Source organism: Brienomyrus brachyistius, chromosome 2 (genome assembly GCF_023856365.1).
Source record: "Brienomyrus brachyistius isolate T26 chromosome 2, BBRACH_0.4, whole genome shotgun sequence".
NCBI classification, from domain to species: domain Eukaryota; kingdom Metazoa; phylum Chordata; class Actinopteri; order Osteoglossiformes; family Mormyridae; genus Brienomyrus; species Brienomyrus brachyistius.
In genome coordinates, this window is record NC_064534.1 from 16320548 (window position 1) to 16443287 (window position 122740).

General features: G+C 42.8%; 7 protein-coding genes and 1 long non-coding RNA gene across 15 annotated transcripts; 3 read left to right on the top strand and 5 right to left on the bottom strand.

Moving 5' to 3' along the window:
• Positions 1-3827: 3827 nt before the first annotated feature.
• On the bottom strand, positions 3828-11688 carry LOC125717898 (uncharacterized). Of its 3 annotated transcripts, none has more exons than XR_007384688.1 (4): positions 11471-11644; positions 8401-8493; positions 7420-7661; positions 3828-4715 (listed from the first exon to the last, which is right to left on the bottom strand). It is a non-coding gene; the product is annotated as an uncharacterized LOC125717898 (long non-coding RNA). The 3 variants fall into 3 exon arrangements; XR_007384689.1 differs by adding an exon at positions 8907-8960 and having other exon boundaries at positions 3828-7661; positions 11471-11537; XR_007384687.1 differs by having other exon boundaries at positions 3828-7661; positions 11471-11688.
• Positions 11689-12666: 978 nt separating this feature from the next.
• pold2 (polymerase (DNA directed), delta 2, regulatory subunit) lies at positions 12667-16600 on the top strand. Its single transcript, XM_048990652.1, has 11 exons — positions 12667-12821; positions 13367-13592; positions 13671-13792; positions 13909-14032; positions 14228-14342; positions 14430-14634; positions 14773-14853; positions 15088-15245; positions 15442-15569; positions 15666-15767; positions 16007-16600. The coding sequence occupies exons 2-11, from the start codon at positions 13376-13378 to the stop codon at positions 16165-16167; spliced, it is 1413 nt and encodes a 470-aa protein (XP_048846609.1). The 5' UTR covers positions 12667-12821; positions 13367-13375; the 3' UTR covers positions 16168-16600.
• LOC125717302 (inactive carboxypeptidase-like protein X2) lies at positions 16447-31776 on the bottom strand. 2 transcript variants are annotated; one of them, XM_048990195.1, is made up of 22 exons: positions 30876-31776; positions 28832-29059; positions 28438-28494; positions 28114-28197; positions 27907-27960; positions 27693-27788; positions 27530-27595; positions 27067-27123; positions 26676-26729; positions 24206-24277; positions 23231-23340; positions 22542-22681; positions 22037-22121; positions 21503-21647; positions 21325-21410; positions 21079-21202; positions 20799-20995; positions 20528-20701; positions 19848-20235; positions 19258-19397; positions 18793-18892; positions 16447-17530 (listed from the first exon to the last, which is right to left on the bottom strand). In XM_048990195.1, the coding sequence occupies exons 1-22, from the start codon at positions 31141-31143 to the stop codon at positions 16905-16907; spliced, it is 3351 nt and encodes a 1116-aa protein (XP_048846152.1). In that variant the 5' UTR covers positions 31144-31776; the 3' UTR covers positions 16447-16904. The 2 variants fall into 2 exon arrangements, with proteins under 2 accessions (XP_048846152.1, XP_048846153.1); XM_048990196.1 differs by lacking the exons at positions 27907-27960; positions 28114-28197.
• A 9231-nt stretch (positions 31777-41007) lies between these two features.
• Positions 41008-59172, bottom strand: elmod3 (ELMO/CED-12 domain containing 3). Its single transcript, XM_048990751.1, has 12 exons — positions 58620-59172; positions 56645-57658; positions 50355-50429; positions 50121-50190; positions 49366-49428; positions 48650-48738; positions 48419-48542; positions 48095-48217; positions 47762-47892; positions 47045-47121; positions 45686-45813; positions 41008-45434 (listed from the first exon to the last, which is right to left on the bottom strand). The coding sequence occupies exons 2-12, from the start codon at positions 56678-56680 to the stop codon at positions 45196-45198; spliced, it is 1155 nt and encodes a 384-aa protein (XP_048846708.1). The 5' UTR covers positions 56681-57658; positions 58620-59172; the 3' UTR covers positions 41008-45195.
• Positions 59173-66721: 7549 nt separating this feature from the next.
• LOC125717530 (G protein-coupled receptor kinase 5-like) lies at positions 66722-98509 on the bottom strand. 2 transcript variants are annotated; one of them, XM_048990588.1, is made up of 17 exons: positions 97757-98509; positions 83515-83671; positions 75850-75945; positions 75354-75466; positions 72611-72688; positions 72411-72511; positions 71882-71974; positions 71657-71720; positions 71385-71525; positions 71017-71207; positions 70396-70433; positions 70098-70187; positions 69726-69934; positions 69462-69599; positions 68292-68429; positions 68009-68140; positions 66722-67907 (listed from the first exon to the last, which is right to left on the bottom strand). In XM_048990588.1, the coding sequence occupies exons 2-17, from the start codon at positions 83540-83542 to the stop codon at positions 67824-67826; spliced, it is 1734 nt and encodes a 577-aa protein (XP_048846545.1). In that variant the 5' UTR covers positions 83543-83671; positions 97757-98509; the 3' UTR covers positions 66722-67823. The 2 variants fall into 2 exon arrangements, with proteins under 2 accessions (XP_048846545.1, XP_048846540.1); XM_048990583.1 differs by lacking the exon at positions 83515-83671 and having other exon boundaries at positions 97757-98508.
• A 670-nt stretch (positions 98510-99179) lies between these two features.
• On the bottom strand, positions 99180-102576 carry LOC125717835 (U6 snRNA-associated Sm-like protein LSm1). Its single transcript, XM_048991144.1, has 4 exons — positions 102404-102576; positions 101970-102038; positions 101623-101738; positions 99180-101040 (listed from the first exon to the last, which is right to left on the bottom strand). The coding sequence occupies exons 1-4, from the start codon at positions 102447-102449 to the stop codon at positions 100870-100872; spliced, it is 402 nt and encodes a 133-aa protein (XP_048847101.1). The 5' UTR covers positions 102450-102576; the 3' UTR covers positions 99180-100869.
• A 927-nt stretch (positions 102577-103503) lies between these two features.
• bag4 (BCL2 associated athanogene 4) lies at positions 103504-107475 on the top strand. Its single transcript, XM_048990738.1, has 5 exons — positions 103504-103864; positions 104497-104622; positions 104704-104907; positions 105265-105528; positions 105993-107475. The coding sequence occupies exons 1-5, from the start codon at positions 103712-103714 to the stop codon at positions 106422-106424; spliced, it is 1179 nt and encodes a 392-aa protein (XP_048846695.1). The 5' UTR covers positions 103504-103711; the 3' UTR covers positions 106425-107475.
• A 255-nt stretch (positions 107476-107730) lies between these two features.
• Positions 107731-120505, top strand: LOC125712980 (dual specificity protein phosphatase 26-like). 4 transcript variants are annotated; one of them, XM_048983656.1, is made up of 5 exons: positions 107731-108144; positions 108486-108664; positions 109955-110166; positions 111517-111692; positions 119795-120505. In XM_048983656.1, exons 2-5 carry the CDS (start codon positions 108504-108506, stop codon positions 119816-119818), a joined length of 573 nt encoding a protein of 190 aa, XP_048839613.1. In that variant the 5' UTR covers positions 107731-108144; positions 108486-108503; the 3' UTR covers positions 119819-120505. The 4 variants fall into 4 exon arrangements, with proteins under 4 accessions (XP_048839613.1, XP_048839605.1, XP_048839596.1 ...); XM_048983639.1 differs by lacking the exons at positions 107731-108144; positions 108486-108664; positions 109955-110166; positions 111517-111692 and adding exons at positions 115770-115929; positions 117630-117808; positions 118775-118986 and having other exon boundaries at positions 119619-120505; XM_048983632.1 differs by lacking the exons at positions 107731-108144; positions 108486-108664; positions 109955-110166; positions 111517-111692 and adding exons at positions 115771-115904; positions 117630-117808; positions 118775-118986 and having other exon boundaries at positions 119619-120505.
• The last annotated feature ends 2235 nt before the right edge of the window (positions 120506-122740 follow it).

Here is a 122740-nt window from a genome sequence, read left to right on the forward strand (position 1 = left end):
GTCAGTATCTGGTGTGACCACCATTTGCCTCATGCAATGCAACACATCTTCTTCGCATAGAGTTTATCAGATTGTCAATTGTGGCCTGTGGAATGTTGGTCCACTCCTCTTCAATGGCTGTGCGAAGTTGTTGGATATTAGTGGGAACTGGTACACGCTGTCGTATACGCCGGTCAAGCACATCCCAAACATGCTCAACGGGTGACATGTCCGGTGAGTATGCTGGCCATGCAAGAACTGGGACATTTTCAGCTTCCAAGAACTGTGTACAGATCCTTGCAACATGGGGCCGTGCATTATCTGTCTGAGTGGCTGGTCTCAGACGATCTTGGAGGTGAACCTGCTGGATGTGGAGGTCCTGGGCTGGTGTGGTTACACGTGGTCTGCGGTTGTGAGGCCGGTTGGATGTACTGCCATATTCTCTGAAACGCCTTTGGAGACGGCTTATGGTTGAGAAATGAACATTCAATGCACGAGCAACAGATCTGGTTGACATTCCTGCTGTCCGCATGCCAATTGCACGCTCCCTCAATGCTTGTGGCATCTGTGGCATTTTGCTGTGAGACAAAACTGCACATTCCAGGGTGGCCTTTTATTGTGGGCAGTATAAGGTACACCTGTGCACTACCCATGATGTCAGATCAGCATCTTGATGTGGCACACCTGTGAGGTGGGATGGATTATCTCAGCAAAGCAGAAGTGCTCACTATCACACATTTAGACTGATTTGTGAGAAATGTTTGAGAGAAATGGTAATATTGTGTATCTGGAATGAATTGTAGATCTTTAAGTCCATCTCATGAAAAATGGGAGCAAAAACAAAAGTGTTGCGTTTATATTTTTGTTCAGTGTATAAATAGATAATGGTAACGGTAGTAAATCACTCAGATCTCATTCTTGGTCACCAGTAATCCACATTCAATTCAATTTAGTCAGAACCTTAAAAAAATATTATTAAAAGAACGCAACAATATTTGAAACCACGAATTTCCCAGAAGGTAAGGGAAATGCCATTCCTGTCCTGCGAAATGATTATATTTGAAATGTAGATGCTTGGAAACAATGAAGTGGGAAAATTCTAAAAGCATATCTACGATCTACAAGCATATGTAGTGATTGCCCATAAATGGAAACACTACTTTTGCTTCATTCGTCTATCAGGTCAGATATGATATAATTAATGGATGAACAGGAGAGAGTAGCCTATGCACCATTTGCAGTTCGATGCCTGCATTGTATACATGCAGTTTTGCCAGTGCCTGACTCATGATTATAAAACTGAATGTAAAATTCTTGTAAAACGATGCAACACAAATAAGAAAAGGTTATGTATATTACTTATAAAGTAATTAAAACTATCTCTATAGTTCTACAAATTACAAACTATTCTCACTAACCTTGGTGACTCAATAGCCATACGACGCAAGCAGTACAGTACGCTGTAATTGTGTTTTTAATAAGGCGAGATAATCATCGTCGTAGATGAATTTGGCAGGTATTCAAGCTACATCCACATTTGGTTTAACGCAAAATATACGGATTGGTCCAGAACTGAACATCTTCATAGCGCTTGTATTTTATTACATTTTTATTATGATTCAACCACATAAATCTTAAAGATCAAAAGCAGCTTGCATGTACGCTGAGTGGCCACTTTATTAGGTAGTAGGAGGGAGGTTCCCCTTTCGTCCCCAGACGCCATTCTGCATGCCACTGTTGTACTGAGCAGGTATATTTTCCATTCGTGACCCGGCCATCCTGTTAACTTTAACCTGGCCATTCTTCTTTGATCTAACTGGTTAACATGGTGTTTTCAGCTGCTGCACACCTATTAACTGGATGCGTTTTCCTTATTGCACTATTCTCAGTGAACTCTAGACACTGTAGCACATTAAAATTAAAAATCCCAGGAGGGCGGCTGTTTCTGAAACAGTGGAGCAAAACTATTAGCATGAATGATGACACAAAATCGGTTTTTAAAATCGCTTAGATCACACATCTTATAGTATCTCTAATGCTGCACAGTAACTGAACTTCTTGACCCTGCCTGATTGCTGTATATATTTAGCTGCAGCAACGTGAGTCACTGTTTAAAGGACTAGACTGTACCATATAAAACAGCCAATGAGCAGGCCGTACCTTATAAAGCAGCCAATGAGCAGGCCATACCTTGTAAAGCAGCCAATGAGTGAGACCGTTTCTGTCTACAACATATCCTCTTTTGGTGCTCCTGATACAGTTTTAATGATCACCAAGCTGCTGCTCGCTAATCAAATGAAAAGTTATGTTGACTACTTTTTTTGATGAATATATAGAAAATGAGATTATGCTTTTTCTCCCAGTCAAAAACCCTACCCACCCCATATACCGGCAATGTCATTAACAGCTACACGCTTAATGGGTGTTTACTTTGATTAGCAGCGTGACCTGCATAAGGCAACCCACCCATGTGTGCTTGGTCCCTCATGACGTACGCGTCCCTCTGTGATTCCAAGCTACGAGAAGCTCATTAACAGGAAATAAATGGGCGAGCTGGGTCCAGCTCGTGCTGCTGAAGCTGATCGATCTGCTGCTTGGTGGCGATGCCTTGGACTGCCTGAAGACCAGGGGCAGCTTTGAGACATGCTTTGTGTCGCCGATAGAGAGATGAGTCCTTCACCGCTCAACCCCCTGGTCCCACAAGCAGGCAGGTTTTGGTTTCCGCTTTCCATGAAAAGCAAAAGCCTGTTAAAAGCATTTACCGTCTTTTATGAGAGAGTCCAGGTTACGCCTCTGATCTTTCCAAGATTCTTCTTAATCCCCAGTTTCCAACATAAGTTCCAGAAAATAGTCAAAGACCTGATACCACACTGTGACATTACCTTCATCCAGTCAGAAGAGGGGAGCAGACGGGCAGCGACCCTGGTCTCTACTGTGGCCTGCAAAATGGTAGTGTGCATGCTGGACCCCTAAGAGAGGTTCCCAGGATGAGGTGACCCTCAAGAAATGCCCATGAACATCACATCTCATGTCTCTTCTTATGACAGGAAATCATCTGACCATCACTCGTCACACAATAACTCATCAGGGTGAACAGAAAACCAGAGGAGAAATGAAATAGATTTTTAGAGGCTGAAGCTGGACATGCAGGTAGATCCAGCAGGTTTCGAAATGGCAAGCTGACCTTACCGGACTGAGGTTTATACACTGAGATATGTATATGGCCATATACTGAACATGATCATTACCGTAACAGCAGCATAGGAGAGTGTTTGAGAGTGGGTGGGCACAACTTAGTCATTTAAATACTACGGTCAAGTTATAGAAGGGATGAATGAAGCCAATTGGGCGGGGGGGGGGGGGGGGGGACATCCCCCCAGGTTCCCACACCCCCCTGCATGGATGGATGGATCATACAAAAGATGGATGCTGAGTTTGCCTTCCTTGCTTTTGCACAGGCATATAAGGAAATTTGCTATTTTCATATTTATTGTAGGAATTTCCAAGCCTGCATACTATTCAAATTTATTTTGCTGAATTCTAGCCCATGGCCAGGTTGAAACGATATGGAGTGAGATGTGTTCTTTCCATTACAGACAATGATGAGATTATTAAATGTCTTTGTACCTCTTACTCAGGATGGATCAACAGCAAGTTTAGGAAACATGGTATCGAGCTGCACCAAATAAGGACTGTAACTGCACTTATAACGTAAAGATGGATCTTCAGTATTATTGTATTTGTTTTAAAGAATTACTGTGATCTTGCTTTTGCTATCATTCTGGCTCAGATTTCAATAGGCTGTAAATCTCAAAATCCTAAGTAATTTAAATTGGTCAGTAAACATATTTAATTCTACATATCGACTTGTTTATTGTGTATTTATTAAATCAAACGGTTGGACATTGTGTATAATGTAAATAAAAAGATTTGAACTACAGGTATGATTCTGAATCACCTATGAAACATCTCTTATTAAGCCTTCATTCCATTGAGCTCTAAATGGTCTGTTTTGTGCCAGAAGTGGTTTGAGGAAAGGTATACTTTGTAAGCTGGTGCATACTAATAACTTACTACCAAGTGCAAGATGGTGAGATTTTTCTACATTTCAGCAGACAATCTGCCTGACCAAGGCTTTCGTTTGAAAATGAGGATGATTATCTTGGGTACATTTAACAGAGGCGCCTAATAAGGATGACCCCATTGAAGATGAGCCAACGACGCGCTCAACCTGTCAGATACAAGACAGAAACCCCCTTTCATTTTGCCTTAATTTTACAGTACATTGGTTCTATTAGGTATTCGATAACCTGCAACAAAAGAGTGTAAATGAGTTCACATGGGATTCACATGCAGAGAAACGTTCCCTAGAAACATCACGCACATTCACAAATTAGCTGATTTGTAGATTTTCCTCTATATTCACTCCACTTCTGTGCAGAGACGTCCCTGTGATAATGAGGCCATTTTGACAAGCCCCTCCCAATCCCTATCTCAGTTCCACCCCATAGGAATTCAAGCAATTGGGCACTTATCATAGTCACTGGGTCTAAGGGGATGATGATTTCCATGTAAGGGGCTGCAGGTTCCAACACCTTCTTATTATAGGAGAGGAGCTGATAAGGGGTGCCATACTTATATCCACCACAAGTTTGACTATGGCCTTGGGCACAGAGGCATCTCCACAGCAGACATGGTGAGTATGATGTCCACTGCTAACAGCTACTGGAAGACTTCTGCAAAAAACAGATTTAGGAAAAAAAAGTGAAGAAATCATAGCATTAAAAAGTCTACAATACTTTGCGGACTTTGCCATTTAATTTTCTGCTAAGGTGTTAATTGCTATGTTTGTATACATATTTGGGCAGGTTTTTCCTCAACGTGGTCTGCCATAAGTCAGACTAAAAGTGAAATATTAACCGGATGTTCCCTCTGAATCAGGCCAGCAAGAAAGCAAAAGGCAAAGCTGCTGCTAAACGTACCCAGAGGGGCTCCTCCAACGTCTTCTCCATGTTTGAACAGTCACAGATCCAGGAGTTTAAGGAGGTATGCTGTATAGCTTTGCATGTCCAGCCCTTCGGCTTTAAAGTTTGTCTTTAATTATAGTTAGGTTGGTGGGTGAAGATCAGGGTTGTTCACTTATGGAAAAACTGTGCCAAGAGTGCTGGAATTCAGGCCCATATTATTTAAGATAATACACATCATAGAGCACAACGAATATTATAGTTACATTCATAAACATAAACATTCATATTACACGGGGTTGAAAATCAATCTTGATAATTAAATACTTGCAGGCTTTCAGCTGTATCGACCAGGATAGAGATGGCATCATCAAAAAGCAGGACCTTAAAGAAACCTACGCACAGCTAGGTATGGTCCTTGGCTTCAGTCCGTAAAGCTTTGCCCCAGCTGATGTCCAGTTCTGTGTGTGTGGTGTAAGGCGTAACACAGTGCCTACTACAGGGAAGCTGAACGTGAAGGATGAGGAGCTGGAAGAGATGCTAGCTGAAGGAAAAGGCCCCATCAACTTCACTGTCTTTCTTACACTCTTTGGAGAGAAACTCAATGGTGAGAATCTCTGCTGGAATTCAAAATAACGATTATGGAGCTCAATTTTGATAACCTGTTAATTTATCTAGTATCCTTGATGGGAAAGCTACTTGCTTTTCTTAACGTTTTAGCAGGAAAGTGTAAATAAGAGTATAGTGCATAATATAGTTAATTTCTCCAATTTATCATAGTCAAGGGTGAGATCAGAATATGTAACTTATTTTAAAAATAAAAATCCTTATTCTTGATATTCTGGCATAGTTTGCAGGGTCATTGACCAGCTGTCCGTTTAGAAAATTGGCTAAACCTGACGGTGACCCATGCAAGACTCCCTTTGTTTTCCTAGGTACGGATCCGGAGGAAACCATTCTGAATGCTTTCAAGCTCTTTGACCCAGATGGCACGGGTCTTGTTAACAAGGATGAGTGAGTGTTCACTGTAACAGAAAACTGACAGTACTACTTGCCAGCAATAAGAACTCCAATCCTATGGAGTGTCAAAATAAACAAATTTAGGGCTTTTTTGACAACATTTCATGGACTTAGACTAAATATTATTATATAGTTTAGAATGATCAGAGCATGTGTTATAGATTTTAAATTGCTGTTTTATGTTTGTATATTTAACGAACCTCTTAGGAGTGACACTATGATTCACACCTTCAGGCTTGGGGTTGGAATTCCACGTGCTCCTTACATGTGGAGTGTGCATGTTCTTCCCATGTCAATCAGGCCAAAGATAAGCAGTTAGGTCTGTTGGTGTTTCTCAGTTCTCCAGGGTATGTGGTATACTGTCCAAGGCCCCTGCCTGGAAAAGCACCCCCCCCCCCAACCCTGTACTGAATAAGTGGTCAGAAGGTGGATGGATGAATCTTTTAGGTCTTAATGTCCTAGTATATAAAGAAGAAATTAAATAGCAACAGCAAAGAAAAGGCACGAAAGATGCCCCAGTGTCCATGGCTGATGATTTTAATACAGATAGCAAATTATAATCACAGGAAAGTCTGGAAAAGAACGGGAGTTCCGTTTAGGGCACCACTAGGGTGAACAGGAAGCTACAGAATTAGCAGTGGCCAGAAAAGTGACTAGCTGGTTATTCTGCCGCCTGTCCCACCTCAGGCTCCTTACACTGCAGGAGACCATCCTTTTATGCAAATTCATTCACCACACCTAGTCACAATATCTTGATAAAGAGGGTCTTATAGGGTGTCTTGGATGGAAAAGGACTGTTAATTTCTTAACACCCAGCGTACGTCTACTTTACATAGTTTATTTTGCTATACGATAAATTATTTCGCTGAAACTTCACTGGTGAGAGATTTTGTAAGTGGATTCCTTACAATCAAAAGAAACCAATGTGTAATATTGTGACTCCAATTGTCAAATGGATAAGTGTGACAATATGATAAACATGCATCACAGACTATACTGGTCATTCAAGAAGTGGTTCATGTTCCTTTGCCTGAAAGGTTTCGGCGGCTGCTGATGAACCAGGCTGACAAATTTACATCTGATGAGGTACGTATTAATCGGCTAATTCCTGAAAAACTGCAATAGATTATAGTCACTCAGATATCTTTTTTTTTCAATTCAGCGATAATGTCTGAGCTAAAATAACCCTTTTAATGAAATTTATAGGTGGATCAGGCTTTCTCTGTGGCACCAATTGATGCAACTGGAAATATCGACTACAAGTCTTTATGCTACATCATCACACATGGAGATGAAAAAGAGGAATCATGAGATGAGACAAAACAATCAGCCCTTCAAACTACAAAGGGCTAAGATGCTAATGCAGACTACAATGTATAAACTGAATGCAATAAATGTTATGGCTACAATAAACTCGGGTTTCACATGGTTTTGCCACTAGTGACAAAATACATACCCACTGCATCTCAGCTGCTAGCTTCAGAACATTCAAGGGCATTGCTTGTTCTTCTTGAGGTCACTGTGATCCGTGGGTGGTGGATCATCACTGGCACCCTCATCTGGCTGGTCAGGATGGCCTTCCATATTCATTAATAGCCCGGTGTTTGCTGGATGAGAACGTACCAGATCGAGTAGGGCTGAGTAACTGGAATATTCTTCTGGTTTCGGGTCTGCATCTAGGGCTGCACCCTCCAGTCCCTGGAAGTAGCCTTGCATTAGGTCCTCAGACTAGTTCACAATCAACCCATTAATTGACGTTCACATGACACATTTGTTGCTGTTGCAACTTTTACAGAACGGAAGGCTTGATCTTAATCCTCATATTAATTTAGAATAGTCATTACCCTCTAATCTAACTATGGGAGTCACCCCACTGGATCCGAAATTATGTCTACTGCATATTTATCTTGTTGATTTCAATGTGTGTGCAAAAAATAATAATTTTGATTTACTACAAGCCAAAAAAGTGATAGCAATGAAGTGGAAAGATTGACATCTGCCTTATGGGTCAAGGAGGAACCTTGCCTAAGAAAAACTGACATATATAATAAGAGGGAAAACCAAAGACTTCTTTGACTTATGGAGAAGAGGTTTACTGTTTGTATCTATGTGAGGTAGGATATGAATATAGAGGAAAAGACTGGTGTTTCTAGAGAGGGACTAATGTGGTTTCGATGCTCTTGTGCTCCAGCAGCTTGATTTATGTTAATGTTAATGAATCTCTAGATGTCTAGTGATATTTCTAGTGCTACATAATTTTTTGGGAATTTCTTTTTTATTCATTTACTCCCATGTGTCTGGGGTGGGTGGGTGAGGCTTTGTTGGTATGCTGTTTGTTGTGTTGTTTTTGCATATACAGTGATTCCCCGCTATATCGCGGTTCAGCTATATTGCGGATTTTTCCCCGACACGTCACAGTTTTCTGCATATCGCGTACCATGCTTGTGGTCCGATTGTTTTCGTTTTGTTTTAAGCCCTATGATGGCTCCCAAGCGTCCTGCATCTTCCAAGCCTTCTGGTAGTAGCAAGCCTAAGGGCCAGATGAAGACCTTGATCATTCAGGAGAAGGTAAAACTCCTGGATATGCTTCAGGAAGGAAAGCGTCACATGGACGTCGCTCGCCATTATGGCTTGAATGAATCGACGGTACGATGCATCAAGAAGGACGAAAAGAATATAAGAGCCACCGCATCACTTTAGTCAAACAGGAAAGAGGGTGGCAACTCCTCAGAATAAAGCCATCGTTCAAATGGAATCACATACGTATACATTACAGTACATGTTATTATTATGTTACTCATATCCTTAGCCCGACATCCACATATCATATCTGTTGTTTTAATAAGTTTGCATGTGTTTAAAGTGTGTGGGAGGGGTATTTTAAGGCTTAAACTATAAAAAAAAAAACTGTTTATACGATCTTTCTATATCACGGATTTTCACCTATTGCTGATGGGTGTGGAACGAGTCTTCCGCAAAAGGCAGGGGATCACTGTACTATTGGAAAAACATTTAATAAAAATATTTCTGATAGAATAGTCATTACTACCCCACATAGTCTTATAGCACAACAATTCAGATCACATTAACAAAACACATGGAGACCAACCAATCATACCAAGAGACACACTTATTCACGGTCATTTTAGAAAATAACATACACACACACACACACACACACACACACACACACACACGCATACATATACACCTATTATGCGGTAACTGATTTTCATCCTGTTACACAAGTCAGATCTAACCCCCTCCCATTTCTTTAATGTCACCTTATGAAAAAAAATCTGTACTTAAGAACATATCCATCCATCCATCCATTTTCCAAACTGCTTATCCTACTGGGTCGTGGGGGGTCCGGAGTCTATCCCGGAAGCAATGGGCATGAGGCAGGGAACAACCCAGGATGGGGGGCCAGCCCATTGCAGGGCACACTCACACACCATTCACTCACATATGCACACCTATGGGCAATTAGCCTCAGCATGTTTTTGGACTGTGGGGGGAAACCGGAGTACCCGGAGGAAACCCCACGACGACATGGGGAGAACATGCAAACTCCACACACATGTGACCCAGGCGGAGACTCGAACCCGGGTCCCAGAGGTATGAGGCAACAGTGCTAACCACTGCACCACCATGCCACCCCCATTAAATAAAGTAAGAAGCTTAAATATATTTTCAGTTTAAATTTACTTTTAAAGTTCTGTACAGTATGCCTTATAGTACTTCAAGAAACTTTACAGCAAAAATATAGTAACAAAATGTACGTAAGAACAATTTCTGTATTTTCCCTGTAAATTTACTTAAAAAAAAAATCTGTGGCATTTTTTTTCTTTTCTTCGTAAATCTCACGGTAGCAAGCAAAGGTATCTTCTGCCATTCTTTGCACTTTTAGGAATCGAGATGTATTCGGATCCATTTTCTCAAATCGTGCCAAACAGGAATTTAATTCCTTAAATGCAATAGCCATCTCTGTTGCCATGAACCATTTTGGTTCAATTTTGGGTTCCACTTCAGGTTCCACGCCTTCACTTCTTTCATCTTCTGCAACTCTTGCTGCTTCCAGCTCCATGAGATCCTCATTAGACAGTTCTTCATCATGCGCAATCATTTCTTCCACATCCTTCTTATTCACTTCCAGCTGCAACTGCTTGCTAAGCTGAACGATTTTCTCACACACTTCGGCGAACATCTCATCCTTTTCGCAGCCTGCGATGTCAGAAAAAAACTGCGGACAAAGTTTTTTCCAAACCTCATTCATGCATGTTTGTGAAATCTCTGCCCATGCTTTTTCAATATTCCGGATAGCGTGATAAATATTGTACAATTTCCAAAAATCAATGAGTGTTCTTTCAGGATTTTCATCTAAAACCGCCACTGCCTGAGCAAAAGTTGCACGCAAATAATAGGCCTTGAAATGCGCAGTCACACCTTGATCCATGGGCTGTATTAATGAAGTTGTGTTTGGAGGGAGATAGACTACCTTTACATTTGGGTGAAAATCATCTAGATGGGAGGGATGACCAGGAGCATTATCCAGAATAAGCAATATCTTGAAAGGAATGTCATTTTCTTTGCAGTATTTTTCTACTTCAGGAACGAAAGAGTTAACGAACCAGTCCTCAAATATTTCCACAGTGACCCATGCTTTGCTATTTGAACGATAATGCACTTGCAGAGTTGCCTTGCTGATGCCCTTTAAAGCACATGGATTTTCAAAGGGGTAAACTAGAAGAGGTTTTAGTTTAAAAGTTCCAGATGCATTTCCACTGAACAAAAGTGTCAGTCTGTCCTTGGAGGCTTTATATCCAGGCATAGTTTTTTCCTGTTTAGCTATATATGTGCGAGATGGCATTTTTTTCCAAAACAAGGCTTTCTCATCTGCGTTAAAAATTTGTTCGGGCAAATACAGTCCTTCAACGATGATTTTATGCAGCCACTCGGGAAATTTTCGAGCTCGTTCAAGATCAGCACCAGCAGCTTCGCCGAACACATTACAAAAACCTGCACGGTTTTTAAATCGTGAAAACCAACCACTGCTTGCAGAAAACGACTGCGTGCCTTCGGGATATTTTTTTTTTAGATCGTCGAATAGACTTCTCGCCTTTGCTTGTACAGTCATTACACTTAGTGGAACACGCTTTTGGATTTGGTCTTCCATCCATAATGTTAGTAATTTTTCCATCTCACTAATTGCGCCTTCACGTCTCTTTGTTATTATTGTCGACTTCAGACATGCCGTTCCTTTCACATGCTGTTTTATACGTGCAGCATCCTTTACTATAGTGTTTACGGTTGAATTGGCTAAACCGAATTCACGTGCGATTGAGGATAAACATTGTCCAGCTTCATATTTCCGGATTATTTTAATTTTCAATTCTAAATTAATCGCTGTTCGTTTACGGGCTGATTCACTTTTACATTCCCTAGGACGCTTGCCATCCATGATGCCCAATATAAAAAACACAGTGCAAACAATGCAAAATACGTACCGTACAGCTAAATGATTGGATCACAACAAGACACAGGCAAGAACTAGAAAGCTGCAGGAAGTCACCTTTGCGGAGTGCGGCCAAGCGTCCGGCGGCTTGCGTATTACGTATGTCGCGTTTTTTGCGTTAGCGCGTCCGAAAACTTTATGTATCTCGGGTGTTTTGTTTTTTCTACATAAATTCGGACTTTCGTAAGTCGGTTTACATAAGCCATTACGGAAAATGGATGGATGGGTTTACATAAGTCGACAGCTGCCTATAAATACTTTTCATGGGTTACATTAAAGAGAGTTCAACTTAAACGATTTGCTCTAGCTTATTATAAAATGGTTTCATTGATAAACAACCCCTCATGGTACTGGAAAAAATATTAATGTTTCAAATTCAGATGCGTGTATGACCAAGGTTTGGGTAGTACTGTGCTACATATACTCCGTTGCATTTAAGTGACTTTCTGAGGAAAATAGAAAGGAATAAAATGTACTTATTACAAGCGTTTTTCTACCTACCTCTGTCAATCACGGAAAGCCCGGTTTGCATTTCGTCACCCCCACAACTTACTGTACACAACTAGAATGCGACATTGCATAGACTGGTATAGCTACTTAAAGTGTCAGCTATTGAAACTAAATGTGTTTATGAAGGTTATTATCGATAGAGTAATTCCTAATCTAATTACCTAAATTGCTTTGCTTTTGCTGCAGCAGTTATTATTCTGCTTCTTTGCCAAATAACGTTATAGCAACTAAAGGTCTTCTTTAGGGGTTTATTCACGTATAGGCCTAGTGTCGGAATCCAATTGTTTTACTTTTTATTATTATTTTTATTGTTTCTGTAAATTGAAAGAGCACGGTGAGCCGAGCGTTTATTTGTGGATTTGTCATATGTTACGTAAATATGCATTTATTTCCTTGGACAGTAACACAATCGAAGAATTAATAGTCCCCAAGAAAATAAATTAGGTTATTTCACTTTTAATTCAGTTTTTGTTTTTGCCGTTTTCTTCCATAATAACGTTTCATCCACTGCTAATTTGTCAGAAGAATACAAAAAGCAGCATGCAAAATTTCAGCAGCAATGAGGCATTCTGAAAGTCACAGGTAATTTCTAAATGCAAATTTTGCTACCATATACAGAACATCCCCGCAGCCTTATTTTTTTAAGAGCGCGCCCTTCCCAAAATGGCACCGCGATGCCTCCGAGCGCTAGCTCTTACGTCACGGGTCAAAGGTGATGACAGCGGCGGGAGTTCTCAATGCCGCTGCTCTGCCCGCGTCTAAGACTGATAAGAGTGAAAATATACTATAACAGCACATCGTTTTCCGCATAACACTGTATTACTGCTTCGCAAGTAAGTTATAAAAGTTCTCAGTAAGTATATTGTTTTCGCTGTTTACAGGACGACGTATCGTGTCGTTTACTCGGTTATCTGATGTTGCTTCAGCTAAAGCTTGTGGTGGTTCATTTCAAATTATGGACCAGTATCGGAACATTAACTGATGTTTATCTAGCACCCTGCATGTCTCACCAGCTCTGTATAAGCTCGGTGTACCGTAAAAGTTAGATTAGAATATGGCGAAAGAATTCTTTTTGATTTGGCTTAGTGTAATTAAATAAGATCTCTAAATATCTTTCTAAATACCAGTGATGCTTCGGGATCTATCTGAAATGTCTAGCTGTCCCCCCTGTAAATTTATATAACTGGTAACGAATACAGAAAGTTGAGAGATGGGGGATATTTATTAAAATAACGTTATCAAAAGTATTTTGCGTCCCACATTTGGATGATCACCTACAGCGGTGTGAAACCGAAATACTGTCAGTGTAGCTCGGGTTTTGCGTAGCCGCAGTCCGGCCCAGGCGTGCGCTCTAAGGATTGTGTCCTTCTCCCCGCAGGCCCACGCGATGTTCTCTGATCTCGCAGTCCGGAAGGAGGGCACTCTGCTCTGTCCGCCGGGATCGGAGGGCCCGCTGTTCGAGCGTGTTCGACCCGATTACGCCAGCTGCACCGAGCGCTTCAGAGTCGGGGAGCGCAGCTTCAACCGGCAGTACGCGCATATCTACGCCTCAAGGCTCATACAGATGAGAGGCATCCTCATCGGCAGAGCCAAGCAGAACTGGGGTACCTAGAAGTTCTCCGTTTTTTGCCATGTCTTGGCTTACTGTACCAGCAGGAGTTTAAATGGATGTGTGGCTTCAGGTGCTGGTGTGCCTGTGAGGAGGCTCTGCGACCTTCAGTTTGGCGAGCAGTGTTGCATTGTGGGAACCCTCTTCAAAAACATGGAGCTTCAGCCATCCATCCTGAAAGAAATAAGCGAGGAGGTATGCGACAAAAATCCTAATGCATAAAAAAAAACTGCTAATGCTTGATAATCCGAACTTGACCTGCTTGATTAGTCCGACTTGCACACCCTTTGTGTTTTGTCTTGGGCTCTCAGCACAACCTGCTACCCCAGCCTCCACGTGCCAAGTACGTCAGTCAGTCAGATGAGCTCATTCTAGAAGATGAACTGCAACGAATCAAGCTGGAGGGAAACATCGACCTGCCAGAATTTGTCACAGGTGTGTGTCCTATTTCTTGCTTCTGTAGTGTGGTATGGGTGTTGGTTGTGGGTTATGTTTTGGGATGACTGTGTGGTTGTTGCTAGTTTAGTTTGTTGCTTTGTATGTATATGTAACCACCGCTCAGCACACATGTGCTGCATTGCTGTGAAAATGAGCCTTAGGATGCCTCTGAAGCTGTGACTCCACCCTCAGGCAGTGTGATCGCTGTGCTCGGAGCTGAGAATAATGATGGGATTTTCACCGTGGAGGCTTTCAACATGGCAGACCTCCCGCAGCAGCACCCCAGGCCGCCCCTGACTTCCGATCGGTGAGTCCGAATCTCACTCTGATGCATTATGGGACAGAATCGAGCACATATGAGATGGCTTGTGTTACTGTGTATTTTGGCTGGCAGATTTGTGCTCTTGGCTTCGGGCCTGGGCCTGGGCCTGGGCGGCAGCGGGGCGGACAGCCTGCTGAGCCTGCAGCTTCTGGTGGACATGGTTTCCGGACAGCTGGGTGACCAGGGCGAGCAGAGTGGGGCTGCACGCATCTGCCGCGTCCTGCTGGCTGGGAACCTTCTGAGCCACAGCACCCAGGACAGAGACTCTGTCAACAAGGTGAGCCTCTTGGGAGGCCTTGGTGCCTCCCGCGCTCCAGCAGGACTCCTGTAATCTGGGCTGATGTCCAGCATATTCTAGGAGTAGCTAATCGAAATGCAAAATGGCTGTGTGTGTGTGTACCCTCCATTGTCTTAGGCTAAGTACTTGACCAAGAAGACCCAGGCGGGAAGCGTGGAAGCCATCCGCTTGCTGGACGAGTTGCTTGTGCAGCTGGTGGTAAGCAAGGCCCCCCCTGTGCCCTGACATGCTTCCTGGGAACCGGCTGAGATTTGACAAGCTGTTTATGAATGTTGGATTCCAGTTAGGATGTGGTGAATCAAAACCTGTTAAGCACAGCATTGTTTGAAAATGGCTGTAGGTTAATCTAAAACTATTTTGTCTTTTGGGATGAGATCCATCTCTCAGAAAGGTGTACAGTGGTCTTTTTTTCCCCACATCTGCCATCTGCAGGCTTCTGTACCAGTGGATGTTATGCCCGGGCAGTTTGACCCCAGCAACTACACACTGCCGCAGCAGCCCCTGCATCGCTGCATGTTCCCCCTGTCCACAGCATACCCCACGCTGCAGCTGGTCACCAACCCCTATCAAGCCGACATCGATGGAGTCCGGTGAGCACCGGGGGTAGGCAGAAGGGGAATGCGCACATCCTTTCTATCTGTACATGATTGCCTGAAATGTTCCTTCAGAATGCGTGTGAGTATTTGATTGGCCAAAGGTACCTTCCTGACGCGCGTGAACGCTTCGAAATGTGACTTCTGTGGATCTGTGAGGGATTGTTCTAACAGACTAGCCTTTGCTTGCCAGGTTCTTGGGTACCTCAGGGCAGAATGTGAACGACATAGTGAAGTACAGTAGCATGGACAGTCACCTCGACGTACTGGAGAGGACCCTGCGTCTCCGCCACTTGGCACCCACTGCTCCCGACACTTTAGGTAAAAGCCAATCAGAGGCACGGGTCAGCCCTGGGGGTGTGGCCTCTGGGTGAGTGCATGGTCTGATTGGTTCTTACCCCTTGCTTTTTCCATAAGGCTGCTATCCATTCTACCAGAGTGATCCCTTCATCATTGAAGAGTGCCCCCATGTGTACTTCAGTGGAAATGCACCTTCGTACCAGGCTAAGCGTATCACCGGTGAGCCAGATGTGCTCTTGACTTATTATTATGCATTTAGGTGCAGAGGTCCCTGTATTGCGTCTAAAAGAATTTTATTAAGAGTCCGAAATAATACGATGGGTCACTTTTAAATAGCTGAGGTACGTTAGTTAGTGTTCTTCTTGGATTATGTTAAGCTGAAGCCTTTTGATTTCAAAGCAAAGCTTACATATGATGTCACTGAGCCCGTTGCGTTTTTGTCTCGCCGTGTCGTGCAGGTGTGGACGGTCAGGACGTCCTCCTGGTCTCTGTCCCAGAATTCAGCAGCACGCATACGGCTTGCTTGGTCAACGTGCGAACTCTCGAGTGTGAGCCCGTCGTCTTCTCCTCCTTTTCGCCCGAGGATGAGGAGGAGAACGACATGAATGTAAGCCACTGAGAGCGGCGAACCTTCCCCTCTGCTCTGTGCAGGCCAGATGCGCTGTCACCAGTCTGCTGCCAGGGGCAGCAGCTCCTCAGAATGAACTTCTGTCCAGTGGCCTTACCTCAAGCCACTGTTTAGAGCACTACTATACTTCAATATGAATTTCAGTACAATTGTCTGAGGTTAACTGTATACTACAGATACTTTGCAAAGTGCCAGAAGGTGTCAGAAGACATTCAAGTTAAATTTGTGGTTCAAGCTATAAAAAAAACACAAATAAGCAACAAGGCTGAATTATATGGCAGCGCTGAACATTTTTTATAATTCTCTCAAGTACTTTCTGTGTTTTGTTCCCCCCTTTGAAAAACATGTCTTTTCTTTGGTCAGTAGCATGTTACTACAATGGCAAAAAAAATGTAAATAAACTTTTATAATGAAATACCTTCTACCTCAAGCACTGGTGGATTTTACTTGTGGGTTAGTAAATGGTACCGGAAGGGCATGTTCTCTTAAGACCTTTAAGTGTGGCCTGTCTTTGGAGACTTCAGGGAAGCTACCCTTTGATCACAATACTGATTACTGCAGGTTCAGTTTACATTGAGAGTTGTGCTGCCCATTAAAAAAAAATTGTGCTATGTTTTCAGAAGAAGGTGAGAACAGTGGATGATACAGATGTTAAGATTCTGGACATAAAGAGCTACACTAACAGCACCTTTCAGATGAGAGGCAGGAATGCATGTTGTGATTTTTGTTTAATAATAATCTGTGCTGTCTTCATACTCATAGTGCTCTGGGGTACTGTCAGGTGGCTGACTGATAGTAGTGCTTATGTACTCATTGTACCAGGAATCATAGAAGGAGGTGGAAATCTCCAGTGGGAACTCCGGCACGGGAGTGGCAGGGAAAGGTGTGGTCGTTGTGGGGGGTGTTGTTGGGAGACTGGTTGTTGGGGGTGTGGTCGTTGTGGGGGGTGTTGTTGGGAGACTGGTTGTTGGGGGTGTGGTCGTTGTGGGGGGTGTTGTCTTCGGGGATAAATTCTTAGCAGCATTGGCTCTTGGTCTCTGTTGCTGCGGTCGGCGGAAAGGCCGCTGGCGTGAGCCATGACTGACAGGTCTTCTCCAACTGGTGTTCATCCTGGGCTGCCAGTGCCCTCCTCCCGGCCGACCGTTGGACAGAAGTCGGAGGGACCTTTGGCCGTTCATTTGCATGATCTGCAAGATGCGGTCCCAGTTGGATTTGTTGAGGGTGAAGCTGCAGGGAGTAGCTCCTGGTTCAAAGCCCACTGCACAGAGGCGTGTGAGGGGGGCGAAACCCTCTGCGCGCACAGTCACATGATACTCCCCAGGATTCAGAAGCCGCCAATAGTCTCCAGAGTCCGCTAAGGAACACCGAATGTGGAAACTTGAGTCAGCACACGTGTATCACTAGTTACAATCTCAATATGTTGGACATGGATGTGTCACACTCAGAAAGTACGTTTACATGCACAGCTAAGCTGAGCTACGGTTATAGCTTAACTGCGCCATTTAATTGGACTACTGTCCTTGTCCCAGTACACATGCATGGAAACATACTCGAATTATTAAACGAAGTATGTCTGACTCTCCTATAGGAATATAGGAGAATAGGTGGCGATATGGCTTTTTTTCAGCTTGTTAATACTGGGATTTTTCCGGTTGACCTATCATGTCACAGACGTAAAAAAATAATAATAATGAATGTGTATGCAAATGAAGTGACAGAGGCTTTAATTGTGATCTGGTTGCAAGAGCAGCTACAAGAAGATCCAAATAGCATAAGAAATAAAGTGTTTTCTATAAAATACTATGACAGCACGGTATTGGAAAATTTTCAAATGTTCCAGTGTGATTTTGTTGTAATAAATACTGAGGTATTTATGAAATGAAAACGGAGTTCAACATTAACTTATCACAAACCCATCTAGGAGTGATTTTAAACAGTAAGGAAGAAAATGATCATGATGGTTTCAACACATGCATTACTCATGCAAAAGCACTGAAGATAAACTTAACACTGATTTTTAAACATACTAGGTAATCTTGAAAATGAATGATCATTAAATGTGCAAAACTTGCTAGGTTCTTTTTCCTATAGCAGAGTAAAAATGTTTTAGCGAGACTTAAACTCTTGGTGCTACAATATCCATACCAAACTGAAGGTAAGAAAAAGCCTGATCTTAATCTACAGTACAGTAGCTGACAAGCGATGTAAGAACTGGATGTGCATAACATGCGATGCTGATATATCGCACATCATCTGATCCTCTGCTATGCTCAAAGCTTCTTCTGTGTACTGGCTTCTGTTACTTCCGGGACAAAGCCCAGGAGGGCGGGGGACACTGGAACATGCGCAGAGCACCTAGGCCATATTCAATACGATTTCAGGCAGACTAACATGTCTGCATGCACTTTAAAAGTCTGGTTTTAGTTGTGCTAAAACATTTGATTTACTCATTGCAAGCAAAGAACAGCACGTCACATTAATTTCTGAGACATTAAAAAAATCTAATATGAATGAACAAATGTACATCCCTTGTGAAGCAGTAAATAGCAGCATTTTCCCTTTGAGTGATACTGTAATCCTCTAATTCACAGGGGCTTTAAGAGCCAGACTGTTTACCTGTCCTGACATCGTGGTTCACTCCATCGACCGACACAGTCGCATTGGCTATGGGGTTGCCTTCCCGGTCCCTCACCACTCCCCTGATCCCCCGATGTACCTGAGATTACAGGGACAAAGCATTTTCAAACACAACTACATGCCTCTAACAAAGGAAGAGCTAACAGTATCATAATTTTTCTTTCATAAAGAACATCCACTCTAGGCTCCTGTGGAGCCTTTCCAAGCTACTAGGCTCAAGACAGGAGACCCAGTTACACAAACATTAATGGCAATTTTGAGACGACAAGTCACCTAACTACTCGACTTTGTACCGTGGGAAGAAACCCGCTCAACAGAGGGAACATCTAGCAGGCATGATAAAGATCCTCAACCCTGGAAGCATGAGGTCCCAGCATTTCATGGTGGCCCCAGTGAAACATGCTACCGTGAGTATTGTTCTAGGTGATGTACAGTGTCTCTCACCTGCTCCATGTAGACCAAAAGTGCTTCTCGGTTGTTCTCCCATTCCTGTGCGAGCTCACTTTCATGGGGAAACTTGTCACAGCCAAGGAAGATGCTGAGCTCGAAGCAGTTGGTATGCAGATAGCTGAAGTCATTCATGCCTTGAAGTGAAATCAGAGGGACCATAAGTTTCATGCAAAACCCAGCTGAGAAAGTGGTTATTTAGATAAAATGATGATTGGTGTTCAATACTTATAACAATACTTGTAACTATGACTGCAGAGTCAATTCCAGAGGTGTCATTATATTTGTTGCAAATCAAGACATGATGTAGAGGACCACAGAATATGACTGGTTTTGTCATATGGTAATATGACTTATGGTAATCTGGAAAATGTGTTCTGAAAACTGAAGTTTGGTAAGTGAGATTAAATGAACTCATTATGCAGTGGCCACACGGGCAGATCTAGTTGAATTTACACCATAAATAAAATTAAACATTGGATCTTAGTCAGTACTTTGTGTCTTGTTCTGGTCAATGTAAAAAAAAAAAAAATCATGTAGGTTAATTCTATTATTAATGCTCTTGACTGCCTGATCTTTTCACTCACTGCCAACTGTAGGCTTCCATCTTGCGCGATTGACGATGCTTGCACCACGGGCAAGGTCATTTTTGTGGCAGGAGCCACGATGGTTGTTGATCATGTTATGATGGGTGGAGGCAAATGAAACAGCCAGCCAGCGGAATATGGACTCGTCAGCTATCTCTCTTAGCTCCTCCTCGCTCTCTGGGTAGACCCCATGCCATGGGTCTTCGTCTTCATCCTCTTCCTCATACTGTCGCACTGTCCGTCTCCTCTCATTCTCCACCTTTTCCTTGATTCCTTGGCGCATATCAAAGGGGTACGCAACAACCTTCTCTCCCCCCTGCAAATTGGCTCCCAGCATGAATGGGTAACTCTCCATCCAGGACATGATTGCCCTGGTCTCCACTGCAAACTAAACAACACAGGGGCTCACAGTTAAGCTACAAGGAAATCCATGTACCCAATCTGATCATTTCATGAGTGTTGTATAATTATTGTACTCGGTGCTTAAGATATTGGAATACTGTCATCCACAGTAATGAGAGTGGACTCAGTTCCTGTAAATTAGCTTTACGTTTTCTGTTTGGCGGGGTGTTGAATCACCATACTCTGCATTTAGTGTGTCTGTGACTGACCTAACTTTTGTTCAGAGGTTTTCAATTTGGCCCTCTCTAGTATATCCATATGCTGTAGTTCATACACACCGAGCCATTCAGGAAGTGCTCTGGAATAGGAATATGGTGATTGGGTGTCACTTGTGGAACCAAGCCCTTATCCTCTGCTGCCCACAGGATGCTGTTGAGGTCTGGGAAATTCTGGAAAATGTCATATCCCTCTTCTGTCCAGTGTCCAAGTTCCCAGGTTGCCATCTCTGAGCCCTACAAAACAGAGATGTTAGAACAGGACATCAAACAGCACAAACCACAAAGAATCTAATGGAGAAAATGGTTGGCGTGGTAGGTGAAGAGTTCTAACCGCTTCAAATGCCAGCTCATGGGCATCAGGGTTGAGCGATGGCACCAGGTGGATACGTATCGAGTCGACGAGGCGGCGTACGCGAGGGTTGCCATCTTTGTATTCCTTGCACAGAAACTGCATAAGCAGCAACAGTAGTTCTCGTCCCAAAGCCTCGTTTCCATGAAGTCCAGCTGTGTAGCGAAACTCCGGTTCACCTGTCAGGGACAGGAAGGACAGCCTTTAGAATGACAGTGGAAGCAATGGCTACTCTCTGCTACATACTGGCCTCTGCCCCCACCCAGCTCATGCTCCCCAGGATTGTCCGAGATCTCCATGGCATAGATTTTCAGTCCTTTGAAGCTCTCCCCAATGTCGTACAATCTGGTGATATTCGGACACTCGTTCTTGATTGAGTACATCATCTAGAAGAAGAACAGGATGAGGAGAGTGGGAGTGTTTTTGCATTCTCCTGGCCAGTCATTGCTTGATAGCACGTTGGTTTAGATATAAATTTCCCCTTAGTGATGCAAAACACTCTTCAAACCTCGGCCATGTCTTTGTAGCTGTGGTATCTGAAGTCCAAGTCATCTACTGAAATAACTTCATTCTGAATCTGGTGGCTGTTACTACCTGAATAGACAAAAGCATATTGATATGAAATCAAAGGCTGTAACAAACAAAAATGTATGGGCACATGTCTCTGTAACCTGGGCAACACTCACTGGGCAGTGGGCACCCCATCACTTCCAGTCTCATGCACAGGCTGCCGTTCCATGATTGAGGCAGGATCCGGATATAGCGAGCCACCACGGGCTCTATGAACTGTGACACCACAGGTGTGTCCTTGTCCAAATTCCCCACAAACAGCTGAGAAGCAAAGGTGGGTAGTCAGCATTCACCTCAAGACATCACCTTCCTCTTGCCCACTGATCTTACATTGCTGCTAAACAGCCAACTAATACAAATATCGTAGGTATGTAGCGCAAGATCACCAGTTGAAATATCCATATCTACAGTAACCAAATATTTTGCCTCATTAACGAAACAAAAACCCTGGACTATAAATTAAACATACCGAACAACGATCAGTCCAATCATAATTAGAAGCGATGTTAAAAGTTATATTTTTAATATGGTTAACCTGAATACAACATTCTGCGATCGACAGGTGAAATAAAACAGCATATTGAACATCACGGCCGTAACACATATAAATGCATTGGTGGTTTTGTATGTCAGCAAACCAGATTCCGCACCCACTCAGCGTAGCCGTCATCAAGTATATTCCACTCCCGGCTGTCATTGCTGAAGGCCACATAGTAGGAGGTGACAAAGTCATTGCTGTTACAAAGAAAGGAATGGCATCATCAGAGAGATCACTGAAAAATCTCGGATCTTCTGTGTCACTGAATAATTCACAGAGTAACCATGGCTGTTGAATAGAGAGCTGCTTGGACTGCGTAGTATTTGGTTGCTTGGCTGCTTGAGTCTACTTGAAGGATCACAGCCGTCAATCCCCCAAGGAGTTATCATTGAGAATATCTGACATGAGAAATCAAAGTCATTTCCACTGATGTTTATGATCTCAGACTTGACTAGATTTGGTTGGTTTTGTTCAACCAATGTTCTTTGGTTGACACACATTATGGGATTGATCAGCATAACATTAATATCTCATTGCATATAATTAATGAAGCAGCAAGGAAGATGGCATAAATCGTTTTCCACTCGGCTGTGGGCCGTGTAGCAGAGGCCTCTTACCTCATGTCAGAGTCCCTGCCCTGGGTGATGACTCCAGTGAACTCAGTGTCCTGCCGCATATCTATTTCAAACCAGTTCTCCCTCTCATCGGGATTGGCACACCATGCTCCTCCATATACATCTTCCTCATCATCTGAGGCCTGCAATCATTCATCGTCCATGGGGTCAGCAGGGCGATGGTATTTGCACTTGTATTAATTGAGTTTGCTAATATATTCTCTTAGATTGACCTAGCTAACAATCTTTGGTTCCCAGAATGTTCCAGGAAGGTTATTACATTCCCTGAAGATTTGTTTGGTTACCCTATGGTTACTCGAGAAAGTTTATTTAGAATGTTGGCTGCATATTTTGATTCTCGTTACATTCAAGTGCCTGAAATGGCAAAGATCTCAGATTTTCCTAATGTTTGTTATGCTGGAACCTTTGGAAAACCTTACGACAGCGTTTCAGTTAGGTTCTCTAAATGTTCACATAATCTTAGAATTTTTAGTTTTGAAAACATTTGGGGGAAGTTCTGATGCATAAAACCCTGGAGCAAACATCACGAGAAGGATTGCTTAAAACTAACCAAAGGAGAACCCAAGGCTAATGTTAGTTGAACATACGGCATTTGCTGGGGTACCATTGTAAGTAAGAGGCTAACTCCAGTGCATCAGATCCACAGTAGGGTATCTAAATACCTCTCGTACCTGCATATTGAGCCGGGCCCTCTGTGGGTTGAAGGCAAGGCTGGACATTGAGGATGCTAGTAGCTGGTCATTCTCTATACGATGGGACTCCATGCCCAGTGGAGGACACTCTGTAATTAAAAGCACTAAGTTATTCATCAGTCATAATATAATATAAAAGTAGAATATTTGTTACCATACTCTTCTATTGGCCTGGTGGATTTGTTTGTACTGCTAGGTAAGACAAACGACCCAGACAGTCTAATGAGGACGTATCACATTCGTTTTTATAGAACATGCCAGAGCTTAGCTGTGTTTTCCTCAGTCATCCTCAAGGCTGAGCTGTGGAGCCAAAAGCAACACAGCTGTTCCAGAAAACAAGGCAGGCTGTTGATGTTGGAGTCTCCTGCACTTATTCTCAAACGTGTGCTGTTGTCCAGATCTTGGAAGCAACAAGTGACTCCTGCCAAGCTCAGCTGACATTCCACTGTGTTACTTTGATTGATTACTGTAAAAAACTGAAAGAATCGCCAATATGAAAGATGGAGAGGCTTAGATTCTTTGTGGCAGGACTGCGGGAAACGCCATCAATCCAATTTGGAAGCCAGCCGAACTAAGGAGACATTATGTCATTTTTGTTTTCAGTTTGCACGGTAAATTGAGCTAGCTTTCATGATGCACTTTTTCAAATACTTCTCAGTGCTGGAAGACTGCAGCCAGTTTCCACTTTACTTAAATATTCGTGGTCCTGGCTGAGTTGTAGGGTAAATGAATGGGCAAAAGAAATGTCTGAAATGTAAGAATCTCAGAATGGAAAATGAGTGCCTAACACTGCAATGACAGATGTGCTGCATGCATGGTTTTGCAAGTACGTCAACAGCAACTGAAAAAACTTAAATGTATTTACATCTGCTTACAGCTTACATCTGTATGTTTCCGAACAGCGTATAACAGCAGCACAGTGTTCCGCCGTTTCATACTGTAATGATTTCTTACTTTTTGCCTCCGTGAAAATGGGAGGCGGCCTCCGTCGTGCCTTTTCCACCTCCTCCCATCGTCTCTGTTTTTCTTCCATGAAATATAAGAGAGAGATTAGTGAGGGGGTCTGTAATCGACTGACATCCCATCTAGGGTGTTCCTTGTGCCTTATGCTACCTGGGATAGGTTAAGCATTTAAGTACAGCAAAGAAAACTATTATAAAAAAATCTCTGAATTAATTAATTTCAATACCGCCTAACTGTTGTCCAGTATAACATGGTTAGCGTCATCTAAAGTATAATTGAGTCACTAATTTAGTTTTCTCAAAAGAAAGTACATTAAAAGTATTTTTTGTTGTTGTTTTTCGGACGTTATAATTTTTGCTCCCTTCACAGATGAATACATTTGCAAAGTACATGCGTGTAAAATACCACACGAGTGTCAAATCGCGGACGGTGAGAATGATTGGTAGCGACTTGTGGTTTGGCTCAGTATAATTGTTACCTCAATCAGAAACACCCCACCCCTCAGCCTTTATTTTCTTCTAGCACATGAAAGGGAAGATCAACTACAGATATTTTCCCAGTAAATTTAAAACAGACACCAGTTAATAAAATACCACAGACAAGACAACAGGAAAGAGTAAAAAACAAATCATGTGCATCAACTGACAAAGAACGCTGCAAAGGCCTATTTTTGAGAGTAAAACTATTAGTGAAATTAGGGGAGACCAGGGTTGGTTGGTATAGTTTCCATTCAGTGCTGTAAATTTCATATATGCATTACATTTTCATAACCTAGCTACCTGGAAATTTATCCTTAAGGTCTCAGCTATAATCAGTGAGATTAGATTACAGAAAACAGTTACAGTAAATAGTTTATTTGGTTATGAAAACATGTTGTGCCCTAGTGCCAGCCAGTCCCAACATAGATTTGGTTGACACACATTATGGGTTTGATTGGCATAACATTCATATTGTATGCGTTTTGTAAGAATCTAGTATCATACAAAAAAATTGGACTTTTTTTCTATTCTAAAGTAAAACCAAACATTAAATGTCAGTGAAATAATGCTTCCAAATATATGAGATACTCAAATTATCCTTCCATCTATACATTTTCTGTACCCGCTTATCCTATTCAGGGTCGCAAGGGCACTCAAAATATGTTCAAAATATTAGTTTGAAACATTATCTAGCAGATGAATAAGAACCATAATAAAACAAAAAAATCTTGGCTGCTGAACATTTTAAACATGCCATCTCCTTGCATTTTTTCTCCAAATAATTTTCCAAATACACAACTTGTTTTTAATTACTCAAAAAAAAATGAAAGTAGATGGTGTATTATGTGATAACCAGCCCCAGCTGCACCCTACATGCACTTCGTGATACCAAGCTGGCATGACTTATCACAGACCTTCAAATCATAGAACAAATCATACTGTACTGTAGCTAATCCCCATCTCAGTTTGCTACAATTAATTTATTTTCAATATCTCACTGAGATATCTATAAAATTAGACATTTTCCAAGAGGCAATTTATTGTTTTGATGATTAAAACCACAACCGCTTGATGATTAAAACCACTTCTGTTCTCTTGACAAGATTTTTGAATGCAGTTCATGTGAGACATCTCATAATTTAGCATTTCGGCAAAAGCTCCCTTTATTTGCATGGAAATTATTGTTGCGCTAACCAGCCTCTGTGGCCAACCAACCCCAGTCTCTTCTATTTTATTGTAGTCATTTAGGGAGAAAGTGATTTAAAGTATTTGTCTATTCAGGCTATTTTTCTATTCTATAGCCCTATATTTAGACAGAGTCTAAATATTCACGTGGCCCTACATATCTTACATCCAAACGCGGGCTGGAGACTGATTAGCTTCTCATACTGAATGTAGAACATCTCTTGGGACCATTTCTGTCCAAAGATGACATTTACTGTGCTGAGCACGCAGTTGTTCCTACATCCCACAGCCTACATCTGCTGTTTTACTCTTTGCTCTGGGGAAAATGGGCACCGTTCCCCTAAAACTGCTTTTTCTGTTATTTTCATTCACTTTTATTTTTCATACTTTGCCATCTTTTCCTCCACCTTCAGTCCACTTTTATTTTCCCGACTCGTCTCACAGAGCTTCAGCCCCCACCCTCACCCCCCCCCCCTCAGTGTCCTACTCCGCTTAAACACGTCAAATAGGACGTTTGTCCAATTTTGGAGGTTAAAATTGGGATGGATCTTTTTTTCAGAATATAATGCTTTGAAAGTACGATTTACCCATAACATCCAACAAGGGATACAGTGATGCCATTAGTATCCCTGAAATGATTGTAATATTTAATGTTTTATTTTTCATTCTATATTCCTATATTTCCTTTTTCCATTTTTAATAACTATGCAGGGTGACAAGAAGCCCAGATCCCAACACTGGAATCACAGAACACAGAGTTACACCAGCCTGATACGCATATTATCACGTGGACATACCTTCTTCCATTTCCTTCCTCTGTTTTTCTCTTGTCTCTTCTGGAATCCTTACATCTGTAAATATCAAGCAGCCATGAGTGATACCAGAAAAAATGAGAGAGTTTCCTTAAAGTCCCTGGTAGCACATGCATCTGAAATAGTGCATTTTATAAGCTAAGGCTGGATCCTATTTTTTCCACTTTCATCTATTTCAAAAACAGATATTTGTCAGATTTCTGTAGGCTGCCAGAAACATTACAACAAACATTTAATCCAATCTTTCGGATTAACAGGATGCAAATTTAAATCTGTAGTCAACAAAGTCTCCTACGTGATGATACAGTATGTTTTCCAGGTGCCGTAACATCGTGGCAGCATAGACCGTTATGTACAGTATAAGTCAGTTACATACGGTATAAATCCTCGTAGTCGTAGTACAATGAGTTTTCAAAGGGTGGCGGGGGAGACTCTGTGAAACAGATAAACCAAAAGTTAGACAGAAGCAGATTTACCTGGAGCTGGAACACATATGAGACCAACCCATAAACTGGTCAGTTTAAAAGCGGGATAGTTTGGCTTCTTGGCTTGGATTGTTCGGTTCAGCTCCATTTTGAGCTCATACTGAGGACTTTATGTCGGAGACAAGAACACGCTGTTTCGTTTCATACAGCATTTCATAATGCCTGTTTTGAAAACTTTTACATCTTTGAGACTGCATTAAAAATGTACTCTGGAATGTAATGAGATGAATGCAAGACAACGTGTTTCTAATGTTTAAAGCACACCCTGACAAATTCCTTGTCCCTATGTAGGTTTTTGTCTATTCCTACAGAAACCCGAGGTCACGTTCCTGAGAGTATTGGAGAAAAAGTCACCTGAGGCGGGAGAGAGCTCTGTAGGAAGGATCTCTTTGCCGTAAGGGAAGGTCTCTGGTAAGTCATCTGTTAAGCAGGAATTAGGACTGTAAGGTGTCTTGTATTGAACCCAGCAAAGGGCTAGAAGGAAGTTCTGACAGTAAATGTAACAGTTTCAACATACATGTAGCATCCCAGTAGTCATCTCCCTCCCTGCCCATGACTTCAGTGACAAGGTCCGAGGGAGATGGGGTCTCAGGTACCACCCAGAATTGGTCAACTGCAAGGGAAACACAGACCTCAGAGCTCATGACACCACAATAGGATCTGTGTGCTAGATCTGGTATATGTAGAGCACACACTCATTTCAGTCAAGACATATTAGTATGTTCACACACTTCCTTCTGGTTCTTCGCTGTCTTTTTCGCTTGTCTCTTCCAGAATCTTTGGATCTGTAAATGACAAGGAGTTATGAGGAATGCCAAAAAGGGACTTTCCCTCTGTTAAACATAAATGCACACAGAAAGGTGGCCTGTATTGTACCCTATGGAGGCCTAGAAACAAGTTCTGCCTGTAGAAGCTAATGTCTGTCCATTAAAACATACATGTAGCATCTCCCTCCCTCCACATGATTTCTGTCACGAGGTCTGAGGGATCTGGAGTCTCAGGTACCACCCAGAATTGGTCAACTGCAAGGGAAACAAAGATCTCAGAGCTCAGGACACAACAATAGGAGTCTTCTGTGTGCTAGATCCAGTGTGGATATAACACACATCCATTCCAGGCAAGCCACACTGTCATTATGATGCTGGCGATGCTCAAAGAGAAGACACTTCACTAGGATTTACAGTCTTGGAAAGATGTCAGAGGTATCTACGGTGTGAGCCGTCAAGCTAAGGAAAGCATTTTGGAAGGCAGGCCTGTCTTACTGCGGTCTAGGTCCGGATACACATCTTCAGTCACCGGAGGAACGTCCGTGGAGGCCGCTAGAGAAATGCAATCACAGGACACATTCTCAGTTATGCTCCAAATTGGCACTCTGGGTTGTCTTGCTGCAATGTCAAATTATAATACGATGATCCAGTATTTATTGCATTATACAGAAGGGTTTGAAGCAATGTTTTCAACAAGTCCTATGATTTCATAGATCTTCATACACGTATACATCGGTCATGCAGATTCAGTAGCTTGCTATTACATTTTCTGACATGAGGAAGTCATATTTTAAAGACTTTGAGAGGTGGTCACTGTGCTATAAGACACATCCAAACTGTGGTTTGAGTCTGACCAGCAGTTTGTGGCCCTGTGCTAATGGGCACCTACACTGGTCCCAGATGGGGTCGACCACCATCAGCTCTTCCTCTTGTACGTGGGGAGGTTCAGACGGGGGCCCCTCTATCTGCACTTTCTTGTTCTTGTTCCTGTGCTTCTTTCCAGACTTGTCTTTATTTTTCTTGTCGCCTTTGCTCTTTCTTTGGGGGGATTTTGTGGGCTTGGGACCTCTGTCCTTCTTGCTTCTGGCCTCCTTCCTGGCTGCTTTCCTAGACCTACCTACAGTGAGACGGTAGAGATTAAACAAAGTCGGTCTGTCCCTTGCCACTGCAGACATACAGGTCACATCAGGTACTGTGGTGCCTCCCATGCCCTGCTCTGTACCAGTCAATGAGCCTCACAGAGCCTTTGAGACATGATTTTATGTGTGATGTAAGTGCTATTCCTGCACTGACTCATATACACATTTTCTTTGCATCCTTGCTTTCTCTTGGACTGAAGTGTAGTGAGAAAATCTGTTTCTAATTGTGGCCAGAACAGCACCAGTCGGACGACACCGGCGAAGAGCCAAAAGCAAGAGCTGGTAGGCATGCATGTACCAATATTCCCTGTCAAGGAGATCCAAGAAAACATTGCACAATGACATCAAATGCAATGCCGTTGCCATATTTATGAATATTACACCATTGATTTGCAGTTGTTGAAATCAGGTTTGGGTTATTTCATTTATCCATCCAGCTGGTCATCATATTCAAACAGGTTTATATAACCTGTTTTGAACAAATTTATGCATCTGTACAAAGATGCAGTTCAGGTTAAGCACCATTCTAAGGGGTTAATATTACAAAGTCACTGGGTTTGTGGAATTTGTACTAAGACTTTAGGCAGTACTAATTATCAAGCATTCATGGGATTATCTTTGCAGTGATGGGGTCTGGAATCCTTCAAGAACAATAACCCCCAATCACTCGCCATTGTAGGCGTATCAGACCTTTGCTTTCCATCCACAGCTGTTCATGTTGCACTTTGGACCACAGAATGTATCTTAAACATTCTTTGGGGTGAAACAACTGCACAGTGACCCGCTTACAGCTCTTACAGCTGTCTCACTTTTTCCTACTGGAAAAGAGCACCGAAATGATAATGGAAAAGTTTATGTGGACAGCTATACTTTTTCAATACTGAGGCACCTCTTGGGATATGGACGAAAAGGGACTTTCTAAGATGTTGGTTAGTAGTTATTTGTGGATTTATGAGATAGTGTTCTCTCAGCCCTTTCCGCCTTCCCCGTAGGCTACGACTGATAATACTCGGATTATGAATAGGCTGTGGGATGATGATTTACTGTAATGGGAAACTTTCTGTGTGCTGCCAAGTTCCATGATCCCTTATTAAGGATCCTTGTGCCAGAAAGGTCCTCTGTCATAATACCAGTGTTACTGACTGATAGATCATTGCAAAGATCTGCCACACAGTCCTGGACTTTATCAAACGGATTCAAATTACTTAAGTAGCCAAAGGTAACACGATATACAATATATATATATATATATATATATAACTGAAACCTATGAAAGTTCTACTGAATAACAAATGGCAATTATACTAATGCCCAGTAATGAGGACTAACACTGCGTTTAATAAAATCAGAATGCTAGAGGTTAAAATTCAAATGGAGTCATCGGTATTGCAAGTGTTATCGAGAAACCCCCTCCTTGTCTCTCATATAATTTTGGTCCTCAAGTCATAATAGAGATTCCAGTACCACTGATATTTTCTTAAACAAGAGAAAGTTTTGCTACAAATCGCAATGGAAAGTCAGGGGTGGAATTACACCCACCACATTCCCCTGTATATGCTATAGCGATGCTTTCACCAGGTTCTACTTTACAGAGTCATGGTAACTTTCCATCAAAGATATTTGCTACTTCTTGACTGTGCTGACCACATGTGCCGCATGTATGGCCCACACAAGACTCGGATTCAAGCGTCACTCGGTACCTTCTTATTATCTCATCTTAGTTTTTCACCTGTCTTACATTTGAGAACTTTATAGGTCGAAGCCTAATACCACGTGATTTCGTTTTACTTTTACCTTTCACTGGTTTTTCCATGGATTTCCGGGTTTTGGTTTTGCCTCTAGGAGCCCTCATCTCCGGGTCCATGGCAGGCTGGACCACAGTCACCTCCTCACGGTACTCGTCCTGCGCCTCATCTCTCCGTTCCAACCTGACCTCCTTTTTTTCTCCGACGGCTCCATCCACGGCTGCCGTCAGCGTGCCTGTGCTGTGGCTGCACGCCAGCATACAGGACAGGGCGAGCATGGCGAGGGCCAGCCACGGTACAACTCCCCTCACCTTCATCACGGCTTACGTGGGGGGGGGGGGGTCCTCAGGCACGGCAGGCGGCTGAAGCGGCGGCGGCCAGGAGTGAAGAGTGACACAAAGGAATCTGCAGCCGTCAGTCACATTCAAGGGAAAATAAACTGAAACAAAACTACTTCTTTTGTGCTGGTGGTAGAGAAAGGTACTCAGAGGTTAGGTGCCTTTAATATAAAAAATTATTTAAAAAAATACATCACACGGAACTTTCTGAGGTTAAGGGTCCTTGCTAGGAAGCTCCTTAAAAGTATATACAAAAAATTTTGACAGACAAGTGAAAATGATGATGAATGATGAAGGAGAACTCTCACTTAGTTGAATGATTCCACCAAGACAAAGGCAAGAAAATGATCAGTACTGGTGCAAAGATCCATGGTGTGGCAACATTTCCCAGCAGAGAGCGAGAGGCATATCCCAGTCAGATATGAAATCTGGTGATGTCAGCACGTCACCACAAGGATGAAAAAGGAAAAGTGATTCCTGACGACTGATGGTCCCTCAAACACCCCCTAGGAGAGCAGAAAGGGAGCCCTCTGAAGGAGGTCTGGGGGATGTCGATGTGGTCTCCCTTACAGCCTGTTGCAGAGAGAGGAGAGAGGCAGCCCTGCAGTGTGCTAAGAGGTGGAGACTCGCAGCCAGCAAAGGGAGGTGGAAGAGAGAGAGAGTGAGGGGGAAAGGATGTTGACGATACTTAACCCATACCATTCACACATAGCAGAATACGCTCCAAAAACAGAAGGTATGGAGATATACAAATAACTGAGCCCAAAAAAAAGTAGTTTTATTTTCTCCACCTTCTCAAAACATGTAGTCATTGGTACCATATGTCCCTGCCTCTCCGGGATGGGCTCCGGACCCCCCACGACCCTCAGGATAAGCGGTTTCAGAAAATGGATGGATGAGGATGGGGAAATTGGAAACTGGGGTCTATTCTCCCAGAGGAGCCAGTGGGCCCTGTAGGGCATCCATCACTCACACATGCAGAAAGAGTGGGCCAGCCGCCACCCCTTTGGATGCTCAAGAAGACCAAGAAGAGCCGTGATCTTAAAGGGAAGGAGCTGTGTAGCTCTGTAGGTCTGTCTTCATGTTTAATGTAGTGACGAGTTTTATGAAAGTGTAACTAAATTCCAAATGTATTTTACTCTTTCAAGACTTTGGTCTGGAGGAAGATGACTCATATTTTTCCCCTAAACCTTTCCAATTAAAATCAGATGAGGATTTCCAAAGGTTTATCTCTTTTATAACATTAAACAGACATATTGGCCTCATCTACAAAAGCACATTATTCAAAATGACCCCCATGGAGAAAATGTATTGTATCTGTGGATTGTTTTTGAGAAACGTGTTAAAGTCGTTACTGGTATCGTTAAATCAAGCTGTCAGATATTGGCTGGATACACCACAGCTGTCGTGCTAGAAGCACTTCTTTCTCCTTGGTGATTTCATTGGCTGAGAATCTGATAATATTTTCATGAAACTTGTGCATGTTCTTAGCACAGTGTTACTTAATACTTCATGATAAGTATGACCAAAGAGAAAGGACATGAAAAACAAAGTTTATGCTTGTGTATCTTTGGCTAAAACTCCTGTGGATGCAGTATTTTGATTATTCTGCCTTGAAATCCATTTAGTTATTGTTTAGCAATCTCGGGACGTCATAAATGCAGGATTTTAATTAACATGAATCTTTTTAAATACCATGGCGTTCTGTTTACTCTTTCTGTTCATGGTTATTATGCTCTAAGTTATGTTTTAAGTGAAGCCAGGATTCATGGCTCTGGTTCAGTATGTGTAAGTGGTGTTATTATCTTCTGCACAGCAGCTGATGGGGATCTTTTTGGTTATAAAACAGCTGGAGAGGCTGCTGCAATATGCAGTGCTCTTCAACTTGGGCCTTTTTTGGTTGAACATAGTTTTGGATGAATATCTGCTTTATAGTCATGAGGCAGGTTAGTTCGGTAAGTAACAGATAAAGTTCAAAAGATGGGAGATGCCGGAATCGCGGGAGAGCAGATAATATTTAACCCAAACCATTCACACATAGCAGGAGCTGAATCTGTGTTGGAAAAGTGGATCTTTCAGGCTACAGGAAAGGGCTTCGGTATTTTGTTTAAATTCTCCATGTTGTTAGATCCAAGGCTAAATAGTTCACGTATGATGGTTTAGGAGAAATCCATACTGAACCTCTAGCTGATTCCCGATTTCTTATTTGCCCACAAACATTAAGCGTGGGCACAGACTCTGAGAGCCGAACTAGGCCCAGACAGCAGTCGCTGGAACATGACAGGCTGTCCTCCTCACCTGCTTCCTAAACCGTAAAGCTGTGTAATTACTGTAGAGAGTGATGAACATCTGCCAAGTAGTGATTATGGTTGCAATATAAAATACTGAAAATGGTTCATTTATGCTGAAAAATGGGCATTGTGTGGCACATTACAAAAATCACAAATGTAATTCCAGATTTTTAAGATTTCCATACTTTGATTGCGATAATTGCAATTCCATACTTACATAATGGGCACATGCTGTAATACAATGCAATGATACTGGTATTGACTGGACTGGGGCAAAAGCAGCAGTCTGCTCTGTAGGACACTAATCTGCTGTCCAGTCAACTCCAGTATCCAGTAGCTGCTTTGCTGAACATCATGAAACAATCAAACACAAGTGTGTTTCAGGTGGAGAAGCACGACCCTCAGATACGGAAAACTCCAAGCTCCTGCCGTGGGAAAGGTGCCCCCTTGAGGACAGTCGGGTGCATGACATCACTCACATGAACTAATCGTATAAGAATCCGCTGCGTCAGCACATCTGGGCGGATGCTGCTGCACACTGAGCGGAGGTGCAGGGGAACGGTGAGAGGAGGAGGAGCACGTAGGTACCAGAAGGCTCTCCTGGTACACATGGAAGCAGGCCTTCACTGGTCACACTAATTCCTCTATGTGAGTGTTACCCCATTGGTTCTAGGAGAAGATATTTTTGGCATCCCTCCCAGTCCTGCAAATCTTGCACCATAAAAGGATTGGGTGGACCTTTTTTGTCAGGGGGGTGGGGATATGACACAGCTAAAAGTGTAGGGTGGCATGTTTAAGTGTTATGAGTCATTGAGTGCCAACTGTGTACATGTGAATCACAGTAGACTAGAGATCCTATTATGTTATTTAAAAGACAGTTATTAGTAGCATATTTACACACAAGAGTTCACCCTACAGATAATCGATTTATGCAAGTAAAAGAGGGAAAGAAAATGGAGAGAGGAAATAAAGAAAGAAAGGAGGCAAAAGGGGGAGAGTGAGAGGATAATGAGAAACATTTAGAGTGTCTCATGGTTTCCAGTGTCACATGCTGTCCAAGAGTCCACTCACCACATCTGCATTGCAGAATGCAGACCGTTCAATGATTTTTCAAAGGTTTTCGTGCAACTTTTAGAAAACACATGCGGAAAATATGATTGAAGTCTAATCACTCTGCTGTGAAATATTATTAGTATTGCAATTTTGGCCGGTGCTGCTCAATATTATTTTCAGCAGTCTAGGAGGCTGGGAGATGCTGGTTCAGGCCCTCTGTGACATCATCGGCAACCTGGCTGGGGCTGGAACGCTCTAAACAGGCACGTGACAACCCCTGTCTCTAGTACACACATCTTAACAGGAGGATGGCTGACGGCACCCAGGCTGCCATTACACCATGATTTAGCTACAGCTGCAAAGAAGATCCTGTAATGGTTATCTCACACAGAGCATGGGATGCTCAAGGGCCATGCTAATGTAGTCTTATTACAGCGCAGCAAAATAACAATGAGAGGCTCAGCAGGGTAAGTCTCTGTGCCCGTGATCATAATATCGCTAGCTGAGCCTTGGCAGAACAGTCACATGTCCTTAGGCCCTTCAGCAAGGCCCTTAACCCCCAGCTCCAAGGCCACCTCACTTTGGTCATTCCCCCCGCCAAGCTATGAAGAGAAGCATAAGTGAGGAGAAGCGTTCCGATGCACCTGTATTTGTACAAACGGCAAATAAAAAGCATTAAATATTAAAGGAGATACACTCAGAGAAGGATTTGACTTCAACAGGAAAACAGGGGAGATGTTAACGAGGGACACGGCAATCTGAAGTCTATTCTTGGAAACACAGTATTTAGTGGGGTGCAGCTGAAGTAGTGCTTGGCACTTGAGTGTGCACACACAGCAAGGCAGTGTGCCAGCTCACCTGAAGAGCGCGCTTCTCTGAGGACCACGAAGCACACGGAGGAAACCTCAACGTGGCGAGACATGCCCGAGCAGCACGGCCTTGGCGGGGAGGGCACCTCACCCTGCCGTCACGATGATTAGGGACGTGGAGTCAATGCAACCTGACGGAGAACAGTGCCAGATCAGTGATTCCTAATCTGGTTCTAGATGACCCAATAACAGTCCAGGTTTTTGCTGCCTCCCAGCTCCTCGGTCGCATGGAGCAAAAATGTGGACTGTCTGACAGGAAGCAAAAAAGTGGGTCTTTGAGGGCTGGATTGGAAAACATTGCACTAGATAATAATAGGGGCAATACTTACTGTGGAACCACAGTATTAACTGCGGAATCATTCAAAGAAAAATAGATTAAACAATCTTCTAAAAAAAACAATTAAAGGTAAGACTTTACTTGACAGGGCACAAACACTGAGTAATAACTCAGTTACTACTGAAGTACAAATCATGAAGAAATATACTCAAAACGTGTAACGATTCATTAATGATGAACATACATGAGATCAGTATTTCACTTGTATTATTTATTACTTAATCCACAAAGGTTTACAGAATTTACAAATATAAACAAATACAGTGACTGCTTGGGATAAAATATGCATCACGATTCATTAATGATGAATTAATGTGAGATCAGTATGTAACTACGATTAGTCTGCGGTCAATTAATACATAAGTAAGAGCAAAATACTATTTTATTTGTGCCCTGCCAAGTAAAGTGTTACCAAACTGGAAAAAATTTATTTGAAATAAAAAATCAAAAGCATACCTGCGTGATAGAATTTACATAATATTCAATGAAGAATATATTAGACTCTAAAGATGAGGAAAGCAAACCTTTGCAAAGTCACCTCATTTGCATGCTCAACTCACCGATTGTTGACTATAAGTCCCCTTTATCGTATTTAATCCTGAGTGATGAATATAAGAGTTAAAGATAAGCATTAAAGATGAGCCCACCATGGCGTTTGGTGCGGATACTATCCTTGCTTGAAAGCCTGCTGCTTCCACTGGGTAATCTTTTGATCAATTGACTTGTGTCCAGTTAGTTTTTTCTCAAAAGTGTTTACTGAAATAAACATGAATCCAGCAGTCCTGTAAATATGTGCCGAAACATAAGTGCATGTAAAACACATATACGTATGAAATGCATTTTCTTCTTGAGCCCGTTGCTGGATGTATCGTCAGGCTAATCTGATAGAGTCCAGAGCCAGATCTGAGGGATGCGGTCACCAGTCGGCAGTCCCCAGACTGTCCCTATCTGAGATACCACCGGGCCTCAAGCCTCAGACAGAACACATTACCAAACATAATAAGACTCTGATCTAATTTATTTGCTGGCTCAGCTCCAAATGCAGCAACTACAGTGACATAACTGGGCCCAGAACCAGTGCAGCGCCAGTTATTCCTGTTCCAGCGATTGTCCGTACTGGGAATCAGGGCTCTGAGAACATCCACAAATAAACTATAAGCTCTTTGTCAATATCGCTTTGTTATCAGTGGGCAACTTGCGTAATGAAGACCTGACTTCTCTTGAAATATGGTTAAGCTATGAGTCACACGCAGTGTATCATCTCAGCTCGGCGCGTTCCGAAATCCATTCATCGTTATGCGCGAAGTCGGCTTTACTTATTTGAAGAAAAGAAGGAACCATTTATCCTGCACATGTTCAAAAATAACAGAACTAGGCTGAGAATAAAACACAAGCGACTTCACACGTTCATTCTGTGGCTTTTATAGGGGTGGGGCGAAGAACTTTCCAGAAACAGAGCTGTGTTTATGTGACCACCAGTCAACTGCACTTTGAAAATCTCTTACTTTTCATTTCTGTGGCACTTTAAAGCTCACCATTAAGAACACATTGTAGCAAAATGTTATTTGTTTTCACTTTAGGATGTAGTTTCATAAGTGTCACCCAGATGCTCGTGGAGGTTTGCTGATCTACTTAAGGGTGAGGAGGGGGTTTACAGCCACTACCCATGCAGGAGCATTCTTAAGATTTTAACAGCAACACTGAACATTTATTGGTTGAATTTAATGCATGGATGTCAGAGGGATTCATATATACAGTGATATGACTAAGTACTTGCCCGCTCCCTAACGCCCCCTACTTTAGCTTATCCATACCATTCAATTGTTTCTGATCTCTAAAGAAATTTAGTATAACTCTAAGTATACATAGAGTAAACACAACAAATGAGGTTTCATTTTATTTATTGACAGAAAATACTTCACCAGCACCTATATCACCAAGGTGACAATGTAATTGCCCCCCCCCCCCCCCACCCCCACCCCCAAACTGCTTCGTTGTGCCATCTTTAGCCTTCAGCAGCAACAACTGCGATCAAACACTTGCAGTAAGAGGAGATCAGCATTTGGCATCTCTGTGAAGGAATTCTGGCCCACTCCTCTCTACAGAATTGTTTTAATTCGACTACATTAAAGGGATTTTGACTATGAACTGCCCGTTTAAGGTCCTGCCACAGCATCTCAATGGGGTTCAAGTCAGGACTTTGACTAGGCTGCTCCAAAACCTTAATTTTTTTTTTTCTTTTTTCCAGAGCCAATCAGAGATGGACTTTCTCTAGTGCTTCAGATCATTGTCTTGCTGCATAACCTAATTGCGCTTGAGCTTTAGATCATAGACCGATGACAGGACATTCTCCTTCAGTATTTTCTGGTAGGCAGCTGAGTTCATGTGTCCCTCAGTTATGGCGAGTCACCCAGGCCTTTAAGCAGTAAAACATCTCCACACCCTCACACTACCGCCACCATGTCTGACTGTGGGCATGATGTTCTCATTGTAGAAAGCTGTGCTAGCTTTACGCCAGATGTAAAGGGATCTATGTCTTCCAAACAGTTCCACTTTTGACTCATCAGTCCACAGAATATTTTCCAAAAAAAAGTGTTGGAGGTAATCAAGGTATTTTTTGGCAAATGTTAGGCCAACCTTCATGTTCTTTTTGTTTAGCAGTGGATTTTACCTTATAGCTCTCCCATGGACACCATTTTTGCCCAGTGTCTTTATAATCATGGAATAATGAACATTAATTGACCTGAAAGAGGGCTGTAGTTCCTTAGATGTTCATCTGCGATCTGCTGTGACTTTCCTGATGACTTTTTTATGTGCTCTTGTAGACTGAGCAGCAGTCAACCATTGGAGGGTCTAGTTAATTTAACCAATAAAAATTTAGATTTGGTGCTTTTGTTGATTGAGTGGCTGTATTCTGTATAATAGGGCAATTACTTTGTCACATGAGTGATATGATTGTGGGTGAAAATTGATCATTTAAAACGTGTGTTGTGTTTACTCAGCTCGTCCTTTGGGTCAAATTTTCTCGTTTGTAAAATTCTTATGTTCTTATTTAGTGTAAATGCTACAACTCGTGGCCATAAGTGGAAATTAGCGGGAGAACATTTTAAAACGAATTTGAGGAAGCACTCCTTTACAGAGTGTGTAGTTAGAGTATGGAATAGTCTTCCTGCTAGTGTAGTGCAAGCTAAAACCCTGGGTTCCTTTAAATCAGAGCTAGATAAGATTTTAACAATCGTTTGTAAATTTCTTATGTTCTTATGTCCTTTGAATTGAATTGAATTGAATTGAATTGAAGTGTGTTTGGAGGTCAGATACGATTAAATGTTATGAATAAGAAGATACTTTGTTACAGCATTGCATATTCTATTCACTGTAGAAAGACCTGAAGAGTTTTGCATACTCTTTGTATAGTTTCATATCCATTAAGTATAACCCAGTAGGCAAAGAGCAGCCCACACAGCCAACTATATGCATTGGGACGGACACTGAGATTACCATGTAAGGAAATACTGACAATATGGCCGCCACCCACCAAGCTGCCACCCCAGACAATAGCTTCAACTGTATCCCTGCTTTCATTGCTTTATGATCATTCAGCCTGCTAGGCTCACATGCCAAAGCCAGATGTCACGGTTCCTCCCAGTGAGCCCACGGCAGCTCCATAGATTTCCGGAAAACAAGCTGAATTAAACCGGTCCTCGCGTGGGGGTCTGGAGGATAGACGCGGCATTGTGGAAGGGTGAAAGAGTCCAGACGCAGGACAAAAGTTCACATCTGACACTGAATATCTCCCCACTTTGGAATCAGAAATGAGGATCCACCAGAGCTGGGAAGGACATCGAGGGTGGACGAGGAGACGCGATCATTTAATCACTGAGGTCACTCGGTCTGTCCTGAGAAAGCCGGTTTGTGTTTTCTCTCATTTCTGCTTAAGTATATCATCTGCGCAGCATTGCAGTAACTCTATCTGTTATATAATTTAATGTTAATCCCTTTCCATTAAAATATCCCTACCCATATGGAATGCATTTCTAAACCAGCCAAAGCACTGTTTAACTGTTTAAGAAACTTTACACAATAAATGTGCACTTCAAAACAGTTTACAAGTAACAATAAAAATCAGTGTATATTTAGAAAAAAGTCTCCCTATTGTGAAATGATCGGTTGTGCTGTATTAAAACATCTGTTGTCATAAAAAATGATTATAAATTGCAGAAGGCCTGTTTTTATCAAAATATAGGCCTGTTATTTGCATAGAAAATTTTGGATTTAAAAGCTCACCCTGTTAACAGTTTCAGCTTTTTTTTGTTTTGTTTAAAAAAATCCAGAGCTGTTATGTGACCTCAGTTTGATCAAATGCCGATGGTCTAAAGACCGCTCTGGACAGCTAATTCTGAAATCTAAACACTGACGTGCGGGAAACTCGGCCAGCTGGAGTCAGGCCTTGTGGCCCCAAAGAACCAGACGGAGCTACACCGGCAATCGGAGGCATTTTTAGCATACAGATTCATCAGTGAGGGCATAAGTGACATGTAGAAATTGGAGAGGAACATCGAAACAAGAAACCTTTTCAAGATGACGATGGTCACATAATCTCACCTTAGCTTCATTATTTGAAAACAATTTCATGTTCATTATTCAAACCATTTTTGCTAACCTGAAAGTGTTGCCACTGCGACACATACAAGGATGAGCAAACTGCACGGATAGATGGATGTACCTCTGCCTTATTCTTCCCACTCATAGCACTGCATGTTGGTTTTCAGACAAATCTTTCACCTGCCTTCCATATGTGAGGTGTGCGCCTCACTGAAATGTCACTGGTGTGACACTCAAAATGATTTAGTATTGTTTTCACCAAAGAAACATGAAAAAAAAATTACGTTTTAAAGGCATTGGTTTGCATAACCTACGTCTCTTAAATTTGACCACTTTTTTAACCTGTCTTTTATGGTTGTATAAAGCTCGGCTCCAAAGAGCAAATGTAGCATTCACAAGGACAATTAGTGTTGTGTTACTGTTTGCTAGTTGAACTACATAAAGGATAATATTATCATGATAAAAGCACCAGGTCGAACTCGCACCGCGGCGGATGACCAGCTGCATGACTTCCCAGGACTATACCTGTCAGATGCATTTTCCTTATGTGCCCATCTACTAGAATGCAGATTTGAAAAAAAATGAAACATTTTATTCTTAAAGCTATAATAAGCTTCAAACAGATGATGTTAAATCAATACTCTTCTCACTGGTGCAGAAAAGCATTGCTTTAAAAGAGATGAGACAACAATGAGTTTCAAATGAAATTTATGTTTCTCCATACAATGCATTACTGTACAACTGCATATATTCTGAAATAACTCTCATTATAAAATAGGGCTCTACCATCCATACAGAAAATCCATACTCTATTGGTGAAAAACAACTTCAGAAATAAAAAGCCAGAGATTCAGGAAAGCAGTTTTCTTGTTTTAATTTAGCAAGCAGAAACTTACTATACAGAAGACCAATATTTGGAATGAACCAAATATTTGGTACGGACATAAAACCAAAATTTGAGAAGTGTGACCTTTTCATTCAGATTTGAAATTCAGATTTGACTTTCCCAAATATCTCCAAGTACAGGACATTTCAAATGCTCACTTGCAGCTTGTTTTTGGTCAACAGATAACCCCACACATCCTAATTATTGTGCCTTCTAAAATAAGCACCCTTAAGTGGATTGTTTGAGATTTTCTTAATTTAGTTAAAAAATAAAAAGAAAAAAAAATTCAAAATAATTAAGCAAACAAAGCATGTGTCCTGGAACAACAATATCACCTTATTTAGGCTTCTGCTATAATTGTCTTACCCAAGATTGTGAAATGCTCTCCGTGTGGCTCAAATCAAACAATTCATAACAATGCGTATTTTCTCAGTTGTGGCTCTTAAAACGTGTGTTTATCTTCTTGCCCATAAAAATATGGTTAGTGTGGAATGGACATTATATACCCGATATACATAGTTAAATAATTGAGATGTGATACAAGTCGTGCTCTAATGCAGTAGTATGCAAGAACCTACTCATTACTCACCTAGTGTAAGAGGAAGAGAGAGATTTGGCTCAAGTCTGAGGTAAGCAATGTACTTCAATATAATGCCCATGTAACATTCAAACTCTTACAATCAATATTTATTCTCTATGTACAAACTTCCACCTTTTCATATTAAATGAAGCCCCTGCACTGCTGCCACATCCCAAGGCTATAACACTAACTACTGGCGAAAAACATTCAACTGCCATTGCGACGCGGCACTCGAAGCTGAGCGGATACCAATAGCGACGGCCATCTCTCTCTCTCATACAGATGGGCTACATTAAAGGAGGGGGCAGTACGGACTTGGTCCCCAATGACACTCAGGCACTGTCAACATGCTCCTCTGGGGTAATCCCCAGCGGTCCTACGCTGTGTCCCACAGTCAAGCCAAGTCCTTTCAGAATCTGTGAGGGGTGGGAAGCTGTTAATAGATACCTGAATAAAAACAGTATTCGTGAGCATGGTGGTCATCGATATGTTTACATCTGCTTTTAACCACACCGTGAGGTGTTCTGCCCTAAGTGCCCCAGTTAAACTGGAAGGCCAGTGTGCTCCAATCTATAAAACCTCCTGAGTTTTAACAGGCCCTGTGAAGATTACAGCCCAGCTTACTGGGGTTTTGTGAAGAATTTCATACAACCATCGTCCACGGTAAAAGGAGAGGAATCCTGCACCTTTTCATAAATCCTATACGGTTCTCCTTTCAGAATTACCCTAACTCACAAGAAACTGGACAGAGTACAGTTCAACAATATGACATGTCATGTGGTTAGCATGGTTCACCTGGCTACACCTACAGCTGTGGTACTAGATGTTATGAGGAAAGGGAAATCACAGAATGAACTGCACTGCAAGCTGTACGTTTACACTAAGACTTCGTAACTGAGTAAACATAACCATTTCAGTTATATAACAAGCTTCACAAGGAACAAAACAACGATATTAGATGCTACAATTCTAGAGCTACCTAACATGCTACCAAAAAGTGATTGCTGTTTAAATTAAACAACTTTAAAAGGAGTACTGGACTCTAGCGGTGAAATACCTTAACTACAGTCCACAACTTCACTTGCAGTATTATACAGAACGGACTGACACATGTATTGCTTTCTCTTTCATAAAACAAGCTATCCTGTCCTAAGCTTAATGAATTTGTATACCCTAGAATTCACATCCGTCTCACTGAAACTTACTAAAGCATTGAAAGGTGCCCAGCATCATTTCCACACATCACTTTCAAAAGAAAATAAAAGTTTCAGTCCACAGCATCACCAAGATTTCCTTGATACTTGCTCATACCCTGCATTGGTCACAAAATGGAGTCGTGCCCATTATCGGAATGTGTTCAGAAAGTCAACATCAGATCCCAGCACAATCGCTGATTTTTTTTCCAAAATGAGAAGCACCGAGTTGTGCCATGGCGTAGCGTGTTTGTGATTATAGTCATCCCACCTTTTAGATATTCAGCCTGCTATGGGTCGATCATCTCCAACAGTCCTGGGGAAATTGCGAGCACTATAGCGGGAATTCATTGATGATAAATTTCAGTCTCCGTTTATAGACTGTCAGGCCTGGAGGTGCAACCCAGCTTAAAAAGTATCCCCATTGCAAAACCCAAAAATAAATTCACATTTACCAAAAATATATCCCCCCAAAACTGGGGGCTCTGCATATAATATAATAAGAAAAAAAAACAATATAAAGGAACCTAGTAGAGAGCAAGGGAAAAGCTGACAAAAGCGACCACCACCCCCAGAAAGCCACAGGATGGAGGCTTTCTATCAATTAGTTTGTGATTGGTTCAGATGACATTACATAAACAGGAAGCGGGGCACTTCCTAAAAGGAAATAAGAAATGAAGCAAATTCCCCCACGGGCTGAGCTTCATTTGGAAGTGCCCTAGTTTCCTGTAGAAATCACACCAGCCATCTCCTCAGGCCGCCTCTGGCACTCACGTCTATGCCCCGTCAAACTGCACCGCACAGTCGGCCGCAATTTACCAGCCGTGGATTTCAGGAAAGCTCATACGGCAAGCCGCGACAGAAGGGGGGAGACTCAACCATTTCAAAATTCAGAAGTGGTCTATGAGAAAGGAGGACCTCGTTTTCTTTCCCCAGGATAACTGGGATAAGCTATTTGTACTCAGGAGCCGCTCCTTCCCCCCAGACACTTAACATTCACAGACTGATCCGCTCACGGTTTTGCCTGCCTTGACTCCAAACAGCCAGCTCAGAGCTCCATCATTCTCTGGATACACATTACCTCTTCCTGTCCTGGGGCCCAAATCCTCTCAGAGATCCCCATGAGCGTAGGATCTCATTCACTGCCAGCGCCGTACATAAAGGTCGTGCCTGTTTTGGAAAACCGAAGGAGAGGCTGTCCCAAACAATGGTCTCTGCCGCAAATGCAGACTTTGCGTCCCGTGCGTATCGGGGTTTGGCTTTTTTTGTTGCAGGTGAGCCTATCAGCTAAGATCACGCTCTTCTAAAAACCATCAAAAACCACCTGCCATCAATCTAACACTTACAAAGTTACAGCGACCCAATAATCCAGTTTCTTTGCATACAGTTGCCGGGATTTTAAGAGGGTTCTTCTATATCTGTAATATTTTCCAGGTGTGTCTTGGACAATAACTTACAACAGCTACTAAACACACCAATTTCTGCCTGGTATTTAAGAGAAATGTTAGCGTGCCGAGTACAAGAAGCACTACCATTTAGACGACCACACGAGGGAGTTAAACTCTTTATCAGGCACTAAAACAGGGGCACCCAAACAATGGTCTCGAGGTTGTATTTGACCTATTTTAGTAGGCAAATTTCCTTGAAAAGAAATCACCTTTGAGGAAGTACATTTACAATATCACCTCCTCTAGTTAACAATGGGGAAAAAGGCAGAAAAACATGCAAATTTGACTTAAGATCCACTGTACTCAAGAAAACCACCCTACCAAAGTTTGGGCACACCTGGTTTACACTATGCAAACAGCTGTATAAAATGTGCCATGCAATTAGACAGCGGTGGAATGTCACGCTTATGACTGGACAGTACTGCAGTGACAAAGATACAACTGGACAATAGTGTAATGAGGGAGGCGAGACTGGACAGCAGAAGGTAGCGATGTGTAACTAAAACCATCCAGTAACAAGTGAAAACAGAGCCCGGCCCTGATGCATACAGAGGAAACTACACTCAGAGTTAGTGCCGGCTGAATGGACTGCAACCATGAGGAAGATTTAATGTAAGCAGATGATGCCCCCAGCTGACCCGGGATCAGTTGTACAAAAAGGTTGTGTTAGGTTTAGAGCCTAACGAGCTGCTCCTGAATCGGCGTTCAGGGGCACACGCCAATGGCTGCATCCACCTCCTCCTGGGGCAGGACTTCCTTCTTTCCACTTCTTTCAGATCAGCCTTGCCTCTCCCTCCATCTCTGGAGGCAGCTCACACACCCCGGTGAAGTTCATCTCCTTCTCCCTGGCCCCCGGAGCAGCAAGGCCAATCCCTCCTTCCCCCGGGGAAGCATGATTGGACGGGGTGTCGGGTGACACGCTCGCTCCACTCCCGGTGCGTGTCTCTTTAAGGAAAGCCTCCAGGCGCTTTAGGATCTGCTTGGGGTTCTTTTTGGCGAAGGTCTCCACTTCTGCATGAGAAAAGTGTAACCCAACACTGAACTACACACATCATGCATCCTCCCACACTGAATTCATCTGAACAAACACCCAGAAGGTACAGGCTCTCTCTAATGAATCCTGCTCAATACACGAGTCCACTTTTTGATCCACTGATGACAGAAAATAAGGGACAAATTATCTTCTGCGCTTCAATGATGTTCCTCTTGGGGTAAGAGAGAATGTGCTACAGTTTAAGGAAAGGCTGAAAAGCAGATGGTACCTTTCAACACAAAGCCTGAGTCTGAGATGGTCTTCTGCTGGAATTTCCACACCTGAAAAAGGTGCAGAAACGTGGCCACGTAGAACTCATTCAGCACACCCACCACCTGCTGCCTGCGGTTACATTCCCTGAGAGACAGCAGAGAGGGAGAACAGAAGAGGAATGCTGGCTATTCAGTATGGAGAAGGTCCGCCATTTCTGCTGCATTTTATATAATATTATATATTACATATATCATTATTATATATTACATTATATATGTACAGGGATGGACATGAATGCGTACCAGTTACCTTTAAAAACGATACGAGTACACATTTACACTGCTACCACAAACGACTGTCGCACGTATCGCTTTTAAAGGTGAATGCATACTTGCGTACCAGTTATGTCCATCTCTTTATATGTGCATATACTGCGTGTTTGTGTGCATGTGTGTGTGTAAAATCCTAGGCAGTGGAAAAGGATAGTTTTTTTTTTTTACATACACTACCGTTCAAAAATTAGGCTTGACTGAGAATTTTACTTGTTTTTCAACAAAATAATCACAGTTTTTTTCCATTAAAATAACAAACTGATCAGAAATATAGTCTAGATATTTTACTTGTTATTGGCTACTTGGGCATCAGCGTTTGTGGCTTCGATAATGGTCTCAAAATGGCCAAAAAGAAAGAGCTGTCCTCAGAAACTCAGTCTATAGCTGTTTTGAGAAATGAAGCAAATAAAAGCAGCAGTCTCTGCATTGAGAGAGACAGACGGCTTGCAGCTCCAAGGCCGGCAGCTTTATTAAATAATACCTACAAAACACCAGTCACATCTTTAACAGTGAAGAGGTGACTCTGGGATGGTGAACGTTTAGGCAGAGTTTCAAAGAAAAAGCTTATCCGAGACTGACCAGTTAAAGGAAAACATTTAAATGGGCAAATGAACGCAGACACTGAATGGAGGATGACTGAGGCTGTGATTGCTGCGGATGGACGATTCTTTGATGAAAAAGTTTGAAGCACAAAGTTGTCATTTCAAGGAGAAATCAATATTTCTAACCAGGTCCATGTCTTGCCTGTATTTTCTATTCATTTTGCACCTTATTTGATGAATAAAAAGATGAGTTCTCGTGGAAAAAGGTGAAATTTTCTGAGCGATGCCTAACTTTTGAACAGCAGCACATATAATCATGAAAGGCTGTCCAGAGAGAATCAGACTACATAAAACAAACTGCTAAAGATTCCGTGAGCCCTTCAAAAATAACCAAGTGGTACTGGTATAAAATCTTGTCTACAAAAAAGGATGTATGGCAAATACAACTGTAAACAGTGCGTCACGAGTTTGTGGTCTCAGCTGGGGCAGGGGTTAACTTACTTGGACAGAACCTCCTCCCGCAGTGCATGGAGCGCAATGCGGGTCATGTTGATGGACATCACGACGAAGGGAAAGTTCTGAGAGGGAGAAAAAGATCAACAAATATATTAGGACCACCAGTGACAGTCGCTGCCGAATTGACATTCGCTGGCGCACAGAGGCTAGAGGTAGCTTCGTACTTCAAATGGACAAAACGAAATCGAATATAAACAGCGAGAACAACCTGTTGCATACTTAAAATGATGCCACTTTGCTTGATCTATGTCATGCCACAACACCAGAGGGCGCATAATGTTTTCGATGGGCAGACACATACAGAGTGAAAACAAACGTGTGTTTACATGCAATTTCTACCCGTGAATTGCAAATTGTCTGCACATCTTTAAAATCTCAATGAGATCTGTCATATAAATGTGGATATCTATGCACAAGTTCAGCGAGTTTTCCTACAAAGGAATTCATGATTGCAAAGACTTCTGCTTTTAGATTGGGAACAAAGCAGTGAACTGATGACGCAAGAGGCCGTGTGTTTTATGTAGCCAATGGTGGATAGTGGGTAGGATAAGAAACAAACAAAATAAAAAAAGGGCCCAATACAAGTGTGTGGAAATGATGATCAACACGGCAATAGCTACAATGACACAGAGTCCATCAATTTTGCTTAGTAAATATGCATCCACCATAAAACCCGACTATAACTTAATCCTGGACACATACCTGGACGGGATGCTGGGACAGCTTGTAGATGTCGAGGGCCAGGGGCAGTGTGTCGGGGTCCATCACCAGGTATAAGGTATGCATCAAGCCCAAGAAGCCAGTCCCTCTCAGGTCTGTAGCAGGGTCTGTGCCTGCAGGACAGACATACAGGGCCATGCAGCCACACCACTGCAGTCACAAACAGACAGCCCAACAAACAGGCGGGCAGACGCCTGAAAAAACAGAATCAACAATTGAAATGCGTGAGAAGTAGCAGCATGGAAGCACAGAGATGCGAGGAATAGGCGAAATATCGTCCCCCTCGCGGCCTGATGGGACCATGCCCCCCCCTACCCTGGAAGCCCACCGTCTCCCAGTGTGGGCCGTAGCGGGGGCAGTCCAGCCGAGTGCCCGTCAGTCGTTTGTAGATGGTCTGTAGGACCCGTGTGTGCACCTTCTGGCCATTGTCCAGAGAGCCTGCAAAGCCAAGAATTAGAGCACTGAGAACATTCTGTCCCATGCCCCGGCGGTGCCAACCAGCAGGCCCCTGAGGAGCCCGCCATCAGGCGGCATGGCGGGAAACACAGTTTGTGGAGGGAGTGGCTCCGTCTCATGAGCGAGAGTCAGAGAAGAACAGAAGCAGGAGGAACAGAGAAGAAAGGCCAGGGGAACACTCACACTGGGCAATGGCAAACACGAGGTTCCTCTCCTCTATGAGCTCTCGATGCAGCCGGGGCGGCCCAAACAGAAAGTGCGCGATGGCAGCCAAGCCGGTCCGGTGCAGGGTGGGCTGGATGTTTCTCTGCGGAACAGAGGGACGCCGAACGTGAACAATACGCTGAGAACACCGGGCCTAGGCTGTTGGCCTCCCGAACGCCGCCTGGCACAGGTTATAAAGTAGGGGAGTACCAGGAGCTCAGACAGGTCTGTGGTCTGGAAGTGCTGCAGAGCCTCATTGAAGGAAATGAGAGGGGTGGGAGTCAGGTCCTCGGGTAGAACTGCAAGACCAGCCGGGAAAGAGACATTGTAGAAAATGACATCAGACGGCTAACACCAAGGCTACCTCCGGGCTACAACACTATTATACTACATTCTATTACAATATGCTAGTATAGCAGAAGCGTCAGAAGCATTTTGAATGTGGGGGGGACACACTGGCACAAAACTAATATTTTATGTTAAATGTAGGGGGGTCCAAACGAATAATTATGAAATGTGAGGGGGACATGTCCCCCTCAGATTTAATGGTGGCGATGCCCATGTAGTATAGACTATATAACACCATACTATATTCTATTACAATATATTAGCATAGACTATGTAACACTATACTACATTCAATTATAATATAATAGCATAGACTATATAACACCATATGACATTCTATTATATGATCCATGGAAGCATAACACTATACTATATTATATTACTATATACTAGCATAGACTATGTAACACTATACTACATTCCATTACAACATACTAATCATAGACTGTATTGTACTGTAACAATACAGTAGATGCTCTTCCAATGATAACCGCCCTCATTAAGCAGCACAACCCCCAGCCCCAGTAAAACACTGTGTCTTACAGTAAAGTTTTAGCTCACCAAGATGCACGACTCACCCGGCTGGATTCTCTCGAGCGCGTCCCACTGCTCGCGGGCCTGCTGGACCTCGGCACTCTCTTCTACATGAACAAAGAGACATGAGAAAAACTCACGCAGTCTCAACAAATTGGCATTCTTGCCCGTACTCTGTGCCTGAAAATACCCAGGGCAGGAAGGGGTGAGGGTTAAGGCTGGTAACTAAGACAGAGCGTTTATCTTTGGGGAGAACAGAGATTTCCTCTGTGCGTATGCATGTGTTTGTGCGTGATCCATTTACAAAAGTGAAAGGCTTTCTCTGGATGAGCTGAACTTGATTATTCATACTAATTTTGTCCCAAACATTTTAAGTCATATAAGTAAATTTAATGGAAAACCTATTACAGCGCTGGTAGATGTAAGGCCTGCTTTTTAACTGCACTTCTCTTGCTCTAGGGAATAACTCCAGGGATGAGGGAACAGTGCCCGCCCCTTCAGTGTGAATGCTATCCCAGTGCTGCAAAAGTTTCCCCCAGGTACTCCAGGTTCCTCTTGCAGTCCAGAGACATGCAGTTAGGCTAATTGGTGTCTCTAAATTGCTCAGAGTGTGTGTAACCTCTGCAATGAGCTGGCATCCTGCCCAGGCTGCACGCCTGCCTTGTGCCCTGTGCTGCCTGGGACATACTCCAGGCCCCCCCACAACACTCTACTGGATAAGCACTTGGAAGATGGATGGACTGAACAGAAAAATGAGGTAAGGAGGGAAGAGGGAAATAGAGAGATAACACACACATACCTTCCGTCTTCCTCTGCTCCCCGCCTGCTGCCAGAGACTGCAGGATACCATTCTGCTTCAGACTCCAAATCTACAGAAAATGTAAAAGGAGACATGAAGATATCGTAATAACACTGCCCGAGCTGAAAGCCGGAAACGGCATCAGACGGCGATAAGCAAGGCCTCTGGGGGGAGCGGCTGCAGTGCCAGGCTTTGGCCTCCTTGTCCACACAAAGGGGCAGCCTGCACACTCACCGGCAAGGACTTGAGGGCAGCACCACCATTGGCACGGTCTTTGCGGAGGCCTTCCGGGACGGATCCGTTTGCTCTCTATTAGACCAGGAAAGAGGAGGAGAATATGTCATTCACGGCTGATCAGTGATTCAGCAATTAAAAAGAGGTCCGTATTAAATTATCCGCTATTTACATTCCTAATTCCAACACACACACACACACACACACACACACACACACACACACACACACACACACACACACACACACACACACACACACACACACACACAGTCAACCTTCCAGAGCTGTAGAGCTATATTCAAAAATGCTTACTTGCAACAAGCCTTTTTACATTAGTTTAAGCTTGTAAGAATTTTTTCCAAGCAAACTTTCTAGAGAATGTTCCAGAAGGTCTCAGTTCATCTCCGCATGATGCTAATTTTGAGCAAAAAGCCTTTCAGTCTAACCCAGATAAAATACTGCCCACTGAGCATGTCAGTGTCAATCCATAGGCTTCAAACTGATAAAACAGAGATGCTCCTGTTCAAACTGATTTGAGCTCAAAATATGAAGCCCCTCGGACCTCGACAGTACAACTGATCTGGAGAACATCTGAGCTCTAAGGTGATGACCAGCCACTGCAATGCCAGCATACCGAGTCAGGGAAAAATGCGAATGCGCAGTTCAGAGAGAAGAGTTGCAAAATGAGACAGGGGAGAAAAATTAAGTTTAAGCGCTATACATTTTAACATCGTTACTATGCAAAATCACTTATAAAATACTAATATTTCTCCAGTGGGACCAGGGAAGCCCAGCTCTATAGAGCAAATTGGTACACATAGTTGTAAGCTTATTTCCATCTATGACAAGAAGTGCATGATTAAGAGAAGGAACAAATGATTAGTAATAAAGGCATGATTGAATTTTTAATAAATCAATGAAAATTAGAAGGAAGGAAGCAGAGGGCTTGTCTATAGCATCAAGGGTCCATCTCTCCGGCAGAGAAAAAGCCTGAACCCAGATCCCAGAGAGGATGGACAGGCGAGGTGCCCAATGAAGGGCCAGTGAAGACAGACAATGGAGGTGCAGCAGGGTGTGAAACAGGAAGGCAGAAAGATGGGCTCAGCTGCAGCAGAAGCACAGCTCTGTCCCCTCCAGGGAATGCAGTATTACATAGGAGCTGGCCCACGGCTGGTGGGCAATCCCCTCTCGGACAAGACGCTTTATATCCTGGGTGGAGGAAAGGGAGGAGTATATAGATTAAAAGCTATAACAAGGAATGGCCGGAGCTCTGTGCTTCCCTTTAGATACTGAAGAGAGAGTCTCCCTCACATGAGGGCCAAACCACAAGCGTGGAGCCATTATTTCAGTAAAATGTGAAAACATAAAGGTCAACAAGGGCTACATGAACAAACACCTGAAGATCCACTTTAATCCCCCCCACCTCCCCTCCCAATGTGCAATCACACTTTGGTGTAGGGTAGGGCGATATGGACCGAAAGTCATATCTCGATATTTTTAGCTGAACCGCGATATACGATATATATCTCAATATTGTTTTCCCATAAAGTAATAACAAATAGACAGTTCCAAATCAGAGCCAAATGTCCTCAATCTCAGACGGCACTTTTATTTACAGACAGCTGTACATGTACATGAAAAAATGGCTCAAAAATGTCGATTTGTCCTATCTTGTATTTAATAAAATATTTAAAATGTATGAACATTGAAAATACAGGAATAAGCCATAACTCAAACACAAGATAGGATAGATCCATGGACGGTTCTTCAAGCATGAGAACAGGGGCTTGATTTCATTGTGCGCATGCGCAGCACCCAAAAGTAGGACGTTTCCATAAGTTAGGATGAAATGTTAGAACACCGGCATATATTATTTTACCAACCAGGGGGGTATTTCATTAAGCAGGATTTCTTGCTTAGCCGGATAACTTGTTGGATTTATGGTAACCTGGGCTAAATGGACTATATAATCGTCCACTTAAATGTAGCTCAGACTACCTTAAATCTGACAAGTTATGCGGCTAAACATGAAATCCTGCTTCGTGAAACAACCCCCCAGCTCCTCTTCGCTAGCTTGCCTTGTGTCAGTGCCTGTCTCCATGTTGTCGTTGCATGCAGGACTTGTGAGTGAGTGAGTGGGAGGGGTAGGTTGTGTTCGGAGAGGGGCAGGGCAGGGCGCAGTTTTGTAAGACAGGCTGAGGAGAAATAAGTGGCAGCACTATGAATATCATTTTAAAACAACAAACTATATCAATATAAACGATATTGTCTCATCATATATCTTGTATGAAAATATATCGATATATCGTAAAAACCCCATATATCGCCCAGCCCTACTTTGGTGGAAATCAGACCAAACGGCAGGCCTAGCCTTCCAAGCTTCTTCATGAAAAACGTGAGAACCACCACCTTCATGGAAGTGGGTGGCCAAAGGAGTGCTGTTAAGCTCACTGATGTGTCTCAGGAATTGGGACGCTGTACAGGTGCTAAACACAGGGCAGGCAATCGACACTTCAAGTCAAACCCTGATACACAAAGAGTGATGCCTTGACGCAAAAACTGGACAGATCTGGGTTAAAGACCCAAGATTCTGGGAAAGCAAGAGAAATGCAAGAAATCTAAACTAAAAAGACAAGCAAGATGTAAACAGACTACTGTACAGCCATATATAAAGCCTGCCCATAAAAACTGGTAGGTACAAGCTTTCTATCTGTACCAGTCCAGCAAGCCTACCAACCATACTAATGAACAAACCAAGTACCGCAGTCTTAACAGTGCACAAATAACAATTCTCAGTAAATTCTAGACTAAACAGCAAAGAACTTTAAACGCATCCATTTGTGACGAGGCTGTCCTGGTTTTTGCAGACAGCAGAACACTATCACACGACCCACGTCACAGTTCCATCACTGAGGAGATTGTCAAGCAAGGCACGGCATACTGGCATTATCACTGTGTTACAACAGAGCCAACAACAGAGCCCTTAAACGAGGCTGGGGGATTAAGCGAAAATAAAGGACGATTGCAAGAGACACATCCACAAAGACTACTGAAGCTCAGCGGGAGTTAATTTATGCCACGTTTACTGGTGAACATGTCAGACCACTTGAAAAAAAAAGGGTAACGGGGATTAGAAAGCAGGAGAGAACAAATTAGAAGACCTTATGGAATAAGAGATGATGAGCACAAGCAGAGCGAGGTTTACTCAGTGTGGCAGAGAGGATAATAAGGTCATAATCAAAGGGTCCTCTCCTAAACATTCAGGACATTTTGAACAACCCCCTGTAATACAAAGAGGATATAGCTGAATACTTCTCTCATGAGGGGCACTGAGATTTCTTTCAACGTAAAGCCAAATCTGGATAATACATGACCTGGCAGAAAAAAATGACAAAATCAAGCTTCAAAAAAACTTAAATTTGAAATACATCTGTTTTTAAATTTACAATTATGTTGAATGGAAAAGAACATTCTTGAAGATATTAAACAAACTGTAATATTTTAGTAACTACCATGTATAAATAATTTGACCTTTTCAGAAACGCCAAACTTCAGACTTCAAAGGTTTCGGTAAAAAAAAATGTAAAAGGACACTTTATTAACAACAGAGCAAATGAAAAAAGATAAACTGAAAATATACACGTTATGTACATCAAGCAAAACCAGCCAAATCTGTCACCTGTAATATGAGGGGTTACTGTTTCCCATAAAAGCTTCCCAATAGCAGCTCCACCCTGACAAGGGCAGCCTGTAGCTCCATGAATGCTGGCCAGCTTCCCAGAGATAGCACATTAACAGCTCACTGCATTAACGTTCAGCACTGGCCATCATCCCATGTTATATGCACTGTAAACAGGCGATCGACATGTCACAGATCATCAGCACCTTGCAGCTCACCATCCCAATCCACATCACCATCACTGACGGCACCAATCTGGATTTTGGACACGTTTTAAAATAATGTATTTATACCATACAGTACAGTGACTTTGTTCTGCTGTGACTCCTTCCTGTTTTTAATTTGCAGTTTCTTGTAGCCTATGCAAAACTGCCAAAATTAAAATGGGTAACTGCAGACTAATCCAAGAGCAAATAAAGTAAGAACGAGAACAATATAATCTTAAGAAATAAAGATGTGCTATTCTGCACAAATTTCTGTAATGATCACAGAATGGCAAAGCTGCATCTGACTTGTGGCAATATATCAAGTTACCCACAAGACTGCAACTAGACAGGAGGTTTACCTGAGAGAGGAAGGACAACTTTCTATAGCAGAGTCAAGTTAGTGCTTTGCAGCAAAGTCATGTGACATACATCACAATGCTACACCCTACCAGTGATACATCTCTGTAATGCTAGCAAAGGTCAGCTAGAACCTGATAGGTATAGAGGTGAAATTGTTGTCTAAAAGTTAACTCAGTCATCTTCCCCGTGGAATGACAACCATTACACCTAAGCACATGCAAAATTCCCCCTGGTTCTGTGATAAGAATTATTTCCAAGTGGATTATCCCTAAAAGTTATCATGCAATGTCATGTGAAGCAGACAATTCATTTAGCATAATTTGGGTAACTAGCATAGTGTCCAGGAATCTGGACTTAATGTTGTCCTTGTCTAAATGTGACTTTGAGTGCTAAGCCTGCTACTGTGGTTCTACCCTTAAGCAAAGAGCTGAAATGCATCTGACTATATGGGTCATTTGACTGCTAACATATTATGCTATGTCTATGCTTACTATCCCCCCCCCTCTGCATATCTATCTTTCTATCGACCTACACAGTGTTTAATGATATAAGGACATATGATACACATGATGAGAATGTTTATGCATTAACGATCTTTATGGTATCAAGAACAGTGGGTCATTAAACATTTCAATCATTCCCGCTGCTGTCCTCTAGACACATTCAAAGGGTTTGGAGATCAAATGCTGACATTTGCCCAATCATAGGTTAAAAAAAAATGTGTTTCAGTAGAATACATTACATTGATTGTTACACATTGGCATTCATGCTGAATGTTCTAATGTTTCAAGAAGTTGCATTTGCAATAGGCAGTCAGGGATTTACAAACTGCATGGTACAAATAGGCTATGACTTTGGTTGAAAGGTTTTTTTAGAGAAATAATGAAAATAACGGCCTTGGATAAGAAACAAATCTTAAGGATACTAAACTTAATTTAGTCTGTAGAATAACAACTCCAGAGTAGAGGGAGGCCTACTTGACGCTTGTGGAAAGAGTGAGACAGTGTTCATAAGAACTCATTCATATATGGATCTTCAATGTGCATCTTCAATGTGCAAATATTTAATGCATTAGGACTTAAGGTTTAATGAACATAACCTTTATGAAAGTCTGAAAGTATTATATACAAACAGCTATTATGCTACATAAAACTGTATATTTAAATATTATATATACCTGTATTTCCAATTTTTTTTTTGGTGAAGTACAATTAAAACAAAACAACAAATATATGAGTGACATATGAGCAAAGTTTTGGCTAGGAAAAACTCCACACAGAACTGAGGCAGATCTGAATTCCCAACTGTGGAGGCATGAGGCAATAATGCACTGCTGGACCCCCAGGCTGGCCAAAGGCTTTAAATATACAATAAGCAACTGCATGTACACAGAAATGAAAAGCATCTACCAGAACTGTATAACTGACAGCAATACCTAGGCTAACTGCCGATGATGCATTATAATGTTGAGACAAAGCATTTTTAAATGGAAAAGGGGTCACACTCATAGCAACTCACACTTTTACACAAATTACCTGTGGTACGACACACTTCTTAAAACAATGCACATTAAAAATACAATAGCCATGTACTAATATCACCTACATCAGCTGCTGGAGGTGCATAAGTGGATTGCAAACATTTGGCACAATTAGAGTAGGTGTTCCAGAGTTGACCTGCCATCTTGCAGTCTGGCATGAGCTCAAAGCAGACTCTTAAGCAGAGGGTAAATTGTTTACTTAATAAAGAAAAGAGCTGGGCAGGGTGTGGGTGTAATGGTGGGTAGGAACATTTTATTTTCATCTTTATCTCATTGCTTCACTCTCTCTTTGGGTGGGACACCCGACAAAACGCTCAGTGTTCCAGCGCCCAAGCGAGCCAACTTGCATGGCATCAAGAACGGGGAGAAGCTGCAAAATGGCTGATCTTACTGCAGGTATACAGTGAGCCCACTACTAAGATAATAAAAAAAACTAACAACTTGTTTCAGCTTCCATCCACATCAAGAATATTCAACAAAAAGGCAAGGGCCCTGTACCCACCTGTGGCTGTGCTGTGATGGAATGGTCCCCTTCCATGGCCTGGGACTGTAATGTCAGCCGCCTTCTAAAGCCCAAGCTCCATGCCAGTAGCCATCAAATGCAGTGGGCTGGGGACACACATGGTGCTTGGAGTGCAGGGCCTGTCCACTGCGTCCAGCGCCTTCGAATGCTTCAGCTTACAGTCCCTTCCGGGCTGCCAGAGTGCAATGCTAATGATTTCAGTGGATTACGCAGTTGAGCACCATCTCAACATGCCCCATCTGCTTAACTAGGCGACAAAACGCTATGGAGCATAGGAGTTAGAGTAAATGTCAGATTCCCAAGTAATTACATGTTTTGCTGAGGGTTATTGAACGTAGATGAACGGCATCAACACCAGGGGTGACGGTGATGCTAAAAAGGATTTTAGTGCTTAAATATCTGCAACAGGATCAGTAGAAGACGTCAACATTAAAAATGGGTCAAAGGCAATGCTCTGTTTATTCTTTCCTCCTAGAACTCCCACTGGCTTTTCATAGTCGCACTGTCAGAGGAGCCATGAACTCGAGCCGGGAATAAGGATAGGTTAGGTCCTTCCACATGTTCAGGGCTCATCGTTTTGGTACTTTCAGGACCACGTGGCCATCTGCCAGCTACAAAATTCAGTTCGCAGAGCCTTTCAGATGTGTGGAGTCTGCTTACAAAAGTGCCATCGTACTTTAGTGTTTTTGGCCTGTTCCCATGATTCCTGTGAAAAGCGAATGTTCATGCGTCATAGCAACGGAAAGTACACCGCACTCTTTCGTGCGTCCGAGGTCCACCATCCAGGAGGTGGAGAAAGAAAATGTCCGTTTATTCCAGCACAAGCGTAAAGCAACAGGGCTGAAAGATGCTTTCCAGGGCGGAGGCCCAAGCTGCTGAGCTGTTTCTTCTTTCCCAACTGTACTTAACTAAATCAAGATGTCAGAAAAAACAATACCAGGGGGAAGGAGTCATGCCAAGGGGAGTCCAAGTAAAGCTGACCTTTGTTGAGTTCTGCAGTGGGGGGGGGGGGATAAAGAAATGGGGAATTTCAATTTGAGACATTTCGAGCCTGAAAGAAATACATTTCCATGGCAACACAGAGAAGCGTCACCAAATTTAGTAGATGGAGGAAAACAGTGGCGTCATTTTACACGGACCACGGCTTAATCTGGTTAGTTAATACGCTTCTCAGACAGCTTTCACGTTAGTTACACCGCAACTAGTCACCGTGGTTCTTACTGATAAGATGGAACATTTACATGTCCGGTAGCTCTGAGTACGACCAAACATTTTTTTTAAAGCGGCAAGCTCTCTTCCTAGCTTACGACAAATCCAAAACACACATTAGTTTACGGTCCCCTTGGCCAAATGTCCACTTCGTTATGAAGCTCATATTTTTTTTCTTAAACAAAAATCGGTCGGTGGCGATGCCTGTCAGAAAAAAAAAACTGGAGTCGCACACTGAAATTATGGAGCTCGCTGGCTGAAGAGCGGTTTAGTTTGACTATCTGTGGTACAATGCCAACGTAAACGAGACCGAAAGTGTGGAAAAGAGCGTATTTCTAGCAAGCCGAGGTGTGTCTTGACGAGCGGGTAGGCTAGCTGTCCAGGTATTTCGTTAGTTATAACGGTTCGGCTTATCTCCCCCACTAACCAGCTCGATATCTCGTCAACTAACTAGCCTGCATGTTGGCGAAGCGTCGGTTACAGTTCAAAATCGTCGACTGTATCGTTTTGTATTGCTATCTTCGCGGAAACATGTACATTATGTTTAAGGCAAAGCATTTCGCGAACAGCTAAAGCGGACGGGCAGCCCTGGTGTCGTCAGCGGCCGGGCTCGCGACGCTGCGTATTTCTTTAACAAGCCGCCGCTTTCCTTACATCAACTTCCCATTGATTTCTGTTTTTTTCCAACTGTGCAATTACTTGCATTCTTTATTTGCAAAATAAAAATCTGGCTTTTCCCACTTACCTCGCGTTCCCTCCCTCCAATCTGCGCTCCCATTACCCTTCGGCGCTCGCAGTGATTTTCTCCCCCCTCTCCTTTCGATGTGTGTCGGGAGTCGTAGTTCCCAGCTCGGATGCCTTCCGGGTTTTCCAGCGACTGCTCCGTCCCCCCCACCGGCTGCCCGATCGGCTCCTGTCCGGCGCCAACCCGAGCCTCGGCACGGGTGCGGGACGCGGCGGTGAGCGGAGCCGGATCCCTGGCCCCGATCCCCGGGAACTGCCGGGATTACGTAATTGCGGGAGTGCTTCGGCTGCGATGGCGACCTCATGTAACAGCCTGCGACGTGTGCCCCGGGTTTACATTAAAACACGAGCGTTAAGATACCAATGAGACTGACAAAGATTCATTTAGGGGTAAAGGAAGGGGATGAAAGACCGAAGCATACAGTTGAAAGGGTTTTTGTTCCTTTTGGGTCGGAAGAATCTGGAGACAGCAAGCGAGGTTACCATGAACGGAGATCCCCCAGTACAGTAATTGTACCTGATCGATTAAAGCTACCGATCGCTGATAACTCCCCTGCCAATGGCCAGTATTGTACAGCTCATGTTAGCTGTACATTCCCCGTATTTTATTCGAATGTAAATTATGTTTAACGCTAGTTATTTAACCAGGTGTGTGGGTAATAACGATATCCAACTAACTGCAGCTACTTTCTTGCTTCCTTTCCCTTTTAAACAAAGAGTGTATGGTCACTGTACCTATTAAAATGCTCGTATACACGCTTATGTATAGTAATGCGTACATTATGCATCTATGCATTACGCACACATATAAACCTTATGCTCTCCGTTTTTTTTCTTCCTGGGACCTGTGTATAAGTGGTTCTGCCACATAACACTATTTTAAAGCCGTTATTGAAGAACCTGCTCCGGGTTTTCAAACTATAATTGAGAAATCCTTGTCCATAAACGGACAAGTTCGGTCCACGTCACGTGAAAACGTTAACGTGGAACAAGAGCTGAGTGTGTATGTATTAAAGGCTTGTGGAATCAAGTAGAGTCCATCCATTCATCCATTTTCCAAACTGCTTTTTCTACTGGGTCACAGGGGGTCTGGAGCCTATCCCGAAGCAATGGGCATAAAGCAGGGAACAACCCAGCCCATCGCAGGGCACACTCACACCTCCAATTAGCCTCAGCATGTTTTTGGACTGTGGGGGGAAACCGGAGTACCCAGAGGAAACCCCACGACGACATGGGGAGAACATGCAAACTCCATGCACATGTAACCCAGGCGGAGACTTGAACCTGGGTTCCAGAGGTGTGAGGCAACAGTGCTAACCACTGCACCACCATGCCACCCCCTCAAGTGGAGTCATTTGTTAAATTCAACAGTTAGTTACAATTTCCTTATGTTTTATTAACTATACTTATCAGCTCTTTGCTGATATTCTGGGCATCTACTAATAGGTGATTTCGTGTCTTCTGCCATGAAATAGTACACTGATGGATCTGCAGTCTGGCAGTACCATACATTTAACTCCACTCCAATGCAGAAATTGAAAGTTAATTGTATCAATTGAAAAAGATAGTAATTAGTGCACCCTAGAGCTTTATATCAAATCAATAGTATGACTCCCTCTCTGTCTTTTTGAATTTGTTTGATGGAAAACGGTTAATATCAAATAAAAGTATTTGTAACCTGCTAATCTTCTCTTCTTTCATGTGCATTGTGGGACAGTGGTTCAGGGAGTAGCAGTCTTTTCACGCTGTCGAAGTTTGGTGTTATAATCAATCGTGTGTGTGAGTGAAGTTTGCGTTCTCCCTTTATTGCACAGGTACTCTCGGTACTTCCATTTCCAACCAGGATGTACCCCCGCCTTCTGCCCAGCAGGGGCACCACCAAGGGGGAGGAAGTTAGAATAATTCCAAGGGTCCCTGAGTGACAGGGCCGTAAAAAGAAATATAACTTAAATAGATTGATTTGGATTGGGCGTCAAAACGGCATATTTTCATGGTATTTAGAATCTCCAGTGTTACATCTTCTGGCTAGAATAAGCAGTTGGACGTTTTAGTATATCTGTATACTAGCAAACAAATAATCCTCACAGCTGACTCCCGTGCATGCAGTGCAGAATCATTCCAGCATTGCTTTACTTATGATGTCAGTATCAATGACCAGCACTGGGATTTGTAGTTTTTTTATTGGATAATAAATCCCAGCTTAGTGGCAGTTTTGCTGTGCCTACTGCATGTTTATTGCTAACAGGCGGTTTTCAATTTCAGCTTTAAAAAAAAATAAAATAATTTAAGGTCACCTCATTTATGGATGGCAGCGATTAAACTTGTTTAATTTGTTATATTAAGCCCTAGCTGTGTGTTCTTAATTTAATCACCTGCCTGATTGCAGCCTACTTGTTTTAATGGACAAGTGCTTTTGTTTATCTTTTGTAAGGGATTTTCTTTGCTGAAGCCACATCACCAGTTTTACTGAATTGTAAAAAGAGAGCAGATTAAATGACACTTTAGGTTTATAAAAAGTCTCTTTGACTTTGTTGTTGTGTTTCTGTCCGCAAAGTTCGATGTGTAAACCTCAAGACCTGTAAGGGCAGCTAGACCAGTTATGGTTGTCCCATTTCTGTGATGGGGAGGGAGAGTTTATTAGACTTACAATGACAAATGTGGCAGAGGAGTGGCCGGGCGATCGCAAGCCAAACCATTGCTTCTGTCAAGGATTCCCAATGGAATCAGTAACTTTAACTTTCTCTCTCCGATGATCCATAGTTCACAGCTTCCACCTGCCTCTGCAGCCTTCAACAAGATCAGCTATAGCCAGAGCAAATGTTTCCCATCCACAGAAGCTAGATATGGGCTCCTGGCTGGGGAGGTCCATACCGAGCCTGCTATGCATGAGAAGGGTATCTCGGACCTGAGGCTCATGGATGTCTGCGGTTGCTTGTAGGAAATTTATTCAAAGGTGTGGCAAAATCAGGGCAGGATCTGTTTTATAGGATAGCATGTTGACTGTGAGGGCCCATGTCTCCCCCTCTGGTTACATAATGAATTACATCGGCTGAAAATCATGCAAGCCCATGACCTTTTATCCCAAAGTGCTCTCTGGCAGCCCAACAGCGAGGGGAGAAGTGAGCTGCTTCACTGTGTAGGCTTCACTCAGCTTGGGGGCGTCCTCACACAGCAGAATCTGGGTTAGCCCTGCCAATACTCAAGTGACATTGTTTTTTACCATGTAAACAATGTATAAATCTAAGGTGGGGCAACTGGGTCATGTGTGGTTTTATTATGTTATGGATTAGAACCACGTAGTCATGGATTAGATAGAAACTAACCTCAAGTAAGCAATCAGATGTAAATCAAATGTGAATTGAAAGGACACTCAATAGACTCTGTACTGCAGGAATGTAGTGATCCTGCGTACACAATATGACACTGTATACCATTCCTGGCAGGAGCAGCTCTCGAACTGGATTTCCAGAGCAGTGATTTCCAGGGCTGCTGCTGGCAGACAAGGCGGTGAAGGAGCTGTCGGTTTGGGGAAGGTTCAGGGGGGGTGAAGTATGAATGCCCTCCAGGCCTGCCTTTACTCTGAGTTTGTGCAGTCAGCTCCTGTCGCAAAAAAAGAAAAAAATGGACGGAGACTGTAATTTCCTAAATCCAGCTTTTGCGGGAACGACTGGTATCGCTTGTCTTCTATTAGTGAAGCGCCGATAGCACAAATTCAGCAGTACTGCTGTTAGCCCGGCTGAATTCATTGCTGTTTATAGATCTCATAGCCAGAAAACGAAACCTCCGCCATCTGGTCTGTGTTTAAGCACCTGGCAGGAATCACACCCCTGTCCCTGGTCGCCGTGAAGCTTTGCATGTGGCCTTTTCTGTACCTCCGAGGTTGGTCCTCAGGCTAAATGGTGGCAACGGCACTAAATTTTATTCTGCATGTCAGAAGGCCCACATCTGAATAGCCAGGAGAATTCACACTCACCTGCCAGAGTCTAACGTTTTGCTTCATTAAAAATACAATTTGGAGGGAAACCTTTATTCTAAGGGTGTGGGATCTGACAGACTAAGAAAAATACAGCTAAACAAGTCTCCCATATGATTTAATTTGACTCTGCATACAATTTAAATCAGTTTAACATGTACTGTCTAGGCCATAAAAGAGACTTTGATATTGGGGGGGAACACAACTTAATATTTAAATGTAAAGGTCTATATTTCTTTTTTTTTGGGGGGGGGGGGTGAAGCCAAATTAAATATTATGAGGTACATATTCCCCCAGCTCCTATGCCCTGACTAAAGTGTCCACATTTTTTTTCAGTTCGTATTTATTTTGCATTGGAAGCACTGGCTGAGACTGTGGGTAACTCAAGCTGATCATGAGATATTAACATGAATAATGTGTCGGCAATTTGCAGTAATAGTGACATGACGGGTGATAACTTTCGGCCAGTTTCATTCCTAACATGAGCCAGATTGAGGGTTTAGAGTCAATGCCGCTGTAGCCTAAACACTTGGACTAGATTTCTGATTCCAGTGCATTTTTGCACCACTTTTTCTGTGTCACTTTCTAAAAGACAACGAAATTTAGAATATACAAACCTTTTGGATATAAAAAGCTTTATATCACTCGCAGTTCATGCCTATAATTCATCGGCTTGTTACTAGTTATAGAAGTAAATTCACAGGGTGATCACACCAAGCGTTGTCAGTTACACAGGTTTAGTCCAAAGGAAACACAAAGCCTTGCCAATATGCTCATTTCACTTGAAAGCCACTTAGTCAGAAGTGCTTTTTAGGTGTTTTGCACCTTGTATTGAATGAGTGTGACTGATGGATGGATGGATGTTTTATAGGTGCACATCAGTAGCAATAGATAAAAATTGAGAAATATTTCAAAATAAAATATAAGCTTCTCAGATAAGGAGCCTCGTTTCACTTGCAGTTCACAGGGAACCTTCAGGCACCTGACTTTGGGCTGCTCTGGAAAGACTTGCACCTCCCCAGCTCAGTGGAAGGCATTACTCAGATAGCCAATGTCACATCAAGACCTGCTGGACACCTACAAGGGCAAGTGATTTGATGGGATTCAGTGACTGACCTCCAGTGTCACCTACGCACTGAGACGAGTGGTGGCTGTAGCCCATAACGAGAAGGTTAGGACCTGGCTGCCTAAGGACCCGATTACAGGTGTATTAGTGATAATTAGATCAGCAAGACGGACCTGCCTCATTTAGATTTAATTTGTCTTCTCTTTGGGCATCTCTGAAGTTCCATAATCAGCCCAGCTCAGTGTCTCAGAAAGAACAAATACTTTCAGTGCAATAGAAGACATATTCCACACAACACACAGATCAGAGGGATTCGTTAGGGGAGAGGTCATGTTTGATGTTCACTCTGAAACTGGACGGCTGTGAAGTCGCTCTCTCACTGGTAGCCCTCCAGACTCCTGGCCCAGCTCTCCGCGTCTGACCTCTGCTCTGTTGCATTCCCTCTTTTTTGGTTTGGCACTATGGTTCAGAAAGGTTTTGTTTCATGTGCTCACCGGACGCAGCGTCTCCCCAAGAGGCTTTTAAGAGAGAGTTGTTGCTGAGTGGCACCGTAAAAAGTGTATTTTCTGTGTTATTGCTTTAAAACTAAGCCTTAAGTAAAAATGACAGGTGCATTTCACTGCCATGAGATCTGGCATTGGTTGATGAAAATGTATAATTCAGCTGTTTGGTATGGTTTCAGATATGTGTTTCTTTGTCAAAAGTCATTTACGGGCTGATCACACCGGATATTGTCAGTTATGCAGGTTTACTCCAAAGGAAACAGAAGACCCCTATAAAATACTCATTTTACCCGAAAGCCACTTAGTCTGAAGAGCTTTGTAGATATTGGCACCCTGCACTGGATGAATGCGGTGGATAGATATCTTTCCTTGGTGCCCTCCAGTAGCAAAAAAATAAAATAACATTAAAAATGCTGCGTTGAATTGCATAAAGTACAAAGTATTCTTAACATTGAAATGGTTATAGTAAAATAGCTCCTTGTTAACATATTCAAACTCAAACATGGTATTTACATTTTGTCGTTCTAAGATTTAATTCATTACACTTCCCCTTAGCAACTAATATTTACTATAAATACACCCCCCTGCTCTCATATTCAAAACTAGATGACTGAATAGATTATTAAAATTAAATTGTTGTAAGTTGGTGGAACTCCAGAATACTACACAGGGCTGTAGGTTTGATTCTGACCCTGGATCAGTTCTGCCCATGTCACATGGGTTTCCTTTGGTTTCCCTCACAGATCAAAAACCTGCAGTTTGGCGAATTAACGGTGTCTCTAAATTTCCTAGAGTTTACGAATGTGTGTGAGCCTTGTGATGGACCGGCATCCCGTCCAGGGTGTCCCCCAGCCCCGTGCCCAGTGATGGACCGGCATCCCGTCCAGAGTGTTGCCTGCCTTTTGGGGGATGCCTTATGCTTCCTGGGATAATCACTAAGACACTGCTTACTGGGACCCTGTACTGGATAAACAGCTGGAGGGTTAATGAATAAATAGCAAAACAATAAAAGCTGTTACTGTAGCAAAAGTAGCTTTTCACTTGAACAGAATAAAATGGTAACCGTGAGCAAGAATAATCTAGAATCCAGAATAAACATAAAATCCCTAAAAAGTATTTTTACAATCATTGCATAGTGTTAGCCTAAGGGAATATGTTGTGCTTGGCTTAGTATCTGTACTATTCTAACTTTGGTGGGTTTCTGAATCACATTAATGTCATTTTTACAGCACATAAAGCCCATCCCGTCTTAGTTACAGACACAAGACGCTCACAGCAGGGCGGGACAAACAGGCCGTCTCAGCTGGCATGAGGGCCCTTTGTTTTCATGAGCTGTGGTTAAGTGTTTTGCCTAAATTGCACAACAGCATAATGACATACTGACGCTCTGCTTCATATTTAGTGAGGGGGAGTGAGTAAGTAAGGAAACATTTTCAAGTGCCTGGCTTGTGACTTTAGCTGGAACTTATACACTTAAGAAAATATTTGAATTACTTTGAAACTGCCAGTAACATTTGACATGTAAATTCCAAAAACATCATCCCTCATGGAAAGCATAGTAAACAGAGTCATAAAGTGTACTTGGTCTTCTATTGCCAGAACTCTTTCAACCCCTTCGATCTTTGCATATCATCATATACTTTGTGACGTATGGGGCTCAGACACAGATGCCGTGTCTTTAATAGTAACAAAACTTGTTGAATTACCCACTTGGGAAAACCTGAAATAGGTTACGGCAGGATATTAGACAGCTTAATATGACTGATTTTGTTACATAAAATTATTTTTAACGTCGGTGTATAGCTTATTGAAGTGCTAAATGTCCGCTGTGTTCACTACGGCTTGATTGGTGTCAGCAATAGACGTGTGGGCATTGTGATGTGTGCTGTATCGTCAGATTAAAAAGTGCTGGGTGTCAGTGTCATGAATTTACATGTAGAAAGGGGAGTAGGGCACCTGTGCTAATAGCAGCACTAAACGCGCATATTTTCCATATTACTAGGTATGGACTGGAACATCCCAGCTCTCTTCGGGATGGAAAACAACAGCAGTGTTACCTGACTTGCGGCACCCTCGTTTACGTCACCCGTGTCCAGCACTGATTCAATGGCAGACAGTAAAAGTGGGAGCCACCCAACCACGTGGAGCTCATCTTCAGTTCGGCTGATGGGGCCCCAGTAGGATTCTCGCTTCCTGCCGCTTCACGCACAGCTGCTGGATAATGGGGGCGTGCCTCCCTCAGCCCAGCTTTTGTCCATGGTAGCCATACATAATCAACTGAACCATTACAAACAGGCACTGCCCAGGGTGCCTGAGACACTTACCTACAGCGGGGTGTGCAAGCTTGCCAAGGCGTGCCAACAAGACGTGCATAGGATCCGTAAACATCACCATATATTTTCACATTAAGTGACATCCATGCGAGATTTCCGCTCATACACAATCAGGAAGCAGCAGTTCTAACTCAATATCCTACTATCCCATAGAACAAAATATTACCCAAGCATCTCACTTTCCATTGCAGTGTTAGTTACAGTCTTTTCATATGAAATGGTAAAACGTTTTCGTTCAGGAATAAGTTTATTGTTGACAATACCATTTAACTAAGTAGCTAATTGTGATCATCAAAGGTCTTCGTTTCACACTTTAAATAATGCATAGAGGAAATACTGATGAAAAAATATCAAATTATGCTTTATTCTTTTATTCTACGAAATTTGAAGTCACTCTATTATGCGGCATGTAACCGTGTATAAAAGTTGAGGTGTCCAGCCCTACAGTGACGTTATGAACCTCATTTAGGGGTGTCTGGATTTTGTGTTCTGAAGTCCTTGACACTGAGAGTCTGTCTGGTCCTGTTGAGCTGGGGGGGATTCCCACTGAAAACAGGGCTGCTACTGTCCTGCGACCATTCTGATGATGCTAATCGGCCATGCTATGGTGCTGTGTGTGTCTATCCACTCCCTGTATGATCCCCTGCAGTACTTCTGATGTGCTTTTTCCCCAAGTCCCTCAGACACACTGTGCTCCCCACACATTTCTCTGAACAGCTGCCAACAGCTAGAAACCAACCGTTGCCTGAATCTTAGTTATATCTAACATGTTGGCCAACGTATCCGGTTTACTAACAGCTGAGTAAAAATCGTGTCTATTAATTTTCCTGCGGAATTGTGCCTGTACAAAAGAATGTAACATTTATAATATGAAAACAACTAAAATGTCATTAAAACAATCTTTGGCCTGAGATAATGCAAGACGAAATGCAGTTTGTCTTGAGGTTGGTGGTGTTGTATACAGGTGTTTGTGCTTGTCTGTGTGTGAAAGAAAACAAAAGAGACTGAAAAGAAGATAAGGAGAGACATTCTGTGTGTTTCAGAAGTCAAAGAGACACCAGCTTCTTTTCCCTGTGATGGGCTATTAAAACCGGATCCCCTGAATTTCAGCAGGGGCTGTTTGGTGGCCCAGTGATCCTGAGGGTGTATGAGGTGACTGCTTGTTTGCTCTTCGACCGTCTTCCCACATCTCAGATGTCTGGCTCACTCCATTGGATTCACAGTCCCCGGCTTATTGGGGACAACCGGTGGCTCTGTGTGAGGCGATCGAATAAGGCTGCCGTGTCTCGAAGTATAATTCTCCTCTGCCGCCTCTCTCCGAGGCCCTCCACTAGGGGGCAGAGTTCGATATAGAATCCACAGAATTCACGCTGGAAGACGAGACCCTGGTCTGGTTAATGGAAAATTCTCCCTGCTAAGGAAACAAGGGTAGGAAAAAAAAAAACTATAAACGATGCAGAGGATAATATGGGACATATGAGAAGGCTACTTTGGGTGGACGTGCGATCATCTCACATGTCTCCTGAAGAACCTGTCCAGCAGGCCACGGCGTGGGGGCTCTGGTGCCTGTGTCCAGTCCAGATCGGGGGGCCGTGTGCCATGGGACCCAAATACATTCAGGTCTTTAAAGCACTCGGTCTCAATCATCTGGAGAACAGGGCATCATAACATGACAGAAGGTTATGGTAACTACTGGGGATGCAGGTGGGGCAATACGTGCAAGAGCCTGGATGTGCAGAGTGACACAGGGAGCTTCTGTCAAGCAGCACTCAGGCACATCTCACACTTCACCCCATACCTCATTCTGCCAAGGAATGGAGACGCTGCCTGTAGCGAACGTGGAGTAGAATTCATTGTCAGTTTGGTCCAGGTTGACACCCTTTACGGTGGAGAACTGCTCAATGTCCAGGACATCTCTGCAGTAGACAGCTCTCGGCTAGAAGGAGGGAAGCCTTGTGATTAGACAGATAGAAGTTCTCTACCCAAACTTTAAAAACACCATTGTGTAATATCACCTTTTAATGCAACATTGTAGCAACTTAAAACACAGTGTATGGCTATCATCACCGCACAGTTACTGCGTTACTGACTTACTGCACATTGATATTATGATATTATTATACCATTTGCACATTGTTATATAATTTTGCACTATTATATATGTGTAAGACAGCACACGCATGCATGTGTGTGTGTGAGTGAGAACATACTGTTATGTGCGTTATTTTAATATATTTAGGAGCATGTCTGGGTACCTTTAAGTATAAGATTTTCTGATAAATATAGATATACTTACGTGATATAAGTTAAGTATATATAAATATATTTATATTTTGTTGTCTGTGACTTTGTGCAGACACTGTAACCTAGGGGGATGTTATTTTACTTCTGTCATAAAACTGGTTGAAAAATTTTAACAGCAAACATACAGTACTATGCAAAAAAGTCTTAGGCAGTCAAAAGATGTGTTTTAAGCCATCTAAGCTATAGTGCACTTTTGTTCAGAACAAAATTAGAACATATGCAAATTAAGAGTAACACAATGAAAATTAGTAAAAAAAAACATTCTTCTGTTCTCCAAAAAGTTACTGATATCTAGTTGGATGGCTAGATGAACACCACTTCAGTTCCCAAACCTCTCCTCAGGGGCACCTCAGCCATTTCAGGTATTAATTTCACCACCAGCCCCTTTCATTAATTAATTTAATTAGTTTAAAAAAGTCATTTTTTATTGATTAACTGTACGAGGTGTACTAGTGGAGGAGTCAAAGAACACATTGGTGCGTCGTTGGTTGCCCCAAATACTAGGGTGATTTTAGGAGAGGTTTTGAAATGACAAAGGTTACACACTTGAACAGGTGTATTGTTATAGTTTTACGCCAACATGAAGATCATTTAATTTTCTTTGGATGCCTAAGACTTTTGCCCAGATCTGTTTATTGTGCATTTACTGTTTCATGCTGCTCACATCAGGCACAAAGGAGGGCTCCAAGATGCCAGCCTCGAGCCTTTTGAAGTTGATGTTCTTGAAGAAGGGGTGGCTCTTCACCTCAGCCGCACTGTCCCCCTGGCAGCCCAACCTTTTCCTTGGATTTTTGGTCAGCAGCTGGGAGGATGTTGGGAGAGAGAGGGGAAGATGGCGGCTGGGTGAGCGAGGCGTGGCCTGGGGGGGGAGTGGGGATGGGATTTTTGGACCCACCCCCTTGAAGAGCACGTTGCAGGTGTTGCTCACCTTCCTGCAGATGTCCTCGGTGTGCTCGGTGAATCGCTCATTGTACACCTCCTGCTGCTCCAGCAGCCGTTTCTCCACGTCCTCCCGCTTCACGCGCTCCTTGTGTCCACGGAATGGTGAGTGACCCATGGTCATCTCGTAGATGAGGCAGCCCAGCCCCCACCAGTCGGGGCTCATGCCATACCGCTCGTTGTTAATCACCTCTGGGGCTGCATGTGTTCAAAGATGTTCACTACTAGCGATGAAGCTAATCTGCTCTGGCTCCTGACTTTAAATCAAGTTTAGCCATTACACGATTACCGTATCACATTCAAACAAGGACCTATAATGAAATCTTTCCAGGGGTTAAGGTGACGGTGAGTGGCTGCGTACCCATGTAACCCACGGTGCCCACTTTGCCCCGGATGAGCTCCCCGTCAGGCACCTTGAAGGCCAGTCCTAAGTCTGATATCCTGATGTGTCCTGCAGCAGCCAAATGAGACACGAGTGTGAGACAGGGAGGCCTGGTGCAAATCACATGACCAGCAGGGCCAATTACTGCTCCCAGCTTATGACCTTTCCTGTCGGAGGTCGGCGCTTGAATTCAGTTGGTTGAAAATGGAATGTGTTTGCGTGAGATTCTTACATTAGATAAATATAGGTATCTCCCTTTTTTTCGTGGTAAACTTACCATTGTCGTCTAAAAGTATATTTTCAGGTTTTAAATCCCTAAAAAACAAAGGAACAAGGTGTGAGCAAAGATTTTCTCCTGATTCATTTTGGGTCATTCAAATTGAAGACACGTTTTCATTGTGCTTGATTCCACAATATAAGCATGTTAAAACAGAAGATCTCTCCTTTAAGGTCATGACTGACCATACATTCAATGGCCACTTTATCAGGTACCCCCACGTAGTACAAGGTACCCACTTCTGTCTCTATAATCACTTCAAAGGGGTTGAAAAAAGTGTCCACTTAGTATGTGATTTTTGTCGATTTTTGTCTGATGCCACATAAAATGTAACAATTAAGAAAAGTTTTTTTTTGCTCCAAGAAGAAAAGGAACAAAAATCAGATTTGCTTTCCGCATTTTTATTCACTTTTTAAGCAAAATAAAAGTTAATTAAAACCTTACATATTTCTGTGATCAAATTGTACGTGTCCCATCCATCGCCTGTCAATAACTACTGGTCCAAATTGAACCATATATAGGATAGCTTAGAGCATTAGGAGTATTCAACAGGATGCATTTATAGTAAGATAAAACCCAAGTGACCAAGGGGGTAAATCTACTGATGTCTACAGCAATCACCTGTAGACTATGGACTCCCGGTGCAGGTGTTCAAGACCACAGCAGATCTCAGCGGCATAGAACTGAACCCTCTCCTTCTTGAAGCCTGGCGTGCCCATGTTGTATATGTGGAACTTCAGATCCCCTCCGTTCATGATGGTCAGCACCAAACAGAGAGCCTCTTTGGTCTCGAAGGCATAGGCCAGGCTTACCTGCATGCATGGAGAAACGTCTTCTTTCATATTGTCCCACCAATTTGGGGGGGGGGGGGGGGGGGGGGGCTCCCATATACAGATGACTAACAGTAGAGTTATTATTCAACATGCACAATGACCAATTTCAGTATATTGCTCTATGTACCTTCTTGAATGGGGCGGCAGGACACTTACCACAAATCGACTATTGACTTTCTCAAGGATCTGCTTCTCGTTAAGAGCCATGGCCTCACCCTTCCGCTTCTTGATGCGCTTCTTCTCCATCTTCTTGCAGGCATACATCTTCCCCGTGGCTCGTACCTGGCAGGCACACACCTGCACACATTGTGGCACCATGCATGTTAGTACTTTGGAGGAACATCAGTCCTGCTTAATGCGTAAATATATTACACGTATCATTTTCTCTTAATTGTGCCGTGTGCTTTACATCTATGAAATAAACTCACCTCTCCAAAACCACCCTTTCCCAGAACACGATACTGTCGAAACGTGTCTTTTGTTATGTGCTGTCTGGAAACAAAAGACACGCTTTGAAATAATTTCTTGGTCAACCTGTTTAACGGCCATTGCTCCGGAAATTCTGGATTTAATAAGAATGAAAAACATTTTTATGCTCTTGAAACGCACGTCTTTGGCAATTTGCAAGAAAAAAAAAGGTCAGTCGAACCAACCTCTCCAGCATCTTCCACTGTAAAAAACGGTCGAAATACATGCTTTCTTGATAGTCTTTAAAGGGGCTTCCACCTAAATACTCGTGAAGAGATCTGTGGGGGGTAAAAGGCACACGAAGAGAGGGGTGACAGCTCAGTCTGCCCTGCAGCTATGAACTTTTGGCGAAGGAGCTCCCGTTATTAAACAACATCTTTAATACGTCTTACAAGAAACATCTGAAATGGGTTGTCTGAACCGATTCTAACTGCAGACCCTGCTGGTGGCCCCTAAAGGGCCATTTTTGTGGCCGGGGTAGGTGTAGCAGCCTGGGAACAGAGGTGTGTGAGGGGGATAGAACATGACCCTTTTACTCTGTTGTATTTTTAATTAGTGTATCTACACTTTCTTTAACCTTTGCTATGTATTGCGTACAAGATCTCGGCTATGTTTTCAGTCCTATAGGTAAAGCACTTTGAGCTGAATTTCATATGTGAAAAGTGCTGCATAAATTATTATTATTATTATTATTCGAATGAGGAAGGAACCCACCTACGACAGTCACTGAAGAGCTCTTTACAGGGACTGAGCTCCAGGTTGTCCCGGCACTGCTGTGCGTGCTCCTCCGCTACCTCCAGCACAAACTCCGACGACTGCACCCATAAACACAAAGAGCGTGAGCAACCCCCCCCCGCTGCATCCGCAGAACGGCGCTGTCAGAAGCTGCGGTTTGGACCTCGGCTGGGCCTCACCTCCACACTGAGGAACCTCCGGATGATGGACTCTCCTCGGCTCCTTCGCTTCTCGTCAGCTGTGACCTCGTAGTGGTCCTGAAGGCGGCCATACACGCCTTTTTTACCCCACTTTAACTTCCCTCTCCCCTATTCGCAATAAACTTACATGACTTTTGCACAAATCACACTTGTTGAGCACTGGGCATAACCTCAACAGACCAGGAGACAGAAGTATCAGGAGGTCGAACCCACAATCTTACAGAAGTGGGCACGGATCCCAATAACCCACTGAATGACACATACCCCCATTTATTTATAACACCGCAGAAGATGCCCAGGATCTTAATGCATGTAAAAACCTACCACAGAATGAAAACTGGAGGCCCTCTAATTAATCAGCCCAATACTTCAGTTGTGCTAAACAGATGAACAATCCTAGTGTTATTTTTCTTTAAATATGACTTATAATGAGGCTCTTGTATATTCCTTTGTTTGTTTTTGTGTTTCAAACCCAAAATAATTCCCGTTTCCAATTGACCCGACTTATCTTACACTCCGCAGTCATAGAACATCCCAGGTCCTGGTCCACTGAAGACAACAAGCACAGGATGCCGACAAGCATGTCTCCTTCCTCCACGGTCCTGTTCTGCTCTTACAGGCGTGACCAGTGCTCACACGGATGGTAGCATATGCGGGTGCACTGATCACGTTCCTCTCGTGGCATTCCATTTTGGTCACCCCCCCCAGCCCTCTGCAAACAGCAGATTTCAGCCAGGGCTCCCATTACACAAGTTTCTCCATGACGGTCAGCTGCCCCCCACCATGACGCTGTGGAAACGCATTGCCTGACGACTATCCTTTCAACAACTCGGCGTTCCTTGGAGTCCTGGAATTTCACAGCACATGCGGCGCTTTTCCCACCGTGGGGGGGGGGGCTTTGGATTTCCATTCGTATAACCTTCAGCACACGTGCCCCAGTGAATACCACTAACTGGGGAAGCTCCCTGGATCAGCCATTCATAACTTTCCAATTTAAAAAAAAACTCACCACCACCATATCTTCTCAAGTATATTTCACTTCAAACTTCTTATGGAGTCAAAAATAATATGAATTTGTTCATTGCTTGTTTTTACTTGTGTTGTTGGATGTCATCTTATTTTGTAATAAACAATAAAGTTTTCTTGAATATTGAATCTTGATTCATATAGTTAAGCTGCTTCTATTTTTTTAATGATGAAAATACAACAGCTACTGTGTTTCAGCCTTGCAGCGCATTACCAGGCAGGTTATTCACCACGCACATCTACCACTATATTCGACAATCGCCCGGTATGTACTGTGACTGCTGGTGCTCAGTCAAAATAACCAGTAATTAGTGGTGAGCTCCTTATGAAGCTTCCTGACTCCCAGCTCATGTTTTGGCCCCTGACAAAACCAGGCTGTGGTCACAGTGGGACAGCCGGTATCTACAGTCAGAGTAAACATGGTAAACCTCTCGCGGGACGAGTGACGTCTCTGAGGGCCACAATTATGACAGTGACGGAAGAGCCCCCCCACTCTTAAGCAGATTGGTTTGATTACAAGCTGCTTGCCTGAGAGGTGTTGGGTTGATCCCTCCCCATGAAGGATTGCCTAAAAGTCTGGGGATGGGGGTGTTTTCACTATTCCCTTGAAGTCGGCCCACAGAGTCGGCCTCTCCTCCCCAAAAGACAACAATGGACCGGTCGGCTCCGGCACTGTGCCCTCATCCTGTCGAGAAGCAGAGGTTACGCAACAAGGCCTCCTGGGCCAGCTCCATAGCGGTCTGGGCCCGGCTCCGTGCTGACGTAGCAGGACGCCCCTGGGCACACGCCTCGAGCAGCCGCCCTCCCCCGTTCACTCCCACCCTCAAGAAAACACACGTTCCTCTTCCTGCCCTTTCCGTTCCCCTGCTAATAGCAAACTGCCCGCCAGGCCTGTGCTTGTAAAATGGAAACAGCGTGGGCACCAAAACAGAAGTGTCCCCCGAGTCAGACATCCGCCGTTTGATGGGGACAGTGGGGGGAGGGGAACATTATCTCAATTAAACCAAAATAACGTATCAGGAATGGTGACAGTGCTGGCCGAGTGTGGGCAAGGCACACCACCAGAGTCCTCCTCGTTTCCCCATTACATTCCCACTGCACATGCCCGCCTGACTCAAGAGTCATGTTCCTGCACGTAGGGATGCCCCGTGCCTCCCCAAGGGCAGGCCGCGTCGCACAATGGCTCCTTTCATCGCGGCTGCATGCCTCCGCCGATATTTTGGGACTGAGACATGTCACGTCACGCGGGTGACATTCTGTCTGGCTGTAAGTGAAAGGTGGAGCCCTGAGTCTCAATTAGCGTCTCATTAGGATGTTCTTCGGGAACCCGGTGACGTTGGGGTCAGTAGGTGGGACACGAAAGGGTACTGGTACCAACGGGGCATCTCCGGAGCATCACAGATCGAGACAAACATGCGGAAACGAGCAAATACTATGTCTGCCGCGCAAATCCAAATCCATATGATAGAACAGGTCATTAAAAATTAAATAAGATAAAATAATGCTAAGGGAACACCTGCATGGCTGTGGGTTCGAGTCTAACCCAGGATCAGTTTGTGGACTCTATACTCTTTGGAGGTTTCCTACTGCAGACCAGAGATGTACAGTTAAACCAAATTGCATCTCTAAACTGCCCGTATGTGACAAGCAGCGTGCATGAGGGGCGGGGGGCAGGGGGACCTGAAGCAGTCAGTACCATGGCATCCAGCAGCTGGATGCAGTTCATCAGCTCGAGCCGGGTCTCGCAGAAGAGGCGGAACAGCTGGCGGCCAATGGGCTGCTTCTCGCACAGGCTGAGGTAGTCGCGCTCTGAAACACACAATCAAGGCAGCTTCCAGAACCTTCGTAGGGCTACAGCTTATGACACATTCGGTTGCTGTGTTATCCACCTCCAACGCGCTCAACCATGAATAAATTTAACCCATTAAACAGTCACAGTTTCAGCAGAACAGGGAGAATGAAAGTGCATCACAGTGTGTTGAGACGGATACAGTAAGCCAATATGGAATGTGAAAAGCAGTGTGTAGGCCGTGGGTTCAAATCCCATTGCCAGCAAAGTAATCACATCATAGCTAGGACCTTGAGCAAGACCCTTAACCCTAACTGCTCAGGGGGCCTAAGAGGCAGAGAAGGTGGAGCCCCGAGGGGGAGGAGCTACAGGCTGTGGGTGGGGCTGGGGTCAGGAAGCTCACCGAGGCTGCTGCCCAACTCCACGCACTGGCTGATATGCGGAAAGCGCAGGATCTCCTTCCATTTCTTGCTCCGTCCTTTCCGCTTCCCGCCTCCGCCTGTGGAGAAGGGAGAGAGGACAGGATGGAGAGGTGACCAGCCAAATGACCAGCTCTGGGGTGATGGCCACTACGAGCCATGCTGCAGGCTTTCAGAGGATGGTAATACTAACCGGCGCTAAGCAGCATCTGACACCTCACTAACCAACCAATCATGTGGCAGGCAGTTCGCCTCTAGGGTCACGTTGCGCAGGTTCAAGAATAAAGAAACGGTGCTGCTTGCAAGTGCCCGTTTATTGATTTCTCTCTGTTTCAGCATCAGTTACGGAACGGCGAAAGCACCAGAGAATTGCACGACTTACTGGCCCATTTCATTACCCGCAGCAGAATACCCAACAGCAGCATCATTCTGGCGGCCAAACAAAATGACAGATTCGGTACCGTCAGCGAAGCAGCTCCAGACACATGGAGGGTTTGGAACCTGAGGCTTCTCAAGCTCTACCGTTAAAGAAAAAAATAGCGCAAGGAACACAAGAAGGCTGCAAACTGCAGGAGGGTCGAACAGAGGGAGGTGGCATGGCTCTCCGGTCGGCAACAAGGAGTGGCTCTGCGGCCGCAGAAAATGCGACACCTGAGTCCTCGGCCATTTATAGGTTACATTCTACCCACAGAACCTCGTCTTCTATCCTCTATGCTTCTCTCTCAGGGAGGAGGGCCCCGGGGGGAGCCAACACAGCTGAGAGAAGGAGTCAGTTGGAGTCGGAGACTCCCTTCGGAGCAGCGCACTCTGCCAGGGTGGATTCCATCCGCGTGAATAAGGCCAAGCAGCCTTCCAGCACACCATGCGCTATTAAAACCCAGGGCAGTGCTGTGGAGAGCATAGCTTCTTTTTATGTCTTTCTATTGCAAAAAAAAAACATTGAGAGCCCATCTCCATAATCGTACCAGCACTGGATTAGTAGTGATTCTCCTTTAAACCAACCGGTGCTCCCCTAGGCGCTGAAGAAAAGATAGTCGTGTGTTTTAAGCCCTGCATTAGCAGGTATACAGACATCTTAAAGTAATAATTTGGGAATTCTCCAGTAAATCATGCTGCCGGACCCCTGTGTGACCACATCAGCAGGTTCCTCATTCTTCTACGAGAAACGGCTGCCGCAAGGTGAGGCTGGTCCACGCGGCCGAGGTTCCACCGATCCCAGGCGTAATCCCATACACTATTGGCCGCACTTGCACAATGAAGCATTTCACCAGTTACCCCATAAAGCCGACTCAACGACCGCGGGATCGGGGTTGTCAAGACGATACTCCTGAAGACCACAACAAGCAGAGCCGAGGGTCTGGTCTCTCATCCGTGGACATGGCAGTCAAACATTGGGAAGAGCCGTAAAAACCTGCACCGTCATCACAGAAATACACACACAACCGACTGCATGTGCAGTTTTACCAGCAATCTGCCCCCAGCAGCAGGGGGTGATCAGCACCACGTGAACAGATGAGTATCCTCACAGCCAACTGTGCTAATAGGACCACCCCCCCCCCCCCCCCCCCCAGGTAATTCATATTTCAGACTGATGGTAAAGAGAGCGGGACAGGCTGGTACACTCCTCACACTTCCAGTCAAAGGTACAGAACGAGCATCATAATGGGAGCATGGATAGTTAGCTCTCGTAATGCAGCAACAGGCTGCATAAAACATAAATACCTGAACAACACTGTAAGAATGTAACAGTACATGCATTTGTACCAAAAATCTTCGGTACAGGTCTTTCGATTTGGTACGCATATGTACTGAACAAATGCAGCAAATGTGGAACCTTTGTGTGTTTGTGTGTTTCCCCCGAGCAACATTTGGAAGTCGCGCCACTACGCATGCGCACATACATCCTAATGTGAAGCTGGAAGGTGTTAATGCCAATGCAAGTATAGCATGGGTATTTTTTTAAATGCCACACCATAATGGATATTTACTTTGTTCTGTTTTGAATTTTTGAGACAATACTTGTGCTTCTTGCACAATTCGAATATTAAGCTGAACTCTGCTAATGTAAATACAGTACAGATCAGGTACAGTTAATTTTCTAAATGTGCACCTTAATGGATATTTATTGTATTTTTATTCAAAATATCAAAAAATATCAAAATATTTATTTTGATTTACTTTAAAGTAAATTTTAGTTTTTTATTAGCACCAGTTTTGACATATTTTTAATTTAAGACAGTCATACTTTGTTCAGTAAATCAGTTTAAAGAAATAAAGAAAAAAGAAGGAATTTATGTTTTGTTTGCTTTACTCCCACTGTTACTTTACTCCCACAAGAATTTTGTTATTTAATTTGAGAATGACCACCATGTCATCCCTTGAAGGTAGCAGATAGCTCTGCAGGCACTTAGAGAGGGAGCAAGCAGTTTGTGTGTCAGTGTCCATGCTGAACGTGGGAATGTCAGTGCTGAGAAGGCGTTTCCACAGTGGGATGTTTGCTGGTCAACCGGGAAAGCCCGTCCAAAATCCACAAAGTCACTGGACCAACTCCTAAAACACTGGCCAGCTTTACAGGCAATCAGTACTCACGACATGCCCGATAGCTGACATTTAAAACACAATGTCTTTTCCAGAAATAAATCATTTTTAACTGGAAGGCTGTCGCCGGGAGTAGGCATGGCCAAGGCGTACGGAAATCCTGGCTGTGCACTTCTGACCCTCATCTTCCACCAGCCCACTCCACGGGACCACACCACCTTCCCCAGCGTCCTCCAAGCACCCTGAAGCTGTGGGCTGATATTTTTGCTGGGTTTCTGCCTGCTGTGCCTCCCACTGCATACTCAACCAAGTTCTGGGATGCATCCCTCTCATGGCCCTTTGGTCAACTTCCAAACATCATGACTGACCATCTATCCATTCATCCACTGCTTTTCTGCCCCTGGGTGTTTTACTTACACGAAAATGTTCTGAGGACACAGCAAAAAATGATTTGCTCAGAGAAATCACCAATCGGATTGTGGAGGAAGGGGTCCAAGACATCTGATAGGTTGGTCCTACCCTCTCTACTCGCTTAGACCCACCTCCTCTACAATCTAATTGGTTATCCCTGCGAACCAATCATTTTGGTTCAGCACAGGGCACAAGGCTGGGGTACCCTGGATGGGAATCTAGTAAAATCACCAGCTCAAGGATCAAATTACCACCTGCTCCACTGGGGAGTGTAAGCAGTTTTCATGTTGCCTTGAAACCTTGCAGCCCCCTTTATCTCTAAATGCTCAGAATGCCTGCCTATTGGCCACCCAGGCAAACAGTCTTTAGATCTTCTGACATCCATGCTTTGCTGATTTTCTGAGCACAGAGCAGAGTGGGCACAAGGCGTGTAAGTGAACACACCCCAAATCACACGGTGTCATTAACCAGAGAGGGATAAGAAGCTTAGCATCACGGGGTGGCCGTCGCTACCAGATTCACATTTTGTTCTACTTCACTTTGAGCAGAAAAATATGGGATGTCCCCCAAAAAAGATCAAAAACAGTTCGAACTTATTCGTTTAAAAAATTAAAAGCAGTAGCGCTGATCTGCTCAGTCTGCTTCAGAGAAATGGCGTAAATGCTGAGCGTAACATATCGCATGCCTCTGAAAGCCAAGGAAATTCTCATGCTGACAGAGTCAGTGGGCGATGATGACCAGTAGTTACACCAGGGAAGAAAGGCTGGCATTTTGCTGACGATTGGTGTTACAGATAAGACCACACACTGAGCAGCGTGGATGTAGCCAACGACTGATTACTGGTAAGTACTTTTAAGTTAATGTTTAATACCCATTACACTGACTTTCACACGGAAATAGCAATAAAGGGCAATTCAGATCTGACACCTCAGTACGCATCTCACGGGAGAATATTTCAATGAAACCACTGTAGAGCAATGGAATTTACTCCTGTTTTGCTGTCAAATGACAGGTACCAAACAAACCTATTTTGATGATTAGACACAATGAATCTTTATAAAATCTCCCAGTTGTACAAGCACTCCTAGGAGCAGAAGCCCTTTGCTTGTGACATCACTAAGTGCAAACCACAAAGCTCTAAAACAGGGCTATTCAAATCACGGCCCACGGGGGCCGAGTCCTTCAGGCTTCCCAGCCTCCCAGCCAGGTGTGGGGCCTCTGGCCAATCAGAATCAGTCATTATTACACTGACTACCTGGAAGAACTGAAAAGAAGGCCTGGATTTGTAATCGGGGCCCAAATTTTAAGAGCCCTGCTTTAACAATTTTTTTGACTTCCCCTCATTTTATTTCATAACTGGCTAGTAACCCTGGGGGGACCAGCTAAAAGCTTACAGTAATTTAATCATCAATGGGAAAAGATGTAAAACCAGCACTCTAAACACAAGGAGCGATACATTCGGTCAATCTGAAGCCGAAGAGAAACAGACTCATGCTGCACGGATTAAACGGTTGTCTGTCGTCTCTCTCTCTCTCTCTCTCTCACTCTCTCTCTCTCTCTCTCGCTCTCTCTCTTGCTCTCTCTGTTGTACTATTTAAATCCCAACATCTTCCTCATGTCTCCTTAAAAGTCAACAGACCGTAAAAAGAAGCTTGGGAACCGGCTGACTGACCCTATTTTTACTTCAGAATTTCTGCATAGCACTGAAAAATTGGGGACAATGCCCTCTGGGGGGGGGGGGGGGGGGGCATGTCTGATGTGCCACAGTGCAGCCCACTTGTGTTCAATCGGTGACCTTGTAAACGTTCCGGAACCTGAAGCAGTGATGTCGACCGCGGCCGGGACCTGCAGGGGACCTGCCTGTTAAGTCGAGTGGAGCCCAGAGCTCAACAAACACACCAAGAACCTAATCCCTACCGACACGAGTGGCCTGAATTAAACAATAGGTCACGTCCTGTCCTGCGTAAATCCCCATTTGGTGTGGGGCAGGAGCAACGACAGTGTTCATGGGCTGTATGTGTGTGTGAATCAGCAAAAGCTGGCAGAACGCTCCTGGACAGGAAGGCAGCTGAAAACGTTACTCCGTTTCTTTCCATCACAGATATCATGGTGGTTTCAATCATGGTGGTTTCAGTCACGGTTTCAGAAGCGGTCTTCCGTTGTGAGCCATCCTAATGTGGTGTGCTCTGAGTGCCCCTACACTAGCAGGCGCTGTGGAGATGCCCCCAACATCAGACTGAGGCTCACAGCCCTTAGACTGACTCTCAAATTGTGTTAAGTGCCACAAAAAAGGGGCGTGTGTGGATTTTGTCTGTATTAAACTGTGGGGATCAAATGTCCCCCACAATGTGATAAAAACCTGCTATTTTGACATTGTGGGGACCATTTTCTTGGGTGCAATGAAAAAAAAAAATGCCAAAAGTCTCATATTTTGTTTGGTTACTTATGGTTAAGGTTAGGGCTGGGTAGGGGTTAAGATCGTCATGTTGGTGTTAGAATTTTCCCCATAGAAATGAATGGAGCGTCCTCACAAAGATATAATTACAAACCTTGTGTGTGCACGTGCGTGTATGTGTGTGCGTGTGTGTGTGTGTGTGTGTGCATATGAGTGTGCGCACGTCTCTTCTTAATTTTCGATTATGAATAGACAAGAGCTTCAGACACAACAGTGAAGCACTGAAAGAAAAGTGGGTCTAAGTGGGAGCGTGAGGACGTCTCCGTATTAAACGCAGGAAAAACCCCCCTAGCTGACATTTCTAGTCCCCCCAGGCCGAGCTAAACAGCCGCTTGTGAGGGATGACCCACCCAAGCAGCCATAACAATCACCCCTTTCCACATTTTCAGCACGACAGAGCGGGTCGGGTGGAAGCAAAAACCACACTGAGTCTGCCAGTGTCCTGCTGGACGTCGAGATGTGCTGCTCTGCCAGTGGGGGAAGGGTGGGGGGGGGGAGAGGTGCCGAGGCCAATGATTTTGATGTCTCCCATTGACCCCCTAGAAGATCTAGGCTCTGCCATGGCCGGAGTAAAAATAACCCAGGGCGCCGGATGGGGTACAGGGAGCAGTGGTGATAAGAACTGGGGGGTTGTGCGTGAGGGGGGAGGTCGATGGGCTGCTGAGGGTATATAACAGGCAGGGGCTGGCCAACGGAGAGCCAACACCAAATGTGAAACTACAGGAGAAAGGAACAATCAAAATATGGCAGACAGGGTAATAATGATGAGCTCCTTTCAGAGTCTCTCTAGAAAAGTATACTATTCAACTGGAAATGTTAACCGGCCGTGCACACAGGAAGTTCTCATGCCTTTTAAGAAGCCGGCCGCGGGACAGGCGAAGCAGACGTCTCTCCTTTTGTTGAAAAGTTACGTAAACGGTGACTTGTGCCGAATAAGTCTTGTTTATTTCCTTAGCAACCATTTAGATGCTAGAGGACGTCCCAGTCCCCATCTCATAACTCATTCCCAGGCTTCCATCATGAAACATCAACCAGTCTGACAGGCCTTAAAGCTATTTTTAGTGTCGCCTCAAGGGGCGGGGCAAAGTCAGACACTCAGTTCACCTGTTTCTCATTCCCAGGCTTTTTCCTATCTCTTTGCCCCCAGTAAATGTTCCAGACCCTGAAACTCTGGACAATACTCAGTCGTAGCCTTTCCATGACCTAACGTCTCTTTTGGTTTTCGGTCGCTCCCTTTATCTCGCATGTTTATGGCTGTCTTTGTTTTCGTCCCTCCCGGCTGCTTTTGTCAGTCCCGCCTCCACTCCCATTCCCGCACGAAGTCCTCCTACCTTCCTCCATCCCCGTGTCACATGGTTTTCCCCCATGACCCCACCTGGAGCAAGTCTTATGCGTATGTTTACTAAAAAAGTTACTTAGATTACCACTAAAAAGCAGAATGAATTCAAAGTACATTTTAACCCAATCTTTATTTATGGTTAATTTAATGTATTTTATTTGCAGTTGACACTTTCTGTCCCGCTAATTATTTGTTCTAGACACATTTACCAAACATTAAGATATGAAAACACTCAAAGCTTTCCTGATATTCCCAGAATGTTCCCACGACTACTATTATAACAAAATAATAATACAAAAGCAAACACAGAGCATATTAATTGCACATTAATTGCATTAAAAGTATGTGCAGGTAATAATATCATCGTGCTGATATTGACAGAGCCTTTGTTAAACGTGGCAGTTAACGTGACTGTAATACCGTTTCCCCTCCAACTTTGAGAGGACCTTCACAAGACATTGCCTAAGGTTCTGGGAATGTTCTCTGTTAGCTGGCTATGACTATCATTCACAAGGGAATCACCAGCAGAATGTAGGGTTTGGTTGGGTTTTAACACAAAGCTATGGTGTAATATACTTGGGGCAGTGCTGCAGTTAGCGTCTCCTTCCAAAAGATGATTACGCTGTGTTTGGACCGTTCGATTCTCTAAAAGCACCACAATTATCTTACAAAAGGTGAGTATTTAGGTTCCAGGCCCGCGAGAAGGTAAAGACGAGCTCGGGCAGATTCTGCGAGATGCGAGCGACACGCGCCCTGACCTGGGGCTCACACCAGCACGGCATGACATCACGTGCCTCTCGCCACTACAGTTACTTCTGCTCCAGGAAATCTGCAGAAACCACATCCTAACAGCCAAACTGCTGAAAACAGCTGCAGGAAAAGATGCAGAAAAAAAAAATCGCTCACGAGCGAACAGCTTCTGAATGGTGCGCATTCATTCCGCGCATTTCGCTTTCCCTGATGACGTCCTGCTGCTCTCAGGCAGGGTGTGAGCCGTGCTGTCATGGCAAGCCGTGCCTTTCCTGCGAGTTACGGCTCTCCTGCTCCGCTGTGCCCCTTCGCTCTGCGAGGAGAGAAGAACCCGAGGTGTACCACGCTGAATCTCACAGCTACACGATGCGGCATCAACAAAGTTCACGTGCTAAATATCCAATAGGCTCTTATTATCCCTCCTGTTTCATGCTCACCACACGAATGTAAACCCCAACTATAAATATCAAAACACAAGTAGGCATGTTACCAAAGAAAACAAACCAAAATTCTCACAACAGGAAAACACATCATTATCTAAGCGATATATTCCCAAAGTAAAACATTAAGGGTCAAGGTCAAGGGTCATGTGACTTTACCTTTTATTTCCTTTATACTTTTCTGAATCGTAATCTTTAATCAGAAGCAGGAGACCCCTTACAAAAAAAAATTAGTCAATGGGGATCAATTAAAAATGGTTGGATATTTGTGTGCGTCTCCAAGCAGCAAGTAAAACATCTAAACTTTTAGTAGGCTGTAAGTTTCAATGTTCTGGACTTCTACTATTAACCACTGGTTCTCCTGTAGGAGCTTGGACTTTCAGTGGCTTTGCAATAATAATGTTACTTCCACTGTAAATGTCAATGCATCTCTCTGGTTTTCCCCTTTCTGGGTTCATGTGTGCAGAGTATTTTTGAGGAGAGACATTCTCGTTGCATTCTTAAAATTCTCACGGAAGTTAAAGAAGGCTCCTGATTTTAATAAATGTAATTATTCACAAATGGTATGGGCTATTTTTTAAACAAGGCCTTTAACTTTTCACGGGACCACTTTATATAGTTAAATAAGGCTTCTTAGTTGTTTTTAAACACAGAAAAATTATTTCAAGAATGCAAGCCGGCTGTTTAAATTTCCGCTTCAGGCGTTGTTGTAATCAATCGAAATGATATCTTATATTTAGCACAGGTTTAAAAATAGCACATAGCCACTAGCTGCAGGCGCTGATAATGTCTTGAATGTTGACGAAAATCCAGCCACACTAGTCTGTGACCTGAAAGTCACCCAGACGTGACACTGAGGTAGCTGTCACTTAGCCATGTGAGATACAGAGTAACACGTGAGCAGCATCCATTCAGGAAGAAATCGTGAAATGGTGCCCTGGGAATCAGCCAGGTGCCACAAACTTCCTTCTCTATAAATAGACTACAAAAGGAATGTGAAATATCCCTCACGATAACGTCTGCTGTCCTTTCCATTTGAGTCACATGCCAAAACAGCACCGAGAATCAAGCCTCCCTCCGCATCAGAGCATGTCAATGTCACTCGGACGGGACTCAACGTTTTCCACAAAAATCATAAACCTGGAACAGGACCTGGGAGTCCTGGGTGTCCTGGGAGTCCTGGGACTAGAGCACAAGCAACCAGCTGTACACACCCAGGAGAAAACAGGACTTGCGTACATGAAGCCAGGAAACAGGGTTAAACAGATTGTCCTGCCCCTGTCTCTCTGAACACTTCCAACTTCCCCTCCAGCTGTTTTTGTCTCCCCCCTCCCCACCTCAAAAGACTTTATTCTTTGCCCACACATTACTCCCCCCCCCCCCCCCCACACACACACACACACACACATTATCACTATCAAAAGGTCCAAGGCTACTGGCCAGGATGACACTATTGCAGGTCCCATGACCTTAACTTCTCACTCTGTTCGGTGGGTCATAAGAGCTTCATAAACAAACACAAGTGTTACTGACATACATGATGTCACCTTGTGATTCTGCAGTGGGTTTAGTCGTTACCCTCCAAAAAGTCTTATAACCTTGGAACAGTATAAAATGCTTTGGGTTTGGGTCACCGCAACATTGTACAAGTCTCATGTGCTACATGCATTTAAACATTTCCACATGTAGAAGCTACAGTGTTCATTCATTACAAAACACTTAAGTCAAGGTGAACATTGCTCAAACATTATTTAAGGCCTTCAAGGCTACACTAGGTTGTTTCTGAGTGAAGATCATTTTCATGCTGAAAGTCCTACAAAAGAATTCAGCCCAACTGGACTTGACTTCAAGAATCTTCAGAATCTTCAACTACTATATCAAAACTCAATCTCTGCATGCTAATTACATATTAAACATTACATGGTTGGTCTTCATAATTTATGAGCCATGGTAGTTAAGCAGAACCACATAGTTTTGTACATGATAGATAGTGTTACATTTCTTTCACGCCTCAACTCACAGATTCAATGACGAAAGGCAGAAGCATACTTGAATTACAACCTGAACTTTACTGCAAATGTTGCCACTGCAGCAACTGTGTGATTTTTGTAAATGATTTTCCGCCTCTTTGCTACTCAGTCACCTTCAGCTCCACTGAAAGCAAAGGGGAAACAAGGGGACACGTCTCCCACAAAAAAAGGCATTCAGAGAGAACTAAGAGCACCAACATGCAAACATTCCTGAACCTGAGCCAAACCCTCATATTTGCTTAGAGATACATCCTGTTGCTTTTCTAGCAACGATCAGTGCATAACATTTGCAAGCAAACTAGACGAGGGGCTTTCATGTGGAACATGTGGGTATGTCTCCTCTGTGCATTGTTAGTGACAATGACATCCTACAGACTCTCTGATGACACTGTGATAGATGCATTTCACAGGAATACATCAAGCTCAAGCTGCAGAGATAATTTTAATACAGACATACAAAAACCTGCTGAACTTGGGACGCTCACGCACACATCTCCTAATATTGATGTTTAACTTCTAGTACAGTAAGAGAGTGATACTTAAACAGTGGAATTCTCATGCAAGGAGAAGTATCACTAGGTGACAGGACTTGCTCATCGTTACGTTTATCACTGGAACCAGAAATGACTGAGGGATTTTTAACACTCAGCAAACACAATGAAGCATATCTCTGTATGGATTTCAAAGTACAGAGACTCCCAGCATTATGATAGTCCATATTACAATATTTTGACTTTACAATGGGTATTATTATAATTATTCAACATTTTACATGAGATATTCAACACTTTATTATAAAACAGGCTATGTGTTAATGACTTTGCCCCAACTGTAGATTAATGTAAGTGTTCTAAGCATGTGTATGGTAGGCTAGGCTATGATATTTGTTTGGTTAGGTGTACTATATAAAAAATGCATTTTCACCTTACGATACTTTCGGCTTACCATAGGTTTATCGGAACGTAACCCCATCGTAAGCCAGGGAGCGTCTCTGTAAGAATTACAGATATGACAATATGACCAGGTTTCCCCACACAACTACAACCTTAGGAAGTCAATCCTAGTTTCTGTCTATACTGATCAACTTTTCCAGGGGAATGAATCTTCATTGAGCCATTATATCTTCCAAAGACTGACTCTTCTAAAAGGATTCCATCTCAAAGGAGCTGACAATGGGTCATGGAACTACCAGGATCTCACGTCAAGTACCTGGTGGGGGGTGGGGGGGGAATCAGTGGTGTGAGCTCACCTCCTTTCATAAGAGTAAAACCCAACGCTGAAGGCCTCTTCCATCTCAGTTTCACATTTAATGTCAACTGCTATTAGTGAGCCTGGAGTGGCTCTGGTATATTTTCCTGGGTTTTTGGGAAACAAGCCAGCAGATACATTCAAAAGGCCTGTAATCTTTCCCTGCAGAAAAGGTTTTTTTAGTGAGAAACATAAAAGAAGGACTGCAGAACCCTGTGGAAGTTCGCATTAAAACTGAAGCATTGAATAATGACGAGTATCACTGAACACACTTATTAAACCATCGTCCCTGTTACTGTACATTAGAAGTCAGTTCATGCTCCACTCATTTCTACTTATTTATCTTACCTGATTACAACCTTGAAAGCCCAGACCTTTAGCAAGCAATGAGAAAAGAAAAGTAGGTGTCTATAGACCAACCCTCAGGGTGGATACGTACTGCTTTCTACGCACCATCTACGTGTCGGGAGCTTTGTTCTAATATGTTTTGGTCTGAATAAAACAATTAAATTATTACTCTTTTCTTTGGCCAAGATAACAAATAAAACCACCCAAAAAAGGAAGCTAAGACAATGCAACCACAAGGAAGCCTGACTTCTTAAAAAGTCCACAGTCATCCACCCAAGGAAGATTTACAACATGATGTCATAATCTGACCTCTCTAAGAGGAAACAAACAAAAAAAAAATACACCCACACACACATTCTAGGATTTGATTCCAAGTTACCCAGCAGAGTCAGTAAATAGCTAGACGTGCCCATTCGATACTGAACGAAAGTACTTATGTAATCGAAGTTATGTTAGAATGTAATAAGTTGGTTTGTTGAATGTGTCATTAGCTGTCTGCTTCCTGAAGTCCACAGAACAGGACTGAGATCAACCAAACACAGGAAAGACCTGAGAACATCAGGTTCAAGCAGGTTACTACAAGGACCAAGGAAACATATGGGCCAAAAAGGTTAAGAATGAACACATGCCAATTCCAAAGTGATAATGAATGAGTTCTTGAATCAAATGAACATATTGTTCTTTGTAGAAATAAATCACATCATTACAGTGACAACAGTGACAACCCAACACACTGAATGCAAAACCAGTAGGCATGTTATATCCAATACGAATGCAGAAAATGTGAAATGTGATTTGGAATTTGTCCAGAGGCACTCAGTGCCATATCTATCGATATTCAGAACAGGACCATAGGTATTATATGTGATATTAATTAGATTGTCACACTGAACAAGGACAAAGAGAGCCACAGAGATGCAGCCCTTAGACAGATGGTGTGGTGCCACTGGCTAATGGTCAAATTAAGATCAGAATCACCACTGCAAATGAGGGAGCGGGAAGAGACTGGCTGTGCCAAGTATGATGAAATTCCCAGCTCTCCCATACATGGACCATACACAACAAGAGTGCGTTTATATACCACATATGCACTTAAGGACAAAGGTCTGGTCATTAAAGCCGAGACCACATGTGAAGACGATGCCTTCCTGCACAGCTGATCATACGACCAGCTCTTACTGACAGGCCCAGCTGTCGGGTACAGGCTGCCCGCTAGCCCATTCGATCCGACCTGCCGTGCTGTAGACATGATGGAGACCAAAACATTTACGCCTACAAGTTAATCTTTTAAAACCTGTTCACAACTCTCCACCTACACATCTACTTGGCTTTTATAATAGTTTTTTTTTTTTCTTCCAAGCCTCCTGCTGGCATTGATCACATTTTCATCTGATCCCATTATAAAACATCTGCCCCAAAGTCTTAGTCAAGCTACAGTTTTGACCCCCGTTTTAAATCCGAACCAGTGGGTTTCGCATCAAGATCTCAAATTCCTGCTACATGATATTGCACCCAACTAAGGTTTAGTGCTGCAGCTGTGTGTACTTTAATTATAAAGGTCCCCTTTCCTGTAAATTCCCTTATTTTCTCCTAATTTTGACCTTTACCCGTCCACTCAGTTCTGTTAGCTTGCTGCTCTAAAATAATTATTTATAACGATGCAATTGCGGAAGCTCGTCGAGAAACGTCGAGTGCATTACCAGCCCCTCCATTTACAGCAGCAACTACGCATTAGTAAAACACACCGGAATTAAACCAACAAGTGAACATAGCTGAGGTTGGCTAATTCATTTCTCAGTACTCTTGGGCACTTTGGAGGGATTTAGAGCAGTGGAATCATTCTCAATAATATATCAGTTAACACATCCATATCAGCAGAGATGTTAAAAGAAATCAAGATACTGGCAACAGACCGATGTGTCGATCTTGGCCAATATAGGTTAATATTTCGACTTTAGTCAATACTCAAAGTTAGCAGCACCAAAGCTGAAGACATAACGACAAGCAGTTCTCGACTGAGTAATACATTCCACAAAGCCTCCCTGTCACCAGCATGAAATTTTAGTTGAGGATTAATTATCCAGTTATGCATGCAAATAAAACAAACGACTGCGTCATACGATGTCATAGCAATAATTGCTAATGACGATTTAATTGTCTTTGTCTCCGTTCATTTTATAACATTATTAAAGAGTTAGCTTAATCATAGTTTAATAATACACATACACCTTATGAAGAATAAACATTGAACATTGGGATATATAATAAAAATTGCATTGCATTTCGGATAAGCGGAAGATGATGGAGGATGGATGGATGGATGGATGGATGATGCATTGTATTAACGTATTACGGTTACATGGTATACTGCGATATTTTCAGCAAAATTGTATAGTGGAGTATCCTTGGCGTGAGCAAATTTTATTGCTGAGATTTCAAAATAATATTCTTTAAAAAAAACTGCCAAAATACCATACATCGTGGTGTGGTGTGATGTCTGGATGATATAAAAACATACTGCCAAAGCTTCATACTATTAAATATTTCCATTAGATACAACTCAAGCCACCATCATTAATTCGAAAATAGTCCATTACTATGGCCATAACTTTGGTCTTTCGGGTAAAAAACATATAAGCCAAATGCATAGTAACAATGGAAGAAACAGGTTAATGCTCTCCAAACTGTGCATTTCATGTTTTTCAATGCATGGCTGCAGATGCAAAAAAAAAATAAATAAAAATCATATACAGACGCTCCTCTACTTACTCACGAGCTACATTCCGAACGGCCATTCATAACTCGAAGTGTTCACTCCGGTCGTCTAGTTCCAGTTTTTAGTTCACCGCTATTACCTAAATATCCCATATCTGAAATGTGAGTTTATTTTGCCATCAGCTGAAACTGCTGATATCAAGAGACATGTTATTTTGGTATACGAAGATTCACTCTGTATTGAATTATGAAGTTGGAAGCATTTTGCGTTTGTTTCAGACATATTCATATCACTCCAAATCAGTGGGATAGAAAAAAATGGACAACATAATAATAGTTGCTTGTCCTATTGGCATAATCTACCGATTTTGCTGCAGCATAAATAGTGGCAGCCATCAGGGACCCAAATAGTCATTCGATCGTGACTGGGGTACTTAACAACCCCATAAACACGCACTCGGACACAAGTGCAGGTGCTATGCAGAACTTTTATTAAACAGACAGAGAACACAAAGAATCTGAAATCACAATATCTGGTTTAATATCCCATTCTGGGCTGGTGGACATTGAAGCACTACGTAAAATGAACCTGATGTAAAAAGAAATAAAATGTCATGAAACCAAGTGATACAAATCAGGCACCGTCATAAAATATGTCGAAAAGTGTAATGCTGTGCATATGCAGATGTGTGAGGTATAAACAGGGCAGTGGTATGTGCCGCTACCTGATCCGTACAGCATTCCCAACCCGTGGAAATAATGACGGAAATATGACATTTCTGTTTCATCCAACTATTTTTATAGAGATGAATGGAAACGACTCTAGCGATTATACAAAATAATAACTGTCAGCTCAAATAATCGCGAACAGGCGATTATGTAATAATTGTGACAAGCTTAAGATTTTTCTCCCCCATACCATTGAAGACACGTAACAACAAAAATAAAATCACATAAGCCAAAAACATACTAATAATATGTATTGAAGAACACGTTAAATAAATAACAATATGATGTTTACTCACTGTCACTGTAAATTTATTTGTAGACATATGTCGCCTATTTGTGTTAAAGCTTCAGCAAACTCTAAGCATCTCAGATGTTTGGTTTTTTTTTTGCATAAATATGGATTTACATAAGTAGATTTTACCTAAGTTGAGAGCCGCCAGTCCTAAAATAATGGAGATGATTGTATTGAACAATCAGTCATTTTCTGTAAAGAAGGATGAGGGATTCTGTTGGCTCAGTCACCACTTAGAACCTCGCTACAGCCTCCCAAGCAGGCGCTACTTCGGTGACGTCTTACTGTCTGCATTATACTATATGGTTGCTATACACATTCACTGGATCTTGAGAGGTTACCTCACTGGCATCAGTTTCACTACAAATCTGTAGATCTCAGAGGTTAGCTAGTTATCAGTATCGGTAATATTAGACAAGATCTGTAATATTTTATACTCTACCATACTCACAGTGGCATATCCCTCCCCTTACACCCTTCCACTTTCTCCGTGTGCAATACTACTTTGCCACACACAGCAAAGTCAAGGATATCTGTAATACGCAGACCCTGCTTTAGCCAAAATAGTGGCAGATAGCAACAGGGGAGAAGGTGCGAGGCTTTAATCAAGGTCACCGTCTCACGGACCCATGAAGTCCGGCTCTCCTACCCGACAGGTACCTTCTTCTCAGAACACACACCCGTGCAAAGAAACACATCATTTCATGTGTCGCTTTTAAACAGAAGCATCCATCCATCCATCCATTTTCCAAACCGCTTATCCTATTGGGTCGCGGGGGGTCCGGAGCCTATCCCGGAAGCAATGGGCACGAGGCAGGGAACAACCCAGGATGGGGGGCCAGCCCATCGCAGGGCACACTCACACACCATTCACTCACACATGCACACCTATGGGCAATTCAGCGACTCCAATTAGCCTCAGCATGTTTTTAGACTGTGGGGGGAAACCGGAGTACCCGGAGGAAACCCCACGACGACATGGGGAGAACATGCAAACTCCACACACATGTGACCCAGGCGGAGACTCGAACCCGGGTCCCAGAGGTGTGAGGCAACAGTGCTAACCACTGCACCACCATGCCGCCCCTAAACAGAAGCACACTTTTATTATTTGAATCACAATCTGAATATCACCCTTGAATTTCCATACTCTAAATATATGATGGTGATATGAAAATTACTTTGCCCAATCTCCTTTTGCACTATTCTTAGTGGCAAAGTTGTTAATGCATTTTTTTTTTTTTTTGCATTTTCATGTTCCCCACAATCTTTCCAATGTTGAAGTATCAAATTATGCATGTTGATAATTATTTCATGGGTTGCAGTGAATTTCTGCATTTTATAGAGGGACTCAGTGTTTACAGCCACACTGAAAGTCCACAAACGCTTCACTAGTGACGGGGATAATCGGACATGAAGCTGCATATATTCTGGTCAAACCGCCTGTTTCATTCCATTTTAAATCTTATACACTGCACAGCTATCAGTGATGCAACCCCAGGCCGCCCTTGAAAAAGTACTGGTTTAGCGCAGTGTTAACAAACACGTATGAGTGCACACCCAGGTGTCAGTGACTTCCAACCCCTTTTATCTCCCCTGGTACAGCCTGTTAGGGCCATCAGTCGGCTATCAGCGCCGACAAAGGGGAACCTTCGGTAATGACGAGATGACAATACCAAGGACGCAGGCAGTGACCCTCTCAGCATAATCTACAAAACCAGCCACGGACTGATTGAAAATTAAAATTAATGCTACTTCACACTGAAAGGAAACTAAATCGGGGGGGGGGGCTAGTAGTGCACTGTTTTTAGTCGAGCTTCTGCGATGGCATCCTTACAAATAATCATTTTAGAGCAGCAACACCATAGTAATGACCGTAACACAACACGACAGATGTTTCGTGCACAAAGAAAAGGGTTATTTTTCCCTCCATGTGGAATGGATGAATTATTTAACTGCCTATAGTGAGTCACTATGTGCCCTGTCACTATGCGCCCAGTCATGGACGGGCATCCCACCCTGAAAGCCGCCTGCTTTGTGCCCGTTGTTTTCCAGGAGTAGCTCCAGGCTCACTACAGCCCTGTTCTAAATACTGCAAAATCGATAAATGAATTTAAATGGCATTTAGTTCAATCAGTTTCCATGCCATATTCTGGCAGCTGCATGAAAGGATCATGGATAAAACAGAAAGTGTGGAGTGACTAATTTAGAGGGGATACCGTATAGTGAGTTCTGGCTGACTAAGATATGCTTGGAATTCGCCCTATCTATGTTTCCTCTCTATGGTTTTGGTATACCCCTGACAGCCAGACATGGCACGATTAGCTGAGTGCTCACCAAAAGCCAGATATCTTGCACACCTGATTATTCATCAAGGAGAGGAGGCAGCTGAGAAGCCCTGTCTGATTTACACGCTGCACTTTCTGAAGGAACAATACCAATGCTGCTGTACCACCACTAGAGGGCAAAAACTCAAACCACGATCTGAATTGATGCAAAGAAAAATATGCGGTTTGCGTGTTCTCCACGGGTTTCCTTCGGTTACGGGGGGTTCCCCCCCACAATCCAAAACCATGCTGAACCAAGGTGAACTGGAGTTGCCAAATTGTCTGTAGGTATGAATGTCCCAGGCCAATTATAAAATTCTTATCTGATTAAAAAGTCAAGGAGAGCCTGTTACCAATATATTTCCCCAGATGTATACCTACACAGCTCAAGAATGAGAATTATATATATTCAGAGAAGCTAAAATGCAGTTACGTTCTCACCCATTTTCGTACCAAACTTCTTTTCACGGACACACTTTACTCCTGGCTTTACCATCAGGTCCCTTCCAAAAACACTAAGAGAAACACCTTTTTTTAACCAGCCCAAATCCACCCTTATCTAGATGTAGCTGCTCTTTTTCAGAACTGTGTTCAACACATAAATATATTTGACCATACACAGCTGTCACTGCAGGTCATTCAAAATGCAGTAATTATATTGCACCTATGTTCAATACATCTGATCAAATATTAATAAATATACAAATATGCAAATAATGCCACTACGCTGACAAATGTGTATTTGATTATTGTTTGTACACATAAACACAAACACTCACACATAAACATTATATTCTTAGGATCTCCTTGAATGAGTACTGTATGAGAAAACATGCAATAAAATAAGACATTACAGCTAACCTAACCACAGTTATGCTAAGTGCTAAATGTATGCTTCAAAGGCATTGGGAGACAGAGAACTAACCTCCACGCGAACGCTCATATTTCTCTGAGTGAGCACTGCAATGGAAAGTATCGTGATGACTGGGTGTTTCCATCTGTATCTGACATCCAACTGACTCAGAGGCTTTTGCACTAACCGGGTACAGCGTGCTGTCGCAGTTGTCATATCAAGTGTGGCTGTGTGTGCAACGACCAACGCGGTGACCAAGAACTAAGTTACGTGAAAAGCCATGCTTTTGCTATTCGCGGGAGTTTTGCTTACGCAAAAATTTTCTGAGGGCCGAAGAAAAAAGGCTGGTTCAAGGATATAACCAATCAGTTTGTACAGGAGGTGGGTCCAAGCAACTACAGGAGGCAGGATCAACCAATGAGAAATCTTGGCCCTGCCTCCTCTAGTTGCTTGGACCCACCTCCTCAACAATCTGATTGGTTATCTTTCTGAACCATCATTGCACCTTCTGCCCTCAGAATATTTTTGTGTATATATATATATATATATATATATATTGAGGTATGTGCTTTACATAATCATATAACTGCATAAATAAAACAAATAAGAGACTAATCTGATGCTTTGCATTTCTCCCTTGAGGTATCTAAGGTACTGGTGGCTGGAGTACAATTTATTTCAAGATCATAATTAGCAGGAGTCTTCAGCCAGGCATCTCTTTCCACACATTCTCTCAAGAACATAGACATAGATTATGGACCTCTCTGGTCTTCTACTTAGTTTGGACTGACTGGGATTTGAAAGATTTCGGAAGTGTCAGACAAGCAGCATGAACATATCACATACACTATAAACTACGCTCTCCTGTTATCTCCGTCTAAGTGAATATTTGGACATTGACTGCATGTCCTGTAGCCACTTTCAGGACGAAACATGATGGCGCATAAACAATTAGGGAATAGTTGCATTTTTCATTGCTGTTCCATGTTCCTAAACTGCAATCTCTGACCCTTAATATGAGCCTTAATTTACAGGACACAGTAAAACTGCTTTGAGTTACGCCCTGATATTGCCCCAATGAAGAACCCGTACTTTGAGATGCTTAAAACTGAGGAGGCCCAATGTTTTTCCAGCAAATACTGTTGGGGCCCAGAGCATTGATGCCAATAAAATTCATCATGATGACAGCCAAAGTCTGAAGTGATACTGTGGTATTTTTCCAAGAATACTGATCTGGTCCAGAGCACTGATGCTGATCAAATTTATCTTGAGGAAGGCCAACGTTAGGAGTGATAATGAGGAGTGATAATGAGGAGTGATAATGAGGAGTGATAATGAGGAGTGATAATGAGGAGTGATAATGCACTGTTTTTCTAATAATAGTGATGTGGCCAGGCACATTAATGCTGATCAAATACACTAGTGCGTACTCTATAGCGTGCACGCTGAAGTGTAAACCTGGTAGAATGCACTCAGCAGAGCACACCCAGATGGGTATTGTGCACAAGGCACAGTCAGTGCACTGTGCAGCATACAGTTGTTGTGTGCACTCATTAGGGCACGCCCAGAAGGGTATGCACCAAAAGGCGTACTCTGCAGGGCGCTCTCAATACATTACTTAGCATACACTCTGTGCATTCTGTACTGCTCACTACAAAGTGTACACTCTGTATAGTACACACAGGAAGTCATACTCTGTACGACACACATAGTTCAAATTCAAGCTATTTTAAGTTCAGTAAGTGTAAAACGTCTATGCTGTGCAAAAGCATTGGCATCAGGAAGCGAAGGAAGGAATTAAATCCATCCATATATAGGAGTCTGCAAAAACCAATCACAGCCAAGGAGTAACTCATTTTAATCTGTGAGTTTCAGGTAACATGTTACGTGATACACTACCATTCAAAGGACGTCTAACTGCATACTGTGTGCAAGGTCCATTTTGAGAAGTCAAACCACTTGGCGAAGTTTCACGGAGGGAGAGGAGGTACGGCAGGCTGCTGAGGCAGGTTACCGCCGCTGCCGTTTCCATCCTTTCTCTGAGTCTGCCCATTATAATATTCAGCCACAACCTCTGGAACAGTCTATGGACAAACCCTCCTCATACGTCAATGCTGAATACTGTGGCTACTGTGGCCGGGCTGCACTATGCAAAGCATGAAAGAAAGTGTGTCCGACACTGGATGTTTTTAAGAGGGAGCACATTCTTGTCTGATTCTGTAACATGAGTTTAGATACTGAGGCTCACATATGCATGTATGCATGTCATCTTGCTTTCATTAAATCTAGCTGCAAAAAAAAAAATACTGGAGGAAATGTCTGCCGGGTTATATGATACGTTTACAACTTAACCAAAATGTCAATCTATTATAAATGTATTAAAATCGGGTGCTAACTGCACTTGATCATCTGTTTTTATTATTTATAATGCATTTGCAAATATAAATCATTAGTTAAATGTCAGTACGTGGACCTACGCATTTAAGCATAAATATTTATGTCGTGTTTCTGTTACTGACATGACCCTGTACTGTACGGCAGAATCGACGGGAGGATTCTGGTATTTTGATGCCAGGTGGCAAAATATGACGTATGGGTCCTTGGTGACATGATCCGAAGTAACTATAACGAAGGCAAATTTAACAGAAAAAAAATGCAATTTCGATCCTGGTAAGAGTTCTTAATACTTGCTGTATTTTCAAATGAAGCAGCACTGTCAATAAAAGGCAATAGTTAAAACAGAAGGTCGGTACTAGTAATAGAGGCTATAAAACGCTCATTACACAGTTTTCACTCAATAAAATTCATGCTAGATCTAATGATAATTTAGGTCCTTTTGTTTGTGATATACTAGGTTGTATTGGTTGTATTTTTTTGTAGAAATGTATTACCATGGTCACCACTGGACCAGGCTCCGCCAACAGTGATAATATGTAAGGCACATATATTTCATTTAATCATAACATAATACAGGAAGTAGGTGATGTGACTGCGTGTAGCGATCTTTATTTTAAATTACATACGTGCTAAACATCACAAGTAAGCAATTAACCCACATTGCTTTGCGAGGGCAAACGTGGGGAGCGTGTATTTTTCTCTCCCCGAATCAGACTGCCTTTGCACGTATGAGCTGTCAGACGTTACTATGTCTACAGGCCTGAACACTGCATGACTGTAATAAGCGATTCCGCTGTAAAGAGCATGACACACGGATAAATCTGCCCAGCACATCGGCGATCGGACCGGGCAGCAGGTCCCATTTTCTGGAGTTAAAGAGCACAACATTACCAGCAGCTACAGCACACTTCAGTACCTCCTAAAATGAAAACGTTGAGTCTTCGGTAAACTGAACATAGACACCACTGCTGGAACTTAATGCCATTTATGAGTAGCATATGTGATTTCTTTCTCCTTACCTTCTCTGGCCTTAAGCAATACTGTGTTTGCCACTATATTCTCGAGGTCCATCAAACTCCCGTTGGATGTCGACGCGAATCACGGAAAGTAGATACAGATACAATCAAATCCCTGTGTATCAGCCCAAATCGTGTCCCGATATGTTCCTCGTTAGTGATCAAAAGTAAGATGTTTTCCGGCTCCTACTTCCACAATTAAAAATCAGATGGCTGTCAAGATGATCTGGGGTCGAAGAACAGCTTTGGGTACAAGCAACGGGAGATTTCGGTAGTTTAATCATGGTTCATATTGTCTGTTCCAAATATCGGGATGGCTGAGCATTTTCTGGACAAAAATATGCTAAGTCTTCAGCGCACCTTGGCCGTGCGTATCGTTAAAAAGACCAATTTTAGAACGGATCATCAACATAAAAAGGCTAAGTTTAAAGCTTCCAGCCCTGGCACAAGGGAGTTTGTAAAGTACACTCCCGGCTGTCACAATATCAACGTGCTCCCCCTCTCGGTGCGTAATCAAAGGAGGGTTGGGTTTCTTCTTTCGGTTCTGGGGTTTGGCGAGGATCCAGACGGCTTTCCCCGTGGCTCTGGTTAGGTTTTGGATTGGATCACACAGGTACCATCTCACATCCTCGTAGGAGCGGATGACCGGCGCCAGTGCAATAAACTGTTGGGTTAGAAAAAACGGATTTGTAGCAAAGCGACTCCCGTATTGTGTTCTGCCACCGTACCTCAAACGGTCGGAAGAGGCGTACCCACGGCTGGCCCTGACGCACGGGCGGGGAGAGAAGAGGCACGTCTGGCTGACAAAGACATCTGATAGCATTACATTTTAACGCCCCCACCTTCCACAATACCAAGGGGGCTGGGAGGTAGATCCTGGTGGACGGCAAATGGATTCATAATTCTGCGCAAAACAATATACTTCTTTTTTAAGAAGGCGACGTATAGGCCAGTCCTGTAGAGACAATTACTGGCTAATCATTTACAAAATTAAACTATAAACTATACAAACTATAATGCGAAAATTATTTAACAGTTAAGTTCAACAAGAATGAACTTAAGGATAATGATCCATTACAGTATTAGCATTTTCCCCCAAGTAACAGTATCATACTGATCATCATTTGTCACAGATATTTACCCTTAATATAAATATTGTAGGGATAGAACTGAATTTTAAATGTTAACAAATAAATGCGCACATTATAGGGAAAATCACAAAATTTTAGGGTCTTATAAGCTTTTATATTATGGAACTTTATTTATTAAATTGTGAACGAGAATTTAGGATTAGTATTATGAAGACTTTTTAAAAATATTTTTGATGGATCCCGAGCATTATAGTGAGTTTCTTTTTAAAAAGCTGCATGTACAAATATACCACGGATGCATATTTTATAAAGTTCACTACTATATTGCACCATAGTAAAGGGAGATGAAATTTTAAAATTTAATGTAATAGTAAGGAGCTTCAGCTGACATCATTTAACCAGAACCCCTTTACCCTGGAACTTATGATGATGGAAAATACTGAACTGTGAATTTAGGCGCCCCCTGTTGGCAGAAACCAAGTAACACAGTTTTTAATACATTTCATATATCTGCAATCATAGCAACATTCTTCTACATTTCCGACCGAATTTTAAGCCACTGTTCCAACGAAACAAGAAAGTTCTTGGAAATGAATAATGTTCAGCATCATATGTTCTACACGTTCAAATAATGAAATAGGACTCGTGTAGTAGGGGAAAGCCAATGAATTATTGTCAAAGCAGCAAAAAGAACAAATGGTAACGCTTTACATTAAGTGCACCTTCATAATGCATGTTATGCATTCATAGAACATTCAGTGCACCTTCATAATGCATTCATAGAACATTCAGTGCACATTCATAATGCATTCATAGAACATTCATAAGCATCATGCAAGTACACCTTAACATCCTAACGTCCCTTAACAGCTGTAATATTCATTAATAGGAAACATTACATAATAACAAACATTATAATTGTATAATCATGTAATGTTTCCTATTAATGTATATTACAGCTGTTAAGGGATGTTCGGAAGTTAAGGTATACATGCATGATGTTTATGAATCTTTTATGAATACTTAATGAATACATTATGAAGGTGGACCAAACATTTTATGAATGCGATATAAAGGCATTATGAAGGTGCAGTTAATATAAAGCGTTACTGAACAAACATCTCTGTGGCACTTTTAGCCATAATCAGGCTGGACCTTGACTGCCACAACAATGCAGTAACTACAATCGGCACTCAGTGACAGAGTGAAAAAGGCAGATGATGAATGCTCTTGTATAGCATTCGGACTGGGTGTATGCATATTTCAGCATAAATACGGAAGTGCTTCACACTTAAGATGAGCACCAAGCGCCATGCAGTTATCAGACCATCATCCAGAATCACTTGCAATCCTGACTTTTTGTTTAAAAAACAATACACCATCAATAGAAGTAGAGCTCTGAACCAACTGTAATATACCTTCTCATTCAGATCAAGTCAGGGCCAATGCTTAGACCTCAAACCACACATTCTGTTCCTTTCAATGTAAGTTCTTGATGTTACATGTGCATCAGCACAGTCTATGATAAATTAAGCAGGAACAGCACTAGTTAAGCCAGAACTGTTTGCAACCAAAACTCAGATGACTGTAATATGTATTTGTTGTGGTTGCATTAAATATCATAAGTATACTATTTCCCAGAGGTGCATAACATCTTTAATACAACCTGTGTGTCCCTACCCTACTTTTGATAGTATTATGTGTTCTCATCTGCAGGATAACTTTTAACATCAGCAACAATTTACACAAGCCACACTTAATTCATTTTCTGATTTTAAAGGCTTGATTTTGATTGCTTCTCAAAAGGAAAATAAAATTAAAAAAAACTTCTGCAAAGGTTGCCTTCACCTGAAGTAGCATATAAAACAGATGTGAATAACCACTGTCCAAACATCAATGCCAGATCTCGTTTTCATCAAATGTCCAATTTGTTCATGTGGTCTTCTTATCCCCCCCCCCAGAGGTTTCATTTGCAGGTTGCGATTCAGTCCAATTTTAAAACTGAAAACCCTACAGCAGAGATTCTCAGTATTCATCTAGCATGTCAACTCGGGGGATGGACAGTCCTCTCAGTTTTAGGGCCTGCGTCTTGGCCTTCTCCATCTCCTGCTTAGCTTGCTGTTGTAACCTCTGCTCCTCCAGAATTTCCTCAATGGACACCTGCTGCAGGACAGTGTCATGCTCCTTCTCCAGGTCCTAGAAAACAACAACACTTTAGCCTTTTTCAAAGTAGAGGGATCCTGCCTCAGATTTCACACAGTTTCTGATTTTATATACATCACAATGCTCATGGAGCTGACTTCACCAAATCATGTTTGTGAATCACTTGTTCCCTGGTCTGTCTGAAACTCAGCTTTTTTGGGCGGCGGTGGCTTAATGGTGAGGGAAACGCACTTATAATTGAAAGAGTGCTGGTTCGAATCCCCGACCAGCAAGGCACCACTGAGGTACCCTGAGCAAGGTACCGCCCCCAAGCACTGCTCCCCAGGCGCTGAATTAGCAGCCCCCTGCTATGTCATGATGTCACATACGGGTTAAATGCAGTGGACACATTTCGTTGTTGTGCACTGTGTGCTGTGGTGTGTCAACAATGACAATTGATCTCTAAATTCTAATTTTTAAATTTGAACTTAAAACATTCAAGAACAAATTTAGGAGCTATCATCATAAAACTATTCATGTAAATTGTCCTATATGTTTACAATTACAATGCTGTTGTTTATAAACCACAAAAGTTACTGCTAAATAATAAAGCCAACATTAAAAGAACCGACTTACAATTTCCCCAAGCAGAACAACATTTTCCCCTCTAACAATGAAGATGCCTCTTGGAATGTCTCCATACTTTTTCCCAACATGTATGCGCTCCACAGTTTGATGTAAAACTAAATTAGCTGTGGAAAAAAGAAACGAACGGCTTTACATTTCAGCAGCGTAAAGTAACAAATTTATAAAATGTCAAACTACGTGAACTATGCCGATGTAAATGTAAATACATCGATAAAAGCCCGTTCAGTTAATTCCAGAGTGGCTAAATTACCAATTTTTTAAATAAACAACAAAGTCTAAATTATTGATTGATTACAGTACATTAACACATTATTTTCTGATGTATACTTACATACCAAACTGGTCGATACTTCTTAGAAATCCGATTAGCGTCCTTCCATCTCGGAGGAGAACAAGATGTTTCTCTGAGAAAAGTGACCACAAAAAACGATGAGGTACAGTTCGATCACGGTTAAAAACACTCGCTATGCTGTTAAATTGTTGGTTGTTGAGGTATTTAATGTTATTGCACGATTTAGGGCTGCACGTTGTTGTTTTTATTCTCGACGTGATAGACAAGATTCGGAAAATGTAAAACGAGCAAACAGTGAAGTAAATACCTAAACCAGGTAACTAGCGTAAGCCCCAAAGCCAAACCTTGTATACTTAACACAAACTGAAAAAGCAAATGTAACTTAATCAAACTAGCCAGCTGTATAACCATATGATGAAGTGTGATTCACAAAAATTTTAAGCAAGTATGTATTACTGAATTATTCTATTCACTTACTGTCAATATCCTCAATGAGGCTAGCTGTCCCTGGCATGTAATTCATTATGAAGAATAATATTCGCACGATGCTATTTAACAATATATCGTTAAATATGTGCGATAAGTCTACTTTTCAGGCCATGAATCATTCAAATGTGTACCCCCTTCCTACACAGGAAGTACAAACTTGACTTCCGCTATGAGTTAACCCCTTTTTTACGTAACTGGGTAAGGTGACCTGTTGAATAGGTCTGTTCAGTGCCATTCCTAGTTTTCTTACTATTTAATGTATTGCATAACAGTTACTTTATTGATATGTTGTAATATTGTTCATTATTAATAATAAGAAATTATATATATATATATATATCGCACATATTTAACGATACACACACACACACACACATATATATATGGCCTAAGAATTGTATAGATTTTTAAATGTGATTAAGGGCCTTTTAATCTTAGTCTTCATGATCCGGTCTGGGTGATGGGTTTTGTTCAACCGTTCTTAAGTTTCATTGTTTGCGAAAATTCACTATTTTTAAGGCACAGTTGGCAGTATGTCATTTAAAAAGATTAAAGACATGAAAATATTACATTATCCAACTAGTGGTTATTTAATCAACCCAATATCCTAAACGAGTATTTAGTTAGGTGATAAAATAATATCCATTGTGCTGTAGGCAAGTCTTTATTTTTTGTAAGTTCTCCCCACTTTCGACGTTTAACAAACGTAATTAAACTTCGTTCATATGTTCACTCCACCTTAGTTAGTTAGTTGCGACGCATTGGTTTCTAGGATCAGGATTAAGGAGCAATGGTTTGATTTTTTTCCCCTCACGATTGTTAGTTTCAATATAGTGATTGTTTCAGATATTGATCGCCTAAGTACACAGCAAAGCTGCAGATGTTCTGTAAACCTCTCAGATTAAGGGCAAAGGATTCCGTTCCTGGAGGACTTCCCCTTTAAAACTCTCAGCAACAAAATATCACCTAGCAATATCGTCGCATGATCCTTAATTTACTTCTTAACGATTGGTCCATTTTCAGACATGGGTGGGGCTTGTTCTAACATAGGCTCGCCGATTCGCTAGAGGAACAAATTTTCATTGACGCAAATAGGGAGTGTCGTTATGTAAAACTGTCCGGTAGACAAGCGGAAAAAAAATCGAGCCTTAGAGATTTAAAGGTGCAGTGTCATTGCAAAATGGTTTCTATATTTTGCCGAGGTTGACTGAGTTTACTAACGTCTGTAGCTGATTTTGGTATCATAAAATAGCTGGGAGTATAAATAAGGCGCATCTACTTTGATATCAGGGTTTAATGGCGTACGACTCGGTTCGGAACGACAGAAGTGGAGTAAACTCTCCCTGGGTTATGCATGAAATGCAGTCACATCCGAAGGGAGTCTGGCCTACAAATTACAGCAACTCAGAAAATAACAACTGGAATAGCTCAATGGTAACCGACAACCGGGTAAGATAACCATTAATTATGTATATGCATTTTAGCTTATTTAAGGTTCATTCTGAGCTATCAGTTAAGTAATATCCGCATCCTGTTTTAATGTATTAGTTACATATTGCGGCAATACCGCAAATGAACACTAATAAATAGAGCCCCAGTTTTTAATTTATTTTGATCAAAGTGCTTAACATCTGCCTCTTTATTAGTAAATTGTTGTGCACGATCGGTCTCGTTGCTGTGTCACCTTGACAGATATCAGTACATTAACCGCCCTTCCGCAAATGCCAGCTCGATCATGTAATCTGGTCTTCAAAATGTGTCGAAGGGGAAAAAGTGTCTGGAAGTAGTACTTTGTCAGCATCATGCCTCTTGATCACGTATACCACTATTATTATAGCGATATATTCTTAAAGCAGTTTTTACAATAAAGTGTGACTACATGCATAAAAAGTTTAATTCGATTATCTAACGATATCTTATGCCGTTAAACCCAGGATGTTAAAATAGATTAATGTTGGCGAGGAATTAGAGAAATTGGTAGCATCGTACTGTCATGTCTCATAATATCGGTAGATTTACTGTTTATGATATTCAGCACCTAAGCTGGCATTTGATAAGCATGTTCACGTGTTTCTTTGCAGGAAGCTGTTCCGTATCCCAGCTACCCTTCAAACTACTGGTACCCACAGTCCCATACGGCAGGGCCTTATTCCAGTGCATATCCCTCAGGGTCAGAGGTCAATGGACAAAGACCATACAACCCACAGGTAAAGCTTACAGTGCGTTTCTGTGTGTTTCTGTATTTCAACATAATGTTCTTATTCTAAAAATATTTTTTTTGCCCTCAGACAATGCCAGGTTTCCCCGATGCTGTTTACAATCCAGGACAGTATCCTGCAGGACTTATCCACCCATCCAATCCCTTCTACTGTACAGACCAGCCACCCACCAGGCAGGTTCCATATCCCAACCAGGGCTGCACTGAGCAGGGAACCAGTACATCAGGTCCACTAGCCTCCCACTGCCACTACTCTGTGTCACACTGTCAAAGGGTAGGTTACTTACTTTTTACAGGTTCATTTTTGAGAAATTACAAGGTAAAACTGTAGAGGGCAATGTGGCTAAGCAGATGAAGTCCTACAAGGTATAGTTGTTTTATCTGCTTCTATATTTAGCTTAAATAGATACAAGTGGGATGTATTTTGGATAAATGTATTGGGTGAGATTTAAAATGAAAATACAGAATCATGTTGTAATAATTAGTCTTTCACAGAAATGTGTTTGACTTTTTGTTTTTTCTTTTACTAGGTACTGTAAGATAATTTCACTAGTTTTTAGTTACATGCTGTTTTCCTTAAAACACTGGAACTCCAGCACCTGCATGTGGCTGTGATTTGATTGTCTTCCAGGCCCCCGAATATCCTCCAGCACCCTACGCACATTACGGTGATGGAGTTCCCCCCGTGCCTCAGAGCTCCCCATATCCTTCCCGGCAACCGCTGCATACAAGGCCGCAGCCAGATGCGTGGCCCCACGCAGCCGGCTTTGGCTCCACAGCCCAGCAGCAGTGGCAACCCGATGCCCCACCTGCGCACAACCATTACGGGAACCCCCTCATCTCTCCACACCCGGCTGCCTGGACTGCTCCCTCTGTGGCACAGTATGACCCTCAGGTGTGTATTAACAGGCCAGTGACGCTCCTGATTGTTCTGCAGTGGGGTGTGGCTCTTGCCTGTGATCAGAAGGTTGCCAGTTCAAATCCCTCTGATTTATCCCCGCTCTCTGATTCTCACTTGTATGTTGTTTAAAATAAAAGGCCCTGCTAAGTAGATGTAAATGTAAAGAATTTTGTCAGCAAGGATTAAACAGGGTGTCCTGCGATAGGCTGGCCCCCCCATCCTGGTTTGTTCCCCGCCTCGTGCCCATAGCTTCCGGACCCCCCGCGACCCAGAAGGATAAGTGATTTGGAAAATGGATGGATGGATTAAACAGGGAAGCATAGTCTGGCCTCGTGTTTTACACCCTTAGAAACCAATTAGCTTATCCCTGTTTTTCTGAAACAAGGGCACTGATCAAATAATAGCGCTAATCTGCATCAGAACTTTAATCTGCCTTATGATCTTGTTTCTCTGGACAGGATCGCCACTATCCAGGTTATGTACCTGTTAACCAACCCATGGGACCCAATCAAATGGCTGCCAACCCTGGGCCTGTTCAACCAAGAGAGTTCAGTGCCCCTCCTCAAGTGTACAACACAGGGAAAGAACAGAAGCCCAAGCAGTCTCAGGGGGAGCCCCCACCCACTGGGCCCCCGCAGAGCCAGAACCCCAGTCTGGCGCGGGTACAGCAGGTGATGGTCCGGGTTTGTCTGCTGCAGGAGGACGTGGATGAATTTGTGGGCCACAAAGCAGACAAAAGTTACCGCTGTTTAGAAGAACTGCTCACTAAAGAACTGCTGGAGCTGGACTCTGTGGAGACCAACGGACAGGAGTCTGTCAGACAGGCCCGGAAGGAGGCCGTGCAGAAGATCCAGGGCATTCTCGATCGACTGGAGAAGAAGGCCTTCTGAAGACCCTCTCCCAATGAAACTATAGTGTACTCTGTCATCGATGGGCACCACCTACCACCTACTTCACCTTTACTGCCACTGAAATTGTGAGAGGAAGTGGTACAGACTCTGTTACTGGATGCAACAATGTAGCCCAAAAACACCACAGTAGCAGGTGTGCTGCTGTCCATTCATTTCATGTTTTTTTAATGTTCTGGTCCCATCTATGCTGCAGCAATTGGAAATGGAATTTATGCCAGTGACTCACACAGTGACACTGTGTAGCCGTCCCTTACTGGAAGGGGCGGCTGCTGTCGGTAGCTTTACCAGTATCCCTTTAAATGACGTCATAAATGCACCGTCCTTTTTTGGTGGGGCAAAACCCTACTTTGTTTCTGAAACTAAAACAAATGTCCGTAAAATATCGTAGTTTGTTCTGTTATTTGCACCAAAGTCATAGCTCTGATAGTAACATAAGATTTTATTTAAGAAAAAAAAACACCCGTATATTTTTGTTTATTTACACTAGTGCCATGATGTTGGCAGGTGCTTTTTTCCTATTAGAAAATAATCACAAGACCTCTCAGTAGCTCTGCATGAAAGGAAAACCTTGATGTTCTTTGTATTGTGTAATCCGTCTCTGACGAGGGCAGTGACACTCGTCTTCGGATAATTTGATAACACAAAGTTTCGATACTGTTATATTTTACACCTGGATATATTGAAGTGGAACCACTGTACCTGTTTGCTTTTTTTTCCACCAGAAAAAGACAAACTATATTATAAAGCATTTTCTACGGTTCAGTCGTATGTGTCAGTATGTGTTCAAGAAACCCCGTCAGAATTCTGTACCGAGCGAGGAGTGTGACGTGCGAGTGTGAATGTAGCCAGATTGAATTACTTTTCCGATCATTCTGAGGACCATTTGCTGGAAATACTGTGGATTTATTGAAGGCTTGCGGAAGGTACCTGCTCTCTGTAAGGGATCCACCATGAATTTGCAGGTTTTGGTTGTAACATTTATAAAAGGAGGAGTTTATACCTCAAAATAAACATATTTAAAATAAACAAATGTGTAAAGTATTTGATGTATACGATATATATATATATATATATATATATATATATATGATTTTCAAAAATACCCATATATTTACAGTAACTGTAGATCATTGCCAAACAGTACTTTTTCACACATTTTACAGGGTTTTGAATAAAATCCATATATATATAGTAATTGGTAAATTGTGTATTTAATCTTAAATCATCTTGTGCATAGTATTTTGTTTGTAAACTGTGAATGCAATGTATTTGTTTGAAACTTCCTTAGGAAACAATAGTATAAGGTTAACTGTGAGACAATTACACCAAAAGAGATAGGAACACATCCATTTTGGTAGCACCAAAGCACTTTTTCTCACACTCGTCTATATATAAATATTTTGTTGATATCCTGTCACCTTTCAAAGTTTTACGAAAACACTAAACTATGAAAGCTTATCTGCGCCAGAGAGGCAATCTGAAGATGGAAGGATTGATGGACGTTATTGGCTAAATATTTAATTAGCCCTACCTTACTCAAAACAGGGTATCACCGCATTAAACTTACACGGTTGGCATGATGTATATAAGCACCACCTATCATGGGCAGTGCCTCAAATAACCAGGATGGTGAAGTGTAGCCTGCCAGAACTTTTTTCCCTCTGATCTTGGATGCCAGCAGAAGATGCACCACTAAGAGGTACGTGCATTGTGGCATGCAGGAGAGAATGCAGAAAGAAAGGGGAAAACACCATCGCCTGCTATATTCATTTTATAGGCCAATTTTTATTTTCCTTTACAGGTAGCACTGCTTCTTTAAAACATCATGGTTTTAGCTGATAAAAATAGCTTTTGTATGTGTGTAAAATATGCAGTACGTTGGCTTATGTGTTAGGTTGTCATAATGTTTCTAAAATTTTCTAATATTGATTGAATAATGTGAATATCACTGACAATGCCTCTGTCTGACTAGCTTTCTCAATACAAATTCGTATGAAAAACACGTCCTTGCGAATATATTGCCTATTTAACTGAACATAGTCTTGTCCCTTTAATCCAATGGCTTACGAGTCAAGTTATGCGAAATCTCTGACCATGAGAGAGTCAGTCAGAAGCTCACCTCCGCTTAGCGTTTCGGAGCTTCAGCAGCTTCTGGTTACGGGAAAAAGCATCCTCAACCACGCGGACGAAGTCTGGCCCAGCCTGTACATCGGAGATCAGTGAGTAGCACGGCAGCATCGCTGCGTCTGACTGTTCTCATTACTTCTATGCCTTTATGTCGATATATCTACACAAGTGGCCAAAATTGTGGGAACACTGCCAATTTTTAGAGATTGCACAACTTTATTCCAGTTACTTATTTAATTGTCCAGTGTATGATATTTGTAAACATTCTTTGATTGTTTATAAACATTACCGCCAATATTTATGTAGTAATTTTTAAAGCGTAATGCAAAACATGTAAGTGCATCCACAATTTTGACCACCAGTGTAGACATAATGTTAGACACAAAGTGTAAAGCAACTCGTTTAAACAACCACCATTGCTTTGCTCAACTTAAAAAGTCGAGATAGATTGACCTATATCGTATATAGTATATAAATAATACATATAGAATTCACCTTCTATCTGTTAATAGTGTGACCTGGAGCCTATCCCAGACAGCACAGGATACAAGGATAGGGTACACCCAAAATGGCATGACACATAGTCTCCATCCATCCATTATCTGCCGCTTCTCTGGGATTGGGTCGTTGGGGCAGCAGTTTACGCTGGCATGCCCAGACCTCCTTCTCCCCACCTCCCCTTCCCTCCTACAGCTTCTCTGGGGGAATACCAAGGCATTCCCAGGCCAGACAAGAGATATAATCCTGGTTCGACATGTCCAGGAGGCATCCTAGATAGATGCCTAAACCGCCTCAACTGGTTCCTTTTGGACTTTATCCTGCTGGAGGGATTAGTTCACCTCTGTGATCCTAGGAGCTACGTTGTCAGAGCCAATTGGCCCTGATAGGGTCTCCTAAGGCAACCTGGTCCTAGGTGAGCAGCTAGATGAAGCACTATTCATTTACCCTATGAGAATGGCCAAAAAGGACAGTGTGACCCCATTCAGATTGGGGAGACAGGAGTCCTGTCCTGAAGCCTGGCCTGGAGGTAGCATGAAGGCAAGGACTAGTAGCCAGGCCTCTACCCATGGAAAGAACTTCGAAGAAGAACTTTAGTTTAGCTTCTTGTTGGTCCACCACCTGCAGGGGCAGCCATAGGTGTTGGCTGCAATGTAGATCAAGTGACAGTCAAAGGCAGAGGTCTCAGCAGACCAATGTCAGCTATCAAATCTCTAAGAACATATTAAATTGGAACTACAAAATTTCTTTCTCCTGAAGTTACATACGTCTCCAGTTTAAACTTACTACCTCACTGCTGGTTGTTTATTAGCTTTGCACTGTCTCGTTTTACCTGGAATGGTCTATTTTTTGCAGTTGATTTAGGCATACTCCTTCCACGGCAGGGACATACCAGCATATCGGAGCAAGCTGGAGAAGCTGCGTATCACCCACATCCTGAACTGTGCGCACAGCGAGGACCACAATAATGCCGATTATTATAAGACTATAGGCATCACCTACCTGGGCATCGAAGCACATGACTCACCCACCTTCGACATGAGTGTCTACTTCACCCCTGCGACCGACTTCATTCACCAGGCCCTTAGTGGAGGAGGTGCGTGTAGAGTCTGCAGACTATAGCCATCTTCCAATCGGAAAATAATATGTGAATTAACGCTAAACAGTACAAGCACAAGCGCGAGTTTTGCACAGCCCGGTCTGTTGGTTTGGGTTTCTCTGTTCTGGGTTGTTTTTTGTGTCAGAATGGAGTGGTGACGCCGAGGATAGGGATCTATGCCAGTAATTGAATGGTTGCTGGTTCAAATCCTGTGAATGCCAGGAGTGGTTCTACTCTGTTAGGCTGTTGAGCAAGGCCTTTAGCCTGCAATTGCATCATCCTGGGTATGACGTTAATCTACATCCAGCCCTATAAGGAGGCCCTCCAACTTACAGGGAAAAGCTTGGGGGTTTGGTGGCAGGATTGGCACTCCAGCTACTGGAAAAATAACTCACTCTGGTCTGTTCGGAGTAGTGTGGTGCTGAGGTATCACCTGCCACATGGCTGCACTCAGGTTCTCACCCCTGAGGTGCTTTGTCGTGTGGTGGGTCTGTAATCAGTGCCTGCTCCTTGCCAACATTATAGTGACTTTTTGGCTATGAATGCTTGTTGGGTTGTATTTGTGATTTTGCAATTCGGTGTCTTGTGGCGTTTATCTGGGCTACAAATAAAGAGACCACTCTTTATTTTTAAACAAATGTGACCCGTCGCCATGAAATGAGTCTTAAGTCGCGCCGGTAGAACTGCACCCATAAGACTCATTTCGTGGTGATGGGTCACAAATCTGCATTTTTAAATCTTGATTTAATCATGGTTCTGATGGCAGAAGGCCACACTGAGCAGCAGGTTGCTCCCAGGTTCAAAATTTCTAAGACAGCAGCACACAAGAAGAAGCTGAAGCAGGAGACACTGGGAACGACCAGAAATCAGCCAGATAAAGGGCGGAATCGACATTCTAATGCCAGAGATGACTGTTAACTTATCTGACAGTTTCTCATGAATCAGAGGATGACATCAAGTGACCTTCAAAAGGAATGGGAAACATTAAGTGCAGGTGTGAGGTGCACTGCTAGGACAGTTTGTATCATGCTTCTAGACACAGGACCAAAGTCCCATAAAGCAAGGAAGAAGCCCTTCATTAATGAGAAACAGGGAACAAAGAGGTTGCTGTGTGTGTGTGTGTGTGTGTGTGTGTGTGTGTGTATCTCCACACCCATAAACTGAGAAATGAGCGAAAACAAAAATAAAAAAATTGTGCTGTGGTCTCTTAATTTCTTCCACAGCTGTATTTGTATTGATAATTTAATAAGCAGTTTAGATGACAAATTTGTATCTACCCTATACTTAAATGAATAAATCTGTGACTCTTCTCCCTTTTGCCCGACCACCATGGATGGGGCTATGCAGGGAGAATCCTGGTGCATTGTGCATTTGGAGTTAGTTGCTCGGCCACTCTGGTCCTGGCTTATCTGATGATCCAGGAGCACATGACACTGGTGGACGCCATCAATACGGTGAAAAGCCGGCGCGGCATCATCCCCAACCGCGGCTTCCTGCGGCAGCTCACCGTGCTGGACACCAACCTCCGCTACGGCCGTAGAATCTAAGGGCAGACTGGACGCACTATGGCACTAGCACTATAAGCTTCATTCCAAGTACTATAACACAACTGTCGGAGTGCTGGACTCTAACGCAATAAGAGTGTCAATCAAGTATAAGAAAATGAGGTCGCACTTTACTTCAATACGATTTGTTACAAGTCTGTACACGACACAGGCGTGTCTCTGAGTGCTACAGACCACGTGCAGTTCCCATTTAAAAATACGCCCAGCACGACGGAGCTGTGATGAATTTATGCTCGCCTTGTACATTTCACATCTCCAGTAAATACATGCTGTCGTTTTCTAATTTTACAATCGTAGCCAGCTAAACACTGTTTATGTACACTAGCGGGCAGAATTGTGGAAGCACTGAAAATTACTAGATAAACATTGGCAATCATGTTTATAAACAATCAAAGAATGTTTACAAATATCATACTTTTTACGATTAAATAAGTAACTGGAGTAGCTATAATAAAGTTCTGCAATCTCTAAAACTTGGAAGTGTTCCCAAAATTTTGGCCACTAGTGAACACGTGCGTGGGAATACTGGGACATGCTGGCTGTTTAAATCTTGGGTGAAAACAAATCATTTCCTCTGTGGTACATTGCTAAAAGCTATATCATTTATAAATAAATAATATTTCATTTATTTATGAGATTCTGTAAAGAGTAGTACAGACTTTATATAAGAACTAGTTCACTTAAGTAAATTGTTTGCCCAGAATGAATTCTTTATGAACACCGTATTACCGACATTTTAAAATGTTTTTGAAAATCGCTGTGTCTGAGTTCGTACTTTGTGTGAGAATTAATAAGAACTCCTTCTATTCCCACTTGAATATCTCAACTGTTCCACGGCAGAAGTTAGAAAATCACATCAAAACCAGCAAGACAAGAAGGATTCATAACCTGCAAATGCGTCTCTTTGTTGCCTATTAGTGCTTCTGTTTCTGTACAAAATAATACAAAGGAAGTGTGACAATAAAACATATTGAAGGTGAGTGTGCTAAAAGGAAGCACATATTCAGCGAGGCAGCGTGGTGCCTCCGTTTAGCAACGTCACTGAGGATAATTTGGTCCAATCTCTGAACCTCACCGATGGAAATTACTCACCTGGTCTAGTAATGCATCATTAGATTATGTTCCACTTTATTATCATTGCACCTGTACTCAAGACTACAAAAAGCAGTATCACATCTGAAAGTGCAAAATAGTTCAAAAGCGATGTATGATCAGGTTATGAAGATAAGACGGTAGAGATGCTTTATTGTTTGTTGATGATGCTTCAATTAAAAAAAAAACTTTTTTTGCTTGTATGCATTGCGATTGAAACATCTTTTCCACCTTGCCAAAGAGAATACTTACAGTAGAACTAGTCTGTTGCTTCTTTTAGCCACTAGATGGCAGTATGTTTGTAGTGAAAGTTTATGATCACGTTCAAAGATTATGTATTGTTAAATACATTCTTTTCACAATAGTCAGCGTGAAGTTTATTTCTTGAAACGATACTGATATTTTGGGAAGGATGTTTGTAAGTTTATAAGAAAGGCTTTTGAACTGCACAAAAATAAATGTATAGTTTGTTTGCAATTCCTTCCTCTACCAGACCAGTTTCCCTACCACACTAACAAGTCAATGACGGATACTGTCTCCACGGCATTACACTCCACTCGGACACACCTGGACACTAAAGATACTTACGTCAGGATGCTGTTTGTGGATCTGACATCAGCATTCAACAGTCAGCCAATGAAAACCGGTCTCCAAACTCACTGACCTTAGAACCGGCACACCACACTGGACTCTGGACTTTCTGACGAACTGACCCAAGTCTGTTAGGTCAGGCAGCTGCACCTCCTCCACCTGTCACTGAGTACTGGAGGCCCGTACGACTATACATTGAGCCTCCTGTACTTCTGGGGTCCCAATGTGCAAATCTAACATCACCATCAATTTTGCAGATAACATCACACTTGTGGGCCTGATCGCCTGGCTGTGTGGTGTGCTGACATCCACTTGGCCCTCAACATCGAGAAGACTTAGGAAGTCACTGAGGACATCAGCAGAGCCAGAGGCTTCAATAAAAAAAAAATAATAAATAAGCCAAAGAATAACTCACACGCAGGGACGGATTACGGACCGGGCCAGCGGGGCCGCTGCCCAGGGGCCCTTGGGGTGCAGAGGGCCCGTGAGGCCCCTAGCCCAAATCAATTTGCAACGCTTATCAACAATGTATTTTCATTTGTCTATTTTAGATGGCCTACATTCTTTGATCCTCTGCCTACAAGGGCCCCTGACCCTATTGGGAGGGCATTTGGCTGCCAAGGGCCCTTGAATTGTGGTGGTTGTGGTGGTGGTGCTGGTGGTGGTGGTGGGGGCCCAGGGGCCCACACAACCCATAATCCGTCCCTGCTCACACTAACAGGATAATGCCACAAAAACAAAATGCGCTATGAATGCGCTATGAACTGCTGGAGCATGCGTGACATACATGAAACCTAGTGCGCATGTGGCTGCAGATTGGGCAGTGACAGTGGAGTCAATAAACGAAGGGTGATCGTTTTAACTCTTCAACAAAGAGTTGTCTCCTCATTTCCCTATAGTGCTCCCCTTCCGCACTGATGAGCCCCTTCAGACTTGGGGCAGCGTGTGGCTGAGTGGGCTAAGCGTAAAGACATAATTGAGGGAGGCATAAAGACAATTTCCCCATGGGGATCAATCAAGTATTGATTATTATCTCTGATCCCAGAGCTTTCCATAGTCTACAAGATTTACATTTTTAAAAAATACTGTTGTATACCTTATATCAGGGTGAAATATCTAGAAGGTATGATAGACACTGCCCAAGCCTAGTCTCCACTCCAGGCTCCTGGAAGTATACATCTCTGAGGACTTCTCCTGGTCAATTAAGTCCTCCACCCTGGTTTTAAAGGTGTAGCAGTGTCTTTACTTCCAGAAGAAAGCCTAAGCCACCTCACATCCTTACCAGCTTTTACCAGTGTACCATCAAGGGTATCTTGACCAGCTGTGTGACAGTGTGTTATGACAGTTGGGAAGATTCTACAAAAACACACCTGGATCCCTGAAATATTCTACCAAATGCCACGCCCCCCCTTCTCCAAACCAAAGCTATCTCACTATCCACTCTCATGTACTCATGTACCCCCCAGTATCCAGGCACATGAAAGTCTTCCCCTTTCTTCACCCTAATGAACGGCAGCGCTCCAGGATCGGCATCACAGCATCTTCATTCCGTCTCATTAAACTGCTTAAGCTTAAGGATCCTGCATCATCATTCGACTCTGGAAGAACCCGAGGTTTCACTGAAGAGATCTATCCCCATCTAGTAGAAGGTACAGAAACCTCCGCTGCCACACCAGCAGGCTGTAGAACAGCTTCTTCCCCAAAGCTGTCTCCCTGCTTCTTTACTGTAACCATAGATTCTGTGCATACACATTATTTGCAACACACAATGTGTACATATATACTGATAAATGTATACTTTTCTGTTTATCACACATAAACGTATCGTACAGGTGTTTGTAGCGTTTTGGGACAATCTTTCCGATTAAACTAAAAACTGCATTTCGTGCAGTAGGGTTGCCAACTTCGGTCAGCTGGCTGCCATGACATTTTCAATTCGAGACAAGACTGCACGCTCATTTATATGTGTGTAACAGTTATATTACCTTGCAAATAGTCTGTAGGGTCTGCAAACCACCCCAACGCTTTTGATACAGCTAAGTTTAGGTTTTTAATGAAATAATATAGTTTTGTCGTAAGATTTCTTGCGTGAAAGTCTGAACGCGTGAGTGTCACGCCAGGTGCGTGAGAGTTAGTAACTCTGTGCACGTACTTTGTGCAACGACAATAAACTTGAGTCTAATCGAATCTAAGGAAAGCTTTACATAAAAAACTGAAGAATCAAATGTTCATTAGCGTCGGAGAAACGACGTGGACTGACATGGACATTATTAGCCAAATAGCCAAATAGCCCTACCTATAACTCATAACAGGATATTACCGCATTAAGCTTAGACAGTTGGCATGACTCGCTTGCTTTTTTATGTAAGCACCACCTATCATGGACAGAGCCTAAAATAGCCGGGATGGTGTGGAGGTAAAGTGCAGCCTGCTGGAACTTTCTTCCGTCTGCTCGCGGACTTCAGCAGAAAATGCGACATTAACGGGGTAATGCGCGACGTGGTGTGCCAAGGCGAGTGCAGAAAGAAAGAAAAAACGCACGGTCATCTGTTATATTCGTTTAAAGATGGGCTATTTGAGGACTGGTCCACAAAGATAGCATGAATGCATGGTTTTAGCTGATTACATATTTTTGTCCGCGTATGTGTATGTATACTATAATAGCCCTCTATATGTAGCCTATATACTTTGATAAATCTCATGAAACCCATATGCTCAAAGTAATCTTTTTTTTTTATTAGCTGCATGTCTCCTCTATGTAATATTTAAGAGTTAAATGGGACAGCACGCGAAAGGCACGTCTGAATTCTTGATGAACTTATTCAGGTAAAGTGGAACAATGGTTGTTTTGTATAGAGGCAATATATAATTTAATTGCACAAAGCAACATTTTATTGACCAAGAAAACAAACCATAAATAAATTCATTGTAACAATTTGTTTACAAGATCCAACTACTTCAATAAAATAAGTAATTGTGTTCTTGGTCACGTCATAAGTATCTTTAAATCTCCATAGAACATTCCTTTCTATGTTTGGCCGACTTTTGGACGGGGGCGACGGGGGGGGTCCCTTCGTATTTTCGGCCGATCGCGATTGACCGGTTCGCCACCAATTAAATAAAGTATTATTCCTTTTATGGTATCGTGATCTACCTAGAAACACAGGTCGATCTCGATCGGTGAGTTGGCTACCCCCGATCTACATTATTTTCATGTAAAAATGTATCCCATTTTACCTGAAAAGTACTGTCCCATTTTTAATAGCACCTTCAGCAAAAGTGGGGCAGCATTAAAAACAAAAGGAAACAAAAAAAACAATATATCTTTTCGAAATTATGCTTTATTTTTAAAACAATTTCCAGTACTCTTCTACTGAAACACAACATTTTAAACAATGCACATTATTATATGCTTCTAGCAGTCTTATCTTTCTTAAGAGTTATTTCGTTTGTCGGTCCAATTGCTGCGCGGCTGCGCTACACGGCGTGTCTTGACACTCTGAACACATCCATCATGAAAATGTCACACCAATGGAATCAGTTGTTGAAGACCAAGCCCTATTGTAGCATGATTTTAGCACTGTTTGTTTCCATTGGGGGCAGCATGGTGATGCAGTGGTTAGTACTGTTGCCTCACACCTCTGGGACGCAGGTTCGAGTCTCCGCCTGTGTCACATGTGTGCGGAGTTTGCATGTTCTCCCCATGTCGTCGTGGGGTTTTCTCCGGGTACTCCGGTTCCCCCCACAGTCCAAAAACATGCTGAGGCTAATTGGACTTGCTAAATTGTATGTGTGAGCAAATGGTGTGTGAGTGTGCCCTGCGATGGGCTGGTCCCCCATCCTGGGTTGTTCCCTGCCTCGTACCCATTGCTTCCGGGATTGGTTCCGGACCCCTCGCGACCCAGTAGGATAAGCGGTTTGGAAAATGGATGGATGGATGGATGGATGGATGGATGGTTAGATGGATGTTTCCATTGGTTGCTGATTTTTTTTTAAGTAGCATAGGCCAAAGCATAAATGCATTTATGGGACATGTCCCACTTTACCTGATGTACCACTTGTGCTGAACTCACCCTAATGTTTTACCTTTTATTTATTCAACACTGAATGACTACTATGCATCTGAGAAATAAAGTCTGTATTCGATTAGCCCCTTTAATACTAAGTTGTGAAAAAATAATTCATTGATAATTCGTTTTTAACTGAACGTAGTCTCGTCTCTTGAACGTAATGGCCTACGTATCGAGCTTTACGAAATCTCTGCCCGTGAGAGAGTCGGCCGGCAGCTCGCCCGTGATGACAATTATGGAACTTGAGCAACTTTTGTATACGGGGAAGTGCATCCAGAAGCACGCGGACGAAGTCTGGCCCAACCTGTACCTCGGAGATCAGTGAGTAGTACGGCAACATCGCTGCGCCTGGCACTTCGCATTACTTCCCTGTTGATTTATCTAAACACGGAAAGTACAGAGTGTTAAGCACCTCTTTTAAACTATTACTGATTTTTTCGCTCGAGTGGAAGAGATCGAATAACCAAAGTCATATTTAAAAGAAAAACGTATGCATATAACCCACATGGTCACCATATACAGCCGCGGAAAAAATTAAGAGACCACAGCACCATATTTTGTTTCATTCATTTCTCAATTTATTGGTGTGTGTCTGTGAATAATATATATTTTCGGCCGTAGCCAACTGCAATCTGGTTCTTCCCTGTTTCTCATTAATGAAGGGCTTCTTCCTTGCTTTATGGGACTTCAGTCCTGCTTCTAGGAGCCTGATACAAGCTATCCCAGCAGTGCACTTCACACCCGCACTTAATGTTTCCCATTCCTTTTGTAGGTCACTTGATGTCATCCTCCGATTCACGAGAAACTGTCAGATAAGTTAACAGTCATCTCTGGCATTAGAATGTCGCTTCCGCCCTTTATCTACCTGGTTTCTGGTCGTTCCCAGTGTCTCCTGCTTCAGCTTATTCTTGTGTGCTGCCGTCTTAGAAATTTTTAACCTGAAAGCATCTTGCTGCTCAGCGTATTCTTCTGCCAGAAGAACCACAATTTAACCAGGATTTAAAAATGCAGATTTGTTTAAAAACATAGAGTGGTCTCAGTTTTTTTCCGCGGGTGTATCTTGTTTAGGAGATGTCATGCGAATTTGACGGGATGACGTATTAAAGAACTACAATAGTTCTTTCTCATGCGTTGTAACCTGCTTCTCCAGTGCAAGTCTGCACAAGCTTTTCTGGTACCTAACACTATCGAGTCGTTTAGGTATACCAGAGGTTTATTTAGTTCAGTTTATTTGGCGAGTATTTGAATTGTATTTTTTTGCACTTAAATTTACTTTTTCCAAAATAGGGACATAGCTTCAAGTCGGAGTGAGTTGTCGAGACTTCGGATCACCCACATCCTGAACTGTGCGCATAGCAACTGGCGCGGTGGTGCAGATTATTATAAGGGCATGGGCATAACCTACCTTGGCATCGAAGCGCGTGACTCACCCACCTTCGACATGAGTGTCAACTTCACTCCTGCGGCCGACTTCATTCGCCAGGCCCTTAGTGGAGGAGGTGCGTGCAGAGTCTGCAGACTACATGCGTACAAATCATGGTTATCTTGCACGAGGAAAAATGAAAGACGAATTTGCATGACAAAACTGGTGTGTTGGTTTGGGTTTTCCAGTTCTGGTGATGGTTAAAAAATCTTCAGTAGCATTTTTCATACCAGTAAACACTCAGCTGACAGGGTACTCTAGTTCCAGCTGGAATTTCCATTAGAGAACATACCGCGCATACCGAAGTTGCTGTGCAGTATTTCCTCAAAGACTCTGAATTGCTTGAAGTGTTTAGTTTTGCTTTAAGTTATGTTCATTTGAACTATGCTGAGGCAATATGATTGACATTAAAATGAAGATTTGTGCCTATTTCCTATTTGTTCTCATGTTCGAAATAAAGCCATGTTAAAACAGGATATTTTTTGCCCTGTTGCGACATTACAGTGCCTTTTTGGCTATAGTTGCATGTTGTATTTTCATTGTGATTCAGTGCTTATTGGGTATATCTAAGCTACAAATAAATCATGTACTGCATAAACACTTAAGAGGTATATTTATAGGTCAACAGTTCAGTTCTCACTTTAAATAAGTCTATTAAAACGTGACTCTTCTCCCTTTTGCCCGACCACCATGGATGGGGCTATGCAGGGAGAATCCTGGTGCATTGTGCAGTGGGAGTTAGTCGCTCGGCCACGCTGGTCCTGGCTTATCTGATGATCCAGGAGCACATGACTCTGGTGGACGCCATCAAGACGGTAAAGGACCGGCGCGGCATCATCCCCAACCGCGGCTTCCTGCGGCAGCTCACCGTGCTAGACACCAACCTCCGCTACGGCCGTAGAATCTAAGGGCAGACTGGACGAAAGAAATGCAGCACGTTATTCCTCAAAACGTAATCTTGAGGTTAGTTTCTAATGCACATGCCCTGCATACCGATGCTGAGTTGTCAACTTTGGTCAGCTGGCTGTCATGAGATTTTCATTTCGAGTCTGCGCACTCATTTACGTGTGTGTCTTATTACCTTGCAAATAGTCTGTACTGTTCGCAAACTACCCCAGGGCTTTTGATGTAGCTAATTTTAGGTTTATAAGGGAATAATGCAAATTTGCCGTAAAATTTCTTGCGTGAGCGTGAGTAAGCTATGTGAGAGTTGTGTGCAGTTTTCTATTCCGGTTTCAAATTGTGCAGATGCAGTTTTAGCCAGTTTAAACACAAAGTATGTAAGAAGTACATAGGAATTCGAAAAGTAAGGGGGAAAAAAATCATTGTCTTACTTTTAATTTTGGCTAGTCTGATATGTTGCACTTTTGTGACATGCTGGGTGTTAAATTCTTGAGTAATACATATTTATTTCCCCTGAGATCATTTTTAAAAGCTATAGGCCTGCCATTTATCAATGAATTATATTCCATTTATTTATGAGATTGTATTATGAGTAGTGCAGATTTTATATAAGCTAGTTCACTTACTGTTCGCCCAGAATGAATTCTTTGTGAACACTGTATTACCAACATTTAAAAATGTTTTTGAAATCACTGGCTGTGTCCGAATTTGTACTTTGTGTGAGAATTAATAAGAACTCCTTCTATTCCCACTTGAATATCTCAACTGTTCCACGGCAGAAGTTAGAAAATCACATCAAAACCAGCAAGACAAGAAGGATTCATAACCTGCAAATGCGTCTCTTTGTTGCAGTCTATTAGTGCTTCTGTTTCTGTATAGAATAATACAAAGGAAGTGTGACAATAAAACACGTTGAAGGTGAGTGTGCTAAAAGGAAGCACATATTCAGCGTAGCACTGAATTAGGTGAATTGCTGACCATGCTGTGTGACTGGTGTCCCATGAAGGGTGACCCCTGTCCAGTGCTTCTTGTGATGGATTCCCCCACCAGTGTGACCCTGTGCAGGGTAAATGGCTATGGGAGATGGATGATACTTCGAAGTAACAGCTTTGCTTGTGCTTACGGACAGGACATTCTAAGTTGAAGATTTATCAGTTCAGCTTCCAGTTGAGAACCATTTGATGTAACCTTCAATAAGTTAAACCACTGAGCCATATGGTTCCCTATGATGCATGTGTAAAAATCGGTGAGGACGTGAGTGAGCAGGCCCCTAGCCCAGCACCAGAACCATTTTCCCAGATCTGTTATGCATAGTGTGGTGGGGTGCAGTTGAACTCACCAAGAATAATACTAATGATACTGGTATGATAATGTAAGAAGCACAACTTACAGACACTCACTGGTGAAGCAAATGACAAAACGTCAGGACTTTGGGCAGCACAAAGAACATGAAGTCTGCTTTCATTACATCATAATTTTAGTTTGCACAAATAAGATCGCACACATATTAGCCTAATACAAAGTTAGCGGTTGCTAGCAAAAAACACAAACATATAAGGCCTATGTTTTAATCGCAAGCTAAGAAACCACCTGTGACCTGAGAGAAGAGCTGAATGTCGATTTTAGTCAGTCAGTAATCTGAGTCTCCACCCACCTCCAAGTTAATGTTAGTTTTTAGCAGTAAAATATTTTGTCTGTTTCATATTAAACTACTGTGAATATCAACATGGAGTGAATAATCTCAGCTCAGGGTTTTATTTATTTACTTTTGCAATGTATACATCCATTCATCACTGTAACTGCTTAATCCCAACTGGGGTCGCAGAGGGGACTGGAGCCTAACCCGGGAACAAGGGTCGCAGGCGGGAACCAATTCTGAGCAGGTGCCAACACACCGCGGGGTTCACACACACACACAGAGGGTCGATTTAGACTTGCCAATCAACCTGCCCTGCATGCTTTTAGACCGTAGGAGGAAACTGGACCCCACGATGGAAACAAGCCTGCAACCTCCACACAGAACGAACCCGGGAACGAACCCAGGACCTTGCTGTGAGGCAGCAGTGGCACTGTGCCGCCCCCAGTGTATACAATATTTATGTATTTATTTAGTTTTTGAAATTTGTCTTCAAATCTGACAGGCCAGGTGCAGTGGGGGGGGGGGCTTTAGGTTATCTCAAGGCAGGTTAAGCCTGTCCACGCCCCTCCTTGTAGCCAGGCCTGCATGCCACACTTCTGCAGTTTATACAAGAAGTCGTGTCTCTGGAGTGCAGGCTTAGCTACTGTGTTGGAGTGAAAGAACCCAGATAGGTCGTCAGTGATGCGTGAACCAAGGAGATTAAACTCAAAGGTTTTGAAAGTCAAATAGACTTAATACATTCGAACCTCGTTACTACGTACCCCGGATACAACGTTTTCACCTTTTCAACGTACAGGTTTCTAATTCCCGTTTTTAGCCTATGTATTATTCCAATAGCAGCCATTGTTTACAGCGTACACCCTTACAGCGTAAACTTCGATACAACATCCAAATTTCTAGAGAAAATACGAAAACTAACCATCGTTACAACGTTCAGCTCTCTCCCCGCCCACTACAACTCATGCCGGTAATTGTGAATTCAGAATAATAAAGGAAGTAAAGGATTTTATGATTTAATTTGACCAATATTTCATTAATATTTTCAGGCCAAATGCCAATTTGGATGCGAATGTTTATTTTAAAAATCCATTTTGACCAGCCGTTGTGTATTTTCGTTGCCGTTTATCGCCGGCCGGCACTAAGTATAATCGTGAGTAATTTAAGGAAAATTTCAAGGATCCAAATGAGCTTTGTTGAATTATTTAACAAGTAATAATGTGTTCGTTTGTTTTGTAGTCAATTTAAGGGTCTGTTCTATTAAAGTTTTATCATTTACATGGATATTTCG

Excerpts from the sequence above, each read along its gene's own strand:
- pold2 (XM_048990652.1), top strand. The coding sequence starts at position 13,376 with ATGTTCTCTGATCTCGCAGTCCGGAAGGAGGGCACTCTGCTCTGTCCG. Across the intron at positions 13,593-13,670 it reads CAGAGCCAAGCAGAACTGGG|GTGCTGGTGTGCCTGTGAGG; the intron begins GTACCTAGAAGT and ends GTGTGGCTTCAG. Across the intron at positions 14,033-14,227 it reads CCTGCCAGAATTTGTCACAG|GCAGTGTGATCGCTGTGCTC; the intron begins GTGTGTGTCCTA and ends CTCCACCCTCAG.
- LOC125717530 (XM_048990583.1), bottom strand. The coding sequence starts at position 97,808 with ATGGACCTCGAGAATATAGTGGCAAACACAGTATTGCTTAAGGCCAGA. Across the intron at positions 75,946-97,756 it reads ATTGCTTAAGGCCAGAGAAG|GCGGAGGCGGGAAGCGGAAA; the intron begins GTAAGGAGAAAG and ends CCTTCTCCACAG. Across the intron at positions 68,430-69,461 it reads AGCCCTCCTTTGTGCCTGAT|CCGAGAGCTGTCTACTGCAG; the intron begins GTGAGCAGCATG and ends CCCTCCTTCTAG.
- LOC125717835 (XM_048991144.1), bottom strand. The coding sequence starts at position 102,449 with ATGAATTACATGCCAGGGACAGCTAGCCTCATTGAGGATATTGACA. Across the intron at positions 102,039-102,403 it reads CCTCATTGAGGATATTGACA|AGAAACATCTTGTTCTCCTC; the intron begins GTAAGTGAATAG and ends CACTTTTCTCAG. Across the intron at positions 101,041-101,622 it reads TTGTTCTGCTTGGGGAAATT|GACCTGGAGAAGGAGCATGA; the intron begins GTAAGTCGGTTC and ends GTTGTTTTCTAG.
- elmod3 (XM_048990751.1), bottom strand. The coding sequence starts at position 56,680 with ATGGAAGGGGACCATTCCATCACAGCACAGCCACAG. Across the intron at positions 47,122-47,761 it reads TGTCCCAGCATCCCGTCCAG|AACTTTCCCTTCGTCGTGAT; the intron begins GTATGTGTCCAG and ends TCTCCCTCTCAG. Across the intron at positions 45,814-47,044 it reads CGGGAGGAGGTTCTGTCCAA|GGAATGTAACCGCAGGCAGC; the intron begins GTAAGTTAACCC and ends GCTGTCTCTCAG.
- LOC125712980 (XM_048983656.1), top strand. The coding sequence starts at position 108,504 with ATGGCTTACGAGTCAAGTTATGCGAAATCTCTGACCATGAGAGAGTCA. Across the intron at positions 108,665-109,954 it reads AGCCTGTACATCGGAGATCA|GGACATACCAGCATATCGGA; the intron begins GTGAGTAGCACG and ends CTTCCACGGCAG. Across the intron at positions 110,167-111,516 it reads CCAGGCCCTTAGTGGAGGAG|GGAGAATCCTGGTGCATTGT; the intron begins GTGCGTGTAGAG and ends GGGGCTATGCAG.
- bag4 (XM_048990738.1), top strand. The coding sequence starts at position 103,712 with ATGGCGTACGACTCGGTTCGGAACGACAGAAGTGGAGTAAACTCTCCC. Across the intron at positions 103,865-104,496 it reads CAATGGTAACCGACAACCGG|GAAGCTGTTCCGTATCCCAG; the intron begins GTAAGATAACCA and ends GTTTCTTTGCAG. Across the intron at positions 105,529-105,992 it reads TGGCACAGTATGACCCTCAG|GATCGCCACTATCCAGGTTA; the intron begins GTGTGTATTAAC and ends TTCTCTGGACAG.
- LOC125717302 (XM_048990195.1), bottom strand. The coding sequence starts at position 31,143 with ATGAAGGTGAGGGGAGTTGTACCGTGGCTGGCCCTCGCCATGCTCGCC. Across the intron at positions 28,495-28,831 it reads CGACCCCATCTGGGACCAGT|CGGCCTCCACGGACGTTCCT; the intron begins GTAGGTGCCCAT and ends GCATTTCTCTAG. Across the intron at positions 21,411-21,502 it reads GATGGGGTGCCCACTGCCCA|GTAGTAACAGCCACCAGATT; the intron begins GTGAGTGTTGCC and ends TTGTCTATTCAG.